This window comes from Crassostrea angulata, chromosome 5 (genome assembly GCF_025612915.1).
Source record: "Crassostrea angulata isolate pt1a10 chromosome 5, ASM2561291v2, whole genome shotgun sequence".
Classification (NCBI taxonomy): Eukaryota; Metazoa; Mollusca; class Bivalvia; order Ostreida; family Ostreidae; genus Magallana; species Magallana angulata.
In genome coordinates, this window is record NC_069115.1 from 49,161,303 (window position 1) to 49,295,057 (window position 133,755).

The 133,755-nt window shown below is 32.7% G+C and overlaps 6 protein-coding genes, 1 long non-coding RNA gene and 2 pseudogenes across 7 annotated transcripts; all 9 read right to left on the reverse strand.

Moving 5' to 3' along the window:
• Window positions 1-8,118: 8,118 nt before the first annotated feature.
• Window positions 8,119-9,837, reverse strand: LOC128185483 (uncharacterized). The gene is made up of 3 exons (XM_052855069.1): window positions 9,763-9,837; window positions 9,458-9,667; window positions 8,119-9,294 (listed from the first exon to the last, which is right to left on the reverse strand). The coding sequence occupies exons 1-3, from the start codon at window positions 9,835-9,837 to the stop codon at window positions 8,773-8,775; spliced, it is 807 nt and encodes a 268-aa protein (XP_052711029.1). The 3' UTR covers window positions 8,119-8,772.
• A 25,516-nt stretch (window positions 9,838-35,353) lies between these two features.
• On the reverse strand, window positions 35,354-37,265 carry LOC128185793 (uncharacterized). The gene is made up of 3 exons (XR_008243843.1): window positions 37,032-37,265; window positions 36,803-36,910; window positions 35,354-36,300 (listed from the first exon to the last, which is right to left on the reverse strand). It is a non-coding gene; the product is annotated as an uncharacterized LOC128185793 (long non-coding RNA).
• Window positions 37,266-37,639: 374 nt separating this feature from the next.
• LOC128184743 (multimerin-2-like) lies at window positions 37,640-50,949 on the reverse strand. Its single transcript, XM_052854319.1, has 3 exons — window positions 50,334-50,949; window positions 46,588-46,716; window positions 37,640-38,425 (listed from the first exon to the last, which is right to left on the reverse strand). The coding sequence occupies exons 1-3, from the start codon at window positions 50,947-50,949 to the stop codon at window positions 38,031-38,033; spliced, it is 1,140 nt and encodes a 379-aa protein (XP_052710279.1). The 3' UTR covers window positions 37,640-38,030.
• A 2,200-nt stretch (window positions 50,950-53,149) lies between these two features.
• On the reverse strand, window positions 53,150-56,134 carry LOC128185083 (multimerin-2-like). The gene is made up of 3 exons (XM_052854762.1): window positions 55,490-56,134; window positions 54,434-54,562; window positions 53,150-53,882 (listed from the first exon to the last, which is right to left on the reverse strand). The coding sequence occupies exons 1-3, from the start codon at window positions 56,097-56,099 to the stop codon at window positions 53,485-53,487; spliced, it is 1,137 nt and encodes a 378-aa protein (XP_052710722.1). The 5' UTR covers window positions 56,100-56,134; the 3' UTR covers window positions 53,150-53,484.
• A 5,380-nt stretch (window positions 56,135-61,514) lies between these two features.
• Window positions 61,515-74,875, reverse strand: LOC128185084 (uncharacterized; annotated as a pseudogene).
• An 815-nt stretch (window positions 74,876-75,690) lies between these two features.
• On the reverse strand, window positions 75,691-77,011 carry LOC128186074 (uncharacterized). The gene is made up of 4 exons (XM_052855800.1): window positions 76,863-77,011; window positions 76,561-76,677; window positions 76,177-76,290; window positions 75,691-75,858 (listed from the first exon to the last, which is right to left on the reverse strand). Exons 1-4 carry the CDS (start codon window positions 76,911-76,913, stop codon window positions 75,721-75,723), a joined length of 420 nt encoding a protein of 139 aa, XP_052711760.1. The 5' UTR covers window positions 76,914-77,011; the 3' UTR covers window positions 75,691-75,720.
• Window positions 77,012-88,541: 11,530 nt separating this feature from the next.
• Window positions 88,542-109,336, reverse strand: LOC128184633 (uncharacterized). Its single transcript, XM_052854191.1, has 3 exons — window positions 108,675-109,336; window positions 89,476-89,604; window positions 88,542-89,136 (listed from the first exon to the last, which is right to left on the reverse strand). Exons 1-3 carry the CDS (start codon window positions 109,282-109,284, stop codon window positions 88,742-88,744), a joined length of 1,134 nt encoding a protein of 377 aa, XP_052710151.1. The 5' UTR covers window positions 109,285-109,336; the 3' UTR covers window positions 88,542-88,741.
• Window positions 109,337-111,312: 1,976 nt separating this feature from the next.
• On the reverse strand, window positions 111,313-121,624 carry LOC128185484 (uncharacterized; annotated as a pseudogene).
• An 8,385-nt stretch (window positions 121,625-130,009) lies between these two features.
• On the reverse strand, window positions 130,010-132,471 carry LOC128184639 (uncharacterized). Its single transcript, XM_052854200.1, has 3 exons — window positions 131,862-132,471; window positions 131,440-131,568; window positions 130,010-130,968 (listed from the first exon to the last, which is right to left on the reverse strand). Exons 1-3 carry the CDS (start codon window positions 132,469-132,471, stop codon window positions 130,571-130,573), a joined length of 1,137 nt encoding a protein of 378 aa, XP_052710160.1. The 3' UTR covers window positions 130,010-130,570.
• Window positions 132,472-133,755: the final 1,284 nt, after the last annotated feature.

A 133,755-nucleotide genomic window follows, 5' to 3' on the forward strand; every position in this document is an offset into this window, starting at 1 on the left:
TATACAAAAAACAATGTTTAGTATCAATATACCTGACCTCTTAACACTCGACATATACACAACCTGAGCAACTTTTCTCCGTTCGGGGTCCTTCCATATATCAACGCCACAAGAAAAAAAATCTGCCATTCCACAAAGTACTGAAATCTATAACAGAAGTATAAATTCTTAAGAACAATATCTAAAATAAACTACAAAAATATGTGTTGACTAAACAACTATCCCACTTCTGACACTATTTTGTCATGACAGCCATCGTGACTGTTCAGTCAAACACAACAAAGTTCGATTTCTATTTACAATTTTTATATAAAATAAAACCAGACAAATATGCATAATTTATACATAACATGGACAATAAAACGTTAAAGCTTTCTGGTGTCCCAAGTCTCCATCACAGGCATGTAGAATAGTAGTAGATGCCATCCAGTGAGTAGACGGACGATATGGGTAGACATGGCATGGCGTGAGACAGGGGCGGACAGGTATAACCATGGCGATGGACTGCCAAAAACTGGACAGAGACCTTACTAAATTATACAAATAAACACATTTTGAGTTACATGATTAATATACCTTACATATACATAGGCTAAGTCGCACGGACTTAATATGACATTATGGCAACAACAGCACGCAAAACAACAGCACCAAACCACAGCGAATATGAACACTGCATAACGTTAAGAGTATCACACTACTTAACAAAGAAAAACCACGTCTAGACGATAGACAAAATACTCTGAACTACACAGAAAATATACAAGTACACCGAACTACACGGCAAAAATACACGTATATCATGAATTTATATCCCAATATAAAGCACACATACTCGACACGTGACCACACAGGAACACGTGCGAGCAAGCACCTATGATTAACAGTTCTACCTCGTAAAACCAGTATATCAAAAAGTAACAAAAATACTTCATATAAGCTCCACGGTAATGTAAAAAGACTGAGCCGTAGTTAAATTACAAAAGTATATAATAGTTTAACTTACCCCTAGTAGGAGAAAGGGTTACTCAAAACCTTAGCTGCTCATATAGAAAATGTGGCCACTGTCTGCCAGGTCTGCAATGCGGCAGTTTAAATAAGGTAATCAAACAATAGAAAAGAACTGACCAATACGTACTGTAGCTGACACCGTGTCCAGAAAGGTACACCACAGGTATAAAACTAGTTGCACAGGAACGTTTAAGAGGGTCCCTACAGGATACTAATATGTAAAGAAAATATAATACCGATAGATACTGATTTGTGACACAAGCTCTTTGTATCACAACCTTATGGTCAAAGTACACCACCTTTACCGTCTCGTCTGGAACACTTGACTAGCTTCACTGCACATTGCAATCAAAGTAATCTCGCTGCATCTACAACTCGTACCATAGTATCTGCTCTTAGCATTATTTGTCAGTTAGGTTCTTTTCAAGATTTCACATAGTATTTTCTTATGAAAAAAATGCTGCAAGGTTTCCAAAAAGTAAAACAAACATGTGACCCAAGACTTCTAATTACCCCCAAAATCATTCTGAAATTAGTAAAGACTTTTCTCCACACAAAAGATTCATATTTTTCCAGAACTTTGCTTCGTGCCTTGTTTATTTTGGCATATTTTGCCTTTTTAAGGGTAGGAGAGATTACCAAAACTAACAGCAAGACCCACCATTATCTGTTGGCAAAACATTTTTCTAAGGGCATTGATGAAAATGGTTTAGGATTTGTGGACATTGCAATTCCTCATTTCAAACATACTAAATCAAACTTTACAACAATTCATCAGCTGACCCAAAACATAAAAATCCTTTACTATGTCCAGATCAAGCACTAAACAATTTCCTTAACCGTAGGAAACAACACTCCCCAGAGTCCCCCCTATTTTCCTTTATGGATAACACACCGGTCCTATGCCAATATTTTACTTCACAACTTCAATTAGCTCTCAAATTTGGCAATTCGAACCTTTCAAAATATCAGGCGCACAGCTTCAGAATAGGCACAGCAACGTCAGCCGCTGCAACAGGGTGCACGGAAATCCAAATCAAAAATATGGGCCGATGGAAGTCCAATGCTTTTAAGAAGTACAAACGCATTCCATCTATTAACCCACATTAGTTTTTGCCAAAATTACCCTAAGGTTAAACAAGTTTACCTTAAGACAGGTGGTTACCCTAAAAACAGATGAACGAACCTCTAGAAAGGAAGAGATTCGAAATTCAATACAAAACAAGAGGCCCATGGGCCACATCGCTCACCTGAGGAACAATAGGTATGATAAAATCAGCTAAATGGAGTCATAATACAAACTATCTGGACAATGTACAATAATACATGTAGATCCTGTATAAATAAAATCCATTTTTCCCCTGGATATTTTTATTTTATAATCATTAGTCCCTTTTCTAACAGGATGATTTATAGACATATCATATGTGGAGTATTGCAGTTCTCAAAAAGATCCTTAACAATAGTTTATATATGGGATATAAACGTAGATCAAACTCTGAACCTTCTTGTGAGGCCAAAGAATTGTTCTGGGGCCAAAGTCTTAACAATTATAAAGAATCATCTGGCTGATTAGTTTCTGAGAAGAAGATTTTTAAAGATTTACCCTATATATTCCTTTGTTAAACTTTGACCCCTCATTGTGGCCCCAACCTACCCCTGGGGATCATGATTTTCACAACGTTGAATCTACACTACCTAGGGATGCATTCACACAAGTTTCAGCTTTCCTGGCTGATTAGTTTCTGAGAAGAAGATTTTTAAAGATTTACTCTATATATTCCTATGTAAAACTTCGATCCCCCATTGTGGCCCCACCCTACCCCCGGGGGTCATGATTTTCCCAATTTTAAATCTACACTACCTGAGGATGCTTCCACACAAGTGTCGGCTTTCCTAGCCGATTATTTTCTGAGAAGAAGATTTTTAAAGATTTACTCTATATATTCATATGTTAAATTTCGACCCCCCCCCCCATTGTGGCCCCACTCTACCCCCGGGGATCAAGATTTTCTCAAATTTGTATCTACACTACCTGAAGATGCTTTCACACAAGTTTCAACTTTCCTGGTCTTATGGTTCATGAGAAGAAGATTTTTGGAAATTTCTCGAAAATTTTCATAAATTCCTAATTATCTCCCTTTGCAAAATGGCGTGGTCCTTAATTTTCACAACTCTGAATTCCCTTAGGCTAAGGATGCTTTGTGCCAGGTTTGGTTGAAATTGGCCCAGTGGTTCTTGAGAAAATGTTGAAAATGTGAAATATTTACAGACAGACGGACAGACAGACGGACGACAGACAAAATGTGATCAGTATAGCTCACTTGAGCTTTCAGCTCAGGTGAGCTAAAAATGAATATTGTAAAGTATTCGAATTTTACACTTATTTTTGCATACACGTAATCTTTGACATTGTACCGTCATGAAATACTGTTTTTACACAGAATAAGAAAATCCTACGCAAGATATAAAACTAAATATTTGGTAGGGGTACACCATTATATAACTTCTAATTCCCTGTATTTTCGTTCTGCCCCCCTCCCCCACTTAATAAAGCGATCAAAATATAGAGAGCATATAGGTACATTTTCTTCCTCAACTACTTAATAGTTATTGTATTTTTTTTTTAAATATAATAGTTATTGTATTTTATCAAAAAAATCCTACATGTATATATGTGAAGAAGAAAATTGCACCTCAATGCCGTCAATTTCTCAAATGAAAAATATTCAACAATTTAATTCGTCTTCTCCATTATAAAGTGACTTTTATAACTTTACTCACACTTGATTGATGAATACTGTTGTCACGTGACATGTTAAAGAGCTATAAAAATCAATGTTACCGTTTTGACAGGCACATCACTCTAATTTACTATGGCCCACCCATTATTTTCATTTTTATTCAAAAATAACAAATGGCTACAAACCAGGATAATTTCCCGCTGTAATATTTTCTTAGGAATAACGATAATTCTTTTATCCCCGCAACAGATATGTGTTAGAACTATGTAAACTGTTTTAACTATGTCGTTTTTATTTACTCACATTTCACATTATTCATTGTATAAAGAGGGAGCCCCAGAGAGTAGTTATATACAGCATATCATTCTTTAATTTTTTTGTGTACAAGTATTTAACATACTCTAATTCATATAGAATTTCTAATGATCAACCAAAATTTCAGCGTCAATCGTAGAATTATAAGCAAGATGAGCTCAAAATTTTGCTGGCCTCAGATCTGTGTACAAATTTAACATAGAATTGTGAGCAAATCTCTGTATCTTGCTTATAATTCGAAGCTTAACACTCAAATATGGTAAGTAAATAGAAATTGTAAACAATTAAACACAAGAACATGCACTATAACAAATAAAGAACACAACAATTTTTCAAAATGAATTATATACATGTATATACCTACATATTTCCGTCAGCGATATTAAACTCTATTTAAACTGAATAAACTCGAGAAAATGCCGAGCATCGCAACAAAACATACTGCATTATTCTACCATTACGCAAAAGATGATACCGAATTACCGATAGCCTGATTGAATTGCATTTTAGTTATTTCTGAATACATCAGATGTTGCTTAATTTGCGCAGGTAAACAGTAAACTGTTTGATTTGATACGTAAAAATCAAGAAATACAAGCGACAGTTCTCAGGTTAACGCAAAGCATAAATGAAAACGAAACGAAAATCACAACAAGCTAACACCGCCGTCATATGTGAAAACTGTCAACGCATTGAAATATTTAGCCTCAATTTACTTCACAAAATCGGCACCATGTATTTTGCATGTTTCAAAGATTCCCTTCGTACACGAACTGTTGCACAACAAACAAATTCATCATTGTCAGATCGACCCGTTTATCATACAGTGTCATGGCTGCTTTAAACAAAGAACCTTGTTTTAGAATTACGGAATACGAGTCTTGGTAAAATGGGTAAGCAAACCCGGGCCGGGGCAAAATAAAAGCCGGGGCAGATCGGCAATCGTCAATTCCAAATACGCATTATTTTGCAGCAATATTTACAGCGAATACAAATATACTGGTCAGTAAGTATCTTGAAATTTTAATGAGATTGGCAGATTAATAACTGTCAATCTTTTGTTTTGCCCTGGCCCGGTCATGTCTACCCATTTTACCAAGACTCATGGATGCTATAAATTGCCTGAAACACACCTTTTCTTTCTTATTATTTTCGTAATAACTCAGATTTGAAACAGAATTAACTCATAATTTTTGCAATTTATATTTTCCTTTCCATAAGGATTACTCATTCTAAATTACATTGAATTTGACTCAGTAGGTCTTGAGAAGAAGATTTTTAAAATGCACCCCCCCCTTTTTCGACAGTTTTGAAGTTTTCTCCGCTTTTATTGAAAATTTTTCTTTCATTTCTGCAATTTATATTCATCTTTCCATAAAAATGCTTTGAGTTAAATTTGGTTGAATTTGGTTAAGTGGTTTTACAGAAGAAGTTCAAAATATGAAAAGTTTACAGACGGACAGACAGACGGACAGCGGACAAAAGGTGATCAGAATAGCTCACTTGAGCTTTCAGCTCAGGTGAGCTAAAAAATATAAAATAAAAGGTGTTTATACAATCCGATAAATTTTAAAAAAGAAAAATCATGGCAATAGGTTGAATCGAACCAGGATACAAAAAACCTTGAGATACATTTATACGGTAAATGACACCGGTAAAACCAACCTTACAGGAGTAACATGTATACATAAACGACTATAATACAAATGGGTTTTACAATTTGTTGTAGTTTCTTTTGCAAATTTAGACTTCAGGACAGGGTCTCTAAAAATGTCTATGTTTACTTACTCCTTCGATCAAAACATATAAAAAAATCTTAGTTTTCTTTTAGGGACAGGCCTGTCCTGATGGACAAAATTCACGCAGAAATAGATCTTTTAACTTCAAAAATGATGTTTGAGCCAATTTTAAGAATTACAAGCGCAATATGCAAGGCTGTAAATGAAAATATGAAAAAATTGGGAACATGAACAGTAGAAAATATCGAATGAACTTTGATTTTTAAATATGATGATTTCCGGCAAATCGATCTGCACTCTAGATCAATTGATTTGTGTTATACAAGTGATTCTTTATGAATTTATCTACTTGCATAAGTTATATCAATGTTGACAAACAAACTGAACTGATAAGAATTGTGTTTTTATATTTTATATACTTTATAATTTAATACTTGGGGTAAACACAACAATCTATGAATATTGAAACATTGTTCTCGAAAATTGGCATAAAAATACATTTTACATTGGAACAAGAATAGATACATATGTTTAAAATAATACACATATTTGAAGTCACACAGCTATATATAATGTTTTGACCAATCAATAAACATGATGATATATACATGTATACTTATTGCAAACAAATTACGACAAATGAATATCATAACAATTTTGAATCTAATTTGTATAATTACATTAAACTATGAAATCAGAAACCCAGAAAATGTAGTCATTGGTACACCCGTGCTGTAATAACCTTTTCCATATGAATGTTCCACCCAAACATTATCCCCCTTTTGGAGACTTAACACAACCATGTTAGTTCCGGTCTGGAATCCAGCATCATCTTCGCCGAGCAATCGTACTTTCGGAAGGTGGTTTGATACTACGTCTAATCTAAGATACTGGTGGTCGTATTCTACGGCACTGACATAGAAGACATACGTTCCGCCCAAAGGCGAGGTAAAATTACCAGTGTTTGGGTTGTATCCATTTCCACGATTCGTAATGACCACATTGAATATCAAAGTCCCGCTGGATGTTGAGCTGGATGAAGTAACTGCAGCAGTAAAAGCTACTACTTGTCTTTGTTCTAGAAAAAGAAATGTAATATAACACAGTAATGTCGTTTATTATTTATTGTTGATATTCAGGGTATCTGTTAAAAAATCAATTAGTCAATTAAAACATGAGGATATAATGTTCTCTTTCTTTTTCAAAAGAAATACGTGTTTAGGTGTGAAATAGGCTTTTGAGTCATAAAACGCATAATATATTAAATATATTATTCATTAAATAAAAAAAAATTCTTTTTGAACTAAAAAAGAATCATTCAATATTAAAGGAGCAAGAAATATCTTTTAAGGCGTTTCGTACCACATTTAGCGTTTGTTTGATTGTTTCGGAAAAGTTCCAAAGACGATACAGAAGCTGATAACCTCCACTGATCCGTTTTATACTGGTCAAGGTCAGCATTGAGACTCCTTGTTGTGTTCAGAATTTCATCTATATTCAAAGAAATTTTACTAAAATCAATTGCTTAGAGCACAAGCTATCGTATATATCATAAGTTCTTACTAAATAGTGATTTAAAAAAATGCCGTTTACATGCGTAGTAATTTGATAATAAAGATATGTATGCAATTGCTAAAAAAAGGAAAATTAACATTTCCATTGTTATTTATTAAATCAATTGTTAACCTTTCCTATATGTCACCGCAAGCATAAATGTATCATCAAAATAAATATACAACCGTCAATTTTTTTTATCAAGATGGAAAGTTAAGAATATAAAACAGTAAAATTAAAAAGATCTTTTAACAAAATCTAGTTAAATATTCAGATTTGAAATTTAATAAAACAAACGTTGATTTAAATGCAAAGACTGAAATGAGAATGATAGCTTCTTTAGGGAAGAGTGATTTGGGGTGCCTCGAAAAAGGCAAAGGACTAAAGCCAGAAACTATGAAAATCGGCCCTGTTCCCAAACTTAGTCATATTTTGTGAGATTAATGGTCACAATATTTGCTTCCTAGAATAATTTACTTTTTGTCGATATCTCTATTCGTTTCATAATTACAAGCCTCTAAACATACCATGAAATTCTGCGCTCTGACGTCGTGACGTCATGGCGACTGTCATGAATATTAACTTGGTTTGGAAGTGGATAAAAACATAAAAGGTTGATCAAATTAGAAAAATCTTTCAAAATAATTTTGTTGAAATTAGATTTGATTTTATTCATAATACAACAATAACATTAAAAAATAATATTCATGTACATATCAATAATTTTATCTTGTGTGTCATTGGATGTGTTATAAATGACGATTATTTACAGATTCTTGTACAGCATATACACCCATTATTATCATTATATAAGTTAATTACAATTTTAAAAAAAATGAAATACACAAGAAAACAAATCTAAATCCAATTATCATAAGATAAATATTTTCGATTCAATTAATAAATATATCAAGAATAATTTTTCTAAAGAAAAGACATATGAGTAGTAAAACAGTCAGATAAATGTAATTCTAAGTAAATAAGTTATGTATTTAAAAGTTATGTACTTGATAAAAATTTAAAACTCTTAAATCTAATGAAAAAGAGAGCAGGAACAATTTCAATTAATAATAAATATATACATCTAGACAAAAAATACAGTACTTTATATTTATCATTGGATTCAGTTCATTGCCTCTCACCTCTCTCTCTCTCTCTCTCTCTCTCTCTCTCTCTCAAATTCATCACACTACTACATGTACAGCATTTCAATACAATGGAATTCTAAACATTATATAATTAATATCCTCAAAACAACAACAACAACAAAAACTCACACAAACAAGAACAAGTAATTAAAAGATCAAAATACGAACTGTCGGTAACTTAACAGTTTCATCTTATATATACAGAGCAATGGTAATATGGCTAAGACAATTATGATATTAACTACCACAACCAGTAACTGTTCATTCCTCGGGTACACTGTCACAACTGCTCGCATCACTGTCAGACTCATCAACGGGAGGTGGAATGTCTGCTGCATCAAGAACATGCTCACCCCAATCACGCACACCGTACTTCCCTCCCTCATGTCTTCCTTTTGACAGGTACCAAATGATGGCCGCTATATGGGAGCACATACCCACTACTCTGGCACCTGCCCTGCATCTACAGTACCATGCATCTACCGAACAGTCAGAGAACTCAATACAGACCAAGTACTGTTTTGATGATGTGTGGCGACTCTGAATCTTTACCCGCAGTAGCCTGTCATTATCCTTATGGAACCAAATGTCACAGTCCCCATCAATATGCTCTTGGATATAGCTGCGAGAAAGCTTCAGTTGATAGGTCCCGCAAGTCAAGTTCCGTAACTGCTCCTCGTTCAGGGTGGGGAAGTTCTCTATTCCACACTCGGGGACTGGCTGCCACTGAGTTGGCCTTCTGTTTAGACCATTATCTTCAACCAATCGTTGGAGATTATTTACCTGTTAAAAACACAATTAAGCAATCCATTAAATTTTACATTTCATATTAAATTCACATATCTTATTTTATTTACTTATGTGGGATAAGCTCGGTAAAATGTTCAACGATTTATAAAATATGTCTCCTTTTTCAGAGTTGATTAAGTACCCGGATAAGTCGTACCTGTTTAGACAGATAAAGCATTTTTGCTGCGTCTGCCTCGTCTTCCTCTATACTGTGACTTTTGCTCAGAGGTGGGAAGAACTTATTTGACAGGGCGCATACAATTCTGACATAATCTCCAACGAAAGGGATCTGATTTGTAGGGAGGGTACGGTCCAAATATCGCCACCTTTTGATTCTGGCATTGGATGACTCAACTACCCATCTTATCTGTTCAAGGATAAAATCAGAGATACAATTTTTGTCAGTAGTTGTATATAAAACATGGTGCATTGATAATATTTCTTTTTTTTCAGATTTCTTACCTTTGTAACAAGTCTGCTCTTATTGGCATCACTAGTGCTCATCTGTTTTTGTCCCTTCTCTAAAAATTGAGGCATTTCTGCTTGAATGCCTAAATCTTCAAGCAGGGGCAAAGCATCTCTAAATCCTCTGTCAACGATGAAAATGTCGTCTTCACTTAGCCAATTCTTGATGTCCTCTGCATTTGTTTTCATGATATGTTCAAGGATTGACGCATCGTTGTTTTTATGGTCTGCTAGGTATGGTCCTTGAATCGAGACAAAATAGCCTGTGGTTGTCACGATTACCATGGGTTTGATGAGCGACCTTCCTTTGTGGATGCTGTAAGAGCGGCGTTGGTATCTGAAGTTGTTGCTCTTGGCGGTGTATATATGGGTTCCATCTAAAACCAGTATGGCCTGACTCTTGTCTATGTCGCCGAACAATGTTTGGGCTAGATGGCGAGTGTGGTCGTTGATTACATCTTCTCTTGTGATGTGTTCAAATCCAAGATTATATGGGACAAAACAAGTCATCATCGCATTTCTAACAGCACTGATTGCTCTTCTTAAACTGGATTTTGAAGTACGAAATAAAGTTGACAGTATTTGATTTGATAATCCAGATTTCAACTTGCATAAAAATATGGCTGTAGATTTTCGTAAACTTCTAGATGGTGTCTGTTTAACATGATCTTTCAAACAGTCACAAAGAGTTTGGAAATTGTCCATACTAAGTCCAAGCAGAGATAGACAATCAGAATCTGTAAGAGTTTGTAGATCATCAAAGTCAAGATGGGTTTGTTCATTTCTTTGGCATAGAACGCGCATGTGCTGCAGTAAACTAAGGATGGCGGTTCTGTTGACAAATGCATGATCTGTTGTTGGAAGTTGTTCTATGGCTGCACTTGTTAAAAGTCCATCTTTCACATGTGCGGGACAGCATCTATTTCCAGATGGAATCAAAACATTGTGTTGAATAAACACGGCTGTGCGACACTCTGGGGATATAACAACAAGTTTTGGTCCAGGCTTTTTACAAACGATGCAATATGCATGAGTCTTTGCTGTGGAAAGAAGTTGCAAGGATACTGAAGGTGGACTAGATAACTGTCTGCTGTCACTTGTTTGAGAAGATGAACTTACAGATTGTTGAGTTTCAGTGGGTTTATGGCATGACTTTTCTCTGTAATATATGTTCCTACACTTACTGCAGATGACTGAATTTTCTTTTCCTTCCAACAGAAATTTTTTCTTCAGATATTTTCTTATGCTTTTGTCGATGTGGCGTCTTTCCTTAGGTTTTGTTCGTTTTGAACACAAAACACAATTGAAGTACTCCGTTTTGTGTCCTGGCATTATCTGTAAAATAATAACAAAATGGGTACCAGTAACTCATTTATAAGTTATATTTCATAATATTTTCTACAGTAATGTTGCGTTTATAAATTGGCTTTAGATCATGTGCATTTAACATTAGAATTATTCTGGAGCTAAATAGTTATAATTGTTCTTCAGTACATGTATGTCGTATAGACAATTTAAATCACATCAAACTGAACTAAAAAAAAATTATCTTTTATAATTTCAGTTAACGTTACAGTAAGTGCAATGCGAATTGCACATATTCATTGGGGAAATCTGAATTCAATCATTAATTCATATTCAATCTTAAACATTTATTTGTGATGATCTCACAAAGCATTATTTACTTATCAGTTGATGACTTACATTTCCTCTTATATATCTAATCTGTTATTGTTCTCTAGTGTAATAGTTAAATGTACATGTAATATACATATATATACCTTGTGTGCATAAAATACATTAGCTTTAAACCAGGATCTTCATCTGAATGAACTTTGAATTGTTTACAAGCAGGACATTTCGATTTTGATATCACTGCTTAATTTTGCTTTATAACACCACTTTGGATCCACCTCTGGATATTTATAATTTGTTTGATTAGAAAAATACTAACTTGAAAATATTATAATATTCAATTTAGATATAAACCTTATTCAGATTTCCCCATTCTTAATTATGTTATAATGTATATAAATAACAAATTATTGTGTTAATTTGTTTTATTGATTATCATTTTTTGGAAGGTGATAAGAAATGCTGAAAATATATACAAAAAATCATCGCAAAAAAAGTTTATTTCCAAGAAAGGTAACTCTCAAAATTAGGGGCTGTCAACATTCCACAACAATAATATTATGTAATTTCCCATATCTATAAAACAATTAATTTGTTAGCCTTGAAGGCACTTATTATGCAGATTCATATTATCTGAACTTTTAAAATATGTTACATGCTATCCATGATACTGTCCTTGTGAGAAAGGCTTCATACAATAGCAAATCCGGGTGCTGATGGGCTCAGTAAAAAAACAAAAGCAATAACTTTGATTAAATAAGTCAATATTAACTAGGTACTAGTTTGATTCGATCTTCTAAATTGTGTATTGCATTTGACGCTTCGTGATATAGTTCAGACACAAGCCGAAAATGGCGACATGCAGAAGAAACCGCGCCGCAGACGACAGCAGCAGTATTCATTTCACCTTAAATATCGCTGTCAATAGTTTTCCTCTACGTTTAATAAAAAGAAACAAATACTTACCACGCCAATATCTCATAATTTCACATCTTGTTTTCAGGGGGTAATAGGTTGTTGGTTTGACAGATCCATCGTTGTGTTGACAGTGAATATCTATTTTTAGCATACTGGAAAATCCCTTTTTAATGTGGTAACTCGTTCGTCGGAATCAATGCGAATAAGAGATTCGAATTTTTATTTTTACGTTAAAACACAAGAATTCTACGATATCCAAGAGTTTAACTATTTGAAATGGGGGATAAATTCAATTAATATTGTCTTAACAAGTATAAAACGCAAATCCGGATTGCGTCAATGTATTCAAAAATAGTTAAATAAAGTATGGCGCCACACTTAAACCAACACAAAACCGATTAATTATTATTCGATTTTCATCAATGTATCTCTATGTAAAATTTTATTTTGGTTTAAGGTTGGCGCCTATATGAAATCAATAAAAATAACTGAGCGTATCTGTAAAAATTGGCCGATTTTACTATACCGTGTCCGGTTTTAGCTCATATAAAAGCGTCCGTGGTGTTTCCCGAAAAATTTTCGAGGCGGAAATGCAAAGACAAATGTGTCATGAGTAACTGACAACAAATTGGCTTCAAAGTAATGAAGTTTGATTTTTACGGATATACAGGGCCAAAATCATACATATTTGGCTTTAGTTCTTTTATCGGGCTACTTTCATGGCACGATTTGACAAATATTGTAAAACTATCTTATATGGGGCATTCATGTACATGTCCAACCTGCGGTTGGATGAACATGTGTTATTGTAAATTGTTTTCATAGCTGGACAGATATAAAATTAAACTGTATTATATATAACTAACTTTTATATAACTATGTAATTTAATGACAAAAAACCGGTGTATATAAATATATATATATATATATATATATATATATATATATATATATATATATATATATATATATATATATATAGAGGAGAGAGAGAGAGAGAGAGAGAGAGAGAGAGAGAGAGAGAGAGAGAGAGAGAGAAAACAAGCATACTGGAATGCAATCCGGAGTGAACATTTGGAGAACACAGAAAACAGAGAGAGAATTTTATACTTCCTATGAAATATAGGGTTAAAAGTGTAAGAAATGAACTGGAAGAAGAAACACAGATTAAAGTTAATCTAGCTATGCAGAAAATGGAAGCAGAAATCACACTGCTCCGCATTCGGATCCCTAAATTCAAAACAAAATACGACCAATGTGACAAAGAAATTCAGAATATTATAGAGCAAAAAATAGACGGCGAGATAAAAGACCAACTCATAGATCTATGGCAAAAAGAGATCTCCCGGGAAGCTGCTAAATCGAAACAAATTTTGGATAAGAAATGTAAGTGGTTGGAGGAATATGAAAAAACGTATGGAAGTGAGACAGTGAAATCTAAACATAAACCAAAACAGAAAAGAAAACAAAACACCAGCAAACAGGAATAAACTGCAAAACAACAGGAGAAGCATTTGACAGAAAGAACGTACGCTGATGTAGTTGGAACAACGGGCCATCAAGAAAAATGATACACGAAGATTGAACAGAGGTCACTCGAGTAACAACACAGGGCACACCAGCTCCCGGACAAGGAATTCTCAAAGCTCAGCCCAGGGTCCAACACGTCATTCACATACTAATGAACGTCAACAAAATAAGGAAAGGTCTCGCGGGGAACGATCACATTCAGACACCTATCAAAACCATCAACAAAATACCAACCCCACTCATTTTTTGTTGAAAGGACCGTATCACAAAGGTCGTCACAAAACACACAATCTCAGGTGGCATTAAGTCAAAGTGAAGACGCGGACATAGATCCCCACATCATCAATATTTCATCAAAGGATCTTACAGAAATTGAAATTAAAATTCTAGAAAAGAGACTTAAGTTTAAGCCAACCCCGCAAAGAAATACCACAGATCTTATCAAAGACACTGAAGAATTCTGCCGTAAACTAAGACTGGGGGATTTTTTCAGGACTCTGACAGCACGGATGTATCTCTAGTGAAAAACAGAAGTTAGTTTAAGCCTAATCCAAATAGGGATAAACACTTAGAGGAATATATCCATTGTCTAAAAAGTGCAGCACATACTAATGAAAGCAATGTTCCAGTAAAAAACAATATTTGCAGTAAAGAACGTAATGCAATACAAAGTCTTATAGAGGACGATTCCATTATAATTAAACAAGCGGAGGAACCATTGTGATACTGGATAAAGAACACTACAAAAAATTAGTCCTCGAACAACTCAACGATGGTCATTTCTATAGAGAAATTGGGAGTGTGAAGTCAGTAAAACCATGAACAAAATTAAACGATTCAGTAAAAAATTTGAAAATCACTTGACTGAAAAAGAAATGGATTATCTGCTCAACTTTAAAACAAAGAATAGTAATTTTTATTGACTTCCTAAAATTCACAAGTCAAAGGAACTGAAAATTGAGCAAATTGATTAAGTGAGACAATTTATGTTAATAATGTCTTGTATGTAAATAGATTGGAAATATCAATATAATTATCACTGAAAAGAAGAAAATTGAGAAAAATATTCAATTGAATTGAAAATGTTGATAAAAAATATGTTTTTGTGAATTGATGATGTATACAATGCCTTGTGAAAATTATTTACTTAAAAACAATACACACTTACCTATAACTCTCGTGTGTCGTGTGTCCTGCTCAATCCGTGCTGCCGTTTGTTTTTGGTTTTTGCCTGCTATGTCGGATTTAATATGTTCTATTGAGTCATTGTGTTGCTGAAACATTTCAGCAGTTTCACGCATATTGGCGTTTATCTCAAACAGCGTTATTGACAAATATCGAACCTCAATTTTTACGTCGGTAAGAGTGTTCGAAAAGTCAGACAAGTTTTTATTTAAATGATCTATGTCGGCTTTTATGTGAACGCTGTTATTTTTCAAAAAATTGTTTTCCGTTTTTAAAAGATTTACCTCCTCCTTCAGCTTAGATATTTCATGATCAGTAGATGAGTAAATCTTTGAAATCCTGTTTTCGGCTGCAGTGAGTTTTTCTTGTAATGTCAACATGTCTTTCATAAGCGCGTGAACATTCTTGACCAACGTCATTCTGATGATGGTTTCCTGGTTTAGAAGCTGTCTAAATACGTCCACATTGTTAGAATCCAACGTATCAAGGTTGAGACTCGTTGCGTTTGTTGTTTCATCATCTGTTAGCATAGAAATGGTTGAAGTTTTAACTCTTGAAATTAACAGTAACATACAGAGACCCGTAAGAATCATCTTGAAGATTGTGTTTATGCAAAGAAAGTTCATTTCAGTTTATATAGTACCTGAACGACAAGGATTCTTAATTTGAAATAAGCATGTACTCTAAACAAGTACTGAAAACTTGAGTTTTTGTTGAAAAGCTTTCCTTTGTTTATCACGTGTTTGGTAGTATTTGTAAGGAGATCCTCAGAAACGTCAATTACAAAAGCATTTCATATCCTAAAAAAAACCCACAAAAAGTTGTTTTGTGATTGTTTTGAAGTATGTTAGTGTTTTCAAGTTGATAAATTTGCAAAGTGAGCAAAAAAAAGTAAGTGTTTCAAAAAAAATCTCTGTCCCACTCCCAGAAGTATTGTTTTTGTAATACAAGTATTTACAAGAAGATGATTTACGGTGAAATTCGTATTTTCCTGGTTGTAACTTCCTTGTGCGTAATGATAAAAAAAAAAACGCACACTATAATTTGTCTTCGGATTCTAAGATTACATGCGCGTTACGGCTTTGTTTTTAATAAAGTTCCGTGCAGATAGCTTGAAAGAAATAAAAGTTTGAATAAAGTATTTATTGAATCTAGATTGGGAATCAAGATATCGAACGTATTTCTTTTTCGATCTGAAAAAAAACCCACAAACTTTAAATACTCAGATTCTAAAAATTAAGAGCAGTAGTTAAGAGTAGTTAAAATCTGTGGTTTTACACCCCCAGCCAATACCATATTTCAGTTATGCTATATAAGACACGCCCATTTTGTGTCGCTAAGCCTTTTATGATATCATTCAGTTATAGGCTTCGTAATGATATCACAGACAAAGACAGTTGAAAATGTAAATATTACATATTATAATCTTGGTATTCCCAAATGCAAATATTTACCTACCGTTCTGTATCCTAAATGTGGACAATTATATCTCTCTGCATAGACATTTTGAATTTTTTTGATTTGCAAAGTATGGGGCACAATAGTCTAGTTGTAACGCAAGATTATTAAAATAAAAAATGATTGAAATTTATAAATTTATCATTTTTTATAAAAATAATGATGGCTAAAATGTTCATTTAAAAGTAAAGAATCATGGATAAATATTTTTGTAGCTATTATTCAGGTACAGAGTGTGTTCACAAATAACATAGTTTTAGTATGCATGTATCTCTGTGTAATTCCTGAATACTTATTTTCATAACGGCGAAATATTTTTAACACTAAGAAAATAGTTTAATTTTCTTTTTTGAATAAAATATCTCATGTTAATATAAATCAAAAACGTTTTTACCTTTACTGTTTGATACGATAAAAATAAAGAGTTGTTATGCTAATACTTTTTATAAAAACTGGTATAAATGAAGATTACTGCGTAAAGTTTTTGCTGTGTTCTGTGATTGCTGTTCCCTTTGTTAACTTGAAGTAGAAACAATTTGAAAGGTTTCGTATCCATTGATATGTACCAATCTGAGCGTGCAAATTTATCATGCATCTTCCTTAAGAATTGCCCTGAAACTTTGAAAAACGAGGCAAAGTGCTGTGCATATGTCGTGGATTCAATGATACTCGTCTATTAAGGAACGAGACCAGATTTGGAGTATTCACTCTTATCTAATTATGTGTTGACGCATTACTTACGGCGTTTTTAGGTAAGAACGTTGTTGTTTATTTTTATAAAGACTTTGAATGGTTCACCAGTGGTAAATCACCCATCTTCGCTAGCCAAGGGTTTTTGGTCCACTTTACTCCCCATAAACCCATAGCGGATTTCAATACGAAAGTTCGGTCATGTGGAGGCGCTATCTAGCGAGCAACGTGAGTTGCGCCCCTTGCATATATACATTTTAATCGAATTAAACGAACAACGGGTTACATGTATAAACACACTACGGCATTAATACAACTTGAAAACATGTTGACTACCGAATATCGTGTAATGTGTTTTGTGGGTTCTAACCACGAATGATATTAATTTTTCTTAACGTTACTTTACGTTTAGTTTGATTATTATAATTAAATGAAAATCACTTCACTTTGATCACAAATATGATTGAATGATATAATAAATTTTCCTTTTAACCCTCTGTGCTTGAAACCTTTATTTGTCTGAAACTCTACGTTCCAGCAAGTGTGCTGAACCAAAGCCTCCCAGACCGCAGTCTGAAACCTAGTGCCTTAAATCACTCTCTTGGCTTTGTATTAACTACTAGTACAGTACCGAAGAATATATAAATCTCAAATTGTCCGTCTGCATTAATTTGAGACACCGCAAATGAGACCTATAATTCTTACCCGTAGAGCTCCTTTCGCTTCTGCAGCAATCCGCCAACTGAACTCCGTTCAATAGCGCGCCGGCCTTTTATAGCCTCTAAAAAATCGCTTTCCGTCACGTGACTCGGGATCATCGTAACGTTTTATCTAATAACCAAACACAGAGGAAATTATCTGATTCAATGATGCTTTAATTGGAATATTTACTACAATCGGAATATAATTAACGAATATGATTAACGATACGAATTAATTTATAACATAGGGAAAGCACGGGGTGTTTTATTATTCATAGTGTTTTGTAAGGACCCGTGCCGGGAGTGAAAAAGTCGCCAATTTATGTGAAAGCTTTCATGCCAAAACCTACGAAAGCCGAGAACGATAATTCGAGATTCGATATTCAAAATACGAGATTCGAAATACGAGATTCGAGATTCGAAATTTGAGATTCAATATCTAAATTAACCAATCAAATCATGGATCTGAAACCTGTATCCTAGCAACATCAAACTGTTCTAAATAAAGATCATTCGTACATGCTCTTTCCTACAAATAAATGTCTTAATAGCTCTTATGTAATGGTTATAAAATGGTTAAATTAACATTAATGAATTAACCCCACACAATATAAACAATTAAATGAGTGATAACACTGTTGGCTTTGCGAATCTATGTGATTTTGTTTGTCCTGTATGTATTTTCCCCCCGAACCATTTTAACCCGTAGTGTATTCGCCCCAACTGTGTAAAAATCGGCTCGCGACAAAAGATCTGTTTGATCTAAATAATTAAAACTACGAAAGCCGAGAATGATCATTCGAGATTCGAAATACGAGATTCGAGATTCAATATCTAAATTAACCAATCAAATCAAGGATCTGAAAATATGTATCCTAGCGACATCAAACTGTTCTAAATAAAAATCATACTTACATGCTCTTATATACAAATAAATGCTATGTTCACTTCTCCCTACCTAAATAAATAATTATTTGTATTTACTTTTACACAGAATATCTAAGTAGACTAGTAATAATGCAGTGTGCTTCGCGGATCTAAGTGATTTTGTTTGCCCTGGTGAATTTCCACCTGATGCGTTTGAACCCTAAGGTATTTCACCACCAGTAATAGTTTAAAACCCGGGTTTATTCACCCCTTTTGTGTAAAAATGCGGTTATGGTAGAGAACTTCATAAGCGTACCTAATTTTTTTCTGTAGGGGGTCCTAGGCCAATTTTCAAAAAATTTACTATGTAAATTTGATAAGCTCCAATTTTCCCGAGGAGGGGGTCCAGATCCCCTGACCCCCTCCTTTCTAGATCCCCGCATGAAGATTAGTACATGTATCTAAATAATCTAAATATAAATAATCTGTCCTGTTTCACTAATAAATATAAGCATTACTTATCGTTTTTATGTATGCATACAGTGATACACTAGTACTATGATTATAAACAAATAGATATTATAATATAATAAGAGATATTATCACATCATACGGAATTATTAATAAATACAATTTTTTTTCCTTTTCCTCAGTAAACAACTTATTATGAGTCTTACTTTTGGAATTGTTTTCAATATAGAAGGATACCTACTCTCTACAATTAAAGATAGGGATGATAGGGGGCCAATTTGTTCACATTCCCGATTTCTTGTGCAGAGAACAGTAAAACCTTTTATTTGATTGTGCATGAATATTTCAAAATTAATTGTTGTACATATATTTTGTTATAATTCATTCATTGATATATCAACAAGAAAGAATAAAAGCATATGTTTTACAGCCAAGTTAAGTTTCTCTGTAGTTTCCTAACCCCCCCCCCCCCCCCCCCCCGCACCAAAATTGACAATAATTACATATAAGTCATACAAATGTTTACTTTTTTGGTAAGTAAATCTCTAAAGATGTAAATAAGCACTGCAAACAAATATGTGTGTATTTAATATACTTCTACATTACACTTAGCCAGATAAAATGTAATCAGGATGAAGCTACAAGGGGTGAGTGGTGCAAATTTACCAATTTGTCGCCATACACACAGAACACCAAATAAAGAAACTGTGAGTGGTGTGTGGAATGCATAAAAGATGGCGGCAAAATATCTCAAATAATCAGTGCAAAAACCCACAAATAGGCTGTTATTTGTTACATATCCTGCAAAAACATTGATAAAAAATGTTATCGTCCCATAACATAGCCGATTAAGTTAATGTGTACATATGGTCAACGTACATGTAATTCTAATATACAAGAAGGCGGACGTATCAGGCGGGGATCCAGAAAATTAAATTTAAAAAATGATCGGTTGAATTACATTAAATGCTTTGAAAATTGTTTTAAACTATCGCACGGGTCAAAATGCGTGATAGAAGCTATGTACAGTGTAATTGGAAACTTTCATTTTATATCAATATGTAGTATTACCTATTATAACAAATGAGAGTATATCACAACTGCCACAAGCAATGCATGTCCTTTACCGGCACCACCTCCCTCCCTTTAAAAAAATGAAACAATTGGCGTTTTATTTGCTAAAATGTGTGTAGTTCAAGATTTTTCTAAAGGACATACCCGATTAGAATTGAAAAAGAGTCGTACGTTTAAAACTAATTTTGTCAAAATTTTTAGATTCATTTGGTTATATTTTGGTCCATTTGGGTAAATATATGCACCAGCGCAGCTCTAATTTATATATAATCAGGCCATAAATTCAAAATATTTTCAAAAATTAATAGCTTTAAATCCAGTGGATGAAAGAAAAGGAAAGCAAGTCGAACTCAATGAGTGCTAATACCTGTGTTGAATGAATGGTACAGTAGGATATGCGCAAAAAAGTCCCGTCTGCTCTTTCCTACCCTATAATTATTGGAATATTAAATCCGATTATAAGAGTCAAATTAAAAATCAAGTACGGATATGTACCTGTTTATCAAAAGTAAAACTACTCATAATTTATCTACAGTGTATCGTTTATTGCCGAGCCAAATAAAAAAAATGAAATGTATATACTGAAAACAGATTATTGGCGTACATCATCCGCACACAATTTAAAGAAAATTTCATGTTTTTTTTATCATTTTCGCTAGCTAATGTAAGACATCACAAATCACAAATACCCTAAACCCCCTCACGGAAAAGGAAATGCTAGGTGATGAGAGAGAGAGGGAGAGAGAGAGAGAGAGTCGATGTAAATCACAGGTGCGCTAACACCGTTAAAATTAAAGCTTGCTAGTTGGTCTGCCCTACCCTAGCTACATCCTCTCTTTTTTCGTTTTAGAGGCTTAATTATTGTCTATATATGCTTGTAACAATTCAGATCAATTTCAAATTCTAAATCAAACTGAATTTGACACTACAAAACTCTCTCTGTGTCTGTCTGTCTGTCTGTCTGTGAAACGAAACTCAATGAAATAATCGACATGTCAAAATATAGGTTATGATAAAGTTTTAAACCATAGGAGATATAATGATTTACAACCTCAACGACAACAATCCAGATAGGAATAGTGTATTGTAGGGTATCAATGTCATTGTCGATATGAGAGAGAGAGTGAGAGAGAGAGAGAGAGAGAGAGAGAGAGAGATTTTTGTAGTGTCATATCCAATTTTGATTTAGAATTTGAAATTGTTTGATTTGATACAAGCATACACAGACAGTTAAGCCACTCAAAGGAGAAAAGAGAGGAGGTAGCTAGGATAGGGCAGACCAACTAGCAAGCTTTAATTTGAACGGTGTTAACGCACGTGTGATTTACATAGACTCTCTCTCTCTCTCTCTCTCTCTCTCTCTCTCTCTCTCTCTCTCTCTCTTTCTCTCTCTCATCACCTAGCATTTCCTTTTCCGTGGAGGTGTTTGGGGTAATTGTGATTTCTTACATTAGCTAGCAAAAATGATAAAAAAAAAAACCCCATGGAATTTTCTTTCAATTGTGTGCGGATGTTGTACTCAATAATCTGTTTTCAGTATATAAATTTCGGGGGGGGGGGGGGGGGGGGGGCTATATAGTCCTAATTTAATTGTCAGTTATTCTGTCCCCACTTCGTTCTCTCTTCGTTTTCCAGGCTTTTTTTTTTATTTGGCTCGGCAAAATATATCCGTACTTAATTAAATTTGACTCTTATAATCGGATTTAATGTTCCAATAAATATAGGGTAGGAAAGAGTAGACGGGACTTTTTTGCGCATATCCTACTGTACCATTCATTCAACACAGGTATTAGCACTCATCGAGTTCGACTTTCATTTCTTTATCCACTGGTTTTAAAGCTATTAATTTTTGAAAATATTTCGAATTTATGGCCTGATTATATATAAATTAGAGCTGCGCTGGTGCATCTTTTTACCCAAATGGACCAAAATATAACTAAATGAATCTAAAAAATTTGACAAAATTAGTTTAAAACGACTCATTTTTCAATTTTAATCGGGTATGTCCTTTAAAAAAATCTTGAACCACACACATGTTTAGCAAATAAAACGACAATTGTTTCATTTTTTTATGGGGAGGGGGTGTTGCCGGTAAAAGACATGTATTGTTTGTGGCAGTTGGGCTATACTCTCATATGTTATAATAGGTATTACTACATATTGATATAAAATGAAAGTTTCCAATTACACTGTACATAGCTTCTATCATGCATTTTGACTCGCGCGATACTTTAAGACAATTTCCAAAGCATTTAATGTAATTCAACCGATCATTTTTGGAGAAAAAAAATTCTGGATCCCCGCCTGATACGTCCGCCTCCATATACATTAGAATTACATGTACGTTGACCATAATATGTAAACATTAACTTAATCGGCTATGTCATGTGACGATAACATTTTTTATCAATGTATTTGCAGGATAGGTAACAAATAACAGCCTATTTGTTGATTTTCGCACTGGTTATTTGAGATAATTTGCCGCCATCTTCTATGCATTCCCCACACCACACACAGTTTCTTTATTTGGTGTTCTGTGTGTATGGCGACAAATTGGTAAATTTGCACTTCTCGCCCCTTGTAGCTATCACCCTGATAACATTTTATCTGGCTAAGTGTAATGTAGTAGTATATTAAGTACACACATCTTTGCAGTGCTTATTTACATCTTTAGAGAGTTACTTACATACAAAGTAAACTTTTGTATGATTTATATGCAATTATTGTCAATTTTGATGCGTTAAGGGGGGGGGGGGGGTAGGAAACTACAGAGACACTCAACTTGGGTGTGATACATATGCCTGTCTATACTTTCTATTCTTTCTTGTTGATATATCAATGAATGAATTAAAAAAATCTACAACGATAGATTTTGAAAAATTCATGCACGATCAAATTTTTTAAATTTTACTGTTTTCTGCACAAGAAATCGGCAATGTGAACAAATTGGCAACCTATTAATTATCCCTACCTTTAATTGTACAGAATATGTTTCCTTCTATATTGAAAACAATGCCAAAAGTAAGACTCATAAGAGGTTGTTTACTCAGGAAAAGGGAAAAAAAATGTATATATTAATAATTCCGTATGATGTGATAATATTTCAATGATTAGTTTATAATCATAGTACTTCTAGTGTATGCCTGTATACATAAAAAACGATAAGTAATGCTTATATTTATTGGTGAAACCTGGACTGATTATTTATATTTAGATTAAAACGTATTTTAGATACTAATCTTCATGCGCGGAGGAGGTCTATAAAGGAGGGGGTCAGGGGGTCTGGACTTTCCTCGGGAAAATTGAAGCTTAATATACATAGTACAATTATTGAAAATTGGCCTAGGACCCCCCTACCGAAAAAAAATTGGCTCCACTTATGAAGCTCTCTACCATAACCGCATTTGTACACAAAAAGGGTGAATAAAGCCGGGGTTTAAACTATTGGTAGTGAAATACCCCAGGTTCAAACGCATCAGGTGGAAATGCACAAGGACAAACAAAATCACATAGATCTGCGAAACACACTGCATTATTACTATTCTACTTGAATATTCTGTGTAAAAATAAATACAAACAATTATTTAGTTAGCTAGGGAGAAGTGAGCATAGCATTTATTTGTATATAAGAGCATGTACTAACAATCTTTATTTAGAACAGTTTGATGTCGCTAGGATACGTGTTTTCAGATCCTTGATTTGATTGGTTAATTAGATATTGAATGTCGAATTTCGAATCTCGAATCTCGTATTTCGAATCTCGTATTTCGAATCTCGTATCTCGAATGATCCTTCTCGGCTTTCGTAAAAACCAGGTATCGTTGTCGTTAATATTGCGGACCAAAGAAATAAAAATCAAAGTACTGAAAGTACTGTTAGACGGTGGCGTCGTTTGAAAGTGGCATATTACACGTAACAATGAGTGATGTATGATAATCATTTTTGTCGAAAACCGCGGCCAGTATCGCATACATGCACTAATACTTAATGCGTACTCGTACAACTGGTCGTGAGTTTCCTACATGGATAATTCTGTGGAAATCGTAGCTGTGATCTCGATCTACACTTTACAAATGCTGTGCCTCTTGATCGTCATCTTTGTGGGAAAACCCAAAGATTTATCACAGTAGTCTTTCACAACATTCACAACAAAGTGTGTTGTTTAAATGCTATATGAGGCTATGACCACGAATTTACAGACTTGTATTATATTTCTAAAACGTTCAATTGTTGAGCTAAAAAATGACATTTTTGAACTGTAGTGGGTCATCTCTCCACATTTTTGTTGAGTAAAATCGGTTTAAAATCCATTAAACCACATTTAGACTGTAAAAAAAAAATATTGAGCTCAGACCCACTCTATGAAAGAAAATGCATTGAAGTTATAAAAGTTACACTTTTAGGAGGTTTTGACACTCATACGCCAGTTTAAATCAATATATTAATATTTAAAATATTTAAAGATTACAACACGATGTTACGTTAAATTACATTGTTTTTAATTAATTTTTTAAAAAAGTATCAGATTTAATGATATTTTAATTTTGCCGTATCTAATTATTCCTCATATGGGCATTTTACACGCCTTATTCACCCATTCTCTTTAATTTTATTCTTTGCATGTACTAGACAATAGATCTAGGGTTCGCAAATCCCGGCAATATTTTCGGAAAGCTATAGTTCTGTAGCTCAGCAGAATTCTACAGTCATCTATGTATGGAAGGGAATTACCGCCAAAATTCTATGTATCTTGCTTTTATTCTTATTATGCTTACTTCTTTATTCTTCATTACATTTACACTTGCATGCCACTTTATTGTTTTCATATTCATGCTTATCCAATTTCACTTTGATTCTCTTTGATCCTTCATTGTTTGCTTAATTCTATGTTGCAACATTCTCTTCTTATTCGTGTAAATTCTTTCTTCTATCTCTGTTACAAACGTGGATTCAAACACGCAAACCATAAAGCACTTTCAATAAAGACGAATACAAGTTGCATGAATTTAATGCTGCATTATGACGCCAGGCGGCAGTGTGTGCGCTACAATTGCTGCTCCCGAAGATTTATTAAAACGAAACTAACAAATGGCATAAATTTAATAAATTCGCGAAAACATCTCAAATTAAGGGCTTAGTATAGGAAAATGAAATACATGTTAATATAATTAACTTATAACAAGCCACGATACGCAGACTTAAAAAGATACGGATTTTTTTTTGTGTACATGTAAAATGCCTCCGCGCGGTTCTAAAAAAATCAGAGGGGGGGGGGGGGTGGTCTGAGAGATAATTTTGTATTAATTTTTTTATTGGTTGATTAAATAAGTGTGAATTTTCCATTGGGGTGGATCTGATCTCATTCTAGATCTGCAATGCAATGTACCGTATATATATGCAGTAACAAATTATTTGCAAATTATTAATTTGCTGGAACGCTTAATTTTTAGAAGAGGAACATGTCATAAGTACTTGTCGACAGGACTTTATTTTCATTTGAGGTGAAACGAGGTAGGGTGATGCACGGTTCTGTCCACAGGTACCCGTGGAACATGTAGATCAAATAGAAATAAATTTAAACCAAATTTAAAGATGTTTTTGAAAAACAAGAAAAGGACTAGGGTACGAAATACTTAGCAGTAGCTTTTCTTGTACTCTAGTACGTGTGAAAATTATCACTTGCATGAATCACTATGTACCTCTCGTTAGGCTACAGTACTGTGTATCCCTGATTAAATGCGATGAATTAATATCCGCGTGAAATTCCGGGTTAAAAAACTTAAAACTACAGGTTTTAAAATCTTACTTATTTTTCTAAAAGTTTTGAACTTGTGATATGAAAACTAAGTTTGGTGCACGCGATTTTATATTCTTGCGATTCAGCACAGAACGGTGGAGTCGCAGAAGTAAACGCGGTAAAATTAACGAATCTAAATTATCAGTGAATTAATTACACAATGTGTAAACGAAAACAAACCAGGCAAAGAGATTAAAATACGGTATGTGATGACTGTTTATACGTTTTGGTATGCTTCTTAATTGTTTACACAGATTTTTGAAGTGATAAAAATGTGTCCGTATCACTCACAGCCATGCTTATTGTAGGTTTGTTTATTTTAATATAAATCAAATACATGTAACTGAATGTCCATGTTTAGATTTGAAGGTGTTTAAGCTATGATACATGTAACTTAAAGACATGAACCTCATACATGTCGTCTTGATTAAATGAATACATGTATTTGAATTGACCGACTTCCATATCAAGCTTGCGATGATGATAATTATGATACGGGTGCTAATTATGAGAACAGTAAGATTATATCGTCTCATATAAATAACTGATGCGCAGACTTAGAATTTTATTTTATTTTAGGAGGGGGGTCAAGTCACCCCACCACCCTTGAAAATTCAAACTTTTTAAAATTCACATAGTAAACCTACTGAAAATAGAACTCTACCTACCCCCCCCCCCCCCCCCACTCCCTCCCCGGCGAACAAAACTATAAATTATCCCTTAGCACATTAACCTCCCCTCCATTTCTTGATCTGAACATATAAACACTGGAGCGAAATGTCATGGTGCGAAACATCCCACATTTAGCTAGCTACGTTGAGTTTTTTTGGGGAGCAGCAATTGTAGCGCGCACACTGCCGCCTGGCGTCATAATGCAGCATTAAATTCATGCAACTTGTATTCGTCTTTATTGAAAGTGTTTTATGGTGTGCGTAAATTTTTGAATCCACGTTTGTAACAGAGATAGAAGAAAGAATTTACACGAATAAGAAGAGAATGTTGCAACATAGAATTAAGCAAACAATGAAGGATCAAAGAGAATCAAAGTGAAATTGGATAAGCATGAATATGAAAACAATAAAGTGACATGCAAGTGTAAATGTAATGAAGAATAAAGAAGTAAGCATAATAAGAATAAAAGCAAGATACATAGAATTTTGGCGGTAATTCCCTTCCATATCTATGAGGCACATTTTTTTTGCCTTCATGTTTCATTATCTATCGCAAATATAGCATGGATGTATACGCTACGGCTGATGTAGCATTGCGTTAAGTGATGACACTTTCTAACCGGTGTGTATTTCAATTGCGAGTCGCAACACACCGGTGCATTTATATAGGCCCGCCTATTTGTAAATGCATGTTGACAAAATGATGCTAACACTTGGAAACAAATGTCGAAGAAAGTTCATAATAGAGTTGTACTCGCAAGTAAAAAATTATTTGAGAACAAACGGGGCGATGTTTACGTACAAATGTAAATAATGTTATCTGTTAGAGAAAAAATGCCCCCAAAGAAAAGATTCTTAAATACATATAGCAGGGACGGGCGCATATGAATTAAAGTCACTATTTGTACTTCGCTCATCGAATTGCGTTATTCAGTTCATTGTAAAAATAATTCGACAGAAACTGTTTAGTTAGCTGCAGAACTGTAGCTCTCCGGGAAAAAATATTGACAGACCGGAGAGCTACAGTTCTGCAGCTACTGTTTAGTAAAACAAAATTTTTATATCTTACATTACCGTTCACAATGTACCTTAATTAAATGTATATGGAATATTGCATGTTTTTTCTCACAAAAAGCTAGCGTTTGCTGCAAATTAGAGATACACGAGCTGACACGCCGTGATATCCATAAGACGCATATGTAAAAAAATCTGAACTAAAAATCTTTAAAACATCGTAAAATGTAGTTTATATACATTTAAAATGGCGACTTGATTTGCACGTGAATTTTACAATCCGACGTTGATTAGTGTGTTTGAGAGAAAGCCAGCAGCAAGTAAAGCGTCAACATCTGCAGTAAATATTGTCTGATGAATATCGAGGTGCCTGTAATAAAATTATTGTTTCTACAGACTGAGTGAGGTATAAAATAAGGTACATTGTAAATCACAGGTCAGTCGAAAATTAAACACATTTATTTATTGTAAATTTAATGTTTGTGTGTTTTTGAAAACACATGCACACTTGTAGAAGAAACTGTGCCATTGATCGGTTGAAGTTCAATAAAATGTAATTTATGTAATATTCATTGTCAGTATCTGTTGTGAATTCTTTGGAATAAGCTACAACAACAAAAATATACTGCTCAACTAAAACTAATGCGTTGAATAAGGCTGAATTTATCGATGAAGCATAATTGCTGAAATATGAAATGGCAAACCAGTTTAAATAGTGTGTTTCTGACAATTATTTATATCATAAAAAACAAGAAGCAATTATTGTGAGATCTCTTGACCAATTATCGCAGTGATATGGTTTATGCAGTCCTGATACAGAGTTTAACGTCAAAACTGGCAGTTGGTACTTATATTATTAATACTGCGTAATAGACAGGGTAACGGAAAACACAATTTCATACATTATTTAAATGTATGTACAAAATAATTAGCAGCTATATGCTTAAAATATCTGATAAGATTAAAATTAGTTTTCATACTGAAATCGACACATAGATAAAACATTGTCTGTATAACACTGCATACATGTACCTAACAGAGTTATCGTTCGTTATCCGCTAGGGTCCCCGTGAGAATTACTCTTCCGGTCAGGACCGTAGCAATAGACCGTGGCTATTTATAGCCACCGTCTAAAAAGCAGCTCATGGAACCTTTAAAAACAATAACCATTTGCAGGAACGTAGATACTAACGGGATAGGCAACTTCTACACTCGCCATGTTTACTTCCCATGCTATCACGCCAGCCTTGACAAGTTTGTAGAACTATGCTCAATTCTAGTAAAATATATTTATTAAGTTTTTAAAGCGATCTGTTTCAGTGCACTGTCTCTCTTTTACGTCGATTTTCCGGTCTATTGAACAGATCCGTTTGTATAGCACATGCTATTACTGAGGTCACCTGTGATTTTTTACGCCGGTTTGTTCCAGTTTTGCACACATTTAAAAATCAGGTATCGAAAAAATGTGTGCGAAACGGGAATCTAACCAGGTGAGATAATTGCTTAATTGCTATAGTCTATATCACAGTTCCTGTGAAGACAAATTGACAATAAAATAAATTAAACATATATACTCCAAATCGATATTTACATTTATTTTATGTTATGATATAAAGTGTAGAAAAGCACATTTACATAAAAAATGACTTGCATGTTCTTGAATTTAATTTGAAACATCAATTTGCTCATGAACAATTTCATTAATTTATTCAAACAAGAAAGATTATTGCAAAAATGTTGGACATGTAATGCTTTGTTTAACTTGCTGTCTATTGGAAGTACATGTACATTTTCAAGTTCAAAGAGAAAATTCATTTTAATATTCCATTATTGCTTTTGCTGACATAAATGGAGAAAAAGTGTCTAGTAAAAACGCTGCTAAATATTTCTCAGTTATGCTGTGGCTTGAATAATCGAAGAAAATAGACAAACTGTATGATGATAAATCGGCAATTTTATATGCTTCAAAAACTGTAAAGAGATTTTCACAAAAACTATCAAATGAAGACCTAATTAATGCACGTTCAACCTTCGTCAGATTTTTGTGCTTCGTGAATTTAGCTACTGATTTAAAAAATCAGAAAGTGACCCGCAATATATACTAAAGCGGTGATGTCATAAGAACTACTGTCAAAGCCGCAACTTCAAAGATTGAAATATTTGGTGATAAAGATCTGTTTCCTTTCATAATTCTCTTTCTGTTGATACCAATCAACCAATTATAAACATGCGTTTTACATATTTTGCAACCAAGTTGTAAAAAGAGACGCGGAGTACCCCATCATCTTCACAACGTCTTGACGTTGTGAAGATGACCAGCGAGTGGAAATTTAAGACTAAACATATCATTTAATTTTATTTTATCAAATAAAAAAATAGTGATAATTATTTGTTATTAGAACTAAAACACAACAAAATATATCTATATTGTTCTTGTTTCATCGTAAAGGCTCTGATAAAACACAGGTAAAATCTTTCACTGAAAGCAGACTATAACTGCTATCATAACACAATTCACACCTATTGTACTATACCCAATAATCAAATGTGTGCAAAACGGGAACACATCCGAAGTTTAACCGTATTTACAAGCACTGCGATTGGATCAGCTACTCGCAGCTGCAGCCAATCATAATGTCACCGAGTTTTTGTAATGAAATCCGCCAAGGGTTTATGGGGAGCAAAGTGGACTGAAAACCCTTGGCTAGCGAAGATGTAAATCACCAAACTATTTATCAAATTTATTCTTTACAGATAAATACAATTATTGAGAATAAATTAATGTAATTTTCCCGAAAAAATCTACCTATACATTATGACTCGATACTTTATTTATTCCTGAGCATTCGCTATTGGCCTATTCATTTCAATCCTCGGTCGAGTGCAGAAGAAAATTGGTACAGAAAAAGTTTGGTACAGAGCTTTCATTACCAGGTGTTGTGGAAAGAAGAATCGGGATTAAGTTTTGACAGTTTTACTGATTATTTGTGACTTGCGTTAAAAATATCCACATCCGAGATTTCTCGTCATCCATGCATGTGGAAATGACATTGGTAAAGATGATAACCCCTTACGTAGACAACAAAAGTTTATAATAAAGGAATAAGGAATCACTCTGTGAGTATTATGAGGTGATAATTTCGGTCGGGGCGTAGTCAAATCCAATAAAGCCGAAAAGGCTTTATGAGAGATTTGACCACGCTCCGACCGAAATTATCACCTCATGATATTCAACGAATGATTCCTTATTACTTATATTTATTTTATTTCCAATTTGTACACTTTAAACGACATTATTTTAAAACAACTATTTTTTAATGTAGCACATGCTATGTATTACTACGTGGCGCAGCCAATACCTTTTTTCGGTTATGCTGTGATACACGCCCATTTTGTGTCACTCATGTTTTATGAAGTTATTGGGTTTTAGGATTCAAAATCGATTTGTAATGTTACCACAGACAAGGACAGTTGAAAATGTAAATGTAAAAAGTTTTTTACAAATTGAGTTTGGCTATGCCTTCAGCATGCATTGTCTGGTCGCATATATTACCTAGATTATATTGGCGACAAGCGATTTCAAACATTGCAGCAGAGACATCTAGGCTAATGATTAATAGTTCTGTGGCTACTTTTGTTTTGAAGAAAGGTGATGCTTTGATTTAATATATTGATATTGAACCTAATCAAAGTAATCTCCTTCTGAATGACGGGGTTCATTTGTCTGCATCTGGCAATCATAAATTTTTGTCAACGATGCTGTCAGCTTTAAGGCAATTTATTGATGGTAAAAGTTTGTTATCCAAGCATGTGATCAAGAGTACAGGTTGATTGGGAACTGTTTCGATTTGATTATGCTAGTGAGTAATTTTATTTCACATATCAGGTACAAAGGTGGATAAAACAGCAATTTAATTTATGCTTAATATTGCACAATTATCTAGACAGTCATGTATATACTTGTGCAACATTAGTTCAATATTAATGCATTTCGAAATAACAAAATACATAAAAAGGTCTCATTTTGTAGCGAAGGTACCGCCAATAGGCCATGTTTATATCAAAAAACAATTATAGGACATTTTTTATAACCTGTACATTTTTTCAGAATGAAGTGATAAAAAAACCTTAAAAAGTGATAATCATTTGTACATTGTAGATATTAAAAAAGTGAATAGGTTTAATTCGTCAAACAGAGACAGTGTTTGCCCCAAAAATTACTTAATATGTCAGCTCCCAGGCAGACATGTAGCTTCGGGGAAGGGGGAGAGGGAGGGGGAAGAGTTCGGGGTCCCTCTTCACAAAATTTCGATAAAATGAACGTACATGATAGAATAAATGAAAATAAATTTTACAAGCTTTACATCTATATGGATTGAAGCAAATGTTACCATGCAAGGACACAAAAAAGATGATACCATATGTTGTATATGTACAATTACTCTTACAAGTGTTCGAGCTGGTGACTCTTTTGTGAATTATGGTTATTATTGCATTCAAATATACGGGGCTTTAGTCAAGCGATAATTAAAATCTCATTTATTTATATAAACTGTGTATCTTTTTTCTAATAAAATAATAAAACTGTCATTATTATATAACCCCTATCTTTAACTCAAAACATTCCAAAAACGTAAAACCACATTTACAAAAAATATTTTATTTGATAAGTTATTTTTTAAGGTAAATAGTTGGTAGCAATTGCTTTGGTTTTCATTTCATTTTTTTCTTGTGATGCTTACACATAATTGAGCTCAAACATATATCATCAAAGGCAACTCAAACGTGTCTAGGCCCTAGCTATGCCATCATTGTTCCATGCAACAATTAAAATTTAAATCTTATGTTTTGAATCTTATTCAATTTATTACGATCAAATTTCAGCGATGATCAGTGTGACCGAGTAATAGTGTAGTACTAGAATACTCGTTTTATTAATTACTAATTATTAGTCTGTCTTTAGTTTTAAGTACAACTCAGCGCTCAAACTAATAGAATAAAATTTGGCGCCTATTTTTGATAGAATTAAGTTGATCAATGTGTTTTAGATTAATGTTTGTGCTGCATTGTCTTTAAATATAGAACAGCGATACTTATAGACATCTTGTTAAATTCTTAAAAATATTTATTGACTTTCACAAGTTAAGTTTTTATTGACATTACATTGATAAGGAGTGTGTTTTAATATTTCAATGTGCTTTAAACTTCACTATAAATAAATCAATCTATAAAAAGACGTAAACATTATTTTATGATATTGACATGCATAAACAAAAACTATTTATCAAATTTATAAAATGGACATTTTATATTATTTAGAATTCGTATATAACTATACACAATCAACTTTCTTTTTTCGACTTTCTTTCTTTATTGCGTAAGACATACATCTTATTGCATATGAATTTTTTTTTTAATAAATAATATGTGCAGCACATTGCATGGATTTACAAACAAATGGTAATAGCAATCAATATGTAATACAGTGATAATAGCATTGGAGAATGTACAATTCAACACATCGATTTAATTACAACAATTGTTTTAAAAACAGTATATTAGTCAACATGTAGTTTGAAGGCATGATGCAAGAATTTTCCTTAGTTACAGAGTTCTCTAACATTGTTTACACATAATAGCTGTATAAATTTATACATTGATGGTTTTTTCCAATAGTAATTTTTTATGTATTTGGCTCTTACCCAGATAGCAAGCTTATATTGGCCCAGCGTTGGCCCGATGTTATCATTTATGTGGGCCCGATGTTGGAAAAAAACATCGGCCCAATGTAATTTTGCTCATCGGCGCAGCATTGCACCAACACGCTGGCGTGACGTTGGCCCATTGTCAGTAGATTGACAGTTTTAATGTTGGCCCAATGTTGGGGCAACGATTTAATCCAACCAATATTCCCCAAACTTTGTCCTTATAAAACAGTCTCACAAAGATTAACAGTAAGTCTAATCTTTATTGTTTTCTCACAGAAATATAATCAATATTCAAATTTTCAAATGGTTTTTTATAGTCGATCTATATACGAGGGTTGTCCCAAAATAATGTAGACAGGACACATAATTTATAATCTTTTCACTGGAATTTCATTAGACTTCTATGTTTTCTTCAATGACCCTTTGGCAAACAATGCTGAAAAGTCCAAATCTGTACTTTATTTATTTCTCGAGAAAATGAATAATTAGTAAGAACAAGTTTTGTCAGGCGGCGCAATGTGCGACGTCAAAAATTTCCAGTTTTACGTTGTTGCTAAACCCTACACATCTGAACGATAACATTTACGTTTTATTTCCGAAAAAATCTTAGAAAAAATATTATCTTTGAACATGTACTCTGTACGAAAGCCGAATAGGGCCACATAAAAAAATATTTTTATCTCGTAATTACGAGAAAAGATCTCGTTATTACGAGTTAATTATCTCGTTATTACGAGAAAAGATCTCGTTATTACGAGAAAAGATCTCGTTATTACGAGTTAGTTATCTCGTTATTACGAGAAAAGATCTCGTAATTACGAGAAAAGATCTCGTTATTACGAGATAATTTTCTGTTATTACGAGAAAAGATCTCGTTATTACGAGAAAAGATCTATATAAAATGGTGCGTTTCTGAAAAAGAATTCGACTGGATCACACTTTAAGTCTATCTTTTTCATTTCAGAAACGTTGATTCAATTTTGATCAATATTTAAAAAAAACAACGATCATTATTCATTAATTTCTACATATCAAAATGATTGGTTTCGACATTTTATCTGGAATTAATAAAAGGAAAGAACTTTATGTAATTTTTCTATTCAACTTATATATATTATAATTCCACTCCGAAGTAAATACCAGGTAGTCCTATAGTCGTAAAAACACAGTTTTATTAGTTACAGATAACTTTAATGACTATATAGTTTCAGTCATGGATATGGATACACAGGATTTACCCGAATTTTTGTTTTATATGTTCTTACACAACCTACATGTATATTGAAAATAATTGATTTTATATAAACATTTTGGAGTCTGAAAAAAATAACACGTATCCTTCTTAATTATTGACATACAGTTCAATGAATTTTTTAATCAATTTGCTTTGCTAATTCTTCTGAAATTTCTTTAAAACTGCTTGCTCCGATTTTATATCAAATTATGCGTTTTAAACGATGATCATGCTAAGTAAGTGTATATTAATAGACATTGCAGTAGTTCATACACTTTATATAAAAAGAATAGAATAATGAAACGCGCCATTTCAAAACTAGATCTTTTCTCGTAATTACGAGATAATTAACTCGTAATAACGAGATCTTTTCTCGTAATAACGAGATCTTTTCTCGTAATTACGAGATCTTTTCTCGTAATTACGAGATCTTTTCTCGTAATAACGAGATAATTAGCTCGTAATAACGAGATAACTAACTCGTAATAACGAGATCTTTTCTCGTAATAACGAGATAATTAACTCGTAATAACGAGATCTTTTCTCGTAATTACGAGATGATTAACTCGTAATAACGAGATCTTTTCTCGTAATTACGAGATAAAAATTTTTTTTTAAGTGGCCCTATTCGTCTTTCGTAACTCTGCGTGCACATTCAATATATATTTCTAGTTTTGTTTTGTTTTTAAATATTTTCTAAGTACAAACGATCTGTCGGCTCCAAACTTTCCCTGTATTACTTGTTGTCTAACGTCCGTCTTACCGAAATGTGTCGTTAAACATTTTGACGTCCATTGATATCGTTCGGGGTTTCTTTTTTCCACTTATTGTCATCATACTTGTTCAAATATTTTCAATGTTGTTTAACTACTTATTCACAAAACGCATTTCTCATCGATTTTGTTAATTTCATTTACTTCCAAAGCCGCTTAGGATTTATTTCATGGTCTTTACAAAATTGTATCAGTTACTGCTGCGCCGCCTTAAACGCTGAAAACGTCATTTTATTACCACTTAACTTTTCAACTTGTCACAAAACGCGCTATAAAATATTTAAAAGTTTTGTTATAGCCAAAACATTTTCTGAGTAAATAATAGAATTATTATCAAATATCGGTGTATGTTTTATTTGAATTTTTTCATTCGAAAAGTACTTTTCCGCCCAATTTTCAATTCATTATGTTGATTTTAACTTTTTGTTTTTGACATTGCGCCGCATGTAGAATTTCTGATCTAACATGCTTTCATTTCACTAATTTAATCTCAAACAATATTCGATTTTAAAACATTATTTGAATGCAAATTTCTTGAACCCTTTGTGGCACAAATTTCATCTTCCTTTGCCTTAGATTAACTGAATAACGCCACTTGTCTACGCTACTTTGGGACAACCCTCGTACTTCCACATCCCTTCAATCTTCTTCCTTTGTTTTCTTTACTCCTATTTTCATCCCCTTTCCCGATCAGATGAATAACGAATCACAGTAAATGCGTTTGGTCACTATGTTTAGTTCAGTTCCAGTTTAGTTCTCTAGTTCTGACCTCGTTGATAACGTCAAAAGCCCGTTTCCGCAAAATGCTGCTGTAAATTTAAAAAATAATCATATAAAATGAAAAAAAATAAATTGATATAAATAGAATTGCATTTACATTATAAAAATAATAATGCAGAAAAAATCCTCAATATATAACGATTTAAAACAAAATAAATTTGTTTGCGGGAAGGGGGTCTATTTTACTGTGCACAGTTTTAATATGTGTATCAGAATTGTTTTTCAATATTACTGCTTTTTACTGTGAATAAGTCAATTTTAATTTTCCGGGGAGGAGGCCGGGGGGGGGGGGGGTGTCTGGATATATCCGACCTTCTTTAGACCCACAGCTTCTGATCTAATATTATCAGCATATCATGCCGATGATTTATCATACAAACATACGAGAGAATTATTTAATAAAGCTGCATTGAGGATAATTATACCATTTTGCCAAGACATATTCTGATCATCTCACATCATTGATAAAAAATTGTGCCTTTAATTCCTACCCTAAATATTGAATATTATCATAATATTAAATTCAGTTACCTTAGATGTTCCTTAACTTGAGCCGATAAACTGCATGGTTCTATTCATCTTCACAAATAATATAGGAGACGGCCATGTCACCGAGTTTGAACATCAGCAGGAGAATGTCTGTACAAAATAATTGCCTTTAATTTGCTTTCAAATTTTCATTTAAAAGTATTGAGAACATTATTGTATAATAATCACCCACATATAATAAAAATCTGTAAAAGAACATCTGCATACTTACATTATTCCTACAGGCAGCCATGATGATAGCATAAGATCAAGTTACTCTGATGGATTTGTCAAAAATGACATCACAGTTCTTTTGGCGGTAATGTTTCATTCACGAGTGCAGAAAAGTTACTATCCTTTGATGCTGAATTTCATTCAAAGTGTAGACAAGTAAAATGCTTCATGATGGACACACATAATATAGTCAGGTACACTTTTAAAAAATTAACTTAAACTCTAAATCTGAAATTAATTTGAATACATTTATATTTATAGTAACCGTTATATTTTACACATTTCACGCATTTTAGTCCGTCGGCCCGACATCGGTGCAGTGTATTCGCGCCCACCGAGATCAATTTGATATTGGCCCAATGTTGGCACAATGTTTATGTTCCAACGTTGGATGAACTACGTTGATCCAATATTGGAACGATGTCAATGCACCAACAGTGATAAATACAAGGTTGGTCCAATGTTTGTCCAACGTCGTTCTACCAACAGCGATATGTAGCCAACCTTACAACCATTAGCCAACGTTGGGCCAACGTAAGCTTGCTATCTGGGTAATTGCTGGTATCGTGGACATATTAAGACACAGTGATATTCATCTTCAATTTCGGATCTACAAAATTCACATATTCTGTTATTTTGCAAAATATTTCTGTGGCGTCCACTTTCTATGGAAAAATTATGTGATGACATTCTGATTTTACTGAGTTGTTTTTTGTAAATACAAGGAATGGGTTTCACCAAATAATATTGCAGTGAAAAATGGTCAATAATATTTTTATATAACATACATCTAGATGAACTATTCATATCTGCAAAAAGAGTTTGTACAAAAGTATCAATTATTCTTTGCTTGATAAGTAAAAAATCATAACACAATGCACATAGTGATTTGAGTTAAAAATTGAAGCAAATGCATATTTTCTCTTTTTTGTGGAAAAAAATTCACAGTTCAAAACGTCTATGTATAAAAATCATACTTTGTGTAATTATATAAAAACTATGAAATCAGAAACCCCGAAAATGTTGTTTCGGGTACATCAGCGCTTGTATAACCTTTTCCATAAAGATGTCTCACCCAGACTCTGTCTCCCTTCTGTAGATTTAACACGACCATGTTAGTTGCTGTCTGGTAAGATGCAGAACTATCACTTACCGCTCGGACTTTAGATACGCTGTTCAATACTATATCTATTTTAAGATACTGTGTTATGTATTCTAAAGCACTAACATAGAAGACATAAGTTCCTTCTTTGGGAGTGGTAAACACCCCTGTGTTCAGGTTGTATCCATTTCCGACATTCGTTATGACAACATCGAATATCAAAGTCCCCGAATTCCAAGTTGGGCTGGGCGATGTAACTGCAGCTGTGAAAGCCACTTCTTGATTTGGATCTTTAAAAAATGATTTATACATTAGTTAAAAAACAATGCCCTTTGTTGCATATCAAAAAAAATAAAAACCTCGATCTTTATTCAATATTTGAATGGACAAATTACCCTCTTGTCAGAAAAGTGCCATTGTCATGAAAATTAGCACATTCTACACAATAAATTTCCACATCTAGAATTATGACCTCTTAGTGAGAATATTCAATATTGTAGTAGAATTGGCAATCTAGAAAAGAAATCGTTTTCCTTTTTTATTGTTTAATAAATTTTTAGATGTTCTCGTTCCATTAGGATATTTGTTCGTAGCACCGAAAAAACTTTCTCGTTAGAGCGTATTATCTCGTGATTAATATCTTTATTAAAAAGAAAATAAACTCGTTTTAATGAGATTTCAAATTATAATGCTGAAGGGGACGTACAATTAGTCATGAAACGAAAATGTATTGATATTAGGTAATTATCTGATACTTAGAACTGAACATGCAAACATAATGCAAGATAAACACTGATGCCTACAACGATTCCTAGCTACAGTACTGTTCTTTATAAAGGTTGCTGTTGGTGGTGGGAGTGGTGGTGGTGGGAAGGGTCATGATACTTGGGGACATGGATTATTTCTTTATGCATAACGAGTCATTTAGCAGGCCAAATGAGTTCAGGACTTGGGTGAGCAATGGATCTTCTTCAAAATTTGTAAAATCCATGGGCTATGTAATAAAACGGGCCATATTCGTCATGCATGAAAAGTATTTCTTGAAATATAGTTATACGTTCAGCAGATGCAAATGCTAAATAAATTAACTATACCCTCGCCGGCTATTGCTTTGTTGCTATAAATATATTAAACAAGCAGAACACATATCTAAGTAACTAGATGTTCTACATTTGTAACACATTTTGATTTGCATGGTTGATTTAACCAATAACTATGACCTATAAATTCTTTATTTTACGCGATTACCTTATTTCGCGACTTCACTGTTTTGTATCAAATCGCGAGAAAATAAAATCACGAGCACCAATTTTTAACTCACCTGGCACAAAGCATCCTTATGGTAAGGTGAATATAAATTGCAAAAATAAAGGACAGATCTTTATTGAAAGCGGAGAAAACCTCGAAACTGTAAAAAAGGGGATGTATTTTAAAAAATCTTCTTGTCAAGAAGAGTCAAACTCAACGTAATTTAGCATAAAGAATCCTTAGGGAAATGAAAATATAAATTGCAAAAATTATGAGCTATTTCTGTTTCAAAGAACTAGGTAGAGTTTTAATCATATTTTGCCCTGTTTTGGGGTGATTTTAAAGATATCACAAGAAATTGAAATGTAAAGTTTATTTACAAAAGAATACCCATAAATTAAGAATCCATATATAGTTACCAGATTAGACTTCCTTAAGTTCAATTGTGACGTCATAAACAGTGCATTTTCATGTAATTGTCATTAAACTGAGCAGAAGACACCAATTTCTCAGTAGTTTTTTTTATAGAAAAATATGTCCGCAGCTGTCGCCCACAATGAAACTCGCATTATAACTTTATCATGTGATATCACATAAAATATATTGATTTCGTTGTGGGCGACGGCTGCAGACACATTTTCCTCTTCAAAAAACTATGAGAAAATGTGCCATTTTTAATAAAATTTTTTTACCAAATATTAAGAAATATGCCGAAATGTTTAAGTCATAACTATTTATTGAAACAAGATAAAAGTGTCTAACTTGGTACTTTATATACACACATGTTCAAAATGGTACATGTGTATTTTTATGAGATTTAAACAACTTTAGAATTTTAGGGCAAATATTGAAAGAAACTATACCTTCTTCTTTGAGGAATTTATGAAAATAATACTACAGGGAAGTCAATCAGTTTATAACTTTGGGTTCGGTATATCATATATTAAAAATCAGGTTCTTTGTTGTAAGCAGCAATGTTGGACGCATGATTAAATGGGTCAATCTTACAAAGATCAATTTGCTTGTTCTGCAACAGTTTACTTTCAGAGGGAATATTTGAAACTTACAATATATTTTCGTGCCGAATTTGTGAATTAACTTGAGGTTGAATATTTCAATGCGTTGGCGTTTTCACTTGTGACTGTGGTTTTTAGCTTCTTTTGATTTTTGTTTTATTTTAGTTAATTATGCTTTTCAACTTGAGGGGGGATTATTGCCTGTATTTTGTATTTTTACGTATCAAATCAAACATAGACTTCGGCAAATAAGACAGCTGATTGTGTACCTTCGCAATAAACTTTTAAGCTCTCATGAATTATGATCGCTATATAATTTGGGGGGGGGGGGGTCTAAAAAAAGGGAACTGGAAGTTAACCGTTAACCCCTACCAAAGATTTAGTTATATATATATATATATATATATATATATATATATATATATATATAGATATAGATATAGATATATATATATATATATATGAAAAAATTTAAAATGAAACTAGTTGAGTTTATTTCGGTGTTGTGATTTTTTTTCATATAATACTACGTGTGTGGATTTATACTATATATTTATATATATATATATATATATATATATATATATATATATATATATATATATATATATATATAATTTAAAAATGATAAATATCCAGAATAAAATCACAAATTGATCCTATTAACCGCAAACGTTTTCGCCATTCCTGGCTCTTCAGGCAGTTGTGTACAAATGACTAATATGTAACGTAGTAACGTCAATAAGCAAAAGTTCATTGTGACGTCATAATAACGTTAAAGTAGCGGAAAGTTAGAGTCACAGAGCAAAAAGGCGCTAAAAAAATAATAATCGCAAATATAACAAATGATTCAATTATATCACATGCATATAATAAATTGTTCACTGGGTGCGATTAAGTTTTGGTTTAAATAATTTAATAAAGTGGTCTTCCTTGGCTAAGCGCAGTATTTCATTTTCATTTGGAAGTTTATAAAATGGGAATAGGGTAAATTTTCCCTGGCCGCATTCAGCAAAATGTTCACAGCATGGAGTATTACGAACACTCGGGTCTTTAATCTGTTGCTTGTGGACACGAACACGCGCGTTTAGTTTCCCCGTCTGTCCAATATAAAATTCTTTGCATGTTGGGCAAATAGCACAATAAATAACATTTTCCGATTTACAGTTCATCGACGAATTGGCCCGAATTTCCATCCCAGATTTTAGTAGAATTGTATTTCCTTCTTCTATGTAGGCACATGTACCACATCTCGGGTCGCCGCATTTTTTCACAGATGGAATTTCCTCCTGCATTGTAAATCGGGCCTTGGTCAATATGTGTTTAAGATTTGGTGCTTGTCGTTGGCTAGTGATTATGTCCTCGGATTGTAATAATTTCTTCATATTTTTTGACTGTTCTAATATAGGGTAAAGTCGTTTTGCGTCTGTTAGAATATTTCTGTTCCTTGGATTGTGGGTCACAACAAAAGCAAGTTTCCCGTCGTTGTTGACTCTAACTTTCCGCTACTTTAACGTTATTATGACGTCACAATGAACTTTTGCTTATTGACGTTACTACGTTACATATTAGTCATTTGTACACAACTGCCTGAAGAGCCAGGAATGGCGAAAACGTTTGCGGTTAATAGGATCAATTTGTGATTTTATTCTGGATATTTATCATTTTTAAATTATTTAAAACTGTGCCGATTTATTTTTTGTTGTATTGGGAAATTATATATATATATATATATATATATATATATATAGAGAGAGAGAGAGAGAGAGAGAGAGAGAGAGAGAGAGAGAGAGAGAGAGAGAGAGAGATATATATATATATATATATATATATATATATATATATATATATATATATATATATATATATATATATCAGGCTTGGGGTGAATTACATTGTAAAGTAATGCATTACATTACCATTACTTCATGAATTTGGGCATTAAATTACCATTACCATTACTTAAATTTCTTGAAGTAATACATTACAATACCATGACATGAGTAAAGTAATGCATTACCATTACTTTGTGAAAAGTCAACAATAAGTTTTAAAAAATTTAAAGTAATTTAAAAGCTAAATAAAAAGTTTTTGCAAATGTTTCATATATAATACATGCTTACGTGTATTATATTAATAATCATATTTACAGGTTTATGTTCACTATCAGGTTCAAATTTAATGACTTATACAAGATTGCTGTTGCATTTTATGATCAGCAAAGTTTCAAAGGTTTTGTCTTTTAACTACATCCTGTCGGGTTTGAAAATCTAAGATATGATTGTTCAGGCAATAATAGAAAAAAATACATGAATCTTGTATTTTCTTTCAGCACAAACTAATTAATATGTACAACACTACAACACAGATGTTGAGAGAGAGAGAGAGAGAGAGAGAGAGAGAGAGAGAGATTATTTTCAAATAGGTTATAATACTCATTACTGGAAATAATTTTTAGGCTTTCAGAGATCGTGACTGGACAGTGCATTCGTTTTTGCTTTAAAGGGTGTATGTCTGTTCTCTATTCTAATGGAACACAGTTAAGAGAAGGGTATGGATCAGGGTGTTTAGCACCTCTTAAAACAATGGATTTTTTTGATACTTAGATTATCCTGGGGGCATTGTGTTTTGTTAACACATTCTTCACAGTAAAGAATTCATTGAATGCCCAACTAATTGGAGTAAAATTTTCAAATAATAACAACACTCTTAAAATGTTTTGAAATTGTGTTGTTATAGCTAGTTATATTGACAATTTTAGAATGGATTTTTTTAAAATCATACAACTAAACTACCTTTATCTCAATAATTATTTTTCTTCTTTAAAACAATTTTTAATCAAATACAATTTCAATTATTTAATTCATCACAGTTTTAGAAATGAACTTGCATAGAAAAGCATAGAAAAGCATAGTAATGCAAAGTAATGCCATGAAATGCCAGCATTACACTAGATTTTGTAAAGTAATGCATTACATTACCATTACTTGTAATGCTAAATATGTGGCATTACACATTACTAGCATTACTTTGAAAACATGTAATGCATTGAAATGCATTACCATTACATTTAGCATTACCCCAAGCCTGATATATATATATATATATATATATATATATATATATATATATATATATATATATATATATACATATATATATATATATATATATTACCAACGACACGAACAAAAAAGTAAAATATTGTCAAATGTTGTCAAATTGACACTACAGATAACGAGTGTTGTTGGTTTGTTAGTGCTTTATATATATATATATATATATATATATATATATATATATATATATATATATATATATATATATATATATATATATATATATATCTATATATATGAATGAGTTGAAAAAAAAACAACAACGCTAATTGCAAAACGTAAGCGCTTTCATTTCTAAAATCTTCAGACGTTATACAGCCGTTAAAATTATGACGAAATTACGTTACCTAGTAATTACGTCAACAATAATACTATGACGTATTAATGCTTATTGATTTCCTGAGATATTTACCTGAACTAAGATGCAAAGTTGGTCACTATGAATGTAACAAAGGACCGCGAACGATAGCATTATCTAGCCGCCTAACTAAAAGTCATAGTTTGAAAGTTGTCTAATTTAAGTTATTTTTTATATTAATGTAAACATTTATGTATATTTTCATTAATTATAAATGATTTGGTCAAACAAAGCGATATAACTTTGTATTTTGGGTTAAAATAGCTCATTTCATAATAGAAAATAACGGAAAACGGAAATGTTTTTTTAACCCACCCCCCCCCCCCCCCCCCGTGAAACAAAAATTCCTTTTGAAAGGTTTTAATTATTGTTATTTAGCATATTTTTACCAAAGGGTTTGTAGTTTCACGGTGGGGGGGGGGGACATATGTCTACAGACCGAAATACATTCCAAAAAAAAAAAAATTTTGCTTCGTAAATTTTCGAAAACTAATTTACAGACATGAATTAAAATGAAATTTTACTTTAATACATATCGTACATGTAAATATGTTATTATTGATTTTTTATGCCCATACTGGCCGGTAAATAAAATGTTCCTCACTCATAGAGACCGATTTTAATGAATTTATTTTAGACCCCGCGTTGGCAAAACTTTTGTTTAAAAATAAATAATCTTATTACAAATTTTGTTTTGATGTAAATTGATTAGGATTCGATTATACTTTTTAGTAGAAAACTTAGTTTTTGAATATCTGACAGAAATTCCGAAATATTTGGATGTAAAATGTAGGCGGGAACCGGGCGTTAGCGTTCGCAGTTCTTTGTATACAAACATAACCACTGATTTCGGTATCAGTGCCCTCAAATACTGGATGAATAAATATCCAAAAGAAATCAACAGCCGTTTCAGCAGAGACAAGCAGTTTAGTACTTAAAAGCAATACATTCTGTTTCAACGGCAAACATCATTTGCAACGGCTATGGGGACTAAAATGGTCCCGACTTATGCCACCCTCACATAGGATACTTAGAAGAAAAAATGTTTGAAAAAACTAGACAGCAATTTAACCATCACACCACACAAAATATAAAAAATGAATGGAAAAGATATCTTGACGACTGGACTGGAACGAGAGCGACGCCAATTTAGCAGTGTTTTGGACATTGTGAAAAATCTGGATCCAAACATCAACTTTACGATAGATGAAAGTGCAATCTTTCATTGTCCACCGACATGTATTACAAACCAACAGATACCCATCAATACCTTCATTTCAAATACCTTCATTTCAGTTCTTGCCATCCGGGCCATACTAAACGCGCAGTTCTTTACAACTTAGCAAGGCTGTGTGTAACATAGTTAGAGACAACGAAATATAAATGAACATTTACATGAATTAAAAGCGAGCCTGATATAACAATGTTATCCAATAGAAATCATAGACGATAGTATCAAAAAAGCATTAGCATTGAACATGAACAACCTTATTAATCCTCTTAAATTAACAACATTCTGCAAACTGATGAAAAAATGTCCGAAGTGTTGAAAAAAATACAACTTCATCAACAGTAAAACACAGCCAAAAAATCTCCGAAGGATACTTTGCAAATCTTTTCTTCAACGTCAATCTTATTCAGTCAACAAGTGTAACGATCCCCTCTGTAGAGATTGCCAATATATTAGAGTCGGGGATTCGTTCAAATTCGGGAACAAGGACTTTATTATTAATGCGAACATGTCTTGTGCCTCTAAAAAGGTTATATACAACTTTACGTGTAGCGGATGCAACGAATTTTATATAGGGGGACAACTCTACGCACCCTTATTCGTTTACACAAACAACAACTCAATCCCGAGTACAGAAAAATTTAACTTAGTGAACATCTTGATATTTGTGGCCACGGACAATTTTCAGTTTTCCCGTTTTATAAACTTTTAAAAGACAATCCAATTGAACGAAGGGAAAAAGAAAAATATTTTATAAAGTCACTAAAACCTTCGTTAAATAGTTTGATATAGTTTGATATAGACTGTTTCATCGTCTTTGATTTTATTTTACTATGTATTTTATAACTTGATTCTATGATTGTTTCCTTCAATTAGCATTATGACGTCATAGTATTATTGTTGGCGTTATCGCTAGGTAACGTAATTGCTTAATTTCAACGACTGTAAAATGTCTATGCATTTGTAGCGTAGACCGTTGATTGTAAACCTTTATCTTGATTTTCTCAATGTTATTTTTACCTTAGTAGCCACTGGTTAGTATAGAGTTAGTTTTTTGTAGTTTTTACTCAAAAATATCCTAGCCGGTCTCCTCAAAAGATTTTGCCACATGATGATGTACCATATAATATTTCAAAATAAAGAGTGCAGTATGCTTTTGATATGATGGCGAAGCTTTGCCTCGCCATCTATATGATTGATCAACCCGATATTTCCTATAGTCAGTCAGTAACAAACCTAATAAGTGATAATAATCCGATCCTAGTATGTTAAAACAATACTAACAGTTGTACTAGTTTAAATGTTAAATTACCATGCTGCCTTATACGATGAAAAAAGAAACATTAGAGACAAAATTTTGACACAAAGCATTTCATGAAAACATAAATTTGTTTAAGCACATGTCATGCATTGCAGAATAATATTCAATACATGTAATTTATTTTAATAAATACAAAAACATTTGTTTGCAATTCCATACCACTTTGAGTGTTCGTTTGATTATCACGGAAACGTTCCAGTGCAGACACAGACACTGATAAATTCATACAATCCGTTTTATACTGGTCAAGGTCAGCCTGGAAGGTCACTGTGGTGTTACGAATGTCATCTAAAATACCAGACAAAAAAAAAAAAAAAAACAGAACATAAAAAATTACCCCACATAACTTATATTGGGCATTACAAGTTTTTAAAATTATTTTTTACAAGATTTATTTATTCGTAAATATTCAACGCTTTAAAATATTCTTTAAAACTTGAGTAAATTGCATGCCAGAAGAGGGACCGTGATAAAATGCCATTGACTAGAAAATAAATTCCACAATTATTAAAACAGTGAATACCTCACATATCAGGTAATACACACTTAAAAAAGATAAATAAACTTCAATTAACGAGCTAATATGTGGATTTAAACAAAAAACTACAAGACTACAAAACTCAATCTCCGCTCTCGCCCCATCTGAAATTTTACTGACCATGTATAATACCATGTGTCCAAAAACCCGAATCTAATTAAGGTGGCTCTATACACCACTTTTTGATGACGCAGTACATAAACAAGTAAATCTAGAAGCACGCAATTCCGGTACTGGCTGATTTAAAGTAAATCCACCCTCCTGTGACGTCATACATTTTACATAAACCATGAATTCATTAAAATTCTTGCAAGTAGATTTGTAATTTCTATGTTATTATAGGTGCACATCAAAAACTCAAATCATTGTTTACTTGGAGATATTTAATAAGCGTTTTTCATTCTTATATTCGACATAATTCAATAATGACAAAGGGAAAAAACTCTTTTCTACTTTTCTCTAAGTTATATATCTAAATGCTATAATTTTTCTAATGTCAACAATTTTTTCTTTTTTTTAAAATTAATTTTAGTTTTCTGGCATAGTAAGCAATAAAATTTAAATAAGTAAGCAAAAAAAACCAGAACATAAAAAATTACCCCACATAACTTATATTGGGCATTACAAGTTTTTAAAATTATTTTTTACAAGATTTATTTATTCGTAAATATTCAACGCTTTAAAATATTCTTTAAAACTTGAGTAAATTGCATTCCAGAAGAGGGACCGTGATAAAATGCCATTGACTAGAAAATAAATTCCACAATTATTAAAACAGTGAATACCTCACATATCAGGTAATACACACTTAAAAAAGATAAATAAACTTTAATTAACGAGCTAATATGTGGATTTAAACAAAAAACTACAAGACTACAAAACTCAATCTCCGCTCTCGCCCCATCTGAAATTTTACTGACCATGTATAATACCATGTGTCCAAAAACCCGAATCTAATTAAGGTGGCTCTATACACCACTTTTTGATGACGCAGTACATAAACAAGTAAATCTAGAAGCACGCAATTCCGGTACTGGCTGATTTAAAGTAAATCCACCCTCCTGTGACGTCATACATTTTACATAAACCATGAATTCATTAAAATTCTTGCAAGTAGATTTGTAATTTCTATGTTATTATAGGTGCACATCAAAAACTCAAATCATTGTTTACTTGGAGATATTTAATAAGCGTTTTTCATCCTTATATTCGACATAATTCAATAATGACAAAGGGAAATAACTCTTTTCTACTTTTCTCTAAGTTATATATCTAAATGCTATAATTTTTCTAATGTCAACAATTTTTTCTTTTTTTTAAAATTAATTTTAGTTTTCTGGCATAGTAAGCAATAAAATTTAAATAGACAAACAAGTATCCATCCACTTATATATAATTTTTAAACAAAAAAGTGTGATTTTCAGATGATAATTTCAGTCTTTGGTTTTTATTAACTTACATCTTAAATAAGATGGATACATATATATTTTATTTATTTTTTGATGAAATTCAAGCCCAATAAGTTAAAAAAAAGTTAAGTCATTAACTTTGTACCCATAATTTTATAGATACGGTGTTACCTTAAACCGAGTCGAATTGTGTGGGGACCGCTCTTTTGAAAAATTTGTTAAATGAATATATTTAATTTGATATTTGGAAAATTCATTACTTACAAGTAATGTAGTATGTGACACCTTCACGTTATTAGTATTAGTTATCGAAATAAACAATAAAATCAAGCATAATTTTTTAAATAGTTTCTTTCCCAATATGGACATCTTACAGCGTAGCGCAGTGGGTTAGTGGGTTTATTACAAACCTGTATGTCATGAGTTTGAATCCTGTTGAGGACAATAAATTTTTTATCTTTCGATAATTTTCTAAAACTTTTTTTGGTTGAAAACGGCAAAGGAAAATTCTAAATCGGTGAAAGTATTTCAACTATAATATACTTTAATCCAAACTAATAACGACAGTTGTTCATTACCACCCTAAGGGGATGGGAGGGTGGCTTTGAATTTCTCTCAGGTTGGGATACATAAATCCTATTAGTTAGTTTCCCCATTTATTTATTTGATTTTGCATTAAAGCAAATACATCCACTTATATAGGCCTATAATGAAATATGTATATATTCATCATTCCAACATGATATTTAGGAAATTTTCTTCTCATAAATGAAAAGTCCCCAAGGTGTTTGGGCCTTGGGACTTAGAAACGATAACTCTCACCTGAGGAACTTTCACACCAAATAAAATTTAAAATGATTTTTGTGATTATTTGCAATGATTTTCATTCAATTTTTTATGTCACATTTATTAAAATACATTTTCTTATAACATCAAGCAGTTTTTTTTAGATAATTTGTCAACAGAGTAAGAAAATATGAAAATGTTTTGGGGAAATACTAAAAAAAATTGCAATAATAACATTATCAAATGTTCAGAAGTGTTATATTTTGTTTAGGTGTCCGAAGAAAATATCCATCAAATTCTCTCAGTTTGTTGATAGTTAACTTGACGTTACGTTTGACTTTTGTGCAAATTTACATATTTTAACTAATTAATGGGCTTTAATATTTGATTTAAATAGTAGAAAATTAAATTATAAAGAATGAATTTAATTTCTACCTATGTTATACGAGTATAACATAATTGGGAACAGTTTACGTATTTTTATAAATTGCTTTGCGGTTTATAAAGCGAAAACTGCCCCAAATTACGTTATATCGTATAACATAGGTAGACATTAAATTTATTCCTTCAGAAATATTGTGTATCGCCGCTATAAAGCAATTATTTGTGCTCTCAGACTTATATCCGGATATTTTTTTTATAGATTCCTCATATTAAGATCACGCATGTGTTATTGCAAAATGAACTTGTTTCGGGTCTTATGATTTATATCTTATAATGATTTCCAAGTTTTCAAACACAAGATTAAAATACGATAATATAAGAAGGACATAACTCTTTTCCTGACAGGAATGAATTTCGGATATCTCTATGTAAAATTGATATTTTCTAAAGATGACAAAAAAAACACCCATATCATTGTTCGATTTAAGATAGCTCTAGGCACTCTAGAAATAATGTGTAGTCAGACAAGTGAAATATTTACGATGTGTTACTGATTTCTCTATATTTCAAAAGGCGGATTTTAATAGTGTTTACCTAAGTAAAGCTAAGGTATACATTAAAAAAAACCAAGGAATTGTTATGAAACAACATTGAAAAAATTCATATCAAATATTTTAAGAACATATTGATTTTTGTCATTTATTAGATTTTAACCTTTACGAAACACTTATAATTTATTCATTGCGTAGGAAAAAAAAATTAATAGGTAAAAAATTTCATTTAATTACCGAAGGCTTGCCTGTGTCGTGCTTCCAGCTCTGATAGTGTTGCTGATAGATTTCGTTGGCCTTCCACTGTGCCTTGTTTTGTATCCTCCATTGAAACGTTGAACTGCTGTAACATTTCAGCCATTTCGCGTGAGTGAGTGTTGATATCAGACAATCTTATAGACAAATATCGAACTTCTGTTTTTACATCATTTATTGTGTTTGAAACGTTATTCAAGTTTTTATCTAATTCCTGTAAATCATTTAGGAATGAAACACTGTAATTTTTTAATAATCCGTTTTCAGTTTTCAGAAAATTGACTTCTTTTTGCAGCTCTATAATTTCATTATTTGTCGATGTCTTAATATCGGAAATCTTGTTTTCGGCTTTTGCGAGTTTTTCCTGCATTATCAACATGTCTTTCATGAGCACATGTACATTTTGGACTAAAGTCATTCTGATAATAGTCTCTTGATTAAGAAGTTGTCTAAATACGTCCACAGTTCTATAATCCAATTCACTTTTGTTTCTACTAGTTCTGTTGTGGGAGTCATGGTCCGTTAACGCAGAAAACGCTTCAGTTTGAATAACTGTGATGAAAATAAAAACAAGAAGAACGACGTTGTTGTGAACCATTATTTCAAAATGATAATAATGAGGATTATAAGCGGTTTATATACTTTTTGGGAGGGGAGGGTGACCATAAATATTTTAGATAAAATTAAACTTAATGATGGGTGTGTTCAAGAATTACACTGATCCGTAAAATAACGTAAGAAACTATCATCGTTGCTTAAAGTTCAGTGATGTTTGTATGTAAGTTGTTATCGGAGTGATGAGATAGAAAGAAATAATTACATTACAATTCATTAGTTTGATAAGAATTTAAATCTAATTACTTTTAAACAACTTTCGTAAACGTTTGACTGTAACATCTAAGAAGACGAGGGAAAAACGGGTTAAATTATTACAGCGTGTTTCAAAGTCATGGTTTTTTAAAAGTATCTTATAGAACATTGTGAAACTAAAGCTTAGCACTTAATAAGTTAAACAAATCAACCTTTGATATTAGAAATGAACGCATAAATAAACTTTGTTATGAATTAACTCAAGTTCGATCATGCCAACATAAGACAATTAAATTGTATAATGACTACTATTTAAAACAATTTAATTTAATACTTTTTCTTATCGTAATGTTTATACATGTATTAATGAGTTTTGCGAGATAAATGACATTTGAAACATTGTGTTCATAAATCACTAAGAAATATCAACCCTTTTAGGGTCTCTTTACTGCACTAATTGTAATAATGACATCAAGTTTTCACTTTATTTGATTTATGTTCTATGCCGCAAGTGTAAGTTTTAATGCAAATATGTGAAAAAGATTTAAAATAAAATGTTGTCGAATTCATTATTTACAACTGTGTCACCTATCTCTGATTTTTAAAGATATAGCAGGATTTGTAGAAACGCATTTTGAAAGAAATATGATAGCAACTACACTGGTGAGGGATGTCCTTGGAAGACAAAATAAAAAAACAGACTAAAATCTAGACACGGATATTTTTTTTAATCCTCGATCATTGAAAAAATGTCCTGTGGCGCACGGTTATATTTTCACACATGCGCAAACCACACAGTGTAGTAGAAAATGAAGTGACAGCATGGACATATGTAAAACATATTTTTTGTAAAAAAAACAGCACGGTAATACTTTCTCGGATTTACAACTGCTTATTTACTATGTTGGATGTATTACGACCAGGGTCTACAGTTTGATGAGGACGTTATGAACTTACGACGTGTTCAATGTGCACGCGGAATGAGACAGCCCTATCCATTAAAGGTTAATCGGATGCCTCAGCAATTCTTTCATATATAATACATCTTTAATCTTTTTTTATTTCAATTCCTTTTTAAATATATGACTATAAATGTAGGTCATGCATTTATAAATCCGTGCATCCTGAATGCCTTGGTCGGAAAGCAATCGACTGTAATTTTTTCGATCGGTATATATATCCCTGTAGCAGTTGAGAAGCAACAGAAAGTAATATTATTACTAAATAATTTTATAAATTGAAGTCATCTTTGGGTTCATATACCAAATAAAAACATTCTAAAACAGTGGAAACGAATTTAATTAATATTTTTTAGTATAATACTTAATAAATATACACCACATTATATGCATCCTTTATTTAGAAATGTGAGTGTTACTTTCAAAATTTTATGATTTAAAAAAAAAGAAGAAATTTTATCATCATATTAACAATGAACAATTATCATTCAAACTTTTATACTATACTTTTTTGTTACATAAAATATCCGATTTTACTTTATGAAAATCAAAGAAAGAATGATGCTTTCAGAATGCACGTTCAATTTTTTTAAAAATCAATTTAGATCTCTTAAAATCGTAATCACTTTCTTTGATCAACGAAAATATATCTTTGTGCAAGTCCGTAGAGGCCCTGCTCTCAATTCGATTGATTTAGCAATAATCAACGCAAAATAAACAGAAAAAAGTACAAAGACATCACCCAACGGCGTGAGCTGTCCTTTACAAAGCTAAACGATGAATCAAAAGCAGTTTTCAATGAGTATATTCTTACACCGACATGTAGACCATTTCACTCAATCGCGCAAGTGTCTTTTTTACCTTGTATGTTTAAATCACAATTGATTGTTGTAGGAAACAGAGGGAATAACATACGCGCTGGATGCAGATATTTTCTGATGAATGCTCTCTCTCTCTCTCTCTCTCTCTCTCTCTCTCTCTCTCAGATATATTCTCTTAGAAAGTGACATACAAACACACAAACCAGGCATTTGACGAAAAATAATAAACGTCTGTGCAGGAGGTATTGTATGCAATTTTTAACAAATTTTATGCATTTTTACCAGTTTTTGAATTATTCTGGTGTAAAATGGGGCATGGGTTGTTATAAACACAACAAATATATCCATTCTTATACATTTTTATTACATCGTAGAAACAAACACGACTTATTATCTAATGATCAAAGTTTTTCAATTTAAATATTTTGTGAAACGTGTCAATTTAATAAAGTTTGTTATAGGATTATTAAAAAAATAAAAACAAAACAGCTTGGAAGAAAGATGCCACAAAAATTGATATGGTATATATTATTGGAAGATCTTCTATGAGGGAAGAAGAAACCCTGAAAAAGTTGTAACTGGTATGCTATGACTGTAATAGCCTTTTCCGTGATGATGTCTCACCCAGACACTGTCTCCCTTTTGGAGATTCAAAACGACCATGTTAGTTCCGGTCTGGTATGCAGCAGCGCTCTCTCCGATCAGTCGGACTTTCGGCACGTTGTTCAGTACTATTTCTAATCCTAGATACTGCTGAAGATATTCAAGAGCACTGACATAGAATACGTAAGTCCCTTTCCCGGGAGAGGTGAAAACCCCTGAACGGGGGTTGTATCCATTTCCGACATTCGTTATGACCACATCGAACATCAAAGTCCCGCTATTCCAAGTTGTACTCAAGGTTGTTACTGCAGCAGTGAAAGCTACTTCTTGTTTTGGATCTTGAAATGAAAAATGTTTACGTAATAAATGTATATTCATTATCTAAGAAAAAGTACATGTAGTAAACCTATATGAATAAGGAAATTTGGGACACCGTGAGATACGATATTAATGATATTGATGTTATATTGATGAAAAAACCCATCTCATATTCGAGATCAAATCTTATTTTTTCAAATTTGAAAATAAGCATAATTTGACAATAAACGCATTTTAAAAATGTTTATATCGGTAAAAAGATTAATCATTCGTTTAGTTAGGATCTTGCAGATCAGTATCTGACGCTTTTAACGCTTCGCTGCTACATGTGTATACATCAACATTTTAAAAGGAAAAATAAATAAAAATCATTGTCTATTTTAAAAGAAAGTACCTTCTAACATAATTGCCCCGTCTCTCATTAAACCATTGTTCAAATGGCTCTTTTTAATACTAACTAACTATCAAGTCAAAACTTTATACAATTCTTTGCTCGCCCTTTCAAATGATAAAATATTAATAGATTATAACTATAATTGTAATAACACAATAACAAAGGCACAATGCTCACCACATGTAATGCCTGTCTGGTTATTACGGAAAAGTTCCAAAGATGATACAGAAGCCGATAACTTCAAATGGTCCATCTGGAATTGGTTAATATCCGCCTTAAGAGCCCGTGTGGTGTTATGGATATTTTCTGTCATATGTAAAATGAAAATACAATCAAAGTACTGAAGAACTGACGGGAGTTGATTTTGTCGATGTTCATTTATTTTAAAATCAATGATATATTATTTTGCATGACAAGTACATGTATACGTGTTTTCTAATTTGAATTACGCATATTTTTATAACATGAATCTTTGAATTTTTTCGACTAGAATGTCAAGACACCTCCGTGTGAATCATGTTAAATAATATTTAAAGATAAAATTAATTCAATCAAACTATGTATCAGTGGTAGAAATATTTCTCGAAAATTGTATGGATCCAAGCAATATTTAACTCTAGTCTCGTTCAACCAAACGCTCGGCTGACACCGTAAATCTCCGACAAGGTTTTACGGAGACAGCCGAGCGTCGAGTTGAACGAGACTATGTTGAACTCTGGCGTAGGAATACATACATCTAAAAAAAAATATTTAAATTGTTCGTACCATTTAAAATCTGACAATTTTTAAGGTATTTGTAAATAAGTTTCCTTGAAAAACAATGCTTTAGCATACATTACATCGAATTCATCAATTATTTTCAAGAACTAAGTCTTGTCAGGAGCAATGATTTGTGCTGAGGTCCAAACACTGTTTCACTTTCGGTTTGTCCGAGTGACTGCATAGGAGAGTTGATTAAAAATCAACTCCCAAAAATTAAACAAATTACCACTGAGAGATCCATCAACATTATTATCTATACATGTAATTTATTAACGTTCAATAAAAAGGCAAATGTAGATTGATTTATCCGAAAAAAAATTGTTTGGTCTCAAAAATTATAAAATAAACCATTAACATGAGTGCTGGTTAAGTATGCATGGTTTTGTATGTTTTTAACTGTAACAAAAAATCCAATTCTAAACTGGATCCATTTTTGACTAAAGCATTCCAAACGGGGGAAAATATACTTGCCAATAGTTTTCATATGTTGTGTTTTCAGTTCCAAGAGCGCTGCTGATTGTTTGTGTTCGTTGTTCGCTATTTCTGATTTTATATTCTCCGTGGATACATTAAAATACTGAACCAGCTTTTCCATTTCACGATAGCGATCATTGATATCAAATAACGTTATAGTCAAATACCTAACCTCAACTTTCACATCGGTTACACGTTTTGTAACATTATCCAAGTTTTCTTTGAGTTTTTCTAAATCATTTTTACAGAAGGCACTGTGATTTTTCAAAAAAGAATTCTCCGTTTGTAATATATCTACCTCTTTTTTAAGTTCAGATATTTCATGATCAGTCGATGTTTGAATCGTAGAAATCATGTTTTCGGCCACAGTTAGTTTTCCTTGTAATGTCAGCATATCTTTCATAAGCGCGTGAACATTCTTGACTAAAGTCATTCTGATGATGGTTTCCTGGTTTAGAAGCTGTCTAAAGACGTCCACATTGTTAGAATCCAACGTATCAAGGTTGGGACTTGTTAAGTTTTCTGTTTCATCATCTGTTACCACAGACAGAGTGGAAGTTTGGACTAAATTAAGAAACGCAAACACTAGAACTCCAGTAGCAAGCATTCTGACAAAGTACTAACAGGGTTATTTCGATTCCCTTTTGCTTATAAATAACGACCGAGTCACTAAAGTTTAGTACTTTTGTCGTGAAACAATTGAAACGTTTCTATTGTTTTCCTAATGCCCACTTAATTAAGGAAAGTAGGCGAGTGTTTATCAAAGAAGAGAAGTGGAAGTTTGGACTACATTAAGAAACTCAAACACTAGAACTCCAGTAGCAAGCATTCTGACAAAGTACTAACAGGGTTATTTCGATTCCCTTTTGCTTATATAACGACTGAGTCACTAAAGTTTAGTACTTTTGTCGAGAAACAATTGAACTTTTTCTATTGTTTACCTAATGCCCACTTAATTAAGGAAAGTAGGTGAGTGTTTATCAAAGAAGAGAACGATAAACTAACACACTGCGCTCATTCTCTAAGCATTTTCAAATTGTTGAGTCGTCAAAAGTGTACTGTAATTATTAAGGATGCGATTACTCAGTTACAACATTATTTTGCGCCTTTAATGATGCATATAACGTCAAAACAAGCCTTCTGTTGATTTTTTTAGACGAGTATCGTCAAAGTAAGCACATAGTTGTAATATTATTGTTAATGTTGTTCCATTGAAATAAAATTTGTTAGTTTTCTAGGATTGTTTAGAAATAACTGACACATTTACTTTTATTCCATTAAAAAAGATTAAGACTTGGAAATTCACCAGAAATTAAACCAGGGTAAATCAAGTTATTGTCCGTAACAACATAAGATGATTTTTTATAAGTGACTAGGAACAAAATAATACTCATTGTTACATCATTTAAACGCATCTCGTCACTTCATTAATTTTAACAACTTGGAAGAATATTTATTTTATTTCTCCTCTTTTGTTTTCATTTTAGGAAGCCACCATTTCATTTCTCTCTCCAATTTTGCTGCTAACCCCCCAACCCCCGTCCATTTTTTTCGCAGCAAAATTTTTTCTTTAACTTACATATAAAGCTGAATTATAAGGCATTTTCCCTCCCCTTTTTGGGGACTATGTAAAAAAAAATTGAAATGAAAAATTGAAAATAAGAAAATTAAGAGTGGAATTAAAGTTATCGGTACACTACCCCCCCCCCCCCCCCCCCAATTGAATAGGGATTTTCATGATTTCAGAACGTTTTATTTATTCATTTTTTCATTTTGACTTGTCAAGATATATTGGGCGAGTCTGACCTTACTTTCAAAAACGATGCTACATGCCTGATCATATATAATTTGATTTTTCTTTCAATAACTTACAGGTTACAAGTTAGCAGACCATTTACTTTGTCTATGTACCGTCGTTACATGTAACCAAATATTAATTTTTTTTAAACAACCGTGGTTCATCATTCCTCGGTTTTTTGTCGTTATCAACAAATTTTAATTTTAGCCTTGCGTGTGGCTTCTTTAGATTTGCTTAAGAAAAAGTAAGTCCAAATTATTTTCAATTCAATTTATTCCAGCGTGAATCGTAAAGTGGTTAAAAACAAAATCGAAGTTTAAATCTAAAAACCAACACCAAAATCAAGAATCTAATCAGCATTGATTTAAATGGGTCAATATGCATTAAGGCAACAAATAAACAATTCTGATCGGGTCTGTCCACCTGCTACGCTCTCTCGTCTATATTTACAGTATCTAACATAATACGGTCTTTACCAAAACGATGCATACCAATCACTAAACAACACAACAAGTTGTGCGTTTATACAACAAACATGCAGGTTTTATTGCTATAAATATTTTCGAGGAGAAGGTTCATTACGATTATACTGATAATTATACAAACTGATATTCATAAAGTTTGTCCTTGCCTCGTATTCCGTATAAATACCACAAACCCGCAAATTCCACAAACCCGAATTACAATACTCAATTGAAATTGCTTATCATCAAATTGTTCATAATCAGATCAAGTGTGAGCAATTTCTTGTTTCGTCGTTTGATTTCTAGATCTGGAAAATTAGCAACTCAAACACAATCAAAAGATTTAGTATGGCTTAGCAATATTGTATCTAAATATACTAATCCAATATCATTAAGGTCACTGTATACATATAGCTTTTTGGTTTAAAATCATAAGTGTAACGTTTTACATCAAAAAACGTGTCTAAAAGTCCAATACAATATACCCTGGTCCTAAAAAAATGTTGTTGGATTATAAACACTTTGACTGTGAAATGCAATTGCTTCCCAACAGCTCTGATCGTGATTGATAGACGTAATAATGCATAAGAGAAATTGTATTTTATGTATATTACAATATTGCAAATTTTCTAATATTCCAAAACAATAAATCTACACATTAAAACAATATTTCCAAATCAAACACATAAGGACAGATATATAATAAGTAACTTTGTTATTCAAAGTCTTTCACTTTCACTATAAATAGCTTTTTGTTAATTCCTTTTCATACACACACGATGTTCCACATTACATGATCATTCCAATTGGGGTTTGGTCCTTTTACCAGGTAGCTGTTCATTCCATTCATAGTATAACATGTGATAAAATTTTTGTTTAAATTCAGGCTGAAAATTAAGAAAATCCGATATTCAAATATATTAATTTGACAGTTACAATACCGACAAGAATGTACCTTACTTCAAAGATTTAAGCAAAAAATTAGTTCTTTTCCTGTGCAAACTAATTTAAGCCATTATGTTCATATTAATTCAAATTTAACTTATTTACAATACATGTACCAGACAGATTGTATGTGAATAGATAAAGAACACATTAATAAATTACATGTATATACTCATACTCTAAAAGTTGGTTAAAATTTGATGAAATGTTTTTTGAAAACGCTTTAAAGTTTATCACTGCATCAAGACCATTACTTTTTTAAGGCACAACGTCGGAAGATTGCGATGTAAATGTATAGTTGAATTGTTTGTATCAATCAACTTGATTGTATATTACCACAGCTTATGGGTTAACATATAACAGGATTTTGAACCGCAAATGATGAGTTCCAATCCGCTGGACGCAGCATTGTTAAGGCGTCCCGATGCTAAAATACGGCTGGAAAACGATATTATTTGAATCATGGCAAAAATAATTTTACCGGGAGTATTTCTTTAAATCTATGTTACATTTATTGACATCGATGTTAAACATTATATTTGATGCATTTTTGTGACGTCATATGTACTTCGTAATCACGTGACAGGCGAATCCTAATATTGCAAATGATCTAGTTAAAACGCATCGGCGCAGGTGATTAATGACATTAAATCATACATATTTTTAAGAAAAATCCTTTGTTAAGTCATAAACTTTGAATTTCTTGCTTGGGAAAGAAATAGATATTTCGTTTATAGAAGATATTGTTGAAACATTCCACAAAATCATCAAAATAATGCAAATTTTTACTATTCAAAAGCGATTTACAAAAAAATGGGGTAAATCCGTAGGTTTCCGCAGCACGATTCACATTGGTACTTATATTCTCTACCAATTTTACGTAAAATATTCTAAAATTGTGTTGATCTTTCACCTGCGCCAAGCTGGTTTTACATGCATTAAAATTTCTTCATTCGGTTGTTTACACGTAGCAGGGAGAGTCTCCAAACCACTAGTTTATAAATAGTCTTTAACTTAAAACGAAGCTTTAAAACTGCCGATTATTTGATACTGGTTTTTTATATGAATTAATTCTGTACGTCTAGAATTAACTGCAACATCTATATAAAGGAAACATGCGGTATTATACTGGTTTGATATAATTCACTTTAAACGTTAAGATACATTCCCTGAGAACTATCGACAGGAATGCAGATCGTGACGTCAAAGTTAATTATGACGTCATATCGTATGAAGTACAGACAAGTGACTTTCTACATATCGCATCGGGAAGCCTTAACATGCCCGCGGAGGCTTTTGTTTATAATTACTGAATTAGATATTTAAGTCTTATTTTTTAAATCGAAAAATGATGTATTTCGCGCTTTTTTGACTAACATATTTCTTTAGCGTTATGCCGTCTTTCATAAAAAGTAACCTTTTTAAGATGTAAGGAGTCACCTAAAAGACACAACAATTAATGGTGTTTTAAAAAAATTAATGACAAATAAAGGAAAGAAGGATATATATACATGTATTTTACAAACAAAGAAAAGCGACGTATGAATTTCTTGGATCTTGTTAAGGTTGAATAACACACAGTAAGTAACAACTAAAGCCCCTGCAGGATTCGAACTCGGGTTGAACGGATCACAAGCAACAAATTATCTATCCGGCTGTGAGGTAATTTATATATTGTCGTCCTTTTAATTAAACAAAATGTCGTTTCGATCAGAGGTCAGCTATTTTGTGTTGATGTGTTATTCCACCTTAGATATATATATATCTCCAATGACTTAGCATCTTAGCATACATACTCGTGATTTTCGCAGCCAAATACACCGCTCGTAAATAGGCATCGTCACACAAGTACCTGGTAACCCTTCGATTTTGTTACCCCTGAAACTCGTGGCCGACATGTAGTGGTGTTCCTTTCGTTGTTTTTTGGATTTTGTGCATTTAATTCTTATTTTATGTACATATTCTGTTTGTAAATAACGCATTGACCAGTATATTTGATATGACTTTTCTCCTGACTTGAGAAAAGTGCATAAAACTTGATATTTTGATTGCGACCGAGTAACACGGCGAAGCTAACGGTGAGACTCTACAGCGAAATAAGAGGTCTGTGGCTTACATGTATAAATTGGGGTTGTAGGGAAAGAGGTGCTGAAAGAGAAATATGGCGGACAGTGCCTATTTACGAGCGGTGATCAGCTTTCAGTTTTTATGGCTTTGAATCATATCTAATGACATTTAAATCATTTCATACAAACTCAGTGTCTTGTTCTAATTTTAAAAATAAACGATTAAAGACAAAATACCACTCATTTTGAAAAATAACTCTTATATTATACCATACGGTTAAAAGGTCAAAAATTTCCGAAAAAAAGAAAATAACTGTCTTATCAATCCGACTGAAATGCTAGTCATTACAAAATTTGCACTGTTTCCGATAACGAAAAGTTAAGGGGCATTAACAAACTTTGATTCAACCAATCAGATTGTTGCTTTTTCTGTACCTAATGTTTGGACAAAATTTTCACAATTTAAACAACAAACTCATAACAATATTAGTTATAAGTCGACAAGTTGACCAATTTGGCAATAAATGATACTATAAAATTCATTTTGACGTCGAGGGACATTATTCCAATTTTTTCGGCGTGAATCCTATTTCCGCTTTGTTCGCGACAATTTTCAATTCACGGGAAAGATTAGATGCAAAGTGGTGGTTCTCATAATAGAGTATCGCTCTTTGTTTGTAAAGTATACAGGTATGTGTACGGTGAACTGTGTTTAGTTAGTATTGTTCCGTGTTTTGTTTTTCCTCTTGTTTATAGAAAAACCCGGTCGTTAATATTAAAGCAGTGTTTTAAGATGTCTATTTTACATACATCACTGTACGTAATAAGAATGTATCTAACACTTAGGAATGTAAAGAGGTCACCGCTGAAGTTGAGAAAGACCGTGAAAAGAGTCAATCAAATTCAAACCTATGGGAAAATTATGGGACGTATTTTCTTTAACAACGGTCTGATATTGGTAAATATGCAACAGAGGACAGCGCCACTGCAGTTTTCATATAACATATGCACCTATATTAGAAAAAAAAATCAAATGAAATCACTGTTAATGGGATTAAAAATGACTATTTGCACTAAGTAAAATCCGAAGATTGATCCCACAGAAAAGAGAAAGACATCTGTAACTTGGCAAGGAGGTAAACAATTATGTTTAGCATTTTTTTTTCACAATTATAAATCTGGCGGAGTCGTCAATACTGCTCTGATGATCTCCGCTTGACGTTGGGTAGTTCTTTCCGTGGATCACTCCCTTCTACAGAACAATGCAGGACACATCGATATCACACTCGCTTTGGTTCTTTCCTTTAATAGTCTATGAACTAAGTAGAACGCAAGGGAAACTATGGTCAAAAACGTTCTCAGAGTAAACATTTCGTTAACGAGAAATCTAAATTCTGATTCTCAACTGAGTTCAGAGGGCAATGGCTGAAGAAGTTTTCAAAAGAGTTACAACTGAGATGTTTTATTTTCCTCAATTACACTTCACATATTTAAACAATTTTGAATTATATTTTCATTGTTACTTTGAAATATTGTACATTATAATTGAAAAGGTGGTTGCTCCGATCGGCAGAAGCTTGCATAATATCATTAACTAACTATAACAGATGTGAGCTCTATTAATTTTGATAAGATGTTATACATGTAAAAAAGCAGTGAGAATTTCAATCTAACGAAAAAAGAGACTAAGACTTAATTTTAATAAAAAGAAGTCAAGATCCTCTATTAAATCAGATATAGAGAGAAAGAGGTTAGAGAGAGGAAGGGGCAAAAATGAATTATCAAAAGAAAATATCGATTTAAATGATACCTGTATAGTAGAATGCTTCGGCTATTTTAGCAGGGCAGTCGTCTTCCTCCTCAGCATCAATGCAAGCGAACGGTTTTAAGAACGGTGGTAAATCGCTGTCTCCATTTAAATCCCGTAAAATTACAGGAATTATTCTTAAATTAAAATTCTGGTCATAGGCCATTTGAACCGCCAGCCGGGCTTCCATATCACCAAAGTAACTACTTATAAATTCAGGGCTAAGAAAAAGCAGAACATTGACGCTTTTTTCCATCTCGCAATGTATATTCTCTCTGATCGATTTTCCAGGTATAAAATCAAGAACTGGTACCATGCATCGTAAATTAAATCTATTCTCAAGGTCGTTGGATATTTGTATGACCTTTGTTTCGTCTACGGCCGAATGAGCTATATAGAGATGATACTTTTTACCAGGAGGCAGTTCATAACACATCTTATAGTTTTCTTCTTTGTCACAAGTATTCTTCTGAGTGGCAGTCACTAGTGATACACACTTTTCTTTCATATCAGTTATTTCTGTTCGGGGTCTATCTTTTCTCAAGGGAATTTTTGCACTCTCTGCTCCCATGATTTCACTCACTAAATATTGAAACGGAATAAAAAAAAAATTAATCAAATCACATTTAACAAATAGAAATATAAATAAAGTTTACCAAATCAGAGATAATGTACAATGTAACAGTGGTATGAGTATAATAATCAATGTTTTGCACACAGAACATTCACAAAAGCAGCAGAGGTATCTTGAAATGAAGACATAATGCATTTATACTCAACATTTTTAATAGATGTCTAATTCTTTACCAGAAAATTTCTTTGATATAACAATGATACCTGATTTGTAAAATGCTTCTTTGATTTGAGCAGAACAGTCGACTTCCCTCTGTGCATCGATACATGCGAAAGGTTGTAGAAATAGTGGTAATTCAGTGTCTGCATTTAAATCCTGTACAAGAACTGGAATAATTTTTAAATCAAATTTCAGATCATAGGATAGTTGGACCGCCAATCGTGCTTCAACATCACACAGTTTGCTTTTGAAAAACTCAGGGCTCAAAAGTAGCAACACACTGACGCTTTTCAGCAGCTCGTGGTGCATATTGTCACATATAGTTCGGTCAGATGAATAATCGCAGGTAGAAATCAAGCATCGGAGAAGAAATCTACTCTCAAGGGCTTTACCAATAAGTTTTGCCTGTGTTTCTTGTGCAGCCGCATGGGAAATGTATATGTGATACTTTTTACCTGGAGGTAATTTATACAACATTTCATTTTTTCGGTTTTTATCGCACACCTCTTCTTGGGCATCAGGTTCCATAAAAAGACAGTTTTTTCTACGTTTTCTCATTCTTGACCAATGTACCAAATCGTTCAATATGGAATGGCTATTCTTTGAACTTGTCAGCTCACTCCCTATGAATAAAATAATAAGTCGAAATCATTTTCACCTTTTCTTAAACGGACTTGTACGATGTAAGGACAACTATTCTGCAATGAACGGTTAAAAAAAAGTTTTGCAATCATTTGACCAACTGTAATACACAAAGATTACCAAAATTTACTTTATCATAGAATGAATTAATTACACCCGTAAAATCATCCTTGTTTGTTGGCCGCACACAACCAACAATGTGATACAAAACAAAATATTTGTAGAATCTAGAATATTTTTCCATTACCTCCAAAACATGACATAAACGCACTTATCCTACCTATATGGTACAATGCCTTGTTGATTCTGGCTGGTATGTCTGATTCCCTTTGTGCATCGATGCACTCAAAGGGTTTTAAAAATGGTGGTAAATCGCTGTCTGCACTTAAATCTCGTAATTTAAGAGGAATTATTTGTAAGTGAAAGTTCGGGTCATAAGACATTTGAATCGCCAGCCTTGCTTCCACGTCACACCATAAGCTTTTAAGAAAGCTGGGGGTTAGAATCAGCAACACATTGACACTTTTAAGCATCTCATGATGTATATTATCACAAATCCATGTTCCAGGCAAAAAATCGCGACCAGAAATCATACATCTAAAAAAGAATCTACTCTCAAGATCTCTACCAATTTTTAATGCCTGTGTTTCGTCTTCGTCTGAATGAGAAATATATAGATGATATTTTTTTCCCGGAGGCAGATCATAAAAAATAGGGTGATATTGTTCCTTATCACATGTATTATTTTGAGTGTCACTTTCCAGTAGATTGGTAACTTCATCAATTTTGCATTTGGAAGTTGATTTCCTTGCCGAGTGTCTAATTTGATTCATTGAAGGTGTTTTATTCCTTGCACATGTTCGTACATAATCTATGGATAAAATCAGATTTTTATTAGACTCGTAACTATTTTTATGATAAAGTTTAAGCTTTGATAAGTAAATTTAACTCTAACAAGTATTTCATACAACTGTAATAGACGAACATTTTTTGGGAACGTTTTCAAGATGTCACATTTAATCATTACATGAGCTTGTGGTTGTGCAGAGTCATTGTTACATGTATAAATATACAAAACATTGTCTTGTTTCTGATTATGGATGATTTGACTTTCCCAAACGTAATTATACATTTAAGTAATGGGCAGCATGTCATAAAGTCATAAAGGGTTTCATAGGATTTGATCAAAAGACCAAAGAAGTTAATATTTTTGGCACAATGCTTCCTTGATATAAGGGCTTTCATGTTTGTTTAATTTAGGAACTTGTTTCTTTTTAAAGTAAGGATAATAAGGAAAGGGTGTTGGGTATTTTGAAAATATTCTTCTCCAGCACCACTACACCAATTTCAACAAAACTTGGCAAAAGGCGTTGCTTTAAGTTTGTTTATTAGATACAGGACCAATCTTTCTTCAATGGAGAAATAATAAGGAAAAAGTAAATATAGAGTTTGATGTCCAAACATCTTTTCCCAATTCACTATGCCAGTTCAAACTACGTTGGTACAAAACATCCGTGCGAGAAGGAATTTCAAGTTTGTTCAAATGATCATTAAGGGTCATATCCTCTTCAAAGGGGAAATAATTAGAACAGAGTTAAAGCAATCAATGAATGTTTCAAAACAAATCTCCAGAATCACCGGGCTAATTTGAACTGAAATTGTCAAAAAGTATTATTGATGAAGGAATTTCAAGTTTTCTTCAAACAAGGTGACAGTTCTCTTTCAAATGGGTGATAAGAAAAAATAAGTCAAGATCCGGTTAAGAAATATACATGTAAAACTCCTCATCTACAGAACTAAAAAGCCAAAACTAAGCAAACTTTGACATAACTTTAATGATGTATGGTAGTTTTAAATATGTTTCAATCGTGACCCCAGGGATTAGAAAGGGACCCTATCGAGTTAAAGTTCTTGAAAGAAATTAGAAGAAAAATCAGTTCAATAACAATTCTGGATAATCGAAAGGCTACTATAGATTAAAATAGAGCTATAATATCAAATTATAAGTTTAAAGGTATTGCTTGAACCCATCTTGATAAAAATTAGGCGGTTGGTGTGAGGACTTAAATTAAAGAACAACATATTATCAGCTAGCACATAGGGGTTGTGGTGAAGAAACAAAGCCTTAGAATTTTGTAAATTAAGTTTGTAAGGTTAAAACCAGAACACAAGTCTATTATTACTCTTTATTATCGGATTCATTTACATTATATTGTTACAAGATGTTTTTCCTAAGTTGAATGTGGTTTTTGGGTGGATGGCACATAGTTTGAAAGTTAAATTGAATTAAACTTACTAGAACAATAAGCTAGCATAACTTTGTTTAGAGTTTGTTGGCTTGGAATCAACTAAAATAAATATCTTGGCACTGTGCACTGTAAATGTTAAACTGGATAGCCTACCTTTGATTCCAATCAAACACTGTTACTAGCTGATTAGAGTTATGATCAATGTTTATCAGATGACCAATCTGGCCCCTGGGACTTTTGTTTAACTCTACATTAAAATAGATCAAGTTTTCTGAGGAGATGGACCGATGACACCTTTTGAATCAAACTAAATATGGGCTGATTTTAATGACGACCAGTATTTTTGAAAATAACAATTAATACGTTATGAAAAACTATAACACTTGTATTATCATACACAAGAATAACCTGCAATATATTATAACTTGCACTAGTTTTAGGATCCAACTTTTATGGCGATTGCTAATTATTTAGAATATGAGAATGCACCGTCATATTCCGTTGAACTATATACGCAATGCCGAATAAATGCCGGTCAATAAAAATTAAGGCTAATTCTCACAGAGGTACAGTACATAAGATAAACAAAAGCAAAATTGATTTTATATTACCGATTGCCAATCTTCACAAAAGTTGTTTAATGCAAAAATCAAAGAGATAGAAAGCAAAACTAGAGACGAGCTCGTTGCAAGCAACGATTAGGTCTTCCGTCGTAGCTGCGTCATACTTGTGACGTAATACAAAAATTGATACCTGACCATGGTGCAATATTAGATGTGTAAACACTGTGTAAAAGAAACAAAGTACATGTATATAAGCAAATACAGATCTTTCAAAGTTGTCTGAGGTTTGATTCGCCGCATGTTGTTTTTTTGCATGTGCATTTTATTTTGAGAAACTTATCTAATCATCATAATTGACTCAATATACACAGAATATGGACGACGATTATAATCACACAGTGGGTATGCCCGGTATGAACGTAAAAAGACCAAACATTTTACTCGCATTTTTAATCGAAAGCAAGGGCCAATGAATCTTTTAGAATGTATGCGGAGATCCTCGAAATTTTACAGGGGGTTCTGAAGAATAATTTTGTTTTTTGAGGGGGGGGGGGGGGGGAAGGGGCATGCGCGGATAAGAAAAAATTTCCTGGGGTGGGGGTTGAGTGTCTGACGGTTATTTGAGTTTGCCTGGGGATGTCCGAGGCATATTTTTGTAATTTTATATTGTACATGTAATGGAAAGAAATTTTGCGTGGGTCTGGAACCCTCACCCTACTCTTCTAGATTCGCACATGGGGAACCGATGCCGGTAATTTAACGGTAATTTTAACCCTTTTTATTTAATTAATCATTTTCAAAATTATCGGAATTCCAATATTACCTTTAAACGCAGTTAAAACTTAAAATACGAACCATTTAGTCTCGGTGAGTATTCGGCCAACATGCGTCCGCGTACGAAAGAAATGGCAACATTCAAGAAATTTGGATGGACGATCTGGGTCCTAGGTCGTCCATCCGATTCTTTTTCAGACTAAGAGCTACAGAACTGCACTTAGAGAATGTCAAACTGATTATGTCAATTTATTTTGTCTCAAAGAATCAGTTTTTTTCAACAATAAAGATTTACCTTAAAAACAAAAGGAATCGGGCACAATTTTCAATGTTAGCATTTTACAATTTAAAGGTCTAATAAAATTTTGAATGAAGTTTCAAGATACTACTCTTCGTTGTTTTATACGAAATATTGCATGGAAAAAAGATTTACATCGCATATATATTATAGAACTAATTATTTCTCTTTTTTATTTACATCAAAATAAATCCAAGAAAAAAATCTAAATATTTTTTTTCCTTTATATGTGTTAATGAAAACGTTGGTCAGCAAGGGCCGGTTCTATGTCGTGCAAGCACCTACTTAATAGATTGTTACACGGATCTACCACGATGACAAATATCGAAAAGGCAATATTGTGGGTGAAGGATGAAAGTGTAGTTTGTTTTTTAGGTTTATTTTTGATAATTATATTTATCTGGATCAATTTCCGTTATGAAGTCAAGCATATATTTTCATATTATTATTGACTTAAAACATGTTGGAAAAAAGAAATATTGTATCAAGCAGTTAGTTATTATGCGCAGATCATGCATTCCTCTATGGTTTTCACAATTGCATGTATCAGTTACTACACGTTTTTGCTTACGGAGAAATAAATTTCCAAAGAGATGATATAGTTATCAGTTAAGTTCCAGATTGTCTTCTGCACATGCAAGCACGTGTGTAATCCTGATTTAAAAATAGGTATAATGGCCGGGGGGGGGGGGGGGGGGTCATCGCAACAAAATTGTGTATTAGCGTACTAGAGTGTACATTGTTAATTAATGATTGATGTTGAATTGTTATTAACAAACAAAATCATAAATTTATAATAACATACACTAAAATGCCAGGGAGTTCTGCTGGACGCGATTTCATTTGTCTTCAATTAATAGGGTGTAAGGATGCCCGCCTACTTAATACATATGCTCACGCGTCAACCGATTAAAAATGACTGTATTTTGGATTTATAAATCGTTCTGAAACATTCGATGTGATATTTCGTTGTTAAAAATTCAAAACTTTGAACGATTAAATTTGTTTTTATACCTACCCCGACCCTCACGGATAAATCCATTCAGATCAATGGAAATTTCATTTACAAGACTCCACGCCAGAATCAGAATGTCTCATTCATTAATTTTTTCCTAGTTAAAGTGGACGAGTCCAAAATAGGAATAGAATAGGAATAGGAATACCATGTGAACATATGCCGTGAATGCAGTTTACTTTGCGTCTATTATTTTTATTTTGAGAGTCCTTTTTATCATGTTTATCATGGCTTGAAAATGACGGAAGGCCCTTGAATGTTGTTATCTTTATGCAGGCACGTAGCATCCTTTTTGAAAGTGGGGGGGGGGGGGGGAGGGGGGGGGCAGACTCATCCAAAAATTCTTGACAAGCAAAAAAAAAAAAAAAAAAAAAAAAAAAAAAAGACTTTCCCAAAATCTTCAAAATCCTAATCCGGAAAAATTAGTTGCTGTGAGAAAAAGTGTATTGGGGGGGGGGGGGGGGCACCCACAAGCTTGAATTAATAATTGCATGACGATGCATCTTTAATGTGTCAACATTTATATTCATAATTGATGAAAACGTTATATGGGATGTAATAAGCAACAATGACCAAGATTGTTCAATTAAAAGGGCTTTTCACATTGCACGTGTGTAATCCTGATTTAAAAATAGATTGCCATATTTGAAAGGTCAAAAAAAAAAAGAGGGAGGTGTCATCGCAACAAGATGATACACATTGTCGAAGTAGTACAATGTAAGTAATAGTTGGTGTTGGATTATCATCATTAACAAAGAATCATCAGTTTGGATTAATTAAAACAAATATAAATTCATATAATTGGAATATTTACTGGAGGGGCTACGTACAAGTAATTCGCCGAAGTGGGGTACGTGTGACCCGATTTTCGATCAATTGGGCGATTTCATTCATCTGGAAAAGGGTTTCACTCGCGTGTACAAATGTAAATGTACATCAAACAATTGCTAGTCAATTAAGTGTGTATGTTAATTGGAAGATTTCTTCTAAAACATTCAATCCAAAGTATAATATATGTAGTTATTAGTTGACACCCTCCCAATGGATCTATGCCGATGGATCTATCTGAGATTTCAGCTGTTGCGTGAATGGTAAAGAAAGACTTCGCGCCATAATACGTCTCATTCATAATTTTGGCTCGCCGATTAGTGGGCGAGTCCAAGTAAGGCAAGAGCACATGATGTGTAGATGGTCTTACCCACTCTATTTTCTTAACTGGTCATATAATAAATAGAGATATCATGGATCTTTCACTTTTGTCGGAGCATGTAATAAATGGAACCAAAAAATAAAGTAATTCTAATTGAATTAAATTGAAGTTAAAATGTAAATACCCCCTCCCACCTACGGATTAGGATTTTCAAAATTCCCCATTTTTTAAATTCCTTGTCACGATTTTTTTTGGATAAAGCTGCCCACCTACCCCCTACCCCCCCCCCCCCCCCCCCCCCCCCCCCCCCACACACACACACACACTTTCAAATAACGATGCTACATGTACGTGTTTGAATATCCTTTCCTATATGGTTAGAAATAACAAAATGTCTTTGATTTTGCATCTAATATATAACAAATTCAATTTTCAATTTGGCTGTTTGAGATTATTCGATACATGTACATTCCTAAAATGATTTAAAATAATGAAATGATTTAATTTCCAGTGATATACAGGTACATGCACTCGATCGAAGAAAAAGATTGAAATTGCTTCTAAACTCTGCACGTTCATTTTAATAATTTATGATCCGCAGCGAAAATTAAATTTAATTTCTTATAAGATAGCCTAATTGATACATGCATGCTTCCATTGAATAAATTTGGGTAGTCAGGCAAGCTTTTTGGAAAGCTATTGCTTGTATAATATTAAGGTCAGACGCGACCTTCATGTATCTTCCATTTTTTCCTATCTCCACAATGTGAATTAAGATTTCCACTTTGTTATTTCATAATTAAATTTTTAGGTAATATGATTTTTTTGGTTTGGATATAAAGTGTTCAAATTAAAATATATAGTATGACTTAACTTATAAGCATTCAAATGCATTTTGCGTGCTATTTTAAGGGAATTTCGAAATATTCTAGCTCCAAAACGAGCCTGGTAATGTACTCTAAATTTTTTGGAATTAACAGGTTTAAATGTTAATAAATAAGGAATGAAATATCAAGGAAAATTATATAAAATTGAGGAACGTCTCGTCTGTCCTTAATTAAAATAATATAAATAGACATCATAAATCCCATATTAAACGACATATAACCACTTGAATCTGCACGTCTTTTAATGAATTTATGAACAGCGGGAAATTCTAAGGTAATGTTAGCTGCAAGTCTGTACAGCCCTTGTATGAAAAATTTCGGATGGTACTCAATTTTTCCAGACGGAGAGCTACATATATGCAGCTAAGGTAACTAATAATGCTTCCGATGAAATACTTTGTTTAGTAATGCAAGGTTTTAAGAGAGCAAGACTTATTTGTTTAAAAAATAACACCCTAATACTTCGCATTTTATTCGCTGTTTGTAGAACAAGCAGAACCAGTATCAGTTCGATCCCTACCGTATGTACATTGTTCGAATTTAATAGTCCTTGCATTGCATTGCTTTGCATGTACAAAATATCTTTTAAAAATTCAACACCGAAAGTGTTTATCTATATGGCTATTAATCTATATGTACATGTACACATAACGTACACATGTGATTCAAAATACCCCAAACGGAAAAATTCACTTATTGAGTCTACATTTTATAGAACTTGCAAAAAATACATTGCGGGTCTGAATGTTTGTTAATGTGTCAATCTATCAATATACAGTTTGTTAATTTTTTTCGATTGCTGAGGCTACATCGTTTTTGATGAACATTGAACAACATTTTTTCCATGCCATTATTTCCACGGAAGATAGCGAGTACAATTATAAAGCACAATTTATTTAATTATCTCTTTAATATTGTGTACTAGTATGTAATAAATAATTTATAAATTGCTGCCGAAGGTTGTTTGGTATTTTCGTTTGTAGATGCATTGCAAGTAAAAAACGTGAAACGCGGGGCAAGTCATAATTAATATCCCTAATAACCGTTACTTAAAAATAGCGGCTTTGGATTCAAATATTATCGTATACGAATATTAAGTTCACTTTTTAAAATCATCTCCACGATGATAATATTATATCCATCGGAAATCAGTATTTTGTTTTGCTTTAAAAGAAATGTTCTATCGGGAGCAATCCCGCGTTCGTTTAAATTGCCAGCGTACATTTGTCATGTCAGTTATACACATTGTGCTTTATATGACGGCCGTGTATACGTACTGTAGAAAAGCTGAGTTTAATTACCATGCATTCGAACCATTTTATTAACACATCTCCCAGTACTGAAACAATTCAAAATGTCTCTGTTACAGTAACACAGTGGGGCGTTAAACATGTGTACGACCAGCTCTACAAGCATATGCACTGTCGTCAAGGCGACGGCCTGAATACAGCTAGTGACTCTTTTATCGATCGGTTACCTGAGTCTCGTAATGCATCTAAATATAGAAAGGGGCACAGTTATGAAACAAACAACAAAAATAAGGTCAAAGACGTTCATCTTTATGAAATGAATATGTACATATGAATAAAAACATTTGGGAATTTTATGTAGAAATATTTTTGCGCGCTGCATGTATCAGTTAGTGCATTACAAAAAGCCTTTTCATAACCTCCTAAACGTGCGCACCCCCACAAAAATGGACCGAACTGACAACAATTGTTTCTGCAAATACTGGCTATAAATTACGAAAACATTAAATTGAATACCACGGAAGGATTCAAAATTAATTTCTTTACAACTTTGCTACAATAATGCATTAGAAATTTGTATTCCTTTACAAGTTATTGACAAGAAACTTTTGACGCATCTAACTCCCTAATTATAGGGGCCAGCCCCTTTTTCTGTATACCGAATGAAAGGTCTTGGTAAGACCAAGATCTTTTAAATTACATGTTATAACAAGTTTTTATCAGGTAGAAAACTAACACGGAAAATACGCGAATTTTTTTGAATTTTTTTCGTACCTTTGTTTCAACATCTATACCACCCCTTTTATTTGCATTTAAATAATAAATAAAATATATCTCGCACAAATTCAATGTATTAGCTTCCAAACCAGCCCATCTTTGAGACTCTGCCAGTCATCGTTATAGCTAAACCCCCCTGGACAAAAGAAGTCGTTAAATTTTACTAAAAGGGGAATAACTCAAAACTGGATGGGGATTTTCCTCAACTAAAATATGCAACGACAACATCACGCGGCATGTTATCAGTCCTGAAAATTTCAAAACAATCGGTGAACAAACGAGCGAGATATTAAGGATCAAAGTTGGCGTCTAGAAGAAAAAAAAAATAATAAGAAATTTGAAAATTTTTCAGAATAATAGTAAGGTCTTCCGTTGGAAACGGAAGACCTTAATAAGATAACGAAAGCGAAAGGGAATGTGAGATCACGGTTTAAAGAAATTGGAAAATATATTGATAAGGTTTGCAGTATTACCTATCTGGTAAAAGGCTTCATTGATCTTCGCCGGACAGTCAGATTCTTTCTGTGCATCAATATAACGGAAGGGTTTTAAAAATGGTGGTAAATTACTATCTACATTCAAACCTCGTACAAGAACAGGTATTATTTTTAACTTGAAGTTTGGGTCATAACACATTTGAACCGCCAGCCGGGCTTCCATGTCACACCACTGGCTTTTCAAAAAGTCAGGACTAAGAAGTAACAGCACTTTAACACTTTTTTCCAATTCATGTTGAACATTAACGTCAATTGGCTTTGCAGGAAGAAAATCGCGATCAAAAAGCATACATTTCAGTAAAAATCTTCTCTCAAGTTCCTTGCATATATCTACTGCCAGTTGATGATCCACGGTTGAATGGGCAATAAATATATGGTACTTTTTACCAGGAGGAAGTTCATAAAAAATCTGGTTATCTATCTCTACGGTGTATGTATCTTCCTTTATTCCAGTCCCCAATGAAACACACCTTCTTCCATTTTCACATCTAAATGCTGATTTAGGTAAACCTGACCGGTAGCTTGTTCCACCCAATAGAAGTCTATCATTATCTGAAATTATATATTCCAAGTTATATATTTTATTATGTTTTTGTGTTATTTTGTATGATGAAAAGTGTGTGCGTGTGTGTGTGCGTGTGTGTGTGTGTTTCTTTTTTTTGCATGTTAAGAAACAGAGAGAAAAAAGAAAGAGATAAAGAGAAAGTAAGAATATAACAATTGTCACAAGCCTACGATCAATATCATAGTGTGTTTTACCTGTATGACAAATCGCTTCGATGATTTTAGCACAGCAGTCATTTTCTTTTCATACATCGATACAAACGTAATGTTTCAGTAAAGGTGGTAAATCACAACCCGCGTCTATGTCACGTAATATAACTGGAATAATTTTCACATTGAAGTTTGAATCATAAGACGTAAGAACCGCAATACTGACTGCTAAGTCACACAATTCGCTTCTAAGAAAGTCGGGGCTTAGAAGAAGCAACACATTGTCACTTATCGTCATTTGGTATTCTATTTCAGATATAATCACAACCCCAGGACTAATATCTCGGCAAGGTAACATGCATCTTAGTTGAAATCTCCTCTCAAGTTCCCTGCATATGACTAATGCGTGAAAGCTGTCTTCGTCAGAATGAGCAATATATAAGTGATGATATTTACCAGGAGGTAGTTCATATAACATTTTACTATATTGATCCTCTTCGTCATATGGTTCCTTTCTAGCGTCCACATAAAACAGGCCCATCATTTTCGATTTCTCTTTTACAAAGTTTCCAATTATACTCCCTAGACGTTTAATCGTTTCTGTCATTGTAAAGCCACAATATTCCTTCAAATTTTAGACCAAATGTAAACTTTTAACTCAACGTATGTTTAAAATAGAAATGATATCAGTAAACGAAAATACCACCGGACCAAAAATAACCATACATTGCTCATGCCTAAAGCTGTGTACAGAATACATTCCTGTGATAAGAGTTTTATTTTCAACCATTTAATCCGGGCACGTCGATGAATGCCGTATGATTAAATGCTTCCATTATTATAGCTATTTAAATCGTCGAAAGGCCGCTCCAAAATAATGATGTACATATATTTCTCTTGTGTTAATGATTTCTCAGGTAAAATGGATTTTTTTGACAGTACATATCCGAAAGATGAAGATACACATTTAAATGTTCCTTAGTTAGGTTTTTGACAAATTTAATGGGTCCATATTTCACAGTTACCTTTTACTCTTAAACACATGTTTTTATAAGACCCCTTCTCGATAGAAGAACAATCAAGAGTAAACACTGGTTTAATGTTGTGTTGTTAATATTTGCATTATTTGCAACCGTTGTATCAATTGGTAAATAAACCAAAAGAGTTAAATTAAGATTTTGATTATTTTGTATTGAAAGAAATATAAAAAATACTTTTAATTATATTTTAGGCTTCCCTTAAGTCACTTCCAGAGACCTGTTTTGGTTTTGAGTTTAAATTTCCAGTGTTGGTGTGCAATTTTATAAAGGGGGTGCTTAGTGCTTTTTAAATCTCCTACTTCAATGTCCTTCCTATGCTATCTACACAAGAATTTTTACTTTTCATTTGCTTCTAAAAGCTCAATTTATATAAGTAAACACGTAATGTTGTGATTATACAATTATATAACAAATTGATTGTGGGGAGAGGTTGCTATTCTCATAATTAGATATCAACGAAGACAAAATATTGTTTCGAGTTGATTATTTTATTGTCAATTTACTCGTACACGCGTAGAAGCGTAGTATTACGGTATCTACCGTGTCCTATACACATTTCGTAGGCTAGTTTGCTGTAATACTCCAGATCACTCATTGGAGCGTGGTGACCATCGACATATAGACGAAGTATCCTCTCCTGTGTAGAAAGAGTAATCAATCAGAGGTATTCAATTTTTCCCTTATTTAGAATGGTAAAATATCTGTTGAAGTACGCAATATTATGTTACTTCAGAAAAATATACTAGCCAAAGAAGATTGCATTATTAGAAATTGTTGTTTCTTTGTTTTTTATGGTGCTGGTCCTTTTCCTATTATGTACTCTTGTGTTAAAAAACAAAAACTGTTTAAAGCAAAAGACGATATTAATTCGTAAATTAAAAAATACAAAAGTGTTCTTTAGATAGGTAAGAACTATAAAAAGATACGCTCAAAACACTCCAAATTGATGTCTTACCTCGATTTCAATGGAATTTTGTCGATCGTGCATTAATCGTTGTTCCTCATAAGGCACATGGTAACACAGACATACCCTCATCAATCTAGTGGTATGGGCACAGCACATGAAATGCTTAAACACGTCAACAGTTTTTTTAATATAAAAATTAAAAGAAATCTTATTAATTTTCTGCTCTGTTATATTATACAAAGCCATTATCATACAAGCGAACACTCTGGTACAGTTATTTCAGTTGTTCTATAGTTCTCATTGACATAAGAATATCCATATTTATTTAAACGGTTTAACATACATATGTACACATGAATGAGTATCATTCTGTGTCGGCAGCCAATATGTAAATTAAAGTTAATGATGACATAAAATTAAATCTTTGCTTACATTGATTGCATCATAGGTAAACCACGTGGTGGTGTACTCCCACGACTCTGGTGTTGGGCGAGGCGTTGAGACATGCTTTAGCGTTGTTGGGTTATTATTTGCGCCAAATGCCAGGACCTACTCAAATATTTGTTTTAAGCAACGTTCTGCTAAACAAAATCAAAACAACGAATAATTCAAGGGTTGCTATGGATATTTTATTGTATTGCATTCAATACGACAAGCTCAGTCTAAGGTTTTGGCAAAATGAGATGTTTATTCTCTAAGCATTAATATAACATTACAATAAATGTTTTACGTACTGTCAGGACAACAACTCCCACATATACTGCTGGAATGTACCGTGTTGTCATATCGCATTTGTTGTACAGTGTGGCTTATCAACGAAGCGAAGTAGTGTCGACCATATACGTGCATTACAGGTAAATGAACATGAAGGATGACAATAAAAGTACAAATGGACTACGACATGCTAAAAGTACAATTGACTACGAAACGCTAGAGGTGCAAAGTGACTAAGACACGCTAGAAGAACAAATTTGCCACAATGTAAATACATTTCGACTAATCCATTGGTAAGTTAACGTGTACAATCCAGGTGTTGACCCTCTCCTTGAAGGTAATGTCATGGTCTGGCTTGATGGATGATACGTGATCCAGTCTTGCAAAGGGTTTGATTATGTGACCAACCGTATCTAATTGTCCATAAAAATAAAATGCTGGATAAACCATATGGAAATTAGAAATGTATTTGTATATTTTGAAAAAAGCAAGTAAAATGCTTGAATGGATAGCTTAAAATTCATACACTGTTAATGTCGATTTTGAGGTCCCGCCGAAATGTTAACTATGACTTCATACGAAACAACTTGTCATCAAAAATGTTGAAGAATTGAGTGACTTGTGATTGATATCTATACGAACAATTTAATTTCCATTGAAAATTACCCTTGCGTGCATTTTTGTAGCCAAATAAGTCAAACAACGTAAAATATAAGTATCTGACTGATCGCCATGCAGTTATTGATGTGACATCATACTCTAAACACTACTGGCTCTAAACAGTACTGAAAGTGCCATTTTTTACTGATAATTTCTGATATTTACTGATATTGTACTGTTAGTGCTGAGAATTGCTGATATTTACTGATAATTTTACTGCTGTTACTGATAATTGCTGTTGGTTCTGATATTTACTGATATTTACTGATGCTTTTGCTGTGAGCTCTGATAATTACTGATATTTACTGAGATTTACTGTTGGTACTGAGAATTGTTTATAATTACTGAGAATATTTTAAGGCCCAAAACATTGTCTTTTAATTATTAAATAACACATATTTAAGATTTAACACAGTTTATTTGATTATATATTCTTAAGTTTTATTTATTGATATTTAGCTTCTTTTGAACTTCGGAAACTCACAGATCACATTTAAGACAATATTAGAAAGCCGGTCAAAAATTGGTACTTAAACTTAAGGCAGACTCCACACAAAAATTTTAATTTCTAAATGCGGTGGACATTTTGTTTTCAACAATGAAAAATCCCACAATTCTTAAAATGATTATTTTTCTTTTCAAAATAGAGAGATACCCGGTCAGGACTTTATAATGTCTTTGAGGTTTTACTTCACAGAAAGATTAGCGAGGCAGTATCTGTGTATAGTATACATACTTTCAGCAGATCAAGAGGTTTGAATGTCGCAATTCAACCTTGTAAATTGTCAGTCTGGCACCTTGTGTATGACATTACGTAATATCCGTATACAGGAATCCATGATCTTGAGAATATTTATTCAAAGAGAAAAGTATTATTTTTATTGACAACAATATAAATAACGTATTAGAATGATTTTCATATTCATCATCTTATTTGTTCCGCATTCAATTGATTAAAAAAAGTTGGATAAATAATCTCTCTCTCTTTCTCTCTCTCTCTCCTACCATTTGCTGAAATCAAAATAGGTAACAATCAGCGAAGAATAATTTTTATTGTCCGACCTTTCACTCTTTCTCTTTTAATACATATGTAATATATCTTCTGTTGCACGGCTAAGTAATGTTGTCATGATCTAGTTCTATTATTGTAAATCTGCCCACCCTGCTCTCTCTCTCTCTCTTACGCATATATTATCTAGTCCTAAAATTTGAGTTTCAGAGTCAAAATGGCATAACGGCATTAGCACGATAAAGTTCTATTTCAGCATCACAACCGCCATTTCAAACACAGATTTCGAGTGTAAACTATTCTAAGACTACAAAGAACACCAGCTTAATATAGTGAAAAAGTGTTACGGCTTATCATGCTTTCATTTTCTCTCTCTTTCTCTCTCTCTCTCTCTCTCTCTCTTACGCATGTATTATCTAGTCCTAAAATTTGAGTTTCAGAGTCAAAATGGCATAACGGCATTAGCACGATAAAGTTCTATTTCAGCATCACAACCGCCATTTCAAACACAGATTTCGAGTGTAAACTATTCTAAGACTACAAAGAACACCAGCTTAATATAGTGAAAAAGTGTTACGGCTTATCATGCTTTCATTCCCTCTCTCTTTCTCTCTCTCTCTCTCTCTCTCTCTCTCTCTCTCTCAGATAATCTATTATAACGTATTTTGAGGCGTCAATGCAGAAAGGCATAAGCATGATTATGTCCCATTACAGTATCATAACCACCGATTGCAACAGCAATTTGATTGAAAACCTCTCTCTCTCTCTCTCTCTCTCTCTCTCTCTCTCTCTCTCTCTCTCTCTCTCATTAATACTTTATTCATGCACTTGTATGCGGTTATATGACCAGCGGCTATATAATTTTGAAAAGAAGACACACAATTTAACTGATTTTCCTTAATCTATGAACGCTTAGATATTATTTAATCTCCACGCCTAAAAGCAAGCAGAATCAAATATTTTGTATGTCTGGGATTAAGAAAAACCTCAGAACTAACAGAGAGCACTCAGACTATACACACGACAGGGTGACCACGGCAAGGTGTGAAAATTGACCACCTGTGTATATGTCTGGCAGTCGCTGAAAAGATTCTTTTGTATGTCTGGGATCAAGAAAACCCTCAGAACTAACAGACAGCGCTCAGAATATATACACGACAGAGAGACCGTGGCAAGGTGTGAAAATTGTCCACCTGTATATATGTCTTGCAGCCTCAGAATAAACAAATATAAATGGCCGGGAAATACAATGTGAAACAAAAGTGTTTGATTTTATTTTGAAAACAAAATTAGTGATTATGGCCGGGATAAAAACATCTTAAGTTTATAATTATAAATATTTAACACGGTTCAAATTAAAGAATTGATCGCTCAAAATTTAGAATCATTAAATAGATGTTTATCAATTACATAAAGTGGTTAAAATCTTTAAAAAATTTTTCTTTACTATGGATTGTTCTATATATACAATGTAACACTGTAGTATCGAGTGGATTGGCGCACGGGGATAGGATATATAGCAATTCTGCAATTTCTACATTCATTTATTTATGTGCTGAATTGTGTTAATCAGCTAAAATAAAACTTAGAACAAGAACAAACAGAAAAAATATGCATTGAAATAAATAAGCAGATTATAAGAAGAATAATCAAATATAATTTTTGTGGTTGTAAAAAAGAAGTTACTGTTGATAAAAATTTAGTTAGATCTTACATATTTCTTTTTAAAAAATGCCCGGTATTTGTTTACCGATAATTTTAAATAAATATAATTTGCATGTTACAGTAATTAAAATTAATCTCTTAAAAATCCCCTGCCTGTAATTCTCAGTAATTATCAGCAATTGTCAGTACCAACAGTAAATCTCAGTAAATATCAGTAATTATCAGAGCTCACAGCAAAAGCATCAGTAAATATCAGTAAATATCAGAACCAACAGCAATTATCAGTAACAGCAGTAAAATTATCAGTAAATATCAGCAATTCTCAGCACTAACAGTACAATATCAGTAAATATCAGAAATTATCAGTAAAAAATGGCACTTTCAGTACTTTTTAAAGCCAGTAGTGAAAGTTTGACGCATTTTATTTGTAGAGGGTGGCGGAACAATCAGTTTTTTACCAATAGAAAATACAAACTATGAATAGACTCTGTACAATCTTCAAACTATTTTTATACAATTAACTCCCATGTATTATGCTTGTTTTGATCCAGCATGTAATATGTTTTAGAGCGTGTATATTTTTCTAGAGTGTTCCATGTACAAATTTGATGTTTTTGACATCGGGTACCTTATCTATATCTATCTGCTTTTTACAAGTCCATACACGTAGCAGATCATTACGATGTTTGAATATCAATTTGGGGAATGTTAATTTTATAAAAAGTGCTAGTGCTCTGATGAAATATATGGAAATAATTTAAAAAACTAGACACTTGTTGCAAAAGCAACAAAAAGGTCTTCCGTTTTGATATACATGTATCAATTTAACTGTAAGACATTGCTTCTCTTACATGCAAAAAAAGTTGATATGATAATTATTGTGAATGATATATCCAGACGTTACTTACATGTAAAACAACGAGAATGAAAAAGAAATCAATTTTTTAAGTACTTTCTGTGACGACCAGAAGTAACGCCGATCTAATCAAAAATGTTAACCATTTGTACAATCATAAGTCAATCTTGCCTCAAAGTTTGGTTGTTCACGACTCTGCCAAATCTAAGATCTCTTTGAAACAATATTTTTTGTCTCGGGACCGAAACGGACGAACGAAAGTGATTAATAAAAACAAAAGCTGGTATTTCTCGTACATTTGCTTAATGTACATCACTGTTTATCAGGCTAGATGAAATTCCAAAAAAGTCAGCTAAACTTGTTAAATACAGGATTTGTTTGAACCCTTCCGGTAAGAACCGGAAGTGACAGTTGGCAAAATTAAACACATCCCCAATCAAAATTCTATCAAACAATCTATGAAAGATTCGTGTCTCAATCACTTACAATGACGAAAATATTGCGGACATCAAATTTGTAAAAAGAAAAGCTACATAGAGATATTTGAGATATCTCACTGGAAGTAAAATTTATTTGCCAATTTAAAATTATATAGATGACATATGTAAGATTGTATACTGATATTTTCATTTTATGTAAAATGAATAAAACAAATTTTTGAAGTGCTTCCGGTGACGACCGGAAGCTACGCCGAACAAAACAAAATAGTGTAAACACATGCACATACATAGGTCTATCATCCCACAAAGTTTGATCGTTCAAGTCGTTACCGTTTTTGAGATCTCCAGGAATCGAGGTTTTTTGTCTCGGGACAGGAAACGGACAAACGGAAGTGCTCAATGTAAATTGTAATTAATATTTTTTTTGTACTTGCCCTTTCTACTTAATTGTTCATCGACTTCACTACAAATATCAAAGGAAAACAGTTAAACTGATAAACAGCTCGATTTGTTTGAACTCTGTCTGTGTGGACCGGAAGTGACAGAAGACAAAACGAAACCGGTTAAACACATCTTCAATCAAATGTCTATCATCCATGAAAGTTTTGTGCTTTGATCGCTGATAGTTTCTGAGATCTCGTTTGTACAAAATGTGTTTCAAAAAAGCTACCTGAGATATTTGAGATATCTCACCGGAAGTAGAATTTTTTTGTTGAGTTAACATCGCATAGACAATCTATGCATAGATTTATACTTATATATTTATTTTATGGAAAAAGAATTTTATGCGAAAAAATAGTTATTTTTGAAGTGCTTCCGGTGACGACAGGAAGTTACGACGAACAAAACAAAATAGTGTGAACACATCTACAGCTATGGGTCTATCATCCCACAAAGTTTGGATGTTCAAGTCTTTACCGTTTTTGAGATTTCGTTGATACAAGCTTTTCCAACGCGGGACAGGAAACGGACAAACGGAAGTGCTCAATCTTAATTGTATTTAATATATCTTGTAAACTTGCCCTTTGTATTTCATTTCTCATCCAGCACACTACAAATATCAATGGAAATAAGTTAAACTGATAAACAGCTCGATTTGTTTGAACTCTTCCTGTGTGGACCGGAAGTGACGGAAGACAAAACGAAACCGGTTAAACACATCTTCAATCAAATGTCTATCATCCATGAAAGTTTTGTGCTTTGATCACTTATAGTTTCTGAGATCTCGTTTGTACAAAATGTGTTTCAAAAAAGCTACCTGAGATATTTGAGATATCTCACCGGAAGTCGAAATTTTTTGTTGAGTTAACATCGCATAGATAACCTATGCATAGAATTATACTTATATATTTATTTTATCGAAAATGAATTTTATGCGAAAAAATAGTTATTTTTGAAGTGCTTCCGGTGACAACCGGAAGTTACGACGAACAAAACAAAATAGTTTAAACACATCTACAACTATAGGTCTATCATCCCTCAAAGTTTGGAGGTTCAAGTCTTTATCGTTTCTGAGATCTCATTGTCCATAGCTTTTTGTCGCGGGACAGGAAACGGACGACAGGAAGTGAATTTTGAAAAAATGAAAAAAACGCCTAGAGATATTATCATTTTCTATCAGTCCTGAAAATTTCAAGAAAATCCATCCCGCCATCTCTGAGAAATCTTGTGGACAAAAAAAGGAAAAAAAAAAAATAATAATAATAAGAAACATTACAATCACTATAAGGTCTTCCGTTGGAAACGGAAGACCTTAAAAAACATAAAGTATTTAATAAAGGTTATATCAATTTCAATCGGAGCTCATTTCTTTAATATTTATACAAATGAACGGTAAACTCTACACAGAGTTGTAGCGCTTTTCAGAATCTAATAAATATATATATATATAATTTAGTTACACATGTATCATTCATATTTTTGATTAGAATAAGGGTATGCCTTTGCGATATTAAAATGTGTTAATGACGTCCATTTGGAAGAATCGTCAACATTAATCACGTGACTGTCGATAAAGGTAATCACACTAAGTATCATACAAAGTGTCATTTACTATTCTGTTTCATTTGATATAATATTAATATAATGACTAAATAACTTTACATGAATATTTTTATCAATAGATGCCTCATTTTATGAAAGTTTAAATCCGTTGGTATTTCTATAGTAAGCCCAAACAGTGCTCCGATAACAGAAACTGTTAACAATTAACCACTTTTTTAGTTTCAATATAATTCTTTCGGCAATCTTTCGTTTTTTATGTATGAATTTGGTTTTTTAAATTTTCCATTTAGCTCCCATAAAATACGGTTATTCTTTTAAACACTAATCAAAAGATATTAACACGAATAAAAGGAAGTTGTGGAGTGAACATTATTCCGTATTTGACAAAAATCAAACCCTATCTGGAAGAAATAAAAAATATTTTCCTCGTGAAAAAAACCCCAACCAAAATCATATTTTAAAGACAAGAAAAGCATATTTTTGTGTATATTATTGTCAATTCATTGATACACGCAAAAGATTGTCATATTCTGGTTTCTGCCCTGCCCAATACACAAGTCGTAGTTAAGTTTGTTATAAAACTCAAAATTCCTCATTGGAGAATTGTGACCATCGAGATAGATACAATGTACGAAGTATGATTTCCTATTTCAAAATGATAAAAATGCAAACTTAAATTTCGCTACAGTGTAGATTGATATCAATATAATCAAGTTTACGAAACGTCTGTGTTGAAAGATTATTACTGGTTTTTATTTCGTCTTCAGAATATGTTTTGTCAAAACATTTTTCGTTTTTTTATAAGAAAGATATCAAGGGGGTAATTATATTGGAACTCATTTATCTCTAACAATTCTAATACGCATTTCTCGCCAGTACATTGTGACGTCATTTTTCATATATGGTGTTGATAAAATGACATCACAATGTACTGGCAAGAAATGGTACTCGGCGAGAACTGGTCCCACGCCAGTAATATAGCAGCTTATAACAGCTAAAGAAATCACAGCAACAAGTACAATACATCATAGGGTACTTAAAATATTATTGCTTTTTGTACATTAAAATCTTAACTGTGCAGTCTTTTGAAAGTTATAGGTCAGCTTATACCCAAGTTATATTGCTATTCTCTGCTTCTGTATTTTACCAAAGACAAAGCATGAACATATTGCGAATAAAGCTTATACGGGCCTACAGGAGTATATAGTTTATGCATTGTTCTCTTTTAAGAAGTGGACAGGCATAGCCTATTCTCTTTTGAGAAGTGGACAGGCATAGCCAACATCCACTATGCCTGTCCACTTCTCTAAAGAGAATAGTATAGGCATAAGACCTTGGCTCAACACAAGACGTGTAATTACTTGTTTCAGTTGTTTGAGGTTAAAAAATTGAATATCAGACTATCAATCTTGTTCTTTTAAATATTCAAGATCTTGCCTTCATACGTTCATCTATTTAAAAAGTAAAGCTTTTTTTTTTATTTACGTAGAATTCTGAACAGTTACCCTGCTCCTTCTTGTTTACACTCAACGAGCAACTGGTATCTCGAGCCCAATAGTTATTGCCACGGGTGTTCGAAGGAAAAATGAAACTGCATGACAGTTCGAACCCTTGTGTATTACGATTGTCTGATCGGCTTACCTTTTATTGCAGTTTCATACACAAACACTGACACCACTCGCCAGCCTGACAGGATTTCGAACCACGTCAGACCAAGTGCATGGTACAGCAAAGACAGGGTTTGTTGATGTAAGATTTTCTCTTGGCACAGTCTGCAGAAATTATGCGTACCGGTAAAACTGTTGCCGCTATTTTATGTTATATTCACATTAGGTAATTCTGAACTTTCATTAAAATCGAATAAGATGTGAAAGATAAAATGAAGAAAGAGAAAAGTTGAAAATAAAATGTTGGCCAGCTTACAGCTACATTATACACACACTTTATTTTTCAGACACTTACAGAGATTTAAACTTTATGAAACTATGGTAAAAATTTGGCATTCTCGTGATAGTATGCAAAAAAGTGGAAAGCGGGATCTACGTACCCGCGTTGGCAAGTAAGAAAAAAGAATCTTCTGTATAAATACTATTGTAGAGACCGATTTCAATAAAAACCAGCACCTTGCAAATACTACAATAATAGCTAGCTTTTGGACAATGAATAATGGTAATAGATAGCTCAGTTGGTAGAGCAGTACCTGACTAGATTCAGGGGCCCAGGTTCAAATCGTGGTCAGGTCTGTCATTATTTCTCCCATCCTGTTACCTTTGGTGCTATGACTAACCCCCTAGAACTATAGTCTGTCCCAATATATCCTGAATATAGATTTTGCTTAATTGCTTGATATTTATAAATACATCAGGGTTCAAACGATGTTCATTTAAAAGTATGAAAAATTTCCAAGATTTCTCAGTAGAAACGCCCCTGTTAGCTTATCAGGTTTCAAAACAATGCTAAAAAAATGTAATGTGTATGGGGATTTTGTATTGCAGCAAGCCCGGATGATAACATTGTAAAATTGCGTGATGTAATCAAACAAGAAACAATAGCCTAGGCCCTGATTGACAGATTTGGTCGAGCGAGTCAGCAATCACTGTAAGAATTAAAATACATGTAGTTTAAAATGGTAAAGTTTAGAAAGTTAAGGAAATCTAGTCAGTTTAAAGTTCGAATAAAGTCGAGATAAATGGAGGATGATCTGACCAGACTCTGACAGAATAACATTACATCAATAAATATTATAATATCAGCCAGTTTTAAAACTTCAGAGATTATATGTAAACAAGAAATCCAATTTTTTAAGAGTTCTACATAACGTAGGTGATGACAGTTAAAAGGACTTAAATTATTACCGTAAATTTTTCTTTACATGAATAATAAATCAAACCAAGAAAAAAATTCAGATAAAATGAATTTAATTTATTTGTATTCGAGTTTTAAACTGATGGATATATATTCACAATTATAGTATATGTGCAATATTTTTTATTATGGTTTGTGTATGTCATCGTGTATAGCAATTAGCACCTCGATGGACCCAGGTCACTCCAGGCAAATAACACCTCTTTTAATTAGGCCCGTCAATTTTTTTAGTTACGGTACGGTCATGAAACGGGTCTTTAATAACTTGCACGTTTATTCTTCATTTGAATCGGGTCTTTACAAAATTGCACGTTTATTCTTTATTTGAATTAACAATGAAAAACTCTCCTGACAATGCGTAAAATTCCATAATTACAAGTTGTAATTTGCTATTTTGATCTGCAAACTACTTGTTACTACATGTAAATTAAAATGCAAATAAAGATATTTATATATCATGGCGATAACTGGCTAGACGAGCAGATAATTTTATGAAAACGTTTATATAGGTGTTTTATCTTAGAATTGATTTATAACAGTTGCAATATGTGACAACGTGAGAGGAAGGAATAACAACATTAAAAATCAATCAAGAATGAGTTAAAATAAAATGTTTCAATAAAACCTGTAAAAATAAATCCTCTCAATTTTTAAAACATATTCGTAAAACTGATAGTCCATGAATTTTTTTTTCAGTTTGAAAAAATATGACTGAGTATGAAATAATTCTGAATATAAACATAAAACTATGAATGCATTAACCATTTGACATCAACATGGTATAACGATGCTATATGTTTCATTAGAAATTATCTTTTTTTTTCCATTTCAGTCATTGACGGTCATATTCCATGACTTCAAAATGAACTTGACAATTTGTAAAAGAAAGAAATATCATCCAATTACAATAATCGTTACGAAGTCAACGATAACATTGTTTAAAAATGACGTCACAATATTACTTACAGAAACGCGTTAATTGCAATCTAATTGATTAGCACAAGATCAGTCTGACCTCACAAAACACAACTTTCATTGGGTCGTTGTCAAATCTCTATCTGCTATGTAGATATCTTCATTTTATTAGGGCTTTTCGACTTTCGTTCGAAAAAACCTATTGTTTTCGTCTTTTTTATTATTCTTGACAGGATTTATGTCAGCGATTTTTTGAAAACGGAAAGGAATATTGAAACAATTATGCAATAGTCTAAGAGCAATTCTTTATGACACGCGTATGTAAGGTTTTGGACTTCCGGTTTTCACAAGGAAAATACTGAAAGTGAATAAAACACAATATCTTGCTTACTTTTTTGAGTTATAACATTCAATAGAATAAGATGTATCTTGTATAGCTGTACAAAATAAATCGCCTATGCGTTTTTCTAAGTCTGGTCGTTTTTGAGATACTTGGCCTCAAACTTGACAAAAGGGGTATGAAAAAACAAAAAATTGAAATAGTCTTAGAAATTTAAATAGGACGCCTAGATATTGTTATTGTAGAAGCATTTAGCATACATTCTAAGTTTCAACAAAAACTATTGAGTACTTCCGGTTTTATGAGTCGATGAAAATCGTCTATGGAAGTTTCAATGTTAAACAAATATCACGCTTCGTTCATTTTCTCAAAACGTTTTTAAGTAAATATTTCATTTGTGTAATAACACACACAATGAGCAGACAGGAGAAGGCAATTCTAAAACAAATAACGGATCTGCAAGGGTCAACATTCATAACATTCATCACATTCATAAACTAATAAAAGGAATTCTAAATAACACAGCATTCCTAAAAATACATGTAAGTGATCAAATGTATAATTTAAGCATCAAGCACATATAAAACATTTAACAGTCAGGAATATCTATCTATCTATCTATCTATCTATCTATCTATCTATCTATCTATCTATCTATCTATCTATCTATCTATCTATCTATCTATCTATCTATCTATCTATCTATCTATCTATCTATCTATCTATCTATCTATCTATCTATCTATCTATCTATCTATCTATCTATCTATCTATCTATCTATCTATCTATCTATCTATCTATCTATCTATCTATCTATCTATCTATCTATCTATCTATCTATCTATCTATCTATCTATCTATCTATCTATCTATCTATCTATCTATCTATCTATCTATCTATCTATCTATCTATCTATCTATCTATCTATCTATCTATCTATCTATCTATCTATCTATCTATCTATCTATCTATCTATCTATCTATCTATCTATCTATCTATCTATCTATCTATCTATCTATCTATCTATCTATCTATCTATCTATAAATGTAGCAGATGTACATTTTTGAATGAAAAGAGTAGGTAACACTAAATTTCAAAACTATATACAGCATACTTATATTTTGTGAATATACCATGAAAACTATAAAATTCGAAACCCCGATAATGTAATTAGGGGTACATTTTCGCTGTAATAGCCTTTCCCATAAGAATGTTTCACCCAGACACTATCTCCCTTCTGGAGTTCTAACACGACCATGTTAGTTCCTGTCTGGTATGATGCAGAGTCTACACCGATCGCTCGAACTTTAGACACGCTGTTCAATACTATATCAATTCTAAGATATTGTTTACTGTATTCGACAGCACTGACATAGAAGACATATGTTCCACCTATAGGCGTGGTAAACACCCCTGTGCTTGGATTGTATCCATTTCCGGCATTCGTGATGACTACATTGAATATCAAAGTCCCGCTATTCCAAGTGGAGCTTGACGATGTAACTCCAGCAGTGAAGGCTACTTCTTGTTTTTGATCTAGAAATAGAACTGTACAAAATGAACCAATCACATTGATCAAATATCATTTTTAAAAGATTTGTTTTTTTTAAATTAAGGAATTTTTTTTAAGTGGTCAATATTTATTTTAGGATATAACTACAAAGTCAATCGGATATCTATTTCAATTCATAAATTAAATGTTTTCTCTTATTTTTTTATAAAAAGGTTTTAACAACAACACAACTGGTTTCATGAGTCATGTCACACTTCTATACTCAACATTTAAACAAAAAGCATTGAAAAGTATCCTTAAAAATTGTCATGCCTTATATCATAAATAAAAAAAAAGAATAGTTTTTTAAGAGTACAGCATACCACATTTAGTGTTTGTCTGATTATTTCGGAACTGTTCCAAAGATGATACAGAATCTGATAACCTCCACTGATCCGTTTTATACTGGTTTAGGTCAGCATTGAGGGTCCTCGTGATGTTACGGATGTCATCTAAATTATAGATTTATTTAGAGAAGTGTCAGAGAAATGACCTTGTTTTCGAATGTAAATGATGTTTCATGATAAGGAAAATAATTCGCCCATAATAAAGTGTGATTTAGTAGCTAAAAAGTTTAAGAATATTTAAAAACCTATTCTAAATATTGATTATTGAATTTTGTAAAGATTTTGCTGTCCATATGCGCAGAACTTTAAAACACATCATGATATTTCTGGCGTATTAATGTGAGTATAAATGTAAATTCTATATAGTTTTCAATTTGTTTTGAGATGCAAGAGTTCAGGGTGTAAAAAGTAAAATTATGTAATTATTTTGCATATATAATAAAAATAATTAAATTTTTCAGATTTGAAATTTGAATTTATTAGTGATCTTAAAGTGAAGACTGTAAAAAGTACAACATGCTTTATTGATATATTTATTTACGTAATATGCTGGCCGCAGGAGATATAAAGTCAAAAAATGATATCGAAACATGACACTTTCAAGATAATTTCCCCTATAAAAAAATCTGGCGCACCCTAGTCAATGTAAGTTTTCCTTTTTAGAAATTCAACTTCCCTTTTATGCTTATGATTTTAATGGATCTCATTCAAGGGACATGACTAAGGGCCTCAACGGAGGGCAAATTGTTATAAAGCTAAATATCAAGTAGTCATTAGTCCAGTATTATAAAAAATCACCCATTCATGTTGATATACTACATATAGTTGGATGTGCATATGTAACTGTGAATTTTATCCAAATTCAGACAAATAAGAATGATACTATTTATTTTATATACCTAATTTAATGATCAATTTCGGTATATGTTTACTTGTGAAAGCTTGGTTGTCATATGAAATAAGTGAAGATAAATGTAGTTAAACAAATTATATGTGATAATCTTCGACGAAATTAGTGTAAATATACTTTGTGAGAGTTAGGTCTATCACAGAGGATGCCATGCATCAATGTGTACAAGATGATGAATTAGGTTAAACTCATATTACCCTGGTTGTGGCTGCCTCATTGCATTCACTATAATTTTTTACAGCTTTTATTTGACCATATGATTTGAAAGTAAATCAAATACATTTTCTATCAAATGAAATGTCACTGTTCAATAAGGTTTGCATGATCTCACTAGATGGGTTAAATAAAAAAAAGAATCGCTAGAAATACTTCAGATAGAGAATAATGCATGGCGAAATCTGCATAACATGCCATATCAACCGAACACTCCAATATCAGCTCAAAGGACTGATGTGTGGTCTGATTTCATATAAAGCTAGAGCAGAGCTCAAACCCCGTTAACTGACTACATATATACCAAATTAAGTCAACTACAAACCATGTAACAATTTTATCTTACCCACTGCCTTTGTATAAATGGCAAATACTGAATATAACAATAAAAAAAAACAATTTGTAATCAAAGTTACAAGAATCAATTTGGGTATGAAACCTGACTTCATAACACTCCAAGATTGACGTCAAAATGCTCAAAGGGAGAGATAGGTAAAGTTAGCTACTAGTAACTGGCTACTAGTAACTGGCTACGAGAAGTAAGAAAACCTAGCTACTAGTAACTGGCTACGAGATAAAATCAAAGTTGGCTACTCGTAACTGGCTACTAGTAACTGGCTTCGAGAAGTAAGAGAAGCTAGCTACTAGTAACTGGCTACGAGATGAAAGAAACTTGGCTTCTAGTTACTTCTTACTGTCCATGTGAGAACACATACCTAGGATTTTTATTTGTGTTCTTAAGATGTACATTGCACTATATCACTGTCAATTGTCAATATATCTCAAGTAGCTGTATATATAAATTGAAGATATATGCCAGACTTGTTAATATCAACATTATGTCAAGTCATCCACATAATATTACGACACAATTACTCAGATATCCCTCTGTATGTAGTCAGCTACTTCTGAATTTCGTTACAAATATCTTTATTTTTTGTCTGTTTTTTAGCGGTTTTGTCAATATATCTCAAGTAGCTGTATATTTAAATTGAAGATATATGCCAGACATGCTAATATCAACATTCTGTCAAGTCATCCACATAATATCACGGCACAATTACTCAGATATCTCTCTTTATGTAGTCACCTACTTGTGCATTTCGTTACAAATATCTTTATTTTTTGTCTGTTTTGTCTATATATCTCAAGTAACTGTACATATAGATTTAAGATATATGCCAGACATGCTGATATCAATATTCTGTCAAGTCATCCACATAATATTACGGCACAATTACTCAGATATCTCTCTTTATGTAGTCAGCTACTTGTGCATTTCGTTACAAATATCTTTTATTTTTTGTCTGTTTGTCTATATATCTCAAGTAGCTGAATATATAGATTGAAGATATATGCCGGAATGCTAATACCAACATTCTGTCAAGTCATTCACATAATATTACAACACAATTACTCAGATATCTCTCTTTATGTAGTCAGCTACTTGTGCATTTTGTTACAAATATCTTTATCTTTTTGCTGTTTTGTCTATATATCTCAAGTAGCTGTAGATATATATTGAAGACATATGCCAGACATGCCAATACTAACATTCTGTCAAGTCATCCACAAAATATTACGATACAATTACTCAGATATCTCTCTTTATATAGTAAGCTACTTAAGCATTTCGTTACAAACATCTTTATTTTTTGTTTGTTTTGTAAATATATCTCAAGTAGCTGTATATATAGACTGAAGATATATGCCAGACATGCTAATATCAACATTCTGTCAAGTCATCCACATAATATTACGACACAATTACTCAGATATCTCTCTTTATGTAGTCAGCTACTTGTACATTTCGTTATAAATATCTTTATTTTTGTCTGTTTTTTCTATATATCTCAAGTAGCTGTACATATAGATTAAAGATATATGCCAGACATGCTTGATATCAACATTCTGTCAAGTCATCCACATAATATTACGGTACAATTACTAAGATATCTCTCTTTATGTAGTCAGCTACTTGTGCATTTCGTTACAAATATCTTTATTTTTTGTCTGTTTTGTCTATATATCTCAAGTAGCTGTACATAAAGATTTAAGATATGTGCCAGACATGCTGATATCAACATTCTGTCAAGTCATCCACATAATATTACGGCACAATTACTCAAATATCTCTCTTTATGTAGTCAGCTACTTCTGAATTTTGTACCAAATATCATTATTTTTTGGCGGTTTTATGAATATATCTCAAGTAGCTGAATATATAGATTGAAGATATATGCCAGACATGCTAATACCAACATTCTGTCAAGTCATTCACATAATATTACGACACAATTACTCAGATATCTCTTTTTATGTAGTCAGCTACTTGTGCATTTTGTTACAAATATCATTCTTTTTTGGCTGTTTTGTCTATCTGTCTCAAGTAGCTGTACATATAGATTAAAGATATATGCCAGACATGCTTGATATCAACATTCTGTCAAGTCATCCACATAATATTACGACACAATTACTCAGATATCTCTCTTTATATAGTAAGCTACTTGTGCATTTTGTACCAAATATCATTCTTTTTTGGCGGTTTTATGAATATATCTCAAGTAGCTGTACATATAGATTGTAGATATATGCCAGACATGCTAATACCAACATTCTGTCAAGTCATCCACATAGTATTACGACACAATTACTCAGATATCTCTCTTGATGTAGTCAGCTACTTGTGCATTTTGTTACAAATATCTTTATTTTTTTGCAGGGTTGTCAATATATCTCAAGTAGCTGTATATTTAAATAGAAGATATATGACAGACATGCTATTATCAACATTCCTTAACGTCATCCATATAATATTACGACACAATTTCTCAGATATCGCTCTTTATGTAGTCAGCTACTTGTGCATTTCGTTACAAATATCTTTATTTTTTGTCTGTTTTGTCTATATATCTCAAGTAGCTGTACATATAGATTAAAGATATATGCCAGACATGCTATTATTATCATTCCTTCAAGTCATCCACATAATATTAAGACACAGTTACTCAGATATCTCTCTTTATGTAGTCAGCTACTTGTGCATTTTGTTACAAATATGTTTATTTTTTGGCGGTTTTGTCAATATATCTCAAGTAGCTGTATATTTAAATTGATGATATATGCCAGACGTGCTATTATCAACATTTCTTCAAGTCATCCACATAATATTACGACATAATATCTCAGATATTTCTCTTGATGTAGTCCGCTACTTGTGCATTTTGTTACAAATATCCTCATTTTTTGGCGGTTTTGTCAATATATCTCAAGTAGCTGTATATTTAAATTGAAGATATATGCCATACTTGCTAAATTAACATTCCTTCAAGTCATCCACATATTATTACGACACAGGTACTCAGATATCTCTTTTTATGTAGTCAGCTACTTGTGCATTTTGTTACAAATATCTTTATTTCTACCCATACGTTTTTCGTGTGCACGTAAAAAGATGAAGTGAATGAAAGAAAATAACAAGGGAAATTTAAATTATAAGTAAATTTTGCCCCACCCCCCTCCCCCATCCCCTTACAGATAAGATTTTTACAATCTTTATGATTTTAATTTTTTTTGTTTGTTCTTCAATATTTAAATGAAAAACTAGATATCTTTAATCTTTATGTACAGAAACTTGAGTAACATGGAAAGTGTTAAAAATGAAGATATCTGTAAAGAAATGCAGTAGTAGCTGACGAGATTATGAGTGATATCTGAGTAGTTGTGCCGTAATATCATGTGGATGACCTAATAGAATGGTGAAATAAGCAAGACTGGTTAATATGAGCAGTCTATACATAAAGCTACTTGAAAAATGTTGACAAAATCCTAAAAAAAAAAATATATATATTTAACAAAATGTTTTAGAAGCTGATGAGATTTAAAGGGATATCTAAGTAATTGTGTCATAATATCATGTTGGTGACCTTATAGAATGTTTAAATCAACCACACTAGTAGATATCTTCATTTTTTTACACAGCTTCTTGAGGTTTATCAACTAAACTGTTGAAAATGGATGTTTTTATAACAAAATGCACTTGTAGCTGATGAGATTGAGAAAGATATATAAGTAATTATGTCGTAATATCATGTGAATATCCTAATATAATATTAAAATGAACATGACTTGTATATATCAGTATATATAAAAAAAAATAAAGATATTTGTAACAAAATGCACAAGTAGCTGACTACATAAAGAGAGATATCTGAGTAATTGTGTTGTAATATTATGTGGATGACTTGACAGAATGTTGGTATTAGCATTCCGGCATATATCTTCAATCTATATATTCAGCTACTTGAGATATATAGACAAACAGACAAAAAATAAAGATATTTGTAACGAAATGCACAAGTAGCTGACTACATAAAGAGAGATATCTGAGTAATTGTGCCGTAATATTATGTGGATGACTTGACAGAATATTGATATCAGCATGTCTGGCATATATCTTTAATCTATATGTACAGCTACTTGAGATATATAGACAAAACAGACAAAAAATAAAGATATTTGTAACGAAATGCACAAGTAGGTGACTACATAAAGAGAGATATCTGAGTAATTGTGCCGTAATATGATGTGGATGACTTGACAGAATGTTGATATCAGCATGTCTGGCATATATCTTTAATCTATATGTACAGCTACTTGAGATATATAGACAAAACAAACAAAAAATAAAGATATTTGAAACGAAATGCACAAGTAGGTGACTACATAAAGAGAGATATCTGAGTAATTGTGCCGTAATATTATGTGGATGACTTGACAGAATGTTGATATTAGCATGTCTGGCATATATCTTCAGTCTATATATACAGCTACGTGAGATATATTTACAAAACAAACAAAAAATAAAGATATTTGTAACGAAATGCACAAGTAGGTGACTACATAAAGAGAGATATCTGAGTAATTGTGCCGTAATATTATGTGGATGACTTGACAGAATGTTGATATTAGCATGTCTGGCATATATCTTCAGTCTATATATACAGCTACGTGAGATATATTTACAAAACAAACAAAAAATAAAGATATTTGTAACGAAATGCACAAGTAGGTGACTACATAAAGAGAGATATCTGAGTAATTGTGTCGTAATATTATGTGAATGACTTGACAGAATGTTGATATTAGCATGTCTGGCATATATCTTCAGTCTATATATACAGCTACTTGGGATATATTTACAAAACAGACAAAAAATAAAGATATTTGTAACGAAATGCACAAGTAGCTGACTACATAAAGAGAGATATCTGAGTAATTGTATCGTAATGTATGTGGATGACTTGACAGAATGTTGATATTAGCATGTCTGACATATATCTTCAATCTATATATACATTGTACAATCTATATTATTGACAATTGGCAGTGATATAGTGCAATGTACATCTTAAGAACACAAATAGAAATCCTTGGTATGTGTTCTTACATTGACAGTAAGAAGTAACTAGAAGCCAAGTTTCTTTCATCTCGTAGCCAGTTACTAGTAGCTACAATGTAGCTTTTCTTACTTCTCTCAGCCAGTTACTAGTAGCCAGTTACTAGTAGCTAACTTTACCTATCTCAAAGGGAGTTATATTTTGTACTTCACCAACGATTTCCTTACAATTTAGCAGGTGGAAAGATATATATCTCAGGCTAAAGAACTGTATAGTTTTTTTTCACCGAAACCGGCCTATTTTTATTTTGAAATGCATTTTAACGTCATCCTATTTTTGCATTGTTTATGTCATGATGTGCATCGTTCAAACTTCTGATTTGCACAACTTAGGAGAAAAAAAATCCGAAATGTCCGTTATAAAACGTACAAAAATGTTCCAGATAGGTGTAAGTAAGGGTGAGATAAAAGATGAAATAAAGGGTGATGATATTGGGGGTGTGATAAAGGTGCGTGCCTTTGTTCATATCAGGTAGCAAAGGACAGTTTTGTATAAAGTACCCGTCATTTTTTGTAAAATTTAGAATTGCTGTACTTGAAAGCCTACGAGTGTTGCAAAAGTTCATGAAATGATTTTTGAATGATTATCATTAGTTAGAATCTTGATGAAATTAATATGCAATATGTAGGCCCCATATGTTAGGTACATGAGCATGAGAATCAGAAGTAAAATGCAAAGTCTGCAACTATGACTGTTGTGTTGACTTTACACAGTGAAATTGCAAGCTACAGACGGGAGGGTAAATAACACGAAAAGCAGATGGGTTGGACATTGTAAACTATACACCGGTAAGTTTCTGACATGTGATGGGGCAACATGCACACGGTACAGAAGGTCAACCCTTTGCAGGGAATTGGCTGGGGGAGGACTAAAAAGCTGAAAAATCATGAAAAATGAGCAAAATATGAATGGGTCAAAATCTCATAAAAATTACCGGTATGTAGAAAATTTTACAGGTTTTGACTGGTAATTTTCTTCAGAAATTGGTGATTGGCCTTATAAGGAGTGCATCCACTGGCTACAATGAAATGTATCAAAAAACTGTCCCGTCCCACCTCAGGGGTGAAAAAACCCTGTATTGTATACCAAGTTTGTAATATTACTAGTGACATGGTTTATACGTGAGTAATTATTCCATATGGGGCGAGAGCGGTAAAAGTAAGGTTTTATAATTTTTAATTTTGGTAAAAAGATGACGTCATAATACTTATATAATGACGTCATAATGCTCAAAGGGAGTAATATTTTGTACACTGTATAGAATATACATGCTGTTAGCTAATGATTTCCTTGCAAATTATGATTGGCTTGTTTTTACTGTAAAAAAATATAGATAAAAATTACAGTAAACTTTTGTTTACGCGTTCAAGAATTTTTGCGAGGTTTGCGAGAGTCTCTCTGTTGCCAAAATTTCTTCGTCCTTTTACTTTAGGGTGTTATATAAAAAAAGCGGTTGTGGATAAGGCTTGATCGCGAAAATTAGTCGTCGCTACTGCGTTTATCTCAGGTAGAATGTCCGTTCTTTCCTTGAGTTCGTTTAATTCACTTAAAATAATCGACAAAGTATGTTTTGGTTTGCAAAATTTTTCATTTGATATATCTAAGAATTGAAATAATGTTATTGACAAATGTATAGATTTGTTAGTTATTAGCATTTTTTGTCTTAATAGAACAGTTTATAGAAATCAGATTTACTATGTGATGATAACTGAAGACTACTTACTTGTAAATATTTGGTGGATAAATGTCCAAGTAAGATTCTGATCATAGTTCCCCAGTTCATTAGCTGATAAATTGAAGTTAATTTTTGTTATTTTCTTCTTTGTTAAAAAAAAATAAAATATATATTGTATTTTTACTGTTTGATAATGTTTGTGTGACACCAAAAGATGAGTCTATGCTATTCAGTCGGCTGAACATTAAATGAACAGTCTGGAAAATTATCATATCAATCACTGCTAAATATGATTAAGCAATCGCAAATAAACAATTAAGAGTGGTTTCCCTTTGCAAATAATTAAGATCTGAACAGAGCGGGTCTCAGGCTGGCGACGATATTCTATTAGAGTCTTTAATGACCAAACCACATTTTTCATTTACAGCCAATGGGGTTCTCTAGTGTTTGTTAACTTAGAAAAAAGCGTTAAGATAGAGATCTCAATAAATAGCACAAGAGCTTGCACACGATCTGTAAATATTGTAATTTTTTATATTAGACTTCAGTCTTAATAGAAACCACATAACCTTAAATCTTGCAAGTTGGCGCGGATTATTTTAAATGCTTGAAGGTTAAAGCATAAGCATGATTTAAGACGACAAAAGACCAAAACGATTGTAGCATGTTCCTGGTGAAGTCTTTTTACAGGCATTTGTCTGACAAAAAAAGCCAACCATAAGGCCTTTTTTTTCCCATTCACCACCTTTTTGGCGAGACTCCTACCCTATCACTTCCGTAATACTGTTTTCTTAAATGAGTTTACTAGAACAGTTCTTTCCAGTTCTTTTCAATATGACAATGAGTAATTTGTTGCGATGAAGTTGAACACAATTAAATTAAATATTTATACATTTTTACTACTTACTAGCCCCAAGGACTCTTAAAATCAAAGTTTGATCATTATGTGAAAAAAGACATAGCAAATCTCGAAGTTTTTAAAGCAAGTAAATGATTTATAAAGACTTACAGTTGATACAAATTAAACATCCAGACAAACAAGTAGATATGTACATGTATGTCACTGTAAGTATTCAGACTTATTATATCAGGAGACTAAATATATAGCTAAGACGTTGTTGTTGTTGCTAGAGCTTATATGGATGCATTATTCTGGGTAAAATCTTAAATATTCCTTACAAGCAACATTCAAAAAAAACTTTTATTTTCAAATCACTCAATTCTAATATTCCTCACTTCTATATGCAATGATCTCCTTTGCTGGTGCACTTTTTACACACATGTATGTAAAAATTATCAAATAGGTTACAAATTTCTATGATACATTTTTGCAAAAGATACTAGTAATAATTCTAGCTAGGTAAGCAGTAAAACTCTCTCGTTCATTTCTTGTTATACTCTGTCCCGAGGTTTTGCTTCCACCACTTTTTGCTTGATATTTCAATGATAGTACATGTAAATACCTTTGTGCTCAAACTTCGTTCATCCACTAATATAAAAAATGTCCAGATTATCTGTTTTGAAACGCCCCCTCAACCGCATCTGGTTTCAATACACATCCCAAAATTGAAAGTCTACGGAGATTTTGCATTGCAACGGCCATTACTAAGCCCGGATGATAACGTTAAACAATTGCGCGATGTATTCCGAGTGTATTCCGAATGGAGAAAAGATTCCCCATTATAAATCTCCGTAAGGAATAAGTTTTCGTTCCTGTGAATTTTTCTGAGTGGAAAGGGATAATTGTTCAATGAAGATATCTTGGAGATATTCCCATTTAACGATTTCAACTGTATTTCTGTCACAGGTATGTGTAATTTTATTAAAATCATCAAAAAACGATGGAAGCAATAACTTGGGACAGACTATGGTAAGTAACATTATCATTGTTTTGTTTGAATTGTGTTTTTCTGTAACTTGAAATCTTTAACATTTTTGCTGTTCTGAAATTGAACTTTAAATGTCAGATTTTAAATATTTTGCAGGTTTATAGTGTAAGGGCTAAACACGAGAGACATAAAAATGCTGTTAAGATTACACAAATAATACAGGCTTAATGAATAAAAACAATTAAAAGTGATAATTTCATTCCAAATTGTCTATTAATGTATTTGTTGTCGTGCGCGCATTACCTAATGTACAAATATTTTCTTTTGACCACAATCACATTTTTATTACCTCGTTGGTTAAAAAGTTATTACAATACATGTCCATACTATAAACTTTTTTTGACATCTGTGGCAACGTACTTTGAAAAAATTACGCACTTTGAAAAAAAAATTCCTGTCGAAATATCGGCTGGTAGTTCGATATTCTATTTCTTTTTCACCTATGGCCATAATTTTCGAGGTGAAGTGAAGTAAATATGTCATTTTGATTCAAAGTTTTTGTTATTGTTGCTTGCAGAATTCAATTTATATGGATATTATGCACAATTTTGGCAAGAAAAAACTTTGCCTAAAATAGACGACCGAGCATAGAGTTGTAAACTATAAGGTAATCAAATATTTTAAAGTCTTGTTTAATGAATCTGATTGGCTAATATATTCATGTTAAGTCATTATTGAAATGTCGTTCTCAGATGATCCCGCATGGGATGTTGTTAAATCTTGTAAAGCGTACCGTAAAGAAGCAGAGCTACAAGTCTAATGTACAATTAAAATAAAACATTAAACATAAAATAAACTTCATAAAGATGCATTTATTAATATTAAAGCACATACATGTAACTACGACCATAAAGGATTAATTTTTAAAAAGGGATTAGTAGAATTTTTATAAGCAACCTTAATTGATCACATTTTGCTAACTCCTTTTAATCTGATAAAATGAATTCACTAAGAAATTAAAGGCTAGGAAATTAATGCACGACTGCTTCCTCGTTGAATTAGATTTTTTAAAATAATAATAATAACTAGTAGACTAATTGTTCTCGAACAATTAGAGGTCTTTCCATATTTTGTAATCAATTGCTAGTCTGATCAGTAAGGTATACACAAAATTATTAAACCTATGCTCTATGCTGTACTATAAAATGGGAAAACCACAAAGCCATAAAAGGTTTTTTTTTATTACAAGCCATTTTTTAAAGATTTCTATGTTGTATATCGTAAACATATATTGAAGTACTTTTCTGAATTTTGTTCCACTTACTCTGAACAAAACTGAGCCAAATGAATATTCTTTACACAAGCATATAAACAGAGAACCTTACAATAGAATAGAGTGTTCTAGAGGCTAGCTATCTTTGTACAAAATGAATGGGTTGACTGTTAATACAAGTTCCACTTGAGTAACCACAGGACTTGATCTGATGCCTGGCTGACCCGATTGAATACTTTATTGCGCAATCCAGCAAGCTATTGAAACCCTTACTATAATTCTGTGTTTCAAAAGTTATGAAAATTCATATATCAACAGATTACCAAATGACCTTGACCTTTGACCTTTGTGTCATTTTGTTCGGCCAAGATAGACGCTTCTTTTCCAAGTGGTGCGAAGTCTCAATGATAGATAGTTATGAAGTTGAAAGTTATTTTATCGAAGTTTCAATACTTTCAGGGGCAATAACTGCGAGAAGGGGGCCTCAGATCCTTTTGGAAAACCCTTTAAGTGTACTGAATACATTTGTAAAAGTTCCAAGTGTCTATCTCTTATGGATTCAGAGGAATAGCGATAACAAGTAGTTAGAATAAAAGGGCCAATAACTCTGTAATTATTCAAAAGTGTGAACCAAGGGGTTACATTTTTAAATGTATTAAGATGTCCTACCACATCCATGAAAAAGTTTTTCTCTACCACCCTAAACAAGAGATATCTAAATATTCATTACTTAATATTGATTATATTATATATATTATATATTTCCAAATGACCTTGACCTTTGACCTTTATGTCATTTTGTTCGGCCAAGGTAGACGCTTCCATTCCAAATGGTCCGAAGACTCTATGATAAGTAATAAAAAAGTGACCCTCTTATTGTACTAAAGACATTGGTAAAAGTTCGAAGTCTCTATCTCTTATGGTTTCAGAGGAGTAGCGATAACAAACATTTCCTTCTCAAAGGGCAATAACTCTTTAAGTTCTTTTTTGACACAGGGTTAATTGGTACCATAACTTTTAATGATCAATTACATAAAGTTATAATTGTTTGGATAATTCTAATAACAAATCATCCTGACCCCCTTAGAATCACAAATTGTCAATTATCTTTAAATTATTGATGTTTGATGATCCTATCTCTATTTAATCTTTATTATTAAGTCTCCCGAATGAAATTTGGAGACTTATAGTTTTTGTACGGTTCTTAATACATGTATTATTACTCTTCATCTTCTTTTTCTTCTTTCCTGCTCTGAACTTGTTTCTCAGAGATGGCTGAACAGAATTGTACAAAACTCTAGGATATGATAGGCCTGCACATCTAGTTGTGCACCCTGGTTTGATTTTTCTCATTTTGGGTTAGACAACCACTTTTCGGGGGAGGGGGGGGGTGTCAAAAGGGTATGGGGTCTAACATTGAACCTTGTATGAAGAATCGTAGACTCTATTGTAAATGGTAACTTGAAAATGGACAAAGATAATAATATAGGGTTTTCATAATCATATATTGGCTGTTACTGGCAATGTATAGGGTTTATTAGATCTGACCCCTGGGGTCATCCCCACCCCCCAGGAATTTGAAATTACCATATATCTCAGAAACTGTTATAATTATGACCCCTAAACCATATATATTCATGTTTCTGATGTCAAGGGGCATCAAATGTTATGTAGGTCATGGGCCCTGTGGGTTGTCCTGACCCACTCAAACAGCAAGTCCCTTAATATCTTCAAAACAGTTGAGATCCCCACCCTTAAACCATATATATTCTTGTTCCTTGTGTCAAGGGGCATCAAACGGTATGTAGGTCATGGGCCCCGGGGGTGGTCATGACCCCCCTTGAACAAAAAGTGCATGAATATCTTGAAAACGGTTGAGATCCCCAAATTTAACCATATATATTCTTGATCCTTAAAGGGCATAAAAGGTATGTACCGGTAGGTAATGGGCCTCAGGGTTAAATTTAATTTTTCAAAACCGTAAAGCACATCTATGGAACAGTTCCTATCATATCCCAAGATATGATGTGTCTATCCATTAAATAATAAAAGGAGTTCTAGGATCTATGTTTTTTTGAAGTGATAAACGTCAATTTTCTGCTACTTTTTGACTCCCTGGATGAAATCTAAATTTTGAAAACCTTACTGCACATCTATAGAACAGTCCCTATCATATCCCAAGATATGATTGTCTATCCATTAAATCATAACAGGGGCTCTTGGATCAATGTTTGTTTTTTTAAGTGATAAACGTCAATTTTTTACCAGTTTTTTGTGTAAAAAAACGTCATTTTTTAGCTATTAAATGACTCCCAGGACAAAATTGAAAATTCCGAAACCTTATTGCGCATCTATAGGATACCCTAAAACATATTCCAATAGATGATTTGTCTACTGTTGAAAATGTAGGAGGAGTTCGAGGAAGAAGGTTTTTTGTGAAAAAACGTCATTTTTTACCAATTATTTGACCCCCAGGACTAACAGAGAATTTTTGAAACCTTTTTACAAAACAACATGATACCCCAAATCAAACTCCAAGAGTTCAGTTTGCTGGTTTATAAGATGTAAGAGCAGTTTGAGAAAGTAAAACGTGACAGACGGACGGACGGACGGACGGAACAGGGTAACAACAATATACCCGAACTTTCTTTAGAAAGTGCGGGTATAAAAAGTGACCCCATAGTAAATAGAAAAGAAGAAGAAGAAGAAGAAGAAGAAGAAGAAGAAGAAGAAGAAGAAGAAGAAAAACCAGAGAGAAAACAAGAGGACTTTCACCTGAAAGGTGGAAAGACCTAACTAGATCTCTTTACGAGTAACGAGTAGGTCTTCTGCCAGATTTGTTTGATATGATATAATGAAATATCGATACTCTCTTCCAAAGGACAGTACCAGATATCATTTTTTAAATGGCAGTTAGTAAGGAAAGTGTTAACATTGACTTCCGTGTTCATAAATCAAATCAGACATATCAACCACTTAAGAGTCCAATTATTGCACTAGTTGTAACCATAACATCCAGTTTTCACTTTATTCAATTTGTGTTCTTTGCCTCCTGTTTAAGGTTAAATGCAAATATGTGAAAAAGATTTAAAAGAAAATGTTGTAGAATTCATTATTTTGATCTGTGTCATTCATATCTGATTTTTTAAGATGTTGCAGGATTTGTAGAAATGCGTTTTGTAAGAAGTATGATAGCCACTACACTGATAAGGTATGGTCTTGAAAGACATACATGTAACAAAACAGATTATTATACTTTCATGTTAAATACTGAAATCTGATTGGTTTAGACGCAGTTGGTAATCCGTTCTATTACCCTCAGCGTTAGCAACACACTTGGCAACGGGTAACACAACTAATTGTTACATGCGCGTAAATTATGCGCGTACGGTTCGCCGAAGAATTCACTTCATTGCGTGGACCCTGAGGAAAATATATAAGCGAGGTTTAACCGGATGCTATGGGGAAAATTCAGCCTACGCATGAGCTAGCCTGGTTCCTGTGCGTAATTGTTAGATCAGGGAACCATGCTAGCACACGTTTTTCTGAATCGGGATCGGGATTCCATGCCATATGAAGTTCACATTCATTCGTCACACCTCGACCGATTCGTAGGAATCGGTCGAGGTGCGCCGAATAATAAGTTCAAAGGCGCTGTAATCATAAAGTTGTCGGTAAACAGTACAGAAACAAAGAATTCCTTTTAAAGAAATGATCGGCATGTGATATGAACTGTCAGTATTATGAAATAAGCTAATGTTATGCCGAAACAACAACAGCCATCAAATACAATGTAGCATAATTTGCAATGTTTTGTTGTTTTCCGAATACACATATAGCTTACTTATAGTAGGCGAGGCTAGAGTACTTCCCAATGATGAATTTTAAAGCATTTAAGTATGATTGAATAATTATTTGACTGTATAAATTAGATGGTTGAATGATTATGACATGTCACTATAGAAAAGTTAAAATCTTAGGAAAAATGCATCAAAATATGAAATTAATTTACACAAAGCTGACCCTGCATAGTTAACAAAGCAGTGCGAAGCGTAATGTGTGCGCAAATACTAGAATTCGCCGAATGCCCGATACTATACATGCAATCTTCATTAATATACATGTAGATCATAATTATTTTAGAAGTATGAACCCTTTAAATAATGAGATAAAAAGTCAGGGCTATTATATAAATAGTGCCTGTTTGGGAGGGTAACAGTTGAAATTGACACCCCGAGAAAACCATTGTCAACCGACGCGAAGCGGAGGTTGACAATGGTTTTCGAGGGGTGTCAATTTCAACTGTTATCCTCCCAAACAGGCACTATTTATTTTGTTATACTGAATGTCTTTTTTAAAATTTTTAAGAAAATGTTACTGCTTTTATATAGGAATAACGTGAATTGCACAGCGAACCGTACGCGCATAATTTTCGCGCATGTAACATTTTTTAATGTTACCCGTTGCCAAGTGCGTTGCTAACGCTGAGGGTAATAGTAAATATTATTAACTGCGCCTTAACCAATCAGATTTCAGTATTTAACATGAAAGTATAACAAATATATATACGTAATACAACGTACAAATTTAGTGGGTAAAAGCAGAGGGCTAGAGTCGGTGGAATCTCTGATAATCTTACGGCGTTCACGTTTTCGTTGGAAACACATGCATATGGTCCACGTATTGCAGTCCTTTTTTAGAGGACAGCAACTTGTTTCTATATAAAAGCAGTAAAATAAGACATTCAGTATAATAAAATAAATAGTTCCTGTTTGGGAGGGTAACTTTTGAAATTGACACCCCTCGAAAACCATTGTCAACCTCCGCTTCGCGTCGGTTGACAATAGTTTTCTCGGGATGTCAATTTCAACAGTTACTCTCCCAAATGGGCACTATTTATATACTAAATTCTATGCACGGGTATTCAAAAAAATCCTCGATCGTTGAAGAACGTTTTCCTGTGTCGTACCGTTATATCTTCACGCATGCGGAAACCATACAGTGTACTTGAAAGTGAAGTGACAACATGGACATGAATGAAAAAAAAATGTAGAAACTTATTTAAAAAAACATCACAGTGTTACTTTCATGAATTTACTGCTTATTTACTATGTTGTGTGTAATACATCCAGGGTCTACACTTTGTTGAGGATATTATGAACTTACAACGTATTCGAAGTGCACGCGGAATAAGGCAGCCCTTTCCACGCAAAATGAATAGGATGCCTTGGCAATTCTTTCATACGATATATCTTTTATTTCATAAGCTTTTTTTAATATTCATGTATGCCAACAAATGTAGTTCATGCTTTTAGAAGTCCGTGCAACCTGATTGCCTCGGTCGGAAAGCAGTCGACCATTACTTTCTCGATCGGTATAAAAACCTTTTTAGCAATTGATAGGCAATTGAAAATAAATTGCGGCTGAATACGTTTATGGAATAAAGTCAGTTTCGAGTTCATATACCAACATGAAAACATACTAAAATATTGGAAACGAATTTAACTAATGTTTTTAGTCTAATACTTAATAAATATATACTACATTATACACATTCTCTATGTAGAAATGCAAGCGTTATTTTCAAAATTTTATGATTTTTTCCCTTAAAAAGTTGTTTTTTAAAAGATTTTATCGTCATATTAGCAATGAATTTTCATTTTTCTGACCTTTTAATATATAATAATCCGATTTGACTTTATGAAAATAAAAAGAAGAATGATGCTTTCAGAACATCCAATTCTTTTAAATCAATCTAGATCTCTCAAAATCTTAATCACTTTCTTTGATCTTCGAACAGTCCGTAAAGTGTGTGATCTCCATTCAATCGATCTAGCAATAGTCGACGCAAACTAAATAAAAAAAAGTACAAAGACATAAACCACCGATGTGACATTTATTTAGAATTTAAGTTGTCATTTACAAAGCTAAACAATGAATCCAAAAGCAATCTTGAGTGAGTATATTCTTACAACGACAGGTAGACTATTTCACTGGATCGCGTGTCTTTTTGCCATCTATGTTTGAATCACAATTGATTGTTGAAAGAAACAGAGGGAATAAATTACGCACGGGATATTTTCTGATGAATCTCTCTCTCTCTCTCTCTCTCTCTCTCTCTCTCTCTCAGATATATTCTTCTAGAAAGAGACATACAAACACATAAACCAGGCATTTGACGAACAATATTACAAATGTCTGTGTTGGAGTTTTTTTTGCAGTGTTTAACAAATCTTATGTACTTTTTTACTCGTTTTTGAATTATTAAAATATAATAATAGTAATACTAATATATACTAATATAATAGTATCATAGTTATAAACACCACAAATATATCCATTAAATTGTAGGAACAAACACGACTTATCATCTAATGATTAAAGTTTTGAAAATGATTCATTTTAAATATTTTGTGAAACGTGTAAATTTAATCAATTTTGTTATAAAATTATTAAAATATAAAAAGCAGCTTAGAAGAAAGAGGCCACAAAAATTGATTTGGTATATCATCTTTTATGAGGGAAGAAGAAACCCTGAAAAAGTTGTAACTGGTATGCTATGACTGTAATAGCCTTTTCCGTGATGATGTCTCACCCAGACACTGTCTCCCTTTTGGAGATTCAAAACGACCATGTTAGTTCCTGTCTGGTATGCAGCAGCGCTCTCTCCGATCAGTCTGACTTTCGGCACGTTGTTCAGTACTATTTCTAATCCTAGATACTGCTGAAGATATTCAAGAGCACTGACATAGAATACGTAAGTCCCTTCCCCGGGGGAGGTGAAAACCCCTGTACTGGGGTTGTATCCATTACCGACATTCGTTAGAACCACATTAAACATCAAAGTCCCGCTATTCCAAGTTGTACTCAATGATGTTACTGCAGCAGTGAAAGCTACTTCTTGTTTTGGATCTTAAAATGAAAAATGTTTACGTAATATATTCATTATCTAATAAGAAGTAGTAAACCTATATAATTAAAATTGTACTTTAAGGAACTCTGGGACACCGCAAGATATGATATTAATGATATTGATATGATATTGATGTAAAACACTCATATTCGAGATCAAATCTTTTTTTTCCAAATTTGAAAATAAGCATAATTTGACAATAAACGCATTTTAAAAATGTTTATATCGGTAAAAAGATAAATCAAAATTTTTAAAGGAAAAAAAAGTAAATTTCATTGTCTATTTTAAAAGAAATTACCTTCTAACATAATTGCCCCGTCTCTCATTAAATTACTGTTTAAACGGTTCTTTTTAATACTACCCAAGTATTAAGTCAAAACTTTACACAATTCTTTGCTCGCCCTTTCAAATAATAAAATATTAATATTTTATAACTATAATTGTAATAAAACAATAACAAAGGCACAATGCTCACCACATTTAATGCTTGTCTGGTTATTACGGAAAAGTTCCAAAGATGATACAGAAGCTGATAACTTCAAATGGTCCATTTGATATTGGTTAATATCCGCCTTAAGAGCCCGTATTGTGTTATGGATTTTTTCTGTCATGTGTAAAATGAAAATACAAAAAAAATAACAAATTACTACTAAGAGGTCCGTCAACATCATTATATATACTTGTTATTTATTAACGTTCAATAAAAAGGCGAATGCAGATTGATTTATCCAAAATAAAAATTGTTTGGTGTCTCAAAAATTATAAAATAAACCATTACCATGTGTGCTGGTTATGTATGCATTGTTTTATATGCTTTCAATTGTGAAAAAAATTCATATACCAAACTAGACTTAGAATTTTTGACTAAAATATTCCAAACAGAAAAATATGTCTACTTGCCAATAGTTTTCATATGTTGCGTTTTCATTTCCAAGAGTTCTGTTGATTGTTTTTGGTCGTTGTCTTCTATTTCTGATTTTATATTCTCCGTAGATACATTAAAACACTGAAGCAGCTTTTCCATTTCACGATAGCGATCATTAATATCAAATAACGAAATAGTCAAATACCTAACCTCAACTTTCACATCGCTTATACTTTTTGTAACATAATCCAAGTTTTCATTCAGGTTCTCTAAATCATTTTTACAGAAGGCACTGTGATTTTTCAAAAAAGAATTCTCCGTTTGTAATATATCTATCTCTTTTTTAAGTACCGTTATTTCATGATCAGTCGATGTTTGAATTTTGGAAATCTTGTTTTCGGCCACAGTTAATTTTTCTTGTAATGTCAGCATATCTTTCATTAGTGCGTGGACATTCTTGACTAAAGTCATTCTGATGAGGGTTTCCTGGTTCAGAAGCTGTCTAAAGACGTCCACATTGTTAGAATCCAACGTATCAAGGTTGGGACTTGTTAAGTTTTCTGTTTCATCATCTGTAACCACAGACAGAGAGGAAGTTTGGACTACATTAAGAAACGCAAACACTAGAACTCCAGTAGCAAGCATTCTGACAAAGTACTAACAGGGATATTTCGATTCCCTTTTGCTTATATATAACGACCGAGTCATTAAAGTTTAGTACTTTTGTCGAGAAACAATTGAAACTTTTCTATTGTTTTCCTAATGCCCACTTAATTAAGGAAAGTAGGCGAGTGTTTATCAAAGAAGAGAACGATAAACTAACACACTGCGCTCATTCTCTAAGCATTTTCAAATTAGTGAGTCGTCAAAAGTGTAATTATTAAGGACGCAATTACTCAGTTAAAACATTATTTTGCGTCTTTAATGATGCATATAACGTCAAAACAAGACCCCCTTTTTTTTAGACGAGTATCGTTAAAGTAAGCGCATAATTCTAATATTATTGTTAATGTTGTTCCATTGAAATAAAATGTGTTAGTTTTTGAGGATTGTTTAGAAATAACTGACACATTTACTTTTATTCCATTAAAAAGGTTAAGACTTAGAAATTCACCAGAAATTAAACCAGGATAAATTTTATTGATGAAAATAAGTTATTGTCCGTAACAACATAAGATGATTTTTTGTAAGTGACTAGGAACAAAATAATACTCATTGTTACATCATTTAAACGCATCTCGTCACTTCATTAATTTTAACAACTTGGAAGAATATTTATTTTATTTATTTTATTTCTCCTCTTTTGTTTTCATTTTAGGAAGCCACCATTTCATTACTCTCTCCAATTTTGCTGCTAACCCCAACCCCCGTCCATTTTTTTCGCAGCAAAAGTTTTCTTTAATTTACATATAAAGCTGAATTATAAGGCATTTTCCCTCCCCTTTTTGGGACTATGTAAAAAAAAATTGAAATGAAAATTGAAAATAAGAAAATTAAGAGTGGAATTAAAGTTATCGGTACACTCCCGCCCCCCCCCCCCCAATTGAATAGGGATTTTCATGATTTCAGAACGTTTTATTTATTCATTTTTTCATTTTGACTTATCAAGATATATTGGGCGAGTCTGACCTTACTTTCAAAAACGATCCTACATGCCTGATCATATATAATTTGATTTTTCTTTCAATAACTTACAGGTTACAAGTTAGCCGACCATTTACTTTGTCTATGTACCGTCGTTAACCAAATATTAATTTTTTTAAAACAATTATTTGTCACAGTTTGTTAAATGTTAATGCTAATTTTTACAAAAGTCCTTTCTTAGAAATGGAAATATATAGCTGCTTTTTCAAATAATTTACAAATCAACTAACACTTGCATAGAAATATGTTAAAATTGTGAAAAAGTTGGAATTTTAGTAACTAGTGGTATGTCCTTTTGACAATGAAATTTGCTTCACTTATAAAAACGCGTCTGTTTTAAGAGAAAATTTTTGCCTGTTATCGTTTTTGAAGGTTCTAATGATTTTTTTTATTGGAAGACGAATTTACTATAGTGCCAGACCAAGGACCCCCTAAGAATAGACCGTGGTTTCCATCGCATACATGTACATGTACCGAGGAATGATGAACCACGGTTGAAATTTTGTCGTTATCAACAAATTTTAATTTTAGCCTTGCGTGTGGTTTCTTTAGATTTGCTTAAGAAAAAGTAAGTCCAAATTATTTTCAATTCAATTTATTCCAGCGTGAATCGTATGGTGGTTAAAAACAAAATCGAAGTTTAAATCTAAAAACCAACACCAAAATCAAGAATCAAATGGGTCAATATGCATTAAGGCAACAAATAAACAATTCTGATCGGGTCTGTCCACCTGCTACGCTCTCTCGTCTATAGTTACAGTATCTAACATAATACGGTCTGTACCAAAACGATGCATACCAATAACTAAACAACACAACAAGTTGTGCGTTTTTACAACAAACATGCAGGTTTTATTGCTATAAATATTTTCGAGGAGAAGGTTCATTACGATTATACTGATAATTATACAAACTGATATTCATAAAGTTTGTCCTTGCCTCGTATTCCGTATAAATACGTACAATTCCACAAACCCGAATTACAATACTCAATTGAAATTGCTTATCATTAAATTGTTCATAATCAGATCAAGTGTGAGCAATTTCTTGTTTCGTCGTTTGATTTCTAGATCTGGAAAATTAGCAACTCAAACACAATCAAAAGATTTAGTATGGCTTAGTAATATTGTATCTAAATATACTAATCCAATACCATTAAGGTCACTGTATACATATAGCTTTTTGGTTTAAAATCATAAGTGTAACGTTTTACATCAAAAAACTTGTCTAAAAGTCCAATACAATATACCCTGGTCCTAAAAAAATGTTGTTGGATTATAAACACTTTGACTATGAAATGCAATTGCTTCCCAACAGTTCTGATCGTGATTGATAGACGTAATAATGCATAGGAGAAATTGTATTTTATGTATATTACAATATTGCAAATTTTCTAATATTCCAAAACAATAAATCTACACATTAAAACAATATTTCCAAATCAAACACATAAGGACAATTATATAATAAGTAACTTTGTTATTCAAAGTCTTTCACTTTCACTATAAATAGCTTTTTGTTAATTCCTTTTCATACACACACGATGTTCCATATTACATGATCATTCCAATTGGGGTTTGGTCCTTTTACCAGGTAGCTGTTCATTCCATTCATAGTATAACATGTGATAGAATTTTTGTTTAAATTCAGGCTGAAAAATAAGAAAATCCGATGTTCAAATATATTAATTTGACCGTTACAATACCGACAAGAATGTACCTTACTTCAAAGATTTAAGCAAAAAATTAGTTCTTTTCCTGTGCAAACTAATTTAAGCCATTATGTTCATATTAATTCAAATTTAACTTATTTACAATACATGTACCAGACAGATTGTATGTGAATAAATAAAGAACACATTAATAAATTACATGTATATACTCATACTCTGAAAGTTGGTTAAAATTTGATGAAATGTTTTTGAAAACGCTTTAAAGTATATCACTGCATCAAGACAATTACTTTTTTTAAGGCACAACGTCGAAAGATTGCGATGTAAATGTATAGTTAAATTTTTTGTATCAATCAACTTGATTGTATATTACCACAGCTTATGGGTTAACATATAACAGGATTTTTAACCGCAAATGATGAGTTCCAATCCGCTGGAGGCTTTTGTTTATAATTACTGAATTAGATTTTTAAATCGAAAAATGATGTATTTCGCGCTTTTTGACTAACATATTTCTTATGCGTTATGCCGTCTTTCATCAAAAGTAACCTTTTTAAGATGTAAAAAGGCACCTAAAAGAAACAACAATTAATGGTGTTTTAAAACAAATAATGAAAAATAAAGGAAAGAAGCATATATATACATGTATTTTACAAACAAAGAAAAGCGACGTATCTATTTCTTGGATCTTGTTATGGTTGAATAACACACAGTAAGTAACAACTAAAGCCCCTGCAGAATTCGAACTCGGGTTGAACGGATCACAAGCAACAAATTATCTATCCGGCTGTGAAGTAATTTATATATTGTCGTCCTTTTAATCAAACAAAATGTCGTTTCGATCAGAGGTCAGCTATGTTGATGTGTTATTCCACCTTAAATATAAATATCTCCAATGACTTAGCATCTTAGCATACATATTCGTGATTTTCGCAGCCAAAAACACCGCTCGTAAATAGGCACCGTCACACAAGTATCTGGTAACCCTTCGATTTTGTTACCCCTGAAACTCGTGGCCGACATGTAGTGTTCCTTTCGTTGTTTTTGGATTTTGTGCATTTAATTCTTATTATATGTGCATATTCTGTTTGTAAATAACGCACTGACCAGTATATTTGATGTGACTTTTCTCTTGACTTGAGAAAAGTGCATAAAACTTGGTAATTTGATTGCGAGCGAGTAACACGGCGAAGCAAACTGTACGTCCACACAGGTGAGACCTCTACAGCGAAATAAGAGGTCTGTGGCTTACATGTATAAATTGGGGTTGTAGGGAAAGAGGTGCTGAGAGAGAAATATGGCGGAGAGTGCCTATTTACGAGCGGTGATCAGCTTTCAGTTTTTTATGGCGTTGAATCATATCTAATGACATTTAAATAATTTCATACGAATTCAGTGTCTTGTTCTAAATTTAAAAATAAACGATTAAAGACAAAATACCACTTATTTTGAAAAGTTACTCTTATTTCATAACATACGATTAAAGGCCAAAAATTTCAGAAAAAAGGAAAATAACTGTCTAATCAATCCGACTGAAATGCTGGTCTTTACAAAATTTGCATTGTTTCCAATAACGAAAAATTAAGGGGCATGTTTCATTTCGTAAGAACAAACTTTGATTTAACCAATGAAATTGTTGCTTTTTCTGTACCTAATGTTGGGATAAAATTTTAACAATTTTAATAACAAACTCGTAACAATATTAGTCATAAGTCGATATGTTTATCAATTAGCAAAAAATGATACAATGAAATTCATTTTGACGTCGAGGGACATAATTCCAATTATTTCGGCGTGAATCCAATTTCCGCTTTGTTCGCGACAATTTTCGATTCACGGAAAAAATTTGATGCAAAGTTTGGATCTTATAAAAGAGTATCGTTCTTTGTTTATAAGGTATACAGGTATGTGTACGGTGAACTGTGTTTAGTTAGTATTGTTCCATGATCTGTCTTCCTTTTTATTGAAAAACTCGGTCGTTAATATTAAAGCAGTGTTTTAAAATGTCTATTTTACATACATCACTGTACGTATTAAAATTGTATCTAACACTTAGGAATGTAAAGAGGTCACCGCTGAAGTTGAGAAAGACCTTGAACAGAGTCAATCAAATTCAAACAGATGGGAAAATTATGGGACGTATTTTCTTAAACAACGGTGTGGTATTGGTAAATATGCAGCAGAGGACAGCGCAACTGCAGCTTTCATATACATGTAACATATGCACCTCTATTAGAAAGAAAATCAAATGAAATCACCGTTAATGGGACTCAAAAATGATTATTTGCACTACGTAAAATCCGAAGGTTGATACCACAGAAAAGAGAAAGACATCTGTAACTTGGCAAGGAGGTAAACAATTATGTTTAGCATTTCTTTTTCACAATTATAAATCTGGCGAAGTCGTTAATACTGCTATGATGATCTCCGCTTGACATTGGGTAGTTCTTTCCGTGGATCACTCCCTTCTACTATTACTTATTAGGTTAGTTACTGACTCACTACGGAAATATATTGGGTTGATCAATCTCATAGATGGCGAGGCGAAGCCGAGCCTTCTATGAGATTGATCAAACCAATATATTTCCGTAGTGAGTCAGTAACTAACCTAATTAGTGTTTTGTTTTCTCGAGGACTTTCAAGCGACATATTTATTCACAAATAGCGATGATCTACGCAAAGCCATGAACAAGATGCCTTACATCTCGTCCAATTTAACTCATTTAAACTCTTCAAAATTTTCAATCTCACCTTACAAATACTCTTTCAAAATCTTTGCTTCACCCATGTTTACTTACAATGTTTTGTTGCTATTCAATTTTAAATGTTTTCTCCCTTTCCTCTGCAGAGATTTGAGCAAATTTCGACGCTGCCATTTTGTTCTGCTCCAGACAAAACAATGTGACGTCAATATGCTAAGGGCAACTATTCTAATTTTAAAGAATTACAAAGGGCAACTACTCCAAATACTTTAAGAACTTACGGCATGCAGTTTATGTATAAAATACTATGAAATGTCAAAATGAGTAAGCGAAGCGTCGACCAATGACGGCCACATTGCCTAATATTATTTCTCACAGAACAAATATAGAGATATATGAGGCAGTCACGTGCTATGTTTAAACCAATGAAAATGTGACATTTCAGTCCAAGGGAAAACAAAGTACAATGCAGGACACATCGATATCACACGCGCTTTAGCTCTCTCCTTTAATAGCCTATGAACTAAGTAAAACGAAAGGGAACTATGGCCAAAAAAGTTCTCCGAGTAAACATTTCGATAACGAGAAATCTTAATTCTGATTCTCAACTGAGTTCAGAGGGCAATGGCTGAAGAAGTTTTCAAAATAGTTTCAATTGAGATGTTTTATTTTCCTCAATTACACTTCACATATTTAAACAATCTTGAATTATATTTTCACTGTTCTTTTGAAATATTATGAATTTGATTTATGTATGCTTTACATGCATGTATATTTGTCTTGCATCATAGAAAAAAATATGATCTAATTTGACATGATTCCATGATGGAAAAATATAGGTAAGTGTAACAAGTTGCAAACTTATTCAAGCAAGTGTAATAATTGAAAAAGTGGTTGCCACGATCGGCAGAAGCTTGCATAATATCATTAATTAACTATAACAGATGTGAGCTCTATTAATTTTGATAAGATGTTATACATGTAAAAAAGCAGTGAGGGTTTCAATCTAACAAAAAAAGAGACTAAGACTTAATTTTAATAAAAAGAAGTCAAGATCCTCTAATTAAATCAGATATAGAGAGAAAGAGGTTAGAGAGAGGAAGGAGCAAAAATGAATTATACAAGAGCATTCTCAAAAGAAAATATGGATTTATGTGATACCTGTATAGTAGAATACTTCGGCTATTTTAGCAGGGCAGTCGTCTTCCTCCTCAGCATCAATGCAAGCGAACGGTTTTAAGAACGGTGGTAAATCGCTGTCTCCATTTAAATCCCGTAAAATTACAGGAATTATTCTTAAATTAAAATTCTGGTCATAGGCCATTTGAACCGCCAGCCGGGCTTCCATATTACCAAAGTAACTACTTATAAATTCAGGGCTAAGAAAAAGCAGAACATTGACGCTTTTTTCCATCTCGCAATGTATATTCTCTCTGGTCGATTTTCCAGGTATAAAATCAAGAACTGGTATCATGCATCGTAAATTAAATCTGTTCTCAAGGTCGTTGGATATTTGCATGACCTTTGTTTCGTCTACGGCCGAATGAGCTATATAGAGATGATACTTTTTACTAGGAGGCAGTTCATAAAACATCTTATGGTTTTTTTCTTTGTCACATGTATTCTTCTGAGTGGCAGTCACTAGTGATACACACTTTTCTTTTATATCAGTTATTTCTGTTCGGGGTCTATCTTTTCTCAAGGGAATTTTTGAACTCTCTGCTCCCATGACTTCACTCACTAGATATTTGAAACAGAATAAAAAAAAAATAATCAAATCATATTTAACATATAGAAATATAAATAAATTAGAGTTTACCAAATCAGAGATAATGTACATTGTAACAGTGGTATGAGTAAGATAATCTATGTTTTGCACACAGAACATTAACAAAAGCAGCAGAGGTATTTTGAAATGAAGACATAATGCATTTATACTCTACATTTTTAATAGATGTCTATTTCTTTACCAGAAAATTTCTTTGATATAACAATGATACCTGATTTGTAAAACGCTTCTTTGATTTGAGCTGAACAGTCGGCTTCCCTCTGTGCAGCGATACATGCGAAAGGTTGTAGAGACAGTGGTAATTCAGTGTCTGCATTTAAATCATGTACAAGAACTGGAATAATTTTTAAATCAAAGTTCAGATCATAGGATAGTTGGACCGCCAATCGTGCTTCAACATCACACAGTTTGCTTTTGAAAAACTCAGGGCTCAAAAGTAGCAACACAATGACGCTTTTCAGCAGCTCGTGGTGCATATTGTCACATATAGTTCGGTCAGATGAATAATCGCAGGTAGAAATCAAGCATCGGAGAAGAAATCTACTCTCAAGGGCTTTACCAATAAGTTTTGCCTGTGTTTCTTGTGCAGCCGCATGGGAAATGTATATGTGATACTTTTTAATTGGAGGTAGTTTATACAACAGTTCATTTTTTCGGGTTTTATCGCACACCTTTTCTTGGGCATCAGGTTCCATAAAAAGACAGTGTTTTCTACGTTTTTGCATTCTTGACCAATGTACCAAATCGTTAAATAAGGAATGACTATTCTTTGAACTTGTCAGCTCACTCCCTGCAAATAAAATGATAAGTCGAAATCATTTTCACTTTTTCTAAAACGGACTTGTGCGATGTAAGGACGATTCTTCTGCAATGAACGGTTAAAAAATAGTTTTGCAAACATTTGACCAACTGTAATACACAAAGATTAGCAATACATATACTTTATCCTTGAATTAAAATAATTAAACCCGTAAAATCATTATTATTTATTGGCCGCGCACCACAAACAATCTGATACAAAACCATATATGTATTTGTAACATTTTTCCATAACCTTCAAAACATGACATAAACGCACTTATCCTACCTATATGGTACAATGCCTTGTTGATTTGGGCAGGTATGTCTGATTCTATTTGTGCATCGATGAACTCATAGGGTTTTAAAAATAGTGGTTAATCGCCGACTGCACCTAAATCTCGTAATCTAAGAGGAATTATTTGTAAGTTGAAGTTCGGGTCATAAGAAAATTTAACCGCCAGGCATGCTGCAATATTACACCAATGGGAATTAAGAAAGCTGGGGGTTAGAATCAGCAACACATTTACACTTTTATACATCCCATCATAGATGTTATCAAATTTACCTGTCCCAATCACAAAATCGCGATCACTTATCATACATCTTAAAAAGAATCTACTCTCAAGGTCTCTACCAATCTGTATTGCCTGGATTTCGTCTTCGTCTGAATGAGAAATATAAATATGATATTTTTTACCGGGAGGCAGTTGATAAAAAAAAGTGTGATATTGTTCCTCGTCACATGTATTATTTTGAGTGTCACTTTCCAGTAGATTGGACATTTCATCAATTTTGCTTTCGGAAGTTGATTTCCTTGCCGATTGTCTAATTTGATTCATTGAAGGTATTTTATTTCTTGCACATGTCCGTTCGTAATCTATGGATAAAATCAGATTTTTATTAGACTCGTTTAACTAATTTGTATGATAAAGTTTAAGCTTTAAAAAGTACATTTTACTCTATTTGGTATTTTATACAACTGTAAGAGCCAGAAAATTATATGGAAACGCTTTCAAGATATCACATTTGATCATTGCATGTGCATGCAGTTGTACAGAGTCATTGTTACATGTATAAACATACAAAACACGGTCATGTCTGCATATAGAGGATTTGACTTCCCCAAACGTAATTATACATATAAGTACTAAGCAGCATATCAAAAGTCTTCAGGATTCATAGGTTTTCATCAAAAGACCACAATGCTTCCTTGATATAAGGGCTTTTATGTTTGTTTATTTAAGACCTTGTTTCTCTTTAAAGTGATGAAAAAAAGGAAAGGGCATTGTGTATTTAAAAAATTCTTCTTCAGAACCACTAGACCAATTTCAACAAAACTTGGCACATGGCGTTCGTGAAAGCTGCTTTAAGTTTGTTAATTAGATACAGGACCAGTCTTTCTTCAATGGAGATATAATAAGGAAAGAGCGAACATAGGGTTGGAAGTCCAAACATCTTTTCCTTAATCACTAAATCACTAAATCACAATTTAAACTAAGTTGGTAAAAAACTTCCGTGGGAGAAGGAATTTCAAGTTTGTTCAAATGATCATTAAGAGTCATTTCCTCCTCAAAGGTAGAATAAATAGAACAGAGTTAAAGCAATCAATGAATGTTTCAAAACAAATTTCCAGAATCACCGGGCTAATTTAAACTGAAATTGTCACAAAGTATATGAAGGGATTTCAAGTTTGCTTCAAATAAAGTGACAGTTCACATTCAAATGGGTGATAAGAAAGAATAAGTGAAGATGCGATTAAGAAATATACATGTAAAACTCCTCATCTACAGAACTGAAAAGCCAAAACTAAGCAAACTTTGACATAACTTTATTGATGTATGGTAGTTTTAAATATGTTTCAATCGTGACTCCAGGGATTAGAAAGGGACCCTAACGAGTAATAGATCTCGAAACAAATTAAAAATAGGGCAGTTCAACTCTGGATAACCGAAAGGCTACTATAGATTAAAATAGAGCTATTATATCAAATTATAAGTTTAAAGGTATTGCTTGAACCCATCTTGATCACAATGAGGCGGTTGGTGTTAGGACTTGCGGGGTTGCAGTGAAGAAACAAAGCCTTGGGATTTTGTAAATTAGGTTTGTTGGGTTGAAACCAGAATACCAGTTTATAATTTCTCTTTATTGTCGGAATCATTTACATTATATTGTTACAAGTTATTTTTCTTACGTTGAATGTTTTTTTGTGGATGGCACGTAGTTTAAAAGTTAAATTGAATGAAACTTACTATAAAGAATAAGCTAGCATAACTTTGTTAAGAGTTTGTTGGCTTGGAATCAACTAAAATAAATATATTGACACTGTGCTTGCACTAAGATTCCACTGTAAATATTATATTGGATAGCCTACCTTTCATTCCAATCAAACACTGTTGCTAGCTGATTAGAGTTATGATCAATGTTTATCAGTGACCAATGTGGCCCCTGGGACTTTTGTTTAACTCTACATTAAAATAGATCATGTTTTCTGAGGAGATAGACCGATGACACCTTTTGAATCAAAATAAACATGGGCCGATTTTAATGACAACCTGTATTTTTGAAAAAAAGCAAAAAAAAAAAACCATTTATACGTAATGAAAAACTAAACACTTGTATTTTCATACACCTAAGAATAAACTGCAATTCATTATAACTTGCACTTGTTTTAGTATCCAACTTTTATTGCGATTGCTAATTATTTAGAATTTGAGAATGCGCCGTCATATTCCGTTGAACTATATACGCAATGCCGAATAAATGCCGGTCAATGAAAATTAGGCTAATTCTCACAGAGCTACAGTACATACGATAAACAAAAGCAAAATTGATTTTATATTACCGATTGCCAATCTTCACAAAAAGTTGTTCATTACAAAAAGCATAGAAATAAAAAGCAAGATAGATAACGAATGCGAGAGAGATTGTGAGATCACATTGATTTAAAGAAATTGAAAATATTGATAAGGTTTGCAGTATTACCTATCGGGTAAAAGGCTTCATTGATCTTCGCTGGACAGTCGGATTCCTTTTGTGCATCAATATAACGGAAGGGTTTTAAAAATGGTGGTAAATCATTGTCTCCATTTACACCTCGTATAAGAACAGGTATTATTTTTAACTTGAAATTTGGATCATAGAACATTTGAACCGCCAGCCGGGCTTCCATGTCACACCATTGGCTTTTCAAAAAGTCAGGACTAAGAAGTAACAACACCTTGACACTTCTTTCCAATTCATGTTGAGCATTCACGTCAATTGGCTTTGCAGGAAGAAAATCGCGATCAAAAAGCATACATTTTAGTAAAAATCGTCTCTCAAGTTCTTTGCATATGTCTACTGCCAATTGATGATCTACATTTGAATGGGCAATAAACAGATGGTACTTTTTACCAGGAGGAAGTTCATAAAAAATCTGGTAATCTATCTCTACGGTATATGTATCTTCATTTATTCCAGTCCCAAATGAAACACATTTTCTTCCATTATCATATCTAAATGCTGATTTGGGTAAACCAGTCCGGTAACTTGTTCCACTCAACAGAAGTCTATTATTATCTGAAACACTCAACAGAAGTCAATTATTATCTGAAACTTTCAAGTTCCAAGTTAAGTATCTGTTTATGTATTTGTCTTAATTTGTAATATGAAAAGTGTGTGTGTGTGTGCGCGTGTGTGTGCGTGCTTGTGTGTATGTGCGTTAAGAAGAAGAGAAAAAAAAAGAGAAGTGAAAGAGAGAAAAAGAGAAAGTTTGGGTGAAAAACTTGTTCGATAATGTCTGTCAAACGCCTTCTATCTATATGACTGTGTTTTACCTGCATGATATATCGCTTCCATGATTTTAGCACAGCAGTCACTTTCTTTCTGTATTTCAATACAATTGTAATGTTTCAGTAGAGGTGGTAAATCGCAACCCGTATCTATGTCACGTAATATGACAGGGATAATTTTCAAATTAAAGCTTGACTGATGCGAAATTAGAACCGCTCTAGTGATTGCATAATCAAACCATTCGTCATTTAGATAGTGGGGGCTTAGAAGTAGCAGCACATTGGCACTTTTCGTTATTCCATCTTCTATTTCAATAATTATATCACTCCCTACTGGAAAGTCTCGAATATCTATAAAACAGTTCAGTAGAAATCTACTCTCAAGTTCCCTGCATATGACTGATGCTTGAAAACTGTCTTTGTCAGAATGAGCAATATAAAAGTGATAATCTTTACCAGGAGGTAGTTCATATAACATTTCATTATATTGCTCCTCTTCGTCGTGTGGTTCCTTTCTAGTGTCCTCATGAAACAGGCCTACCTTTTTCGATTTCTCTTTTACAAAGTTTTCAATTATACTCCCTAGACGTTTAATCGTTTCTGCCATTGTAAAGCCCCAATATTCCTTCAAATTTAAGACCTAATGTAGACTTCAAACTTAATGTATGTTTAAAATAGAAATGATATCAGTAAACTAAAATATCAACGGACCGAAAAAACATATATTGCGCATGCCAATAGCTGTGTACAGTATACATTCCTGTGTTAGGAATTTTATTGTCAACCATTTAATCAGGGCACGTCGCAAATGTATAATTAAATGCTTCCTTTGTTATAGCTATTTAAATCGTAAATAGACCGCTCCAAAATAATGATGTACATATATATCTCTTGTGTTAATGATTTCTCAGGTGAAACGCAGTTATTTGACAGTACATATCCCAAAGATGAAGATACACGGAATATTCATTTAAATGTTTCTTAATTAAGTTTATGTTAAATTACACATTATCATTAATTAGAATCTTGATAAAATTAATACGCAATATGTAAGCCCCATATGTTAGGTACATGAGCATGAGAATTAGAAGTAAAATGCAAAGTCTGCAACTATGACTGTTGAGTTGACTTTATACAGTGAAATTGCAAGTTACAGACGGGAGGGTAAATAACACGAAACGCAGGTGGGTTGGACATTGTGAACTATACACCGGTAAGTTTCTGACATGTGATGGGGCAACACGCACACGGTACAGAAGGTCAACCCTTTGCAGGGAATTGGGTGGGGGAGGACTAAAAAGCTGAAAAATCATGAAAAATGAGCAAAATATGAATGGGGCAAAATCTCAAAAATTACCGGTATGTAGAAAAATTTTACAGGTTTTGACTGGTAATTTTCTTCAGAAATTGGTGATTGGCCTTATAAGGAGTGAATTAAAGGTATTTGTGCTGAATGGAAACTGAGGAAATTCTAGTTACAGATTTTTGAAGACACACATCCACTGGCTACAATGAAATGTATCAAAAACTGTCCCGTGCCACCTCAGGGGTGAAAAAACCCTGTATTGTATACCAAGTTTGTAATATTACTAGTGACATGGTTTATACGTGAGTAATTATTCAATATGGGGCAAGAGCGGTAAAAGTAAGGTTTTATACTTTTTAATTTTGGTAAAAAGATGACCTCATAATACTTATATAATGACGTCATAATGCTCAAAGGGAGTAATATTTTGTACACTGTATAGAGTATACATGCTGTTAGCTTATGATTTCCTTGCAAATTATGATTGGCTTGTTTTTTACTGCAAAAAAATAGAGATAAAAATTACAGTAAACTTTTGTTTACGCGTTCAAGAATTTTTGCGAGGTTTGCGAGAGCCTCTCTGTCGCCAAAATTTCTAAGTCCTTTTACTTTAGGGTGTTATATATAAAACGGTTGTAGATAAGGCTTGATCGCGAAAATTAGTCGTCGCTACTGAGTTTATCTCAGGTAGAATGTCCGTTCTTTTCTTGAGTTCGTTTAACTCACTTAAAATAATCGACAAAGTATGTTTTGGTTTGCAAAATTTTTCCTTTGATATATCTAAGAATTGAAATAATGCTATTGTCAAATGTATATAATTGTTAGTTATTAGCATTTTTTGTCTTAATAAAACAGTTTATAGAAATCAGATTTACTATGTAATGATAACTGAAGACTACTTACTTGTAAATATTTGGTAGATAAATGTCCAAGTATGATTCTGATCGTAGTTCCCCAGTTAATTAGCTGATAAATTGAGGTTAATTTTTGTTATTTTCTTCTTTGTTAAAAAAAAAATAAATTATATAATGTATTTTTACTGTTTGATAATGTTTGTGTGACACCAAAAGATGAGTCTATGTTATTCAGTCGGCTGAACATTAAATGAACAGTCTGGAAATATAACATATCAATCACTGCTATATAAGATTAAGCAATCGCAAATAAACAATTAAGAATGGTTTCCCTTTGCAAATAATTAAGATCTGAACAGAGCGGGTCTCAGGGTGGCGACGATATTCTATTAGAGTCTTTAATGACCAAACCACATTTTTGCATTTACAGCCAATGGGGTTCTCTAGTGTTTGTTAACGTAGAAATCAAAGTTTGATCATTATGTGAAAAAAGACATAGCAAATCTCGAAGTTTTTAAAGCAAGTAAATAATTTATAAAGACTTACAGTTGATACAAATTAAACATCCAGACAAACAAGTAGATATGTACATGTATGTCACTGTAAGTATTAAGACTTATCATATCAGGGGACTAAATATCTAGCTAAGACGTTGTTGTTGTTGCTAGAGCTTATATGGATGCATTATTCTGGGTAAAATCTTAAATATTCCTTACACGCAACATTTAAAAAAACTTTTATTTTCAAATCACTCTATTCTAATATTCCTCACTTCTATATGCAATGATCTCCTTTGCTGGTGCACTTTTTACACACATGTATGTAAAAATTATCAAATAGGTTACAAATTTATATGATACATTTTTGCAAAAGATACTAGTAATAATTCTAGCTAGGTAAGCAGTAAAACTCTCTCGTTCATTTCTTGTTATACTTTGTCCCGAGTTTTTGTTTCCACCACTTTTTGCTTGATATTTCAATAATAGTACAGCAAAACTCGGTTATAACGAAGTCACTGGGACCTAAGAAATTACTTCGTTATATCCGTAATTCGTTATAACCGTATAAGAAATTCATAAAATTTACATAGCTGGGGATCCAAGATGACTTCGCTATATCCGTGAATTCGCAATATCCGTGTTCGTACTAAACGAGTTTTACTGTAAATACCTTTGTGCTCAAACTTCGTTCATCCACTAATATAAAAAATGTCCAGATTATCTGTTTTGAAACGCCCCCTCAACCGCTTCTGGTTTCAATACACATCCCAAAATTGAAAGTCTACGGAGATTTTGCATTGCAACGGCCATTACTAAACCCGGATGATAACGTTAAACAATTGCGCGATGTATTCCGAGTGTATTCCGAATGGAGAAAAGATTCCCCATTATAAATCTCCGTAAGGAAAAAGTTTTCGTTCCTGTGAATTTTTCTGAGTGGAAAGGGATAATTGTTCAATGAAGATATCTTGGAGATATTCCCATTTAGCGATTTCAACTGTATTTCTGTCACAGGTATGTGTAATTTTATTAAAATCATCAAAACACGATGGAAGCAATAACTTGGGACAGACTATGGTAAGTAACATTATCATTGTTTTGTTTGAATTGTGTTTTTCTGTAACTTGAAATTTTTACATTTTTGCTGTTCTGAAATTGAACTTTAAATGACAGATTTTAAATATTTTGCAGGTTTATAGTGTAAGGGCTAAACACGAGAGACATAAAAATGCTGTTAAGATTACACAAATAAATCAGGCTTAATGAATAAAAACAATTAAAAGTGATAATTTCATTCCAAATTGTCTATTAATGTATTTGTTGTCGTGCGCGCATTACCTAATGTACAAATATTTTCTTTTGACCACAATCACATTTTTATTACCTGGTTGGTTAAAAAGTTATTACAATACATGTCCATACTATAAACTTTTTTTGACATCTGTGGCAACGTACTTTGAAAAAATTACGCACTTTGAAAAAAAAAATTCCTGTCGAAATATCGGCTGGTAGTTCGAAATTGTATTTCTTTTTCACCTATGGCAATAATTTTCGAGGTGAAGTGAAGTAAATATGTCATTTTGATTCAAAGTTTTTGTTATTGTTGCTTGCAGAATTCAATTTATATGGATATTATGCACAATTTTGGCAAGAAAAAACTTGGCCTAAAATAGACGACCGAGCATAGAGTTGTAAACTATAAGGTAATCAAATATTTTAAAGTCTTGTTTAATGAATCTGATTGGCTAATATATTCATGTTAAGTCATTATTGAAATGTCGTTCTCAGATGATCCCGCATGGGATGTTGTTAAATCTTGTAAAGCGTACCGTAAAGAAGCAGAGCTACAAGTCTAATGTACAATTAAAATAAAACATTAAACATAAAATAAACTTCATAAAGATGCATTTATTAATATTAAAGCACATACATGTAACTACGACCATAAAGGATTAATTTTTAAAAAGGGATTAGTAGAATTTTTATAAGCAACCTTAATTGATCACATTTTGCTGACTCCTTTTAATCTGATAAAATGAATTCACTACGAAATTAAAGGCTAGGAAATTAATGCACGACTGCTTCCTCGTTGAATTAGATTTTTTAAAATAATAATAATAACTAGTAGACTAATTGTTCTCGAACAATTAGAGGTCTTTCCATATTTTGTAATCAATTGCTAGTCTGATCAATAAGGTATACACAAAATTATTAAACCTATGCTCTATGCTGTACTATAAAATGGGAAAACCACAAAGCCATAAAAGGTTTTTTTAATTACAAGCCATTTTTTAAAGATTTCTATGTTGTATATCGTAAACATCTATTGAAGTACTTTTCTGAATTTTGTTCCACTTACTCTGAACAAAACTGAGCCAAATGAATATTCTTTACACAAGCATATAAACAGAGAACCTTACAATAGAATAGAGTGTTCTAGAGGCTAGCTGTCTTTGTACAAAATGAATGGGTTGACTGTTAATACAAGTTCCACTTGAGTAACCACAGGACTTGATCTGATGCCTGGCTGACCCGATTGAATACTTTATTGCGCAATCCAGCAAGCTATTGAAACCCTTACTATAATTCTGTGTTTCAAAAGTTATGAAAATTCATATATCAACAGATTACCAAATGACCTTGACCTCTGACCTTTGTGTCATTTTGTTCGGCCAAGATAGACGCTTCTTTTCCAAGTGGTGCGAAGTCTCAATGATAGATAGTTAAGAAGTTGAAAGTTATTTTATCGAAGTTTCAATACTTTCAGGGGCAATAACTGCTAGAAGGGGGCCTCAGATCCTGTTGGTATGAATAGATTGGAAAACCCTTTAAGTGTACTGAATACATTTGTAAAAGTTCCAAGTGTCTATCTCTTATGGATTCAGAGGAATAGCGATAACAAGTAGTTAGAATAAAAGGGCCAATAACTCTGTAATAATTCAAAAGTGTGAACCAAGGGGTTACATTTTTAAATGTATTAAGGTGTCCTACCACATCCATGAAAAAGTTTTTCTCTACCACCCTAAACAAAAGATATCTAAATATTCATTACTTAATATTGATTATATTATATATATTATATATTTCCAAATGACCTTGACCTTTGACCTTTATGTCGTTTTGTTCGGCCAAGGTAGACGCTTCCATTCCAAATGGTCCGATGACTCTATGATAAGTAATAAAAAAGTGACCATCTTATTGTACTAAAGACATTGGTAAAAGTTCGAAGTCTCTATCTCTTATGGTTTCAGAGGAGTAGCGATAACAAACATTTCCTTCTCAAGGGGCAATAACTCTTTAAGTTCTTTTTTGACACAGGGTTAATTGGTACCATAACTTTTAATGATCAATTACATAAAGTTATAATTGTTTGGATAATTCTAATAACAAAAAAGTGACCCCAGGGTAAAAAGAAAAGAAGAAGAAGAAGAAGAAGAAGAAGAAGAAGAAGAAGAAGAAGAAGAAGAAGAAGAAGAAACAGAGAGAAAACAAGAGGACTTTCACCTGAAAGGTGGAAAGACCTAACTAGATCTCGTTACGAGTAACGAGTAGGTCTTCTGCCAGATTTGTTTGATATGATATAATGAAATATCGATACTCTCTTCCAAAGGACAGTACCAGATATCATTTTTTAAATGGCTGTTAGTAAGGAAAGTGTTAACATTGACTTCCGTGTTCATAAATCAAATCAGACATATCAACCACTTAAGAGTCCAATTATTGCACTAGTTGTAACCATAACATCCAGTTTTCACTTTATTCAATTTGTGTTCTTTGCCGCCTGTTTAAGGTTAAATGCAAATATGTGAAAAAGATTTAAAAGAAAATGTTGTAGAATTCATTATTTTGATCTGTGTCATTCATATCTGATTTTTTAAGATGTTGCAGGATTTGTAGAAATGCGTTTTGTAAGAAGTATGATAGCCACTACACTGATAAGGTATGGTCTTGAAAGACATACATGTAATAAAACAGGTTATTATACTTTCATGTTAAATACTGAAATCTGATTGGTTTAGACGCAGTTGGTAATCCGTTCTATTACCCTCAGCGTTAGCAACACACTTGGCAACGGGTAACACAACTAATTGTTACATGCGCGTAAATTATGCGCGTACGGTTCGCCGAAGAATTCACTTCATTGCGTGGACCCTGAGGTCCACGCAGAAAATATATAAGCGAGGTTAAACCGGATGCTATGGGGAAAATTCAGCCTACGCATGAGCTAGCCTGGTTCCTGTGCGTAATTGTTAGATCAGGGAACCATGCTAGCACACGTTTTTCTGAATCGGGATCGGGATTCCATGCCATATGAAGTTCACATCCATTCGTCACACCAAGGTCGTAGGAATCGGCCGAGGTGCGCCGAATAATAAGTTCAAAGGCGCTGTAATTGTAAAGTTGTCGGTAAACAGTACAGAAACAAAGAATTCCTTTTAAAGAAATGATCGGCATGTGATATGAACTGTCAGTATTATGAAATAAGCTAATGTTATGCCGAAACAACAACAGCCATCAAATACAATGTAGCATAATTTGCAATGTTTTGTTGTTTTCCGAATACACATATAGCTTACTTATAGTAGGCGAGGCTAGAGTACTTCCCAATGATGAATTTTAAAGCATTTAAGTATGATTGAATAATTATTTGACTGTATAAATTAGATGGTTGAATGATTATGACATGTCACTATTGAAAAGTTAAAATCTTAAGAAAAATTCATCAAAATATGAAATTAATTTACACAAAGCTGACCCTGCATAGTTAACAAAGCAGTGCAAAGCGTAATGTGTGCGCAAATACAAGAATTCGCCGAATGCCCGATACTATACATGCAATCTTCATTAATATACATGTAGATCATAATTATTTTTGAAGTATGAACCCTTTAAATAATGAGATAAAAAGTCAGGGCTATATATATATACGTAATACAACGTACAAATTTAGTGGGTAAAAGCAGAGGGCTAGAGTCGGTGGAATCTCTGATAATCTTACGGCGTTCACGTTTTCGTTGGAAACACATGCATATGGTCCACGTATTGCAGTCCTTTTTTAAAGGACAGCAACTTGTTTCTATATAAAAGCAGTAAAATAAGACATTCAGTATAATAAAATAAATAGTTCCTGTTTGGGAGGGTAACTGTTGAAATTGACACCCCTCGAAAACCATTGTCAACCTCCGCTTCGCGTCGGTTGACAATAGTTTTCTCGGGATGTCAATTTCAACAGTTACTCTCCCAAATAGGCACTATTTATATACTAAATTCTATGCACGGGTATTCAAAAAAATCCTCGATCGTTGAAGAACGTTTTCCTGTGTCGTACCGTTATATCTTCACGCATGCGGAAACCATACAGTGTACTTGAAAGTGAAGTGACAACATGGACATGAATAGAAAAAAATTGTAGAAACTTATTTAAAAAAACATCACAGTGTTACTTTCATGAATTTACTACTGCTTATTTACTATGTTGTGTGTAATACAACCAGGGTCTACACTTTGTTGAGGATATTATGAACTTATAACGTATTCGAAGTGCACGCGGAATAAGGCAGCCCTTTCCACGCAAAATGAATAGGATGCCTTGGCAATTCTTTCATATGATATATCTTTTATTTCATAAGCTTTTTTTAATATTCATGTATGCCAACAAATGTAGTTCATGCTTTTAGAAGTCCGTGCAACCTGATTGCCTCGGTCGGAAAGCAGTCGACCATTACTTTCTCGATCGGTATAAAAACCTTTTTAGCAATTGATAGGCAATTGAAAATAAATTGCGACTGAATACGTTTATGGAATAAAGTCAGTTTCGAGTTCATATACCAACATGAAAACATACTAAAATATTGGAAACGAATTTAACTAATGTTTTTAGTCTAATACTTAATAAATATATACTACATTATACACATTCTCTATGTAGAAATGCAAGCGTTATTTTCAAAATTTTATGATTTTTTCTCTTAAAAAATTGTTTTTTTAAAGATTTTATCGTCATATTAGCAATGAATTTTCATTTTTCTGACCTTTTAATATATAATAATCCGATTTGACTTTATGAAAATAAAAAGAAGAATGATGCTTTCAGAACATCCAATTCTTTTAAATCAATCTAGATCTCTCAAAATCTTAATCACTTTCTTTGATCTTCGAACAGTCCGTAAAGTGTGTGATCTCCATTCAATCGATCTAGCAATAGTCGACGCAAACTAAATAAAAAAAAGTACAAAGACATAAACCACCGATGTGACATTTATTTAGAATTTAAGTTGTCATTTACAAAGCTAAACACTGAATCCAAAAGCAATCTTGAGTGAGTATATTCTTACAACGACTTGTAGACTATTTCACTGGATCGCGTGTCTTTTTGCCATCTATGTTTGAATCACAATTGATTGTTGTAAGAAACAGAGGGAATAATTTACGCACGGGATATTTTCTGATGAATCTCTCTCTCTCTCTCTCTCTCTCTCTCTCTCTCTCTCTCTCTCTCTCTCAGATATATTCTTCTAGAAAGAGACATACAAACACATAAACCAGGCATTTGACGAACAATATTACACATGTCTGTGTTGGAGTTTTTTTTTTTTGCAGTGTTTAACAAATCTTATGTACTTTTTTACTCGTTTTTGAATAATTAAAATATAATAATAGTAATACTAATATATACTAATATAATAGTATCATAGTTATAAACACCACAAATATATCCATTAAATTGTAGAAACAAACACGACTTATCATCTAATGATTAAAGTTTTGAAAATGATTCATTTTAAATATTTTGTGAAACGTGTAAATTTAATCAATTTTGTTATAAAATTATTAAAATATAAAAAGCAGCTTAGAAGAAAGAGGCCACAAAAATTGATTTGGTATATCATCTTTTATGAGGGAAGAAGAAACCCTGAAAAAGTTGTAACTGGTATGCTATGACTGTAATAGCCTTTTCCGTGATGATGTCTCACCCAGACACTGTCTCCCTTTTGGAGATTCAAAACGACCATGTTAGTTCCTGTCTGGTATGCAGCAGCGCTCTCACCGATCAGTCTGACTTTCGGCACGTTGTTCAGTACTATTTCTAATCCTAGATACTGCTGAAGATATTCAAGAGCACTGACATAGAATACGTAAGTACCTTCCCCGGGGGAGGTGAAAACCCCTGTGCTGGGGTTGTATCCATTTCCGACATTCGTTAGAACCACATTGAACATCAAAGTCCCGCTATTCCAAGTTGTACTCAATGATGTTACTGCAGCAGTGAAAGCTACTTCTTGTTTTGGATCTTGAAATGAAAAATAATTACGTAATATATTCATTATCTAATAAGAAGTAGTAAACCTATATAATTAAAATTGTACTTTAAGGAACTCTGGGACACCGTAAAATATGATATTAATGATATTGATATGATATTGATGTAAAAAACTCATATTCGAGATCAAATCTTTTTTTCCAAATTTGAAAATAAGCATAATTTGACAAACGCATTTTAAAAATGTTTATATCGGTAAAAAGATAAATCAAAATTTTAAAAGGAAAAAAAGTAAATTTTATTGTCTATTTTAAAAGAAATTACCTTCTAACATAATTGCCTCGTCTCTCATTAAATCACTGTTTAAACGGTTCTTTTTAATACTACCCAAGTATTAAGTCAAAACTTTACACAATTCTTTGCTCGCCCTTTCAAATAATAAAATATTAATATTTTATAACTATAATTGTAATAAAACAATAACAAAGGCACAATGCTCACCACATTTAATGCTTGTCTGGTTATTACGGAAAAGTTCCAAAGATGACACAGAAGCTGATAACTTCAAATGGTCCATTTGATATTGGTTAATATCCGCCTTAAGAGCCCGTGTTGTGTTATGGATTTTTTCTGTCATGTGTAAAATGAAAATACAAAAAATTAACAAATTACTACTGAGAGGTCCGTCAACATCATTATATATACTTGTTATTTATTAACGTTCAATAAAAAGGCGAATGCAGATTGATTTATCCAAAATAAAAATTGTTTGGTCTCAAAAATTATAAAATAAACCATTACCATGTGTGCTGGTTATGTATGCATTGTTTTATATGCTTTCAATTGTGAAAAAAATTCATATACCAAACTAGACTTAGAATTTTTGACTAAAATATTCCAAACAGAAAAATATGTCTACTTGCCAATAGTTTTCATATGTTGCGTTTTCATTTCCAAGAGTGCTGTTGATTGTTTTTGGTCGTTGTCTTCTATTTCTGATTTTATATTCTCCGTAGATACATTAAAACACTGAAGCAGCTTTTCCATTTCACGATAGCGATCATTAATATCAAATAACGTAATAGTCAAATACCTAACCTCAACTTTCACATCGGTTAGACTTTTTGTAACATTATCCAAGTTTTCATTAAGCTTCTCTAAATCATTTTTACAGAAGGCACTGTGATTTTTCAAAAAAGAATTCTCCGTTTGTAATATATCTATCTCTTTTTTAAGTAACGATATTTCTTGATCAGTCGATGTTTGAATTGTGGAAATCTTGTTTTCGGCCACAGTTAGTTTTTCTTGTAATGTCAGCATATCTTTCATTAGTGCGTGAACATTCTTGACCAAGGTCATTCTGATGATGGTTTCCTGGTTTAGAAGCTGTCTAAATACGTCCACATTGTTAGAATCCAATGTATCAAGGTTGAGACTAGTTAAGTTTTTTGTTTCATCATCTGTTACCACAGACAGAGAGGAAGTTTGGACTACATTAAGAAACGCAAACACTAGAACTCCAGTAGCAAGCATTCTGACAAAGTACTAACAGGGTTATTTCGATTCCCTTTTGCTTATATAACGACCGAGTCATTAAAGTTTAGTACTTTTGTCGTGAAACAATTGAAACTTTTCTATTGTTTTCCTAATGCCCACTTAATTAAGGAAAGTAGGTGAGTGTTTATCAAAGAAGAGAACGATAAACTAACACACTGCGCTCATTCTCTAAGCATTTTCAAATTGTTGAGTCGTCAAAAGTGTACTGTAATTATTAAGGATGCGATTACTCAGTTACAACATTATTTTGCGCCTTTAATGATGCATATAACGTCAAAACAAGCCTTCTGTTGATTTTTTTGGACGAGTATCGTCAAAGTAAGCACATAGTTGTAATATTATTGTTAATGTTGTTCCATTGAAATAAAATTTGTTAGTTTTCGAGGATTGTTTAGAAATAACTGACACATTTACTTTTATTCCATTAAAAAAGATTAAGACTTGGAAATTCACCAGAAATTAAACCAGGGTAAATCAAGTTATTGTCCGTAACAACATAAGATGATTTTTTATAAGTGACTAGGAACAAAATAATACTCATTGTTACATCATTTAAACGCATCTCGTCACTTCATTAATTTTAACAACTTGGAAGAATATTTATTTTATTTCTCCTCTTTTGTTTTCATTTTAGGAAGCCACCATTTCATTTCTCTCTCCAATTTTGCTGCTAACCCCCCAACCCCCGTCCATTTTTTTCGCAGCAAAATTTTTTCTTTAATTTACATATAAAGCTGAATTATAAGGCATTTTCCCTCCCCTTTTTTGGGACTATGTAAAAAAAAAAATGAAAAATTGAAAATAAGAAAATTAAGAGTGGAATTAAAGTTATCGGTACACTACCCCCCCCTTAATTGAATAGGGATTTTCATGATTTCAGAACGTTTTATTTATTCATTTTTTCATTTTGACTTGTCAAGATATATTGGGCGAGTCTGACCTTTCTTTCAAAAACGATGCTACATGCCTGATCATATATAATTTGATTTTTCTTTCAATAACTTACAGGTTACAAGTTAGCCGACCATTTACTTTGTCTATGTACCGTCGTTAACCAAATATTAATTTTTTTTAAACAACCGTGGTTCATCATTCCTCGGTTTTTTGTCGTTATCAACAAATTTTAATTTTAGCCTTGCGTGTGGCTTCTTTAGATTTGCTTAAGAAAAAGTAAGTCCAAATTATTTTCAATTCAATTTATTCCAGCGTGAATCGTAAAGTGGTTAAAAACAAAATCGAAGTTTAAATCTAAAAACCAAC

Bases quoted from the DNA above. Each gene is read 5' to 3' on its own strand.
- LOC128185483 (XM_052855069.1), bottom strand. From the start codon at position 9,837: ATGCCTCAATTTTTAGAGAAGGGACAAAAACAGATGAGCACTAGTGAT. The intron at 9,668-9,762 runs GTAAGAAATCTG...ATCCTTGAACAG, and splicing joins AGAGCAGACTTGTTACAAAG to ATAAGATGGGTAGTTGAGTC. The intron at 9,295-9,457 runs GTACGACTTATC...TGTTTTTAACAG, and splicing joins TGCTTTATCTGTCTAAACAG to GTAAATAATCTCCAACGATT.
- LOC128184743 (XM_052854319.1), bottom strand. From the start codon at position 50,949: ATGGTTCACAACAACGTCGTTCTTCTTGTTTTTATTTTCATCACAGTT. The intron at 46,717-50,333 runs GTAATTAAATGA...CTGGTATTTTAG, and splicing joins ACGACACAGGCAAGCCTTCG to ATGACATTCGTAACACCACA. The intron at 38,426-46,587 runs GTATGGAATTGC...CATTTTTTAAAG, and splicing joins TCAAACGAACACTCAAAGTG to ATCCAAATCAAGAAGTGGCT.
- LOC128185083 (XM_052854762.1), bottom strand. From the start codon at position 56,099: ATGCTTGCTACTGGAGTTCTAGTGTTTGCGTTTCTTAATTTAGTCCAA. The intron at 54,563-55,489 runs GCAAGTATATTT...TACATATGACAG, and splicing joins ACAACATATGAAAACTATTG to AAAATATCCATAACACCACA. The intron at 53,883-54,433 runs GTGAGCATTGTG...TTTCATTTCAAG, and splicing joins CCAGACAGGCATTACATGTG to ATCCAAAACAAGAAGTAGCT.
- LOC128186074 (XM_052855800.1), bottom strand. From the start codon at position 76,913: ATGACAACACGGTACATTCCAGCAGTATATGTGGGAGTTGTTGTCCTG. The intron at 76,291-76,560 runs GTAAGCAAAGAT...GACGTGTTTAAG, and splicing joins TTACCTATGATGCAATCAAT to CATTTCATGTGCTGTGCCCA. The intron at 75,859-76,176 runs GTAAGACATCAA...CTTTCTACACAG, and splicing joins AAAATTCCATTGAAATCGAG to GAGAGGATACTTCGTCTATA.
- LOC128184633 (XM_052854191.1), bottom strand. From the start codon at position 109,284: ATGCTTGCTACTGGAGTTCTAGTGTTTGCGTTTCTTAATGTAGTCCAA. The intron at 89,605-108,674 runs GCAAGTAGACAT...TCTATAATTTAG, and splicing joins GCAACATATGAAAACTATTG to ATGACATCCGTAACATCACG. The intron at 89,137-89,475 runs GTATGCTGTACT...TTCTATTTCTAG, and splicing joins TCAGACAAACACTAAATGTG to ATCAAAAACAAGAAGTAGCC.
- LOC128184639 (XM_052854200.1), bottom strand. From the start codon at position 132,471: ATGCTTGCTACTGGAGTTCTAGTGTTTGCGTTTCTTAATGTAGTCCAA. The intron at 131,569-131,861 runs GCAAGTAGACAT...TACACATGACAG, and splicing joins GCAACATATGAAAACTATTG to AAAAAATCCATAACACAACA. The intron at 130,969-131,439 runs GTGAGCATTGTG...TTTCATTTCAAG, and splicing joins CCAGACAAGCATTAAATGTG to ATCCAAAACAAGAAGTAGCT.